General features: G+C 40.1%; 2 protein-coding genes and 1 long non-coding RNA gene across 5 annotated transcripts; 1 reads left to right on the top strand and 2 right to left on the bottom strand.

Moving 5' to 3' along the window:
- Positions 1–13,221: 13,221 nt before the first annotated feature.
- On the top strand, positions 13,222–19,887 carry LOC128804816 (cytochrome P450 1B1). The gene is made up of 3 exons (XM_053973020.1): positions 13,222–13,557; positions 14,320–15,336; positions 16,996–19,887. The coding sequence occupies exons 1-3, from the start codon at positions 13,538–13,540 to the stop codon at positions 17,606–17,608; spliced, it is 1,650 nt and encodes a 549-aa protein (XP_053828995.1). The 5' UTR covers positions 13,222–13,537; the 3' UTR covers positions 17,609–19,887.
- Positions 19,888–41,445: 21,558 nt separating this feature from the next.
- Positions 41,446–88,231, bottom strand: RMDN2 (regulator of microtubule dynamics 2). Of its 3 annotated transcripts, none has more exons than XM_053973021.1 (11): positions 87,934–88,231; positions 86,710–87,179; positions 80,220–80,415; positions 79,139–79,241; positions 75,126–75,186; positions 63,785–63,860; positions 62,037–62,114; positions 53,508–53,606; positions 51,682–51,735; positions 51,513–51,593; positions 41,446–41,680 (listed from the first exon to the last, which is right to left on the bottom strand). In XM_053973021.1, exons 2-11 carry the CDS (start codon positions 87,165–87,167, stop codon positions 41,627–41,629), a joined length of 1,260 nt encoding a protein of 419 aa, XP_053828996.1. In that variant the 5' UTR covers positions 87,168–87,179; positions 87,934–88,231; the 3' UTR covers positions 41,446–41,626. The 3 variants fall into 3 exon arrangements, with proteins under 3 accessions (XP_053828996.1, XP_053828999.1, XP_053828997.1); XM_053973024.1 differs by lacking the exon at positions 87,934–88,231 and adding an exon at positions 87,655–87,806; XM_053973022.1 differs by lacking the exon at positions 87,934–88,231 and adding an exon at positions 87,577–87,594.
- A 3,803-nt stretch (positions 88,232–92,034) lies between these two features.
- Positions 92,035–96,152, bottom strand: LOC128804821 (uncharacterized). Its single transcript, XR_008436205.1, has 2 exons — positions 96,029–96,152; positions 92,035–92,417 (listed from the first exon to the last, which is right to left on the bottom strand). It is a non-coding gene; the product is annotated as an uncharacterized LOC128804821 (long non-coding RNA).
- Positions 96,153–144,179: the final 48,027 nt, after the last annotated feature.

The following is a 144,179-nucleotide window of genomic DNA, read 5'->3' as shown; positions in this document are numbered from 1 at the left end:
TTGGATCATGGTGGATTGTGTGGGCCTGGTGGCCAATCGGATCCACCTGTGTCTGGACTCTGGAGAACAGGGTCACGAGTTGTTAGTTAGTTAGATATGATAGTTAGAGAAAGTAGCATATAGTTTTTAGTATCCTCTTTTATATAGTATATTAATGTATTTTAGCATAATAAAGAAATCATTCAGCCTTCTGAATGGGAGTCAGACATCATCATTCTTCCCATTGGGTTCACCGACATCTACAACAGTGCGCCTGCAGCCAAGGTGTGTCTCCAGGTCTCAGCAGGTGAACCATGCAGGGGTTTCCTCTCCCATGAGCCAGGCACGACCACATCCACAGCAGAGTTGGAGTTGTTTGTTCCAGATGACAACCTGACAGGTGTAACAGAACACGCTCTCCCTGACCACACTTGGAGTTGACTTTGTTTTGCCACAATTATTTTCCTGCCATGTTTGGTGTTTTAAATCTGTTTTGTTGACATATTTCCCAAAGGAGTTTATAAGAGGTGCCAAGAAAATGTTTCAAACAGGGTGAGCCAGTATCATCAGCCAGCCTCAGCACTTGGCATTAGTAAGATGGAAGTAAGTGTAGTGCCTAGCTCATATTAATAGAGGTCTGACTTGTCAAAACAAGGTTTGGGAATAAGCAGAAGCAGGTGCATGTATTTATTCCTCCTGGTATAGAAGGTGTTAGGATTTTGTCTCGCATTTTCTTAGTAAGATGAAAAATCTGTCAAATGTTATCCATCCATGGAAACACTTAGCAAATTATGCCAGAATGTAAAAAGATACTAGGTATAAAAGGTAATGCCAGACAAAAGTATGTAAAAGGAACATGTATGAAAAAGGAATATGCAGATAAAGTTCAGGAACAGAAGTAATTAAATTTGATTTTATTGCCAAGCAAGTAAAAAATGTCAGGGATGGCGTCTGGAAAGCCCCTAATCATGTGGTTTCATTGTTTTGCTCTCTAAAATGGAATTTTAATAATTACCCACCTCACAAGTGTGCTCTAGTGCTGTGCTTAGGAATGATTGCGAAAGGATCTGTGATTAGCTGACAAAAAAATGTTGTTCACATCATTATCGCTATGATCTGTGCACATTTATGCAAATACATCTGTGTCCCTAGGTGATTTATTTCAGATGCTGGCTGGAATTTAAATGTAATAACTCCTTATACTTAAATTGTTTTTCTGTAGTTAGTACAATGGATTGACAGAGTTACTTATACTTATTACAAACTGGTTTGCTGTATAATCTGGACAGTTGCCTAATCTTAAATCAAGATCAAATAGGGAAGAACCCAGTATAAATTCATCCTCTAATATGTAACAAGGATGTTGCAGAGCAAACTATATTGTGGAGGGGTATGATTAAAATCATAGGAAGCAACCCTTTTTTATATATCCAATGTTGGCTTAATAAACAGCATCCATGTACTTACCTGTTGAAATAATGAATTTCAGCTGACCTTCATGGAAGAGGTCATTATTGGAGGAATTATGCTCCACAAAGAACAAGTCAGGCAACAACTCAGTAATACAACTCCACAAGCCAAGCTTGCTTGGAATATCTAAAATACTTGGGCTATGTAAAACTGCTATGAACTTGCTCTGTCAGCTCAGATTAGTCCAGATTGTTCTAAAGATACATGGTCACCTGTGCAGAGAAAATGCCAGATTAGTTAGGATTTCTTTTCATATTGCTCTTATGGGTATCTCATCTCTTACACAGCTGGCATAAAGTGTAAACACTGTGATAGGGCAAGTTTATTGTGCCAGATGATCTGATAGCACATTGAGGTGGCATTACTGTGCACCCATGGATCCTACAGCTCAGCATGCCTAGGAGATGGCTGGCCAGAGAGGAGAGTGCATGCTGTGCTACTTTGGCTTCCAACAATTAAGAGCTTGAAGGAGAGTTAAACTAAGGGGTTGCAGTTGTTAATGTTACCAGAAAGGAGGACTGCTCATCAATGTGAACATTAAAAATCATAGTAAAATCATCTAACAAGACTGTCAACTAACAGTATTGAAAAAGCACTCAGATATGAGTGACATTACCAGGACAAAGAAGAGTCAGCTTCAGAACCCTGCAAGAGAAAAGGTGTATGGCTAGCACAGAGCAGACAGCTCCCTGACTGCTTCCACCTGCAGTTCGGTAAAAGGGTATTAAAGTACACTAAGGTGCACCAGGGCCACCACCATCCCTGCTCTGCAAAGATACCACAGGCCAAACAATCCTGAAATGAGACACAGTTAAACTCATCCACACCAATCAAAACAAGGTAGAACCATGTACCTGACAACAACAGCAGAGAAACATTTTTCTAACTTGGTAAAACCTCCAAAGGGGAGGTTTTTTCTCCACTGCTGTCTTGGTACCAAGTTTTTCTTATGTTTAAATCTTGTGTGGTGATCATTTAAGTTCTGGCCAGACACCCATAAGAGCTAGAAAAAACAGCTTAGGCCCTCGTTACTTTTTAAGATATCCACCTAAATACTGAAGTCTTTATCAGCCTAAGCAAGGCAAAGGGTTTCCATCACTTTAACTTGCTACAGGTGTCCCTTCAATACAGTACTTTCAGTAATTACATTTGACAAAATTCCCTCATGTTTATGCAGAGGCTGCCTTCTCAGGCAAGGCTGCCATTCAGGACATGAGTATTGAAACTACTGACTACCAGATAGGCACCATGAACCAATATCATTTGTATCTAGTCCTCTGCACTGCTACTACTTCATCTTATTGGTGTCCAGCATTCTCTGCAGCATACCTGAATCACTTGGGATATTAAGCTTGTTTCCCATGTTTGCAGCCTACTGAAGCCTTCCTCTCTAAGTTGAATCAATGTGAAAATAATGACTTAAATCAAGTGGTCTATCATTTATCTTGATTGGAATAACTTTAAAGAAAATGTTATGCTGCTTAAGTCAGTGGGATAATTTAGAAAATGTGGAGTTTGTTAAGATTTTCCAAAACCTGCTGCCATGAAAAAATATTTAATATAAGATCAGCATATTGGCATAATCACTTTTTCCACTGGCAGTATATAAACAGTGATGCTGCAACCAGTCCTTAGTCACACCTACTGAACTATTTGTACCTCCCTCCTCTGTCTCTCTTGGCCTATGCACTTTTTTTGGGAGTGACTTCCCACTTACCTCCACAGTAGTAAGTGCCATGCAGGCAGAGCTCTGCCCACTTTGGAAAGTGCAGCAGATTGTTACAGCTACCCTATTTTACCCTTGTATTGTTTCAGACTTAGCATCCATTTTTGTGATCCCTATAGAGCTGAAGATGACAGTAACTGGTTTGTCCTCCTAATCTGATGTCAGGTTTCCTATCTGGGAATTTAGAATTTTCTGAAGACAGAAGATGTAATTCATTCCTGAGCAGCCACAGCTTTGCAACCTGATCAAATGCAAATGCTGAGTATTAGATAGATATCCAGAAGTAATCTCAATCACTCTACTTTCATCTACTTTTAATCTTCAGTAGGACTTCCTCTTGCATGTACATGTGAAATGTAGGCCTGCTGCTTCTTCACTTCTTCATACCTGCCTCCTCACACTTCTCTTTCAATAACATAACCCAGGATTACTTGAATGAAGGAAAAGGAAAATATTTTACTATGCTTGTCACATGCTCTTTCACAGCCCCTATGCTGGTGGGCTTTCTTGCCCACGGGGAAGGGAAAGGTCAAGGCACAGAAATACCCAAGTCTTCTTCAGCTTTCGCTCCAGGGTACAGTTTATTAGCCAAACATCAAATTCATAAAGTAACACAAAGTAAAGCTATTCCCTGATCCAAAGCCAGCTGCAGGGGCTCCCAGGCTTTCCATGCCAGAAAAAGGGCACACATCTTCATCTAACCCCCTGATGCATCAAGTGACAAGCAGGCAGCCTGTAACCCTTTCCTGACTGTTTAACCCTGTCATAACAGAGTTTGCTGTTGTGAAGGCTTTATTCCAGGGCTGGAGCAGGCAGTTTCACACTCTTTCAAATTTCTAGGTGCAAAAAAACTTCAAGGTTGGTTTGGATTTTTGTTTTGATGGTTTTTTGAGTTTTTTTTTTTTTTGGGGAGGGGGTGGGTGTGGTTTTGGTTTTTCGAGTTTTTTTGTGCGTCAGTGCTTGCAGCAACATTAGGTAGTTTTGCTACACTTATTAATAAACAGGTTGTGGATAGAAATATGTTTTGGGTTTTTGGGTTTTTTTTTTGTTTTTTTGTTTTTTTTTTTTTGGTTGGGTTTTGTTTGGGTTTTTTAAATGAAAACCTTTGTTCCTCAGAAGAAGCCTGTAGAGACATTTACATTTTTATAAATATACTGGCCACATAAAGACCAACCATGTGTTTAAGAGTTCACAGCTTTTGGGAAGTTGCTGATAGATGTGAGTTTTCTACACTTATATTAAGTATCAAGACAAATGGGGAAGAATTAAAATGCAGATATGCAAAACTTATGGATTTTGGATTCTTAGAACCAAAAACCAGGGTAAATGGTAAACTAACAAGGACAAAAAGAGTTTTTAAAATAAAACAAATTCCTCAAGAGGGCAGCTAAGGAGGGTTGCAAACAAGAAGCAAAAAAAAACCAAAAAAAACCAAAAAACACAGGAGAAGAGGGAAAATCAAATGGATTTATTTTGAAAGGTGATTCAGATAAATGCCTTTTGCAAATGGACCATGGTTGCCTGATGATTGTGGTCTTGTGAAGGTGGAAGGCAGAGTTGCATTGCTTGACTTAAAAATATGAGTAAAAAGTCAGTCCATAAATTGTTGTCCTACAAATGTAAACAACATTTTCCTGGATGCTGGCTGTACAAGGTCTGTCCTAAGCTAGAGAACAGTACAACAGATATTGGGCAGATCCACACACAATGATCACTCCCAATTTTAGGGGGAATCTGAGGCAAAAAAGATAAAATGTGCTTATGTCCAGAAATGAAACTTACACAGAGGTCTTGTAACAATAGGTCCATCTTGTTTTCTGTTATTTTAACAAACATTTTATAATGTCTTCATTTGTAAGAGTAGCACTTGACTTTCTGTACCTTTTCCTGCTGTTTCTGACAGAAGTGTGAGTAGAAGATCTGTCCCTTAAATCCCATAAAGCTTAATTTAACTCATGTTGCTCTCAATTCCCTGGAGATAAGAGGTGGAGCCAAGAATGAACCAAGGATCCTTTCCCTTTCCTGAACCTCCAAACAAAATGTGTAATTAATTCCTCTGGTGCAGCCTTTAACACTAGGTTAAAACACATAGCAGCAATAAAAACACTGAAGTTTAAGACCTCAAGGTTAATTTGCCTGGCAGATAAGGACACTTCCTTTCTGCTTGAAGACCTAGCTAACTTGATGTGAAATCACTGAAAATAAATTTTTAGCAAACATCACTAGGCTTTCCCTGTGAGTGAGCAAGTCAGTGTGCGAGCTGGGCACTGGACTCTATATCTCCTTGCTCTAACTATTTGTCTTCTGCTGTAACTATGCAACCCATGAGGGATGGATATTCTTTATATCTTACTGAGGGAGTTTAGGTCTAATGAAACCTCTCCAAACTCTGTGGGGGCTGAGTTTCTTTCAACAAAATGTGGATCCCCTCTCTATCCAGGCCCCCACACCCTCAGCTGAGGTCTGCATCCCCACACACTCTGCTGCCATGAATTATCACATTTGTAGCTTCCCGCTCCATTTCCAATCTTCTGCCTGCCATGCAAGGGTATGTACAAACAGGCAGGTGTAAATATTCTACCTGCCTTTTTGGCCTAATTTTCATAAAGCGTTCATGATCAGTTGCAGGTGCAGCCACGAACAAACTACAGCCTGGATAATGTGATCATACATTCCTTGCCTGAAGAAAGGGCAAGACTTGGTCTCCACACAAAATTGCAATAGAGGCCTCTAGATAAATGGTGGATTAATTAGGAACCAAATCAGGTTCTGTCACTTTAAAACTTTCCTCCACCCTCCATCACCTCCATCCATCAGTTGCCTGCAGCATGTATATTGAGGAATCGCGTGCAAACCTTACCATAACCCAAGGCTTAACATAAACTATGCTCTTTCAGGTCATTGGCAAATAACAGGTATATCCGGTTGTGCCTTTGTACTTGCCTGCACGCAAATTAAAAGCGCATGTAAAGTTACAATAATCAAAGTCAGTCAGGGGGAAGGGGAGGAGAGCAGGGGGATAATAACCGGGGGATCAGGTTATTTATCTTCACAGGGAAGCCACTGAGAGAAGCCTCTTTGCATGCCATTTACACCTCAAAAGAAAGATAGGGGCAAATCTGGCTCTTGGCCAACGCCATCCCCTACAGCGCCCTACACGGTGCCTAATCCTGTCTTTTCCCTGCAGCTGGTAAAGACGCTGTTACCTCCGCTGCTGCTACTTCTTCCCCATGGTGCTGCACAGCATTTTAAGCTTCCTCCTTGGCTGCAGAGTGAGTGTTTCTGTGGGAGACAACAACAGCCAGGATGGACTTTAGGCTCTCTTAATTGGAAGAATTTTCTTCTCGTGGTCTCAGCTACTGCTGCTGTCACCACCTCCAGTGCATTGCTGCTTCTGCAGCTGCTTCAACACTTATTCTCTGACAGAGCCAGACTCTTCCTGCAGGGTGACCCCACATCAGCCCAGCCACCCCAGGGCAGGCACAGGTTCCCACACTGCTCTCCCTTCTAGAGGAAGCCATCAAGCCATTGTGCAGCCGCCCTGAGCCTGGGTGTGGGTTGCTTGGGAAAGGGAAGAATTTATGGCAATTTTTCCGTCTTTCTCCTTTGGTGTGCCATGAGATTAACAGACATTAGCAAATGCCTCTTCCCGGAGTACTGTGACAAGATGAAACCTGCCTTGACTGGCACTTGCAGTCTGTCTCCCTCATGGTCTTTGATCCACCATTGCTGAAGGTTAGAAGACCTGAATGGCTCAGAAACAGACACTTCCTTGGGTTTGCTTCCAAATACTAGAATCATGTAAGTGTCAAGACTGCTTTTTCTCCTTGAAAAATTTACTGAGGGACAGAGGAAATCTTTTTTATTAATATTATTATTATTATTGTTACTTGTCTTACAGAAGAACTCAACCATCTTGATCAAGATTGTAGCCCTTCATAGAATACTTTAAAATTCTCCTAAACTCAATTTTCTATCACTGACCACAGATACCACAAAGGGAGTTTCCCTTATTCCATTGGTTTGAATACATTCTCCAAATCTTTGTTCAAATTAAAAAATGTGCAAACAAATAACTCCCATTTCCCTTACCCTGGGGAAGAGCATGAATAATTCTATAGGCTAGGGTATTACCTGCATACATCCCAGTCCCAAGTATTTGAGTAATTTCATTTACTGCTGAAATGCAGTTACCGCTGGAGGCAAATGCACCAAACCCTTTCACAACAGAGCAGAGGAAGCCAAGAATGCCCTGCTACAGAGGGATATGCAAACGTTTCCTCAGCTAAATTTAATCAGTCAAATCACAGAAGGTCCTGGTTCAGATTCATGCATTTTCACCTTACAGGATACTTCAATGAAGCCAGTGTAGCATACTCACTGTTTCTGGTGGATGAGCTATTACTCTGCAGCTTTTTCACAAATACTATTCAACACTTTATTGACCTACAGTAGTGGAAGGGAGAAGAGGGGGGAGCATGTTTCCTGACTCATTTGAGTAGGGCTATCTAAGAGGTGACATTTACAAGCAACTCCTTGACTGACATGAAATTTATTAGGTCCGTAACTTGAACCTCCTTTGGGAAATCCCAGCTAAAGGCCTGTCTCTTCATGATTAAAAGCTAGGGAAAGTCCTCATGATGGAGAAATTATTGCATTCCTCTTTGGTTCAGCTGCCATCTCAACAATCGATTTGTGCCCAGTGCCATCTCCTCTCTCAGAGCACCTGAAAACCTGAAAGCAGCAGTACTAAGGATAACAATGTTTTAAAATGCTGAAAACTTCCCATTATGAAATTTCAATCTTCTAGACAAGAAATTACTCCAGGTGCTATAGAATCCATGCCTAATAGTACAAGAAATTTCAACATACCCATGTGAATGTGCAGGTAAGCAGAGCAGGCTTTCCAAAAGTTATGAGAGAAGACCAAAGAAGAATTCTGAAATTTAACTTGGATTGCTCTAGAGGGGACCAAATTCAAATTGTGTTGTCTATTTTATTATTTTGACCACTTGTTCTGCTGTCAAGCACCAAAAATGGCACACACCAAACACAAACTGAAGAACCCAAATTACCAATATTTGTATCATGGGAAATTATGATATTTGTGTCATAGGAAATTATTGGTTGGGAAGTGGTGAAATGAACATTTATAGGCTAAATAGATAATCAATGGCTAGGACACTTGGGGGACAATATGGGAAAACCCATATTCTCATCAAGGAACTGCAAGTTTCTTCATTCATCTGCAAGTGCTTCACTGTCTTACTCCTCTGTACTGAAGGGTCAACCCCCTGCAAGTGTCTATTTGCACAGAGTTCCCTTAGCTATAAACTCTGGGGTTTCCTTCACTTATAATTTTACTCTACTTTAATAATCTGGTTTGAAATTTTCTATCCTCCCAAAATCCTTATTTTACATGGTAATCTTTAGAAAGCAGAAGAGTGAACAGGCACAGCAGTTTCCCCACACATCACATTTGAGGAGAGATGCAATAATGCACACATTGAGCAGTGTCTAATCTTTCCTAAATGTCTTTTAATCCATCTACTTCAGACTACTTCTTTCAGAGCACTTTAAAAGAATTTGTACAGTGTCAGTAAAAAGACACACAGAAAATACCATGAATGAGGGAGAGCCCAACAGTGTGTAAATTAGATTTTGCTCTTTTGCCTTGTAGCAGAAGGCAGTTTAAAAAGGCTTCTCAAAAGATATTCACAAAGGTATCATCTCTGTCTTTTCCTCTCAAGAAAGACTAAGCTGTATGGTTTCATCTAATACCATCAAGAAAAGGCAGCAAACTTTGGAAAGAAATACTGTAGGAATCAGGAAAAATTAGATGTTTCAGAATCAAGTTTTATGCTTGAATTAAGTATAATACCATGTCCTCATTTCTGTAATCATACCTGTATATTGCCTGTGTGGAAGCAGACCACAATGTATGCCTTTAATTTGGAAGTAACATGAAAAATGCAAGCAGCTGGGGAGACTGCAATTCAGTCTGCCACTGAGCTGAGCCCCAGCAAGTACTGCGAGGTTCCTTGCCTTCCCACAGCAGCTGCGGGAGTTTAGCTCAGAATTAGAAGCCAAATTTAGGGTTTTCAACAGCAAGGCAGAATTGAAAATGTGAGCTGGGAAGTCAGTGGGAATGCAGGGAATAGTGAAAGTCCAAAGAAAGCTGCAAGTTAATGAAGGTTAAGAATGCGATATGCAACCACAAATACATATGCTTTAAAAAGCATACCACAAATGCTTTATTTTAGGTCACAGTGAGTGGCCTAAGTAAATAATCCTGAATCATGGAGCTGCAGCTGGCTCCTATGTATGCTTGGCACTCTGGGTAGCACTGAGGATGTGGCTCCTTCTATTTTGCTTACATCTCATGCTTGGCATGACCAGAAATCTGACAAACTGAGCCAAACCAGGAGCCTGCATCAGAAATGATCTCGCTACCATCCACACTTGTGGTGCTGCTGTCTCAAACACAGAGCACTCAGTGCAGTGTAGATAAATAAGCACAGATGATGACCACAGAGCCAGCAGCCATGAGGCTGTGGCTGGACTGAGCACAGATCTTCTGCTCCAGATCTGAAACTACTTGAATCATAATGGTAACCCTGCATCACATGGGATCACCACATAAACGTAGTCTGGGTGAGCTGTTGCAAACACAGAGGTGTACAGGCTCTTATCCTGATTGTAGTCTGGCTGCTGTAGTGATTTTCCTGACTTACAGCAGTATTGAGACTAGAGTTGAACACTAGAGGTATGTAAGCACATCTGTACAAGTTTAAGCAGCCTGAAACAATAGGATATTGCACTTGGTTACATTTCCAAGTGATTTGTGTTTTACAGATATGCTACTTGTTTATTCATCTTATATTGCACATACTGATATAGTATTGTGCAACACTCAGAATCAGACAATCAGAAACAACGTTGCCAAGGACTGTTTAACAAAAAATGGCTTGGATCACTCTACAAATGGCAAACAATTTGTACAAGCTCTATGCTGAAGCAATCCCAGGATAAAGCATTGCTCAACTAATCCACCTTGGGATTTTGTAAAATTAAGAGAGAGGAGGAAAAGACCCATAGTCCCAGGCATGGGAAAGAGAGAAATCTAGTGTTGGAGGGCTTTCCATGGAAAGATGCAAAGGGAAGAGGTAAGAAAAGAAAACACAGCAAAGTCAAGTCTATGAGAAATTCCAGCTGATGCTCATGAGGATTTATGAGCAGCTTACCAGTATTCAAAAGCAAAGACAAGGGCTGCCATGGTTAGAAGTAAAACTAAGAATTGAGTCTTCAACATTTGATTTACTTAAGTAATTCTTAACAGTTGTAAAAATCTCTTAGGGGTTAAGAAGTTTTTTTGGAAGAGGGAGGACTGCAGCAGACATAAAAATTCTCTCTCAAAGGGCACATGAAGACTCTCTAGGCTGTGCAATTCCTCTTCCTTTATCAAATTTTCACCTCCACAACAAGGATGCTCATCCACATACTTAAGCAACTTTATTAAGAGTCACAGAGGTACTGATATCCCCCATAAACCTTGCATCTGGCATTCCCATCGAATCAATCAAGATTTTTAAGAGATTAGGCCTGAATTCCTCTCCCTTAATCCCAAACCAACTCACTTGTAGCCCTCCAACTCCTTTTCTTTTCCATATATTATATTAAGTAGGATTTTCTAGACTTCAGAAATAATTCATTTTATGTGGCATATATTTTCAGTGATTCAGTCTTCAGTGCCTAACAAAACTAACCAACCCAGGAAGCTGGGACTGGTTTCAGTAGGACCTGCATCTCAATCATCTCCCTAGAACTGGGAAAAAAGAACATACATTCTCTAAAAGCAATTTTGAACTCCTATGCCTCTACAAACAAAAGAGGTGAAAGGAATAAATATAGAGGTAGGCAGGAGGGCAATTTGTAGAATATACCAGAGACCAAGGGACTAATCAAGGTCACACAGAATCCTAAAAAATTGGGTGAATGTTCAGTGTATACAGTCAGAAGAATACTCAGGCTGTAATAAATGCAATAGGGAGCCAAAACTGTAAATAGTACAGGGGGACCAGGTGGTACTATCACCACAGAAGAAAATATCTAAAATAGGTTTTCTTTCTTTCCTAACGGTGACAGAACTCCTGAAGACCAAAGAGAAGTGAAATAAGAAAATAATTAATGTTTCCTTAGAGCATAAAAACCCCCAAAGTACCAGGATTTATAACTCCTAGGCTCCTGTCTTAAATTTTGAGTTTGCAAGTCATGATAGTGGAAATATATTCTTTTCTCTGTACTTCCTGCAAGCAGCCAGGAGCAATCCAATTGCAATACAACTAATTTAGTTGCTGAACCAAAGAAAGGGTTTAGGGACTAACTAATGAGATCTGGAATGCCTGGAGTTTAGGCAACTTTTTACCACAGTCACCAAGAAAAGGGCAAATTTACCTGCTGGCAAGAAGAAATGCCCAGCATTATAATATAAAGCTCAGGTAACTGATCAAAGCTGGTCCTTACCACCCAGACCCAGTGCCTGGAACAATTCTTCTGTTCAGTGGCAAAAGATCAGTGTCACCCAGATCTTTTTCTGGAACTTTGCCAGAAGACATCCATGTCTCTTCTTTGACATGAAACAGATGAAGGAGGGAGCAATGACAACTTTTCCATAGCTGAGTGGTTATAGCATGTGAAATTTGGGTTCAATCTTCTGATAGTGATGGAGATATCAGAACCCCCTAACCTTAGTCCCATAGGGATGGACCCTTCAAGTTCACCCTTGAAGTGGGGCTGGGAAAGGGAAGCTCACTTTTCCTGGCACTGTTCAGAAAAAGTGGTTTTGACACCTCTGTTACTTGGCAATGACAGGAAGACGCTCCAAAACAGCAGATGATCCGAGGCTGATGCGAGTCTGAGCAAGAAGGAGCATCACCATCTGGAAGAGCCTGGGACAGTGACAACAAGCAGGATTACACTTTTTACCAAAGACAGAAGCAGTAGCAGCCTGGCCAGGACCGGGCTCATATCCTGAGCTGGGCTGACTCCCAGCATCTAATTTTATCTAATCCCTAAATGCTACCAAAACATCGTATTTTCTTCTTATGACGTGACTGTAAAGAATCTGAAATAAATGTCGTATTTTTATATTTTTCTTGTTACTGCAAAAATGACAAGAACAAAGCAAAGTCGTTCTGTTTTCTTGAGGAACGATTTCCTCCGTATCTGGGGTTTTGCCATCCCGGTTCCCCCGGGGCGCCGGAAAGCCCGGGGGGGCTTGGAGCGCCGTACCCACACGCCTCTCGCCAGCTCTCCCAGTGCGGGCGGAGGCGCCAGATTTAAGAGTAAAAAGGCGCCGTAAGCGAGAGAGAAGCGAGCGCAGGGCGGAGGCGAGACCGGAGGGCACCGGAGCCGGCCGGGGTGCGAGCTGCCCGGGGCTTCCCAGCCTCATTCTCCCCGGAGCTGGTGTCAGGTATTGCGAGGAGGGGTAGGGGCCCGGGAAGGAGATGGCTGGAGGCTTTCCAGCCCCGGCTCACGCAATGCTAACTCCGCACGCAACGGGGAGGCGACAGGCGGAGGAGGGGAAGCTCTTCGGCTTCCTCAGCCCCTAAGATGCAGGCGAGACTTCGCCTCCCGACAGCGAGAGCTGCGAGCCCGCCCGCCACCCCTCTCCCCTCCCGGCACCTCCTCCGCTAAAACTTTTGTCCCCGGCCATAAAAGCGTCCGCGGCTCAGCCGCTCCGCTTGGCGAGGACCCAAGGGCCGCTGGCAAATAACTGCGACCCCTCAAGCCAGAGGACGGGCCAGGCAACGGCGATTTGCCAGCGGGGCCGTCCGCGTCCCGCCCGCACCGCGCCGCGCACCGCGGATGCCGGCAGGTTTAAAGCCGGGAGTGGCAATGCCAGGCGCCCAGAGGTGGCGGCTCCGGTTCCGGCTGAGTCTGAGAGCAGCGGGCCGTCCTCGCCGCGCCCTCTAAGCCGCTCGCCTTTGCTCCCTGCGGCGGGCTGGGCTGGCCCCGTCCAGTCCCCACAGGCCAGCAGGCGGGTGGGAGGGAGAGAGAGAGAGGGAGGGGGCGCAGCAGCCCGCTCACTCCCGGTCCGCGGAGCTGCTCGGGGCAGGTGGCTGCCTTGGGGCGAGAGGGTTAAAGAGCTGGGAAGGTGATAACTGCGCTGGGATCGGGCGCAACTGGCATTTGCCTGCACATGACCTGCCAAGCTCCGGGTGACAGGTACCGGGGCTCTTAATGAGTTTCCCAAAGGCTTGGATCTGAACGCCGCCGTCGCCGCTCTCCTCGGAGCCGCGGTTTGTCCATTAGAGCTGCCGCCGGCTGCACAGCTCCTCTCCATCCTCCTCAAGGTCTCGGATGGAAGCAGTGTGCAACAGGTCAGTTCTGCTACAGGAGCCCGCCGCTTATTTCACCCCTTCATCCTCTCGCTGCTTCTGAAAGGCTGGAGCGGGTGGTCCCGCGGCACGGGGATGGGAAGCGGGACCACTCAGCACTGCCACGCAGAGTCCTCAGGCATCCTCCGCCGCCCATCCCCGGGGCGGCAGACCGCCAGCCTGCGATGCCGCGAAGGTGCGGGGAGGAGGGAAGGGCTCGGGACGGAGAGAGCTCCGTGGCCGCGTGCGTTTCTCCGGAGCAGCGGGAAATTCCGACAGTGGGGCAGGTAACCCGTTTCTTGCAGGGGCTTTTTCGCCGGGGGGAGCGATGTGCAGCGCCAGAATTAACCTGTCTCCGGCGCACGGCAGTTGCCTGCATCTGCGGAGGCTCGACAGCCGAGAGCATCCTCCTGCTTTCCTCTGTGCCTCTCTCATCCGTGACCTGTTGGATCTCTCGCTGAGAACTTTCCCTACCGGCGGAGAGAGAGCAGCGGCCTCTCCGCCAAACACGACTTCGATCTCTTATTAGGAGCTTGCCACTTGATTATCGATTATCCCTTGTTTTTCGAACAGGTTTCGGGGGACTTTAGGCACACGAGGAGCGCATAGGAAGGACCTGCCCGGACTCCGAGAGCTGGGACGGCTGCCGGGGCTCACCTCCGCCACACCAGCGGGCTCCGTCCGGGCTTCCCCTTACCCGCGGGACCTGAAGGTCCCCCTACGCCGCGGGGACGCTGCCCGTTGACCTTTCTCTTTCCCTTGCAGCATGGCCCTCGAAAGGCTCGGGGAAGCGCTGCGCGGCATGCCCCCGTTGCAAAGCTCCCTCCTGCTCATCCTCTGCCTGCTCGCCGCGATCCACCTAGGCAAGCTCCTCCTGCAGCATCAGCAGCGCCGGCGGCAGGGCCAGCGCCGGGCACCGCCGGGCCCTTTCCCCTGGCCCCTGATCGGCAACGCGGCGCAGCTGGGCAGCGCCCCGCACCTCTCCTTCGCCCGGCTGGCCAGCACCTACGGCGCCGTGTTCCAGCTGCGCCTGGGGCGCTGGCCCGTGGTGGTGCTGAACGGGGAGCGCGCCATCCGCCAGGCCCTCGTCCGCCAGGGGGCCGCCTTCGCGGGCCGCCCGCCCTTCCCGTCCTTCCAGCTGGTGTCGGGCGGGCTCAGCCTGGCCTTCGGCGGATACTCGGAGCTCTGGAAGCTGCACCGGCGGGCGGCGCACGCCACGGTGCGCGCCTTCTCCACGGGCAGTCCCGCCACCCGCCGCCTGCTCGAGCGGCACCTGGTGGGCGAGGCGCGGGCGCTGGTGGCGCTGCTGGTGCGCGGCAGCGCCGGCGGCGCCTTCCTCGACCCCTCGCGCGTCCTGGTGGTGGCCGTGGCCAACGTCATGAGCGCCCTGTGCTTCGGCCGCCGCTACAGCCACGGCGACGGCGAGTTCCTGCGCATCGTGGGGCGCAACGAGCAGTTCGGGCGGGCGGTGGGCGCCGGCAGCCTGGTGGATGCGCTGCCCTGGCTCCAGCGCTTCCCCAGCCCCGTCCGCGCCGCCTACCGCGCCTTCCGCGACCTCAACCGCGACTTCTACGGCTTCGTCCGCGGCAAGTTCCTGCAGCACCAGCGCAGCCTGCGCCCCGGGGCCGCCCCCCGCGACATGATGGACGCCTTCATCCGCCTGCAGCGGGAGCAGCCGTGGCTGCAGCTCGAGCACGTGCCCGCCACCGTCACCGACATCTTCGGCGCCAGCCAGGACACCCTCTCCACCGCCCTACAGTGGCTCCTCATCTTCCTCATCAGGTATGTGCCGGCGGAGGCGGCAGCACACCGGAGCGCCCCATCGGCCCTGGGTAGGGGGGACATGCGAGCCCGCCCGGGGTGCGAGCGCCCGCCAGCCCCGGGGGAGCCCCGTTTAAACTGCGCCGCACGGGCAAAGGCGCTGCTGGGAGGGCTCCCGCGGCGGGAGCAGCCGGCCCGAGACAGCGCATGGAGCTCCGGGTCCGGGCATAGCCGGGGACACGGCCCCGGCAGGGACCCGCCGTCGGGTCGCGGGTCTGCGAGACCGGGCAGCGCCAGCCCGCGCAGCGCCGGGTGCCTCAGCGGCCTCCCATTAACTAACACGGAAGCTCTGGGAAACCTGCCAGAAAGAGATAAGGAAGTATAAAAGAATATAAATCCCACCCTACTCAGGCGGTCGGGTTATGGTGCATAAGGAGAGGCTGGCAGAAAGGCAGCCGAGTAAAACCCGAAAGTAACAGATTTTAGCAGGTCAAGATCAAGGAGATCATAGGAACAGGATAACAACTGCTTAAGCACGATAAAGAGTTCGTGCACCGCTTTACAAACCCGCTATTATGCTGAGCTGCCGTAGTGTGTGCCTTCCTTGCCATTGCGTGACTGGGCAAGGCAGACCCCTTGGGCAGCCGGCGGGAGCGCTGCCCTGGCACCGGCCTGTCTGCCGGGGAAATGCAGAGAGGGGAGGTGGTTTAGGAGAAGGTGCCATTACACCGACTCTCTTGCCTATCCTGGCTTTTTCTTTCATCGCCTGCTTAATTTGTAGGCATATGCAAACATTATCTACTCAGTTGCTTCTTGAAAAACAGGCAAATATTTAACACTCCAGCTACGGGTGTGATGTCCCAGTGTTCACATAACTCTTGGGTTTCTCCCAATTTCTCATGTTTGCCCAGCATTTGACATGTGAGTCTGCTGCAGGAGGAAAAAGCAAAGATGCAGAAGCCAAACTTGAATACTTAAAGCAAATGAAGGCTCCTGGGCAGAATATGTGCTTTTAGACAAGCAAAAGATGTATTAACATTTTGATCTTGTTTAATTACTGTGTAGCCTTCCAAACTGTCCAGACTTCAAGACAGCCATCTTTAAATACATTATAGAGAAAACATAATTTGATATTAATTAGAAAATATCTTCTCAAACTAAAAGTTGGAACCTCATAAAGCCATTCTAACAATTTAATAATTGGGATTTTTTTCTAGTTTAGAAACCTGCAGGCTTTCAAAGGTATGAAATGTGTCTAGTGATAAACTCCATGCTAACTTTTAAAAGTCACATACAGAGTTGGCAAATCAAATTCTTGTTCCCACGGAAAATGCAATACTTAGAAGAGACAAGTAATTCTAATTTTAGAATTAATTTTCAAAGTTGGACCAGAATATTCAGTTTCAGCACACTTTAGGTTATTGTTATTTTTTATGTTGAGAATCAGTTACATGGGATATTAAAGTAAAAACTGAGCAAAACAAAAATTACACCAGTGCATGGGAAGTTTGTTTTTTTCTCTAAGTTTTCAACTGAGGTCTACACATTTGAACTCTGCTCAAACTGCATCATTTAGGATGGCGGTGAGAGTCTGTGAAAAATGTTTGCAGCAAGGATTATTTGTAATAAAAATCCTTTGAAAGTGTTATGTACGCACACACATCTTGCTTTAAATGACAGGTATCCGAAAGTGCAGGCTAAAATGCAAGAAGAAGTGGATAGGATTGTTGGAAGAGACCGTCTGCCATGTGTTGAAGATCAGCCTCACCTGCCCTACATCATGGCTTTCCTGTATGAATCCATGCGTTTCAGCAGCTTTGTGCCTGTGACTATCCCACACGCCACCACAACCAACACCTTCATCATGGGCTACCTCATTCCCAAGGACACTGTCATCTTTGTCAATCAGTGGTCAGTGAATCATGACCCAGCAAAATGGTCCAACCCAGAGGATTTTGATCCAACAAGATTCCTGGATGAGAATGGGTTCATCAATAAAGATCTTACTAGCAGCGTGATGATTTTCTCATTGGGAAAGCGTCGGTGTATTGGAGAGGAGTTATCCAAGGTGCAGCTCTTTCTCTTTACCTCCATACTGGTGCATCAGTGCAATTTTACTGCTAATCCAAACGAGGACCCTAAAATGGACTTTACTTATGGGCTGACCATTAAACCTAAGCCATTCACCTTGAATGTTACGCTCCGAGATACAATGGATTTGCTTGATCAGGCTGTCCAAAGACTGCAAGCAGAGAAAGCAGCCAGTGAAAGTCAGCTGTCAGCAAATGCCTAAGCAATAAACCTTGCATCTACAGATAATCCCCCTCTCTCTTTTTAGATTTATATAACTCATAGATTGTTCTGGTGATATTTTTGGTACATAGCCAATATTACATGTTATAAAAGCAGGAAGAAAAGTTGCACAAGGTATAATTCAAGTCATCTTTTTAATTCTAGAAGGAGAGCCAGGGGAACAATATATTAAATGATAAAACATATGCAATTTGAAAGTAAGCCTTTTCTTTTCTAGCTTGTTCACAGAAGTTGTCAGTGTAAAGTGCTTTTTATCTACTGACTGGTTGGAGCATCTCCAGGAACTGTCTCTATAATCCTTTCCATGTCTCCATGTGCTATGCCTTAACTCTAAGTTTGCCTTCAGTGATTTTACATTCAGAAGTGAAATCTCTTATTAAAAAACAAACAAAAGCAGTTGCTCAGAACACTGCAGCATGCTTCTGAATTTACTCTGCTGGAAACTGCCATAGGCTCATGGCAGCTCTGGTGTTCTGGCTGCTGGGATGTACATTAATGCCTCAATAATAAGTGTTCACATGATTTTTGGTAAAATGGCAATGTAAAGTCTTGCCTCCAGCATTCCAAAATGTTTACATAAATGCCTAAAACAATAGAAGTCTTGTTTGTAAGCATGTTTGAAACTAAAATTCATGTCTTACATGAAAATTAGTAGAATGTCCTAATGTAGTAACTTTCCACAAAGTTTTGAAAGATCAGAATTTCTGTCACTAGATGGCAAGGGTTATACAAATCATATGCTAACCTGTTCATTACAAACTAAGTATTTGAATGAGATTTATAAAGGTATAGCTGAACTTTTTGTTTCTTTAGGAAGGAGTTAATACAGCTGTCCCCAAGCACATAGGTAAGTCTAGTAAAATCCACATTGGCCAAGGTAGGCAGAAGTGAGATTGGGGGGGATTTATATTAAAACATCAATGCCACAAGCCTCAAGTAAAGCACACAGCAAATAATACCTCTACTCACTAGTCATTCTGTTAGGGTGAGTTAAATAGTATATCTTAAAATCAACTATGTACTTTTAGTACAATTTGTTTGGAACAAAGTCCCAGAAGGAAAATGAACATTACATGTCCTAATTAAAGTACCCATTGACTGAACAAAAAGTTCTTTGACAATATTTGTGAGGCAAAGTTCATAATTTTTTTTAAACGCCTCTTATTTTAAAGCACACGTGAAACTTTATGACATGGAACCTCCAGCTAATGTTTGTTTCACAAAGCTGCATATTTCTCTAGAAAGCAAACAGCCCTATGTAAATGCCTGATTTGAAAAATGTTGGGCACTTCTTTGGAGCTGCAGATTGCCTTCAATTACATATGAAATCCATCAGACATGAGAGTACCTCACATGACTTGCTGTGCTCAGCCAGGGTTACAGTTATCAGTACCAGATAAGGTATTAGTAGAGCTAGAAAAACAAGGTTACAGTGCTACACAGTGAAGTAGCTCTGCTGAGACCTAAGCAAGTAAGGATTTGCACTGTGACTTCTGATAGATGGGCAGTCTCAGTCACGCTGGCAGCAGGGACAGAGCTCCTACTGGCACTGGGAAGAGCTGGCTTAACAACACAATCCCGATCTTAAGTACAAGTTCACTACTGATTTAAAAAACCTGAATCAAGCCTACAAGAACTGCTCTATAACCCCACACAGTACTAATGTACCTGCTTAAAGTCTCTGGCTTCATGTGGTATCTATCATCTGGTTTAGAGCTAAAAAAAGCTTTCTGCTACATACACATGGAGTAACCTCAGGTGTTCTTGTGAATTACATACAAGTTTGTGATATCCCAGAACTTAGCCTATATCTGTGAAAAGCTTTATAAGATACTCAGCATTTTCATATGGAGATCTACATTAGATCAAATGCTAGCAAGACAATTTTTCTTGTACTTTTGTAAGTGCTGTTATTAAAAGAAATAAAGTATGTAACCTACAGCTGAATAGCTATTCTAATGCAAGGATCATCAATTAATATTTTAATAAAAATGTCTGTTGATATTTTTTACCCTTCCAAAAGCTGTAACTATGCATTGGCTACTAGTGCAAAATCCATCCACGCTGCTCATGTCAGTCAAGGGGTTACACACTATATAGCTGTTGGTCACATAAAGCCACATGTACTCTGTGAAGTTAATTAAATTTAGTAGCACCTATTTAGAATGTATGCAGTCATTTAGCAAGCTAAATTCTATGGTAGTTTTGAGATGTATCATTGTGTTACCAAAATATTAAATAAAATTATTCTTACACTACCTTGCTTAGTTTATATACAACTTTCTAACATCAAGATAAAGAAAATTATTATTTCTGATTTGGAAAGTATTATTATTTTAGATATTTGTTTATATACTTTTCACCTTTTTCTCATTCCTGGATTTTAAGGTTTTTCCTCCATGCTGCCCTTACAGTTCTCAGGTCTGTCTGCCTTTCATACCTTGCCATCTGTGTTCAACTTCCTAATGCTCCTTGCTAAGAACATTCCCTGCTGCTTGCCTCAGCACTGATCTGAATTCTCCCATGTCTTTTGCTTATTTCTAATGCCTATTAATCTCTCCTCAGCCTGCACAATCTCCTCTGCTATGTCCTTCCCTCTGGCATTTCATTTTACTTCCACCTTCCCTGTATTCAAGCCCAAAGACTGGTTTTCCTTTCTTTTTCCCTCCTATATATATTGCTGGCATCTATGTACTCCTGACACTGGCGCACTGACCAATTCGTGCTCTTTTGGCCTGGGTGTATAGTCAGGAGTGCCAGGAATGGAAATCTCAGGGCCAAACAGGCCTTGACATGCCCTTGCAGAGCAACCTCTCACAAAATGAAGGCAATCCCATGGTGAAGGGTGGCTGTTACTGCAAATATAAAGGATTTCTTCATGATGAAGTATCTCCCCCAACCCCTGGTCTTCTTTTCCTCAGTCTGCTACACAAGCCTGCTTACTTTAGAGCTGTCTTAGAAATGACCATGTTTTCCCTAACCCCAAGGGAGTGGAAAAAGATCTGGGTAGGACAGGAGGCTGGGCAGACTGATGAGCAGTAGTTTCCTTCTGATTTGAGATATTTTCAGGTGGAATTCTCCCTATGGGGGCAGGATCTAAGTTCAGGCTGAGTTGGTGAAATCAGGAGCACAAGTTAAAGACAACTTAGAAAGTCCTCCTAGGAATAGCCAAGAGCCTGTGGAGTAGGTGTAGTGTCCAGAGATAGCCTGTGCAGTGTATACATGGCAGGGGCTGGCCAGTGGGACAGCGCTGATTGAGAGCAGGTGTCCCTGGGCAAAAGGCAAGAGTACCTCCCTCACCAACCTGTGACTGGGTCACCACAGCAATACTAGACAAATACAGGTTGCTCTTTCTTAATGAAGAAAAGCAGGAGGAATCTAGGCAACTGTATTCAAGGCAGGAGTTCTCCTTTAAAAGTCTTCTTGCTCAGGTTATAGTGATTTCAATGGGTTGGGAAAGCCAAATGTCATCTAATGCTTGCTTTCTTTGCATATGTGTGCACTCACACACTCAGCATATCTCCCAGAATTCTACTAACATCCTTTATTCAGGTTGAGATAAGGTATTAAAAAACCAAATCAAACACCGTAACAAGCAAAGAAGCCCACAAGACCCCAAAACAGGAAGCCTGGACTTAAGCATACATTTCTTGAAGAGCCAGTAGCTGTCAGATCACCCCACTACATAACAAGGAAGGGGAGCAAGTAGGACTATTAGTAGCTAGCAGAGTTGATATGGGATATGTTTATACCAGTCAAGTGTACCACTGCAGTCCCTATGAAACCAATGGAAACTTGCTGGCTTCAGCAGGAGTTGGTTCAGAGCTGCTGAAATCCACACCAGTAATACAACAATAAGGCAAAAGACTCATCAGAGCCTGAACAAAAAGCACTGCTGTAAAGGTGGGGGGGGAGGTCCAGGATCTATGCAACAGCTGTTGGTACCAGCACAGTCATGGCACAATGCAACTAAATGCAATGCCAGTTAGTTTTGCATCAGACCCAGTAGGTTTTGTGAGTTTCAGGGACTGATGCGTAGGTCTGTCTGTAGGAAATTGTTTCAGAACATCCAACCAGAGCAATCAGAGACTAGGCAATTGGGAACTCACATTTCACCTGAGAAAAGTTGAGGAATTAGCCTTGGAAAGTAAACAGTTAACATCTGCCTTTGCCACATCTTTAATTTGGTTAAACATTACTCAGATTTTTCATTTGCCCAAACTAATTCAGCTTGGGATACCACTGAAAATAGATCTGGCTTTCTTCATGAACGAAGAGAAGGGCTGGATTCTGAATGGTGCTGTTATTTTGGTATACACTACAACACAGACACAAATATTGAAGTTTCAACAATTTCTTTGCTGTTTACCACCCTGCATTTCTGCAGCTGAATTTTTTCCATGTTTCAGTCACTTGTACTCAGACCAGGCCAATTCACTTAACTGTCAGGTGAAACAAACTCAGTGTTAAGCACAGACAGTCTGGAACATTTAAGACAGCTGTAACTGATGCTTTGACAGCCCTCCTTTTGGGCTTTTTGCCAACTTTTCAGACCGCTTCATGAACCAAAAAAATTTGTTGCTTGGTTAGTGTTGCCCTATTCTTCAATACTTAGAGCAGATCTTGCTCCAGCCTGAAAGCACAGAGTTGGGGCCACCCAAATCAGGAACGATGTCTCAAGTCCCTGCAACTCTGGGTCTTTGCTGAATGTCTGGGGACAGCAATCCATCAGTATAGTTAACTCAGGAGATACAGGAATGCTCAGGCATTTCATGTGCACATGGGCGGAGGCAGGGAAGGGAGTGGATTCAGAGGGGACTCATTAACGGAGCATAAATCAACTGCGGAGCTATGTAGGAGTCATTTGCTGGAGTGGCTGAGAGCTGGCAGAGGAAAATAGATGTCTGGACTGCAGCAAGATTTCAGCTGGGAAGGAAGTGTGCACAGGGTCTCTGATTTCCAGGAAAAGAGAGGTGGTGATTTTACATTGCTTGTAAATACACATACAGACACAATACACCAGGGTTAGGATGGTAAGAATCCATACAGTATTAAAGATATTCACATCAGCAGCAGGGAACATCAAAATGAGAGCATCAGGACCAAACTTTACCAGCCTGAAGACAGGATGAGTGACTGTTTTTCTGAAAGCTTTGGGGGAAAAGGATGTCCAAAAAGTAAGTCCTGACTGCCTGTTAAGTCAAATAATAGATCTGGGAGGCAGCAAACACGGAAATGAGAGCTGAGGAACTAAACACAAGGGATTGGCTGCAGGATTTGAGAACAAAACAGGTCTACAACAAAAGGTCATGGATAGTCTGTCATTCTCTTCGCCTCAGCATCCCCAGTACCTGAGAACAAGAGGAGGAAGAGACAGCTCAGCTGCGACAGTCTGAACACCTTTTGGGGAGTCTTCCACTTGACATTCAGACAGAGCAGTAGAAGAAGCTGGCACTAGACCAGAGAGAAACACTTCTGATCTAGAGGGTCTGTTCAGAGCAGTTCAGTGCCATTTATTTGAGCAAGCTGAGCAGGAAGAGTTTGGTATCAGTTGGTTATTCTCACACTATAATTTTGCCTTCAGCTGTATCTAGGCTTGCTCAATACCCTCTAAGGAAAGAATGGCATATATATTGTGGCACGCTCCAGAACTAGGCTTAATCTCTGGTATTATTGGTATATTTTCAGTGGTGGCTCAAACTAGGCTTTATTTCCACAATCTCCCTGGAGATGCTCTCTGTTATGCTCTCTGGTAAGAGCATAACTGTTATCATGCAGAATCAGGCTTCTAAACCTCTCACGATAACAAATGGGATTTCACATAATCACATTTTCTCACCTAAAAATAACAAAACACCCTCCACTTATTTAGACTGTTCTGCTCATCATAATAGAAGTGGACATGTGGAGTGGGACACCTTGCTCCCAGTACAAAAGCAAGATTGACAGAGCAAGACAAAGTCTGACTTCACAAAGCAAGTATAGTTTGCTATTGTCTGCAGAAGAAAGTGCAACAATACCCCATGCTTCTTTTATGCTTTGTATTCTGTGAAGTATTTTCAAGCTGCAGTTCAAAAATTTAATCCAACTGTATATCATCTTTTTAATTACACTTTTTCACTCTACAGAGGAAAAGCATAAATTGTGAGGTTATTAATCTTCTGTGGTTCAGGAAATTTAGATAATTCAAGTTTTAAAAAGTGCTACCAGAAAGTAAACTAAAACTTCACAATAATTACCCTAATGAAAAAATGAGACTCCTAAATGAACCTCTGTCTCATTGTAACAAAGCTCATTTTCCTTCCCTTCATTTACGTGTACTGCTGCTGGGACACAGCGTTGTGCTTCAACTTGTTCCAAGACATAACTCTGTTCATCTCTCTGTTTCTGGCACAAGAGAGCTGAACCTACGCTCCAGAACAATATGCCCTTCAGGGAAGCTTTCTGAGCAACCCTTCCAGGTGGCACAGAAACAAAAGAGAGGTGTTTTCCACCAGTTTTCTCTGGATAAGAATTCTTTCTCTCATGTGCCTAACATCCTGCCCAGCCAGCATCTTTCCAGTACATGAGGAGCATCAGTGCTACAGCGAGCTGAGGGCAGATCAGCCAGTGAGGCTTTGGTCAGAAACTACACAAATAGTCTTAAAAAAAAAATCAAACAAGGAAGAATTCCCATAAAGAAGGGAAAGAAAAAAATCTGGAATAAATAAATATTTAAATTGACAAGGTTCTCCACAGAATTACAAGGCAGATCCTCCAGTGACATCATACCTGAACTGAAACTTTGAACAAAAGAACCCCTACTCCTGATGGCATTAAGACTGAGATATTTAGCACCTGTGTGTGCAGACTTACAACACACTGACAATCTTGTTCTCTGCATTTGAAGGTTAAGGTAATTTCCTTGAAGTCATCAGCAGAGACAGAACACAAAACATTTGTCTCACAATGTATTCACTATATAATGCTGTTCAAATATCTTCACACCTTACTTAAAGCCAGCAAGATTCCTTTCCTATCTTCACAGGGGATCTCTCACCCTAATACAATACTTTTCTGCTTGAGTAAATAGCTCTAGCCTGTTCCCGGAGTTAAGTGTACACAGTAGTTTTTATTGAGTATAAAGCCATAAAACTGGTCAGCAGAACAGAAAGGAGAGTTCCTGGAATAAATAGATGCTCCATCAATTGTCTGAATGACTGAAACAGTGAAAGCAGAAGAGATGCACGAGCTTGGATACTAAGCTTAACTTCTGCTCTCAAGAGGACAGATTGCTTTCCCTAGGATTCATGAAGAGCCAGTTAATGAAGTGACTGGACTTCTTTAGCTCTTTTTATAGCCCCAGACTGTGTTGCCATTAGCATATAACATTTTCCCTAGCAAAGATCCAGTTAGCACAGCTTCCTGCATCCTTACATTCATATACAGCCAAGGTCTTTATGTAATTATGAACAAGTTCCTCCCTGAGGATTTGTCATCCCTCTCCTTTCTTCAGAAACTTCCCTGAAATACACCATGTCTAGGTGGCAAAAGTCAATTATCTGACTTAACTCAAGCCAAAGTTACTAATTTTCATTTTTATGACAAAGGCATTCTCTGCCTTCTAGGGAAATCCAGCTAAACTTGATCATATGCTAATAGAAGCAGTTGTTCTTCAGGGTCAATAGCAAAGAAGATTCTCTGTGTTCAGAGGAATAAGTATAGGGAAAATTGGGACAGTTGAGAAGTGAGAAGGAGAAATAACAGGCCAAAGAGAATAGAAAGAAATAATTTATCCCATGGAGGAGAATGAAAGTGAGGAGAGAGAACATGAGCAGCTGCTAATGGTAATTAGCCCCATCCCCACTACAACAACTCCCCAGGGTACCCTAGGGACCACAGGTTGTGATTGTGACACACACACACCCCTGCAAAGGGCAATTCATGCCATCTGCCCCTCAGCCAGCCTCCTCATACCAAACACATTCAGGTTATTGATGTGCCATGTCCTGCCTTTACTGCTTCTACACCAAATGCTAGAGGAATGTATTTTCTTCTGCCCTGCTTAGAAACAGAAATATTAAGCCACAGAACATCATTGGTGGTGCAGTTAGATTAGGAAAAAAACAATACTCTTATGCTGGTGGGACACATTTCCTTAGGGATTGAGGAAATAAGCCACACTGGTTTAGCTAGGCCATGTTGCACAGTCTAACCCAACCACCTGATGTCACAGAGTCAGACTGGTGGAGATGAGAAGGAACCTCTGGAAGTCATCTGACCTGGCAGCCTGATGAAGCAGGGCCTTCTGGAGCTGGTCTAGTCATTCTACCTTCATGTTAATAACAACTGCCCACGGTGCTATAAGCATTTTCCTTCAGATTTTTTACAGTAAACACATAGCAAATATATTTACCACTGATTCACTTTCCTTTCTTCTTAAAGTTAAGCCCATATGGGCATAACCCTGGGAAACACTTTGCAGTCCCTAGGAAGTGTTCTTCCACAGCATCCTTCCCTACTCCTACTGGATGAGAAAATCTTTCCCTTCACTTTCTTTAGGAGGGATCCCCACAAGCAGAAAGAGAGAAAGGCCATGTAAGACAGCATGAGTGCCCATCTCCTGCTGTTTTGAACTGGATTTTATGTGATTTTATGTGCATTTGCTCCCTGCTTTATTTCCACAATCATTATAGACAGGATCTCTCTGTCCAGAACGAACTGTCAGAGACTTTGCTCCTGCTGAACTGAGCCAGTAGAGTCATTCACGTCTTCCCCAGATGTTTCTGTTTTCTGAACTAACAGGAACCACATGTACTGCTGGCTCTCCCTGAAGGTCTGGGCCAGCACAAACAGAGGAGGGGGGAATTCCCCACTTGACTTCAGGAACCAGGTGCCTACAGGAGCAAGGTTGGTCCAGGATGCTTCCCAAGTAAGGGCTCTAACAAAGAACCACTCCCAAACCACTGGGAAGAGGGCACACAGGCGTGACCAACTGTTGAAAATGCCTCTCATCTTCAAAAGATTTAAATCCTTTTACACTTCTAAATAGCACTTCAGTGTCTTTGATACTTGTAGGATCGATTAAGCACTACCTGCAGCAAACTTACCTTTGGCAGTAGGTGAAGCAGCCATGCAATTTAAGACATGGATAATAAACAGTAGTGCCTTGTTTGCTCACTGAGTTTTAGTGTAGAAGTCTGTATTTGTTGTAATGGTCATCACGTAATCAAAGAATCTAAGCTTTCCCCTTAGCTTTTTAAAAACCAAATACCTTGTAAAATACTCTTATCTATTCTCATGTTTCCAAATATCAATACAACTATGGTCAATGCACAGCATGTCTTTAGTCAAACTTTGTGGTCAGACTTTAAGACAGGAAAACCCACAGAGCAACACATTTGCAAACATCTAAGTCCCTAATCTGGCCATTACCTTTTACTGACTTTTTTTTTTTTTTTTTTTAATTTACTGCATGCTGAAAGTTAAATTTTAAATATAGGACACAAATTACAATTTATGCCAATGCAAATCTGAATTTGCAGGGAATTCAGGCCACTGAATACACTTCAAAAATAACTAGAAATTAGAACTCTACCTTTTCCTTTCCAGTGTTTGGTTTGTGGGTCAGAATTTTTTCCTTTGCTCTCTCATTCTTGCATAGATATTGGTCAAAATCCCTTTCAGAATGTATGATTTCCCAGGCTCCAAAAACATTATATTTAGTTATCAAAAACAGGTATCAAAACTCTACTTCAAATTTTTAGAATCTTTTATCCAACACACAAAAACATGTGTTTACAGATGCTCACCAAAGCCAGCATGCTTAGACTGTACCACAGAAGTGATCTCCAAATTTATAAGGAGGTACATCATGTTTTCAGCTTAAATGCATGTGGTTTATTGCCTTTTAGTTCTGACTGCTAAATAGCAGCACAATTTGAAAAGACAGGCTTCAGAGACATATGACTCTTGAGTAAACTAATTTCAGTAGCAGCACAGGCTTACACAGTAAGGCTGGAAAGTAGCCCAGTGTTTTTCTAGGATATTTCTTTTCCTTTGTCTAGCTTTGGCCAGACTACATATATTTTTACTATTGCTTTTTTCAAGGTACTGGCCTTCAACCTGTGCTCAGTGAAAGGCTTGGACTCCTGCAGAGGTCCTATGAATTCCTCCACTGAAACTTTAACTCCTAGGTCTGAGTCCCTTCTTCACAAAGACACTCAGACATGAGTAAAGAACAAATTAGAGAGAATCACCACATCCCTATGCTGGTTTAAAAGGAAAAAAAAAAAAAATCAGACCACCCTAATTGTAATTCTGCACTTGCAGTTTTCAACTTTTGACACAGGACCCCAGGATCCTTTTATACACACTATCAGAGAACTTCTCTGCCAATAGCCTGCAAGGCACGACAAAGCCACATTTTTTGTCCAGGAATACACTAAAACATGGGGTTAAAGTTCATAATTAACTACAGCTCCATTCAAAGTCCAGTGATCTTAACGAATATCAGTAAATTTCAAAGACTGTCAGGTTACTTTCTTCTCCCAGATGAGCAAAACAGATTCCAGGAGACAAAAAGAGCTTGATTTCTGCCTCCATGCCCTCAAGAATTATTATTACTTTTAATGAAACACATTGAGGGTCTACACTGCTGTCTGCAACTTGGTTTATTTTTAGCTGGTAATGTAGTTAATAAAAACCAGGTACAAACCTCATCCTGCTTTAGAAGCACATCTTGGAAATTGGACAGCTCTGCTAAAGTCATTTTAAAACAAGATTTTAAGATACATCTAAAAAGCCATAAACCAAACTGTTCTTAATATGTCATAAAAACTATTTATCTCTGTGCATGCATTGAAACATCTGATGTTGCACTTTTCCATTTATAGGGAAAGCTACCCTGTCAGAGAGACCACACACTATGTCACATTTAGTACCTGTGAGGAAAATTTCAGCATGATTTTAATTATTTCCAAGCTTGGTAAATCCCTTTCTGCCTCCTTGCTGGAAGGGTTTACATAAATTAAAATGGAGTATCCTGTAAACTGTTTAAATGCCTAGAAAACTTCAATTTGCATGCTAGTTAGCAAATTCTTCTCCTTCTAATTGTCCAGCTACAGCCTTGGCCACGACAACATAAAATGCAGTTTCACAGGTAGCACAGTACCTAGAATGCCATCCAGATGTCCCTGTATTGCTCTCAATACCTGTGATGAATTGTTTGTGCTATCTACAGAGTTATCCTGCACTGACAGAAAAACCAAGAGGGAGCAGATGGGCCACTTGGCTGCAGTGACGCCAGACCCAGCTCCTTCAGCATTTGTATCTAAAGGGTAAACTTCTAGAAAAGCTGGGTCCATGAACCTGCTAACCTACCTCTATGGCTGTGAATCTGTTCAGAAATCTGCATATGCAAAACCAAACACATTCCTTCATCTTAGGATACCATCTTCAGGAGGCAGGACTATCTGGGATCTTGCCCACCCGAACCCCAGGGAAGAGCTCAAACAAGGAAAAACAGATACAGAGACTACACAAGAGGAAGCAACACCTTTGCTGCAAATAGCTGGACAAAAAAAATGCTGATATGGGCACGTGGGCCAGGAAGAGAGGCCTCACACTCCATTTTTGGATCCAAGTCTGGTGCACCTGGACATATAGTGGTGTATCATACCCCTGATAATCAAGGACCAAGGTTTAGCTGAAATATCTCCCTCATGTTGGGCTACTCACAGCATTAGAGCCTACAGGCTCTTTTTTTCAGAGCAGAAATACACAGCCAGGTGCAAAGCAACAACCCTGTAGTCATGTTGGGGCTTGCAGCTTTAAGAAGTCCAGCATTAGAGGTTTCCACACACAGTTACCCTGGCAGAGGGAAAAATTGAGTTACGACCAGAAGAAATTCTGCTGTTAAAAGCCAAGCTGGGGTTGGCATTCACTGATCTGCCCCTCATATCATGGTCTGCAAGGCACAGGGGACAGCAAAAGGCAATTACAGGAATATATAAGAAAGAAAGCCTCTTGGTCCCCTTCCAAAGAGACCTCAGCATTTCCTAGCAAAGGGCAATCTTCACCTGCAGCCAGACATCTCCCTGTTCTTCAGTCTCGCCAGCAAGATGAAACCTGAGAGCTTAATCCATGGTAAATTAAAAAAGTATGTGTTTTAGTTATTAATAAGAATATTCCAGGGAGTAGCAGAGTTTGTCCATATAAGCTGGCTAGGACAAAAACCTTAAACATTCTTGCATGTCCTAGTTCACAGCTGGGATGCCCACCTCTTCTGACAGAACTTGTTCTGGTAGCACAAGCTTTGTTCTTATTTCTCAATGAAAAAACAATTGGAATAATGAGATCACCATACTCTTTTATACATTTTTCCCTTTGCAGAAATCAAAGGGCAGATTTATGTTTTATTTCATACTGCACTCCTATTTGGAAAATAGGAAAGTCCTATTAAGCAGCCTCATGCTGCAGTAGGACTGAACACTATTCTCCCAGTGTGAACAGATCACATAGAGATTTTGATATCACAGGAATGGGTCATCTGAAGTTTCCTTGGTTCTGGATGTTGCAAGTAAACTGAAGCTTTCTGGGACCAGAGGAAGGGTGTTTGTTACCAAGGAAATTCAGCTGGTCCTTACAGTAACAGAAGATGGATTACATGAGCAGAACAAAACTTCTGGTTATGCCTAACCACAATAAATACCAGATGCTTCCAATACATTTCTGCTTCACCTCAGGGTGGAGTTCCCCAGTTTTCAGGACAATATGCCCTAGAAGTCCTTTAGACACCTAACTCCCAAGTAAAAGGAGGACAATAGAGGCCCAAAGAAATCTTTCTGTGAAAGCATTCATGTGAGGAGATACAAGTACCCCAGTTGAGTTTCATATTGTTGCAGGAGGAAAACAAAATATTTACATAGCCTTTACAATAATTAATCATTGAATAAGGAGTTATTTCCATAGAAAAACATTATATTGCCAAACATCTTTCACACAGATGAACATTAGAATTGTTTCTCCCTTGCATTTCAGGAATTAGTAAATAGTGCTGGGGCCAATTCCCAAACACAAGCTGATTTTAGCAGACCACCTTGTTTGGGACCAACCCAGAGTTACCAACAGATAAATATAATCCCTTAACTTATACACCACTGGTAATGTCTGACAAAATGCAAGTGTAAAACAAACTCGGGGTAGCACTTATACACCAAAGGCAAGGGCAGTCCTGGGATTTAGGGGCAGAAAAGTCTCTTCATTCCCAAATGGCAGATACATCAGTTTCTCCAATAAGGGGGTTCATTGCCAGGTTTAGAGCATGGACTAAGAACACATGACAGGATGCAGACACACATGCTGTGCCAGGCATTTGAACACAGAAGGCTGCAGACCCTGAGGGGAACAACACCATGAGCTACACTGTGAGATGCCTTAATTCCTTCTGTTCCTTGCATGGCCTGGAATCCCAAGCAGATTCATGAATTTCAGTCCACAATCTAGAAACAGAAGAGCTAATTGTAACACCAGCACATCAGTGCAGCCAAGCCCCTCACCAAACCTCTACTGGGGCTTCCTGTAACCGCAAAACTTATGCGTGCATTTCAAGCCATAGCCCTCACAGCAAGCCCAGCCCTTCCCTAGGGAAAGGGATGGGTGTTAAGGAGGAGATCTTAGGGAAGTTCTTTGCTAATCACACTTTCAGCTCCAGGAAAGTGTTCATGTCCTCCAGCAATCTTTTCAACAAAATTGCATCTGAATGCCAAAAATTAAGGAAATGAAAAATGACTAAAGAGCAAATTAAAATCCCATAGCATTTAATTGTGGAATCAACAAAACGTTGTGTTCCTGGAACAAGCACTGTGCCCCAGGCATCTCAGCAGCTGCAGCCCGGCACTGAGAGAGGCTGAGTCTCCTCAGCGTCCCACTGTCCCAGCCGAATGACAGCTGGGAGCACACGAGACTCAATGCAAAAATCCTGGTACATACCAGGGGTTCTCTCCTTCCTTTCCTTTTTAATGTTTGCAGCACTGTCTTGAATGTGACTAACTAGAACAACTGAAACAATGGATGTGGCTTCTGCAAAGCAGCACATAGTCAGAGAGGGGGTCACAGGGCTGGTGACTCAGTGGCTGCCCAGCATCACTGTTTCCCCCACACGTCCTTGCAGGCTGATCTGCTTATTAGGATACAACTACAGGCTGCCATGTGGTCTCTGTTTAATGGAAGCAGAGTCATGGTGCATTTACATATTCCTTTAAAAATTTAATTGATGGACACGCCTCCTTGCAAATCAATTTCAAGGAAATGTTAAAGCTACTTTCATGAGGGAAAAAAAAAGGTCAATTAATAAGGAAAATATAATTCAAAGTTAACACATTCATTCTGATATTAATATGATTTTTCTTAAGTTCTTACTGTATTATCACTATTGATAACATTGTGCTGAAAACTGTTTTCTTTCCTACACCAGAAAATCTGTTGGCTCCTCCCATCCGTTAAGTTTACAACAGTTTAGAAACTGCAGCTTTTGTGATGTGAAAAATCTAACAGCAAATTCCATCTGTGCTGAAAGACTATGAGTCTCTCTAAGGCTGCTCCAATGCCTGCAGTATCAAGAATTACTCAACCTGTCTGAATATGAGATATAGCCTTCTGAAATCTGTCAATAACAACTGGAAAATCTATTATGTCATTGGAAAAAAAAAAAGAAAATGTGGACTTGAGCAATGGGATTGCTTTGTACCCAAGTTTCCATATCACCTGTACTTTATTTTAATTACATTGAGCAACTAACTGCAATTTCCCACATCTCTGGTGAAAAAAAAAAAAAATTGTAGCTTTTATTCTGAAAAAAGAGATGCTCCACTCAGTTGCAAAAGCTGATCCAAGAGATGAGAAGGGACCCTATCTGATAAAACAGGTAAGTAATTGCAAGTATGACCAACTCAGTAAACACAGCATTACCCCCCCCGCCCCAGTTATACATACTGCATGCACTGAGCATTAAATATATTGGAGGCTGTGCATAATAATGAAGATACCAGTGCAGAAATACAATGCTGAACTAAGATTCCAAATTCCTCTGTTTCTGACTGCCAAGTGTCAGAAAAGTCAGAATAAAAATCAAAGCCAGCTCCAGAGAGGAGGAGCCACAGAAAATCAATATAATAAAAATAATTTGTCAAAACCCATGGAAACTGAAGTCCTGGAGATGTACAGGACTCTGCTGCAGACTTAAGTTTTATGGACATTTTCCCTTCTGGTCACAGGGCCCCAACTGTCTCAGGTCAAACCTACTGATAGGCCCATGGCTCCTGCTGAAAGTTCTGCCCATACGCTTGGCAGAAAAAGCACTTCATGGCCTCTGCAAAGCTGCCTCCAAAGCTCACTGGTGTAAGGTTACATTTTGACTTCTCCTTACTTGGAATATGACTGAAAATACCACTCGTTTTGGCAAGAAAACTGGAAGAGATTCAGGGTAATAGGGGTGAGCAGACCAGTTATTAGCATCTCAGCAGGAGCCGCTCAGGGATGCACTTCAGTCTCCACATACTTAAGAACTAAGACAGCTTCAGTCTTGCCTGAAATTTTTCTCCCCTCCCCATTCCCACAGGATTTATTTCACTCTTTGGTGAACAAGTACTGAGTTCAGGAAGCCAAGGAAAGTCAAACATACCATAGATGGGTACTAAGCAATCCTCCTTGAGGGTTTCTCTGCAAACCATAATCCCTACTTAAAAAAAAAGCACCCTCAAAAGACAAAACCCCACCCCAACACATAAAGCTCTCCCCTCCTCCTCAGTCTCCCTTTCAGCTACAGACTGCCTGGAAGCAGATATGATGCTTTGGGAATCATCATCCAGGCGATAGAGAAAGGATTGATGGACTATGTGTTGATTCCTACTGACTCAGTAACCCCTTCATGGAGTTCACAAGCTCACAGTTGGAGAAGGCAAGGCAAAGGAAGCTAATATATTAATTTACAGCATCTTTTACCTTCTTCTTTGCCATCTGCCTGCTCCAAATGGAACACATATGAGACTTCCATTAGAAGCTGACAGCTCTATATAAAGGTTATCAGGATTATTATCTAGCATTTCCTCTCCTGCACAGAGGGTATCCTGTGTTCAACAGATATTTTTCCCCTCTTTCCTCTCAGAGGGAGGTCCAAATGTGTGCTGTGGCAATTCCCTTTCATGTTTTAACTCTGCATTTATAAGTTATGATATAAAAGGATGTGCAGGCAGAGTCTTTCTCAAGTTTTCACTTCACACATGGATAGAAACGTCAAAAAGTTCACAAAGTAATCAAGTTTCTTAATGAAACTACAAAACACAGCAAGTTATATCTACTTTACCTCTTCTATTAAACTTATGGATACATCTATCTACACAAATATTTTTGTATGTATATACACCCAAACACAAGAGCTGTGGTCTCCATACAATTTCTGTTCATGCAATTACAATTCTGCATTCAAAACCAGACAGAATCCACAACAATCCTGCCAGAGTAAATGCAGTGCAACACAGAAATCAGAAGGTTGCAATGCACATGAACCGAGTCAGCCTGTTTGCCCTCAGTCGGTACCACTGTGGACACACTACACATTTGCTTCTGTTCTGCTGCTCATGGTTTGACATAAGAAAAACCCCGTCATTTAAGTTCCTTCTCTGGCCTGAATTTAAGGAATAACCTCCCAACCATTTAGGAAAGACACGGCACCCCTTTGCTTTCATGTAAGGCTGCCAGCTACTGAAGCAGCTCTCAGCTGGTGCAATCAGCGTGAGGGCTGCGGACGGAGCCCTGCTCGCTGGCAGCAGCCACCACCTGCCTCTCACCCACCACGGGCTGCCTGCAGGACCATCAGGGGGATTTCAACTGAGCCCTGTAAGCAGTTATGGAAGACATGGAATGAACTACTGGCAGTTAAAACACATCCTGTCCCACAGGGCCGAGCTACAGCAGTGTTTTCACACTGGTGTCCGAGCTCTATTTGAGCGCACGTTTAACAGTAACAAGCTCTTACCACAGGAAAACAGCAGCTCATAGGCAATGCATTTGAACTCTTTTCTGCCTTGTATTTCTCCATATAAATTTAAGTTGGTGAACATGAACAAACACATCTTTTGAAGCAAGGAAAGTAGAAAATGACCGCTTTCTCTTCATCACTTGCCACATGCAGCAGTGCCTCACAGCACAAGGTAGTGAAAGAGCCCTGGAGCATCCCCTCAGGTCTCATGGCAGGCCTGAGGGAAGTCAAAGCCCCACACAGAAGAAAGCTTTATGTAGGTAGTCACAAGCTCAAGACTAAACTTGCCTTCCCACAGGAGTTACCAAATCCTGTTGACCTTCGGTTAGCTCTCCAAGGGACATCTTCCAGATCTGTTCTTTTAACTTAATGCCAGCCTGTGCCACAATCAGACACACAGGCTTGTGAAACACCCACCACAAGTATCCCACGCACACTCCTCCTGACACAGCCACGGCAGGGTGAAGCTGGATACCTCACAGGGCACGTACTCACCCCTCCTTTGCCTCCAGCCCAGCAGCCCCCCCAGGCCCAGCCGCCATCCCGCAGCCTCCTGCAGCAACACAGCTCCCGAAGGACGCTCAGCCACTGATCACACGCACCAAATGTGCCGATTCCCCACTGCCAGGGCCCACCTGAACCTCATCAGGGCTCGCTGTCCTCGTTGCTCAGCCAGGTGTGCTGCCTCTCCTGCCTGCCTGGCTGCTGCTCGCCAGCTGGGGCACTTGCTCACACACTCCAGTGCCAGAGGTACAGCTGCGTGTCTGCAGACGGAGCTGCACGGGCTTTGCACATGCTCCAAAATGCCTGGAACCAGCAGAAATGAAACCAAGGCTTATCTTCCCTGACAGCATTTTGGGGGCTGATCGAAGAGAAAAAGAGGCCTAAAAAGTGAAGGTTACTTTACCACTTATTGCTCTGTGTGTTCTCCATGTGTTTTTCTTACATGTTTTATTTCAAACCATCGTCATGGGTGAAAAAAAGCCTTGTCAGCCCCATTTTTTCAGCTGGGGAAACAAGTAGTGGGAGGGAGGAAAAATTCTGTGGTGTGCAATAGGCTAGAGTAATCACAGAAATTACTCTAGAGAAAATAAACTAATGATCTTCAGAGAAATCTTGTATGGTGGACAACTAATTAAAAGTATTGCTCAAATGACCATACAGGTCCAGATCCAGTAGTTTGGGGTTTTTTCTCCCCTTGATCTATTGTTGTGAATTTTTCCCATGACAGCTGAAAATACCTGCCTTCTCATTTCCTGAACCAACCTGTTCAGACATGTAGGACTGGCTGTAAAAGGGCATGAAAGCAGTGCACCGCTGAACAAGCTGGATTGAGCACTAGGATGTACAGAATAAAACGTCATACAAGGTCATGCAGGTACTTTTAAAAATCTCATCCTGGCACAAAGCCTAGGACTCACTGATATCCAGGGGCTGTATTGCCATGCTCTCAATGGCACCAAAATGTCACAGGACAAATCACGTGAAACTACTCTTCAGTAAGAAAAACAGTTCTAAAACAAAGAAGATGCCAAATGACTGTGTGTGTGATCGCACACTCAGTTATGGTCTTTTGTGCCAGTGTGCACTGGTAATTCTTGCTTAGGGATTCATGGTGAAGGCAGCAGGAACACTGCTGCGCTTGAAGCTGCCAATACCCATACCCTGGTGGTATCAAAATCAACACACATTTTAGCAGTGCTTTTATATGAACCCCTTGCTGCATTTAAATGTGTTGCATTAGATATATTCTGCTGTTCCAATTTGAAAAACATGTATTTTATTACCATTTTAAGACTTTATATAGGATTTTATAGGGCACTATGTAAGCTGGCCTAACATTCTGCAAAAGAGTAATCCTTAACCCAGAACCACAGTCAGGAGCTTTACAAATGAATTTTCATTTCTTCATAAATTATTCTCTTCCAAGATTAGGAACACACAAGTAAATCACTGAGTTCACTCTGCTGATTTGCCACATTTTTCTGAACAGCAAACAAAAACATTTCTCTCTGGAAACTGAAATTTCAACAGCCATATTGGTTACCTTTATCCATGAATCAGAAACCTGAACTTAGTTTGGAAAAGGCACATCCATACTCATGCCTATATCCTTAATACATGTTTAGGTTACAATATTCCCTGTAAATATTGTGTGGCTCTATTTTTAGCTTATACACGTAGGCAATTCAAACCAGCTCATAATTAATCTTAATAAACAAAACATATGAAGAGTGGACAGACTGTGTTTGCGTGTGTGTAACTTGGGTATGTAGCTAAGGAGCTTAACCCCACAGCCACATCATGGGTCAGCAGCACTACCAAGCACAGAGCTCAGATTGTTCGTATTCAAGTTCACACTGGATCCCACAGCTACTTCTAGAGTAACTGGTTGTTTATTTAAATGAGTAAAATATTTCCTAAAAAAAAAATTATTAATGTTTCACATTCTTAGTTCCAATGCTTCATTTCCCAGCATCACACATGCATGGGTTACACAAACATAGACAGGGCCAGAAAAGCTTACTTCTTTTTGTATTGTCAAGACAGTTTGATTTGTTTCTTCTCCAAGGAACTTGGAAGCCTGTAAGAAGGAAAAGTGCTGTAAAATAAGAAAATAACCTTATGTGCAGAAGGAAAAAGAGCAAATAATAATGTTGGCCCTTCAGAGTCACTCCTTCTTGAGTTTGCACTGGATGAATGCTGCAATACAATTTTGTCACATTACCACAAGACTTTCTGATTTGGAGTAGGTGTAATGCACTACTGTGCCCACTGAAAAAACACCACAAGACTAACCTCCAGAATGTCCAGGAAAAGTCCAGAAAACCCACCAATCTTACTGCAATTCATAATACCTCCCTACGGTTCTAGGTACTTCAAGTAGAATGTGATCAGGTAGTAATGGCTGAAGATAACTAGATCCAAATAAGCTGCTATGTTTGGGTTCAGCATGGCTGGATCTCTGGATAGTCATTCCTTCATTGCACTTCTTTTGTTGTTGCTTTGGTTTCAGTGTTGTTTTTTGCTTTTGGGTGTATTTTGTTTGGTTTTTTTTTTTGTTTTTTTTTGTTTTTTTTTAGTTCAGGCTTATAATAAAATAGTTGTAGGCATGGATTTATGTGAGGGTTTTATTTTTATATTGAACTGGACATAGGACTTGTCACTTTCTTTTCTAGATCATTAGCTACTCACCACTGGTGGACAGCTTTCTAACTGACTGCAGAAGTCAGTGTATTGATATTACTACATAGAAATGCATATCTCGCCATGACTCTGCAGAAGAAAAGACAGTGCTCTAAACAAAGTAGTATGAGAGCATATCTCTGTCACCATTTCCACGTGTCTGTGCCATTGCTACAAAAAATGTATCACATGCTTTGTGTGTTGCAGAGGGACAACTGCAAAGGTATTAGGATTCGGTAATAGAAGCCTTAACTTCACCACAAGAAGTAAAACTTACCTCAGTCATCACAGATGGCAGAACTAGCAGTTTTAACTGTAATGAAACACATAAATCCTGATACCAGGTCAAGGTCCCCTGAGCTCACTTTTTTTCAAGTATGTAAAGAGATAAATTACCATGGAAGATTTACAGTGTATGTACTGGATCAGAGACCAAGCAAGAGATGCCACAGTAGAAGAACTGAAGGAGGTACCGTGGCTTCAGGAAGCCCTTCAGGAGCCCCATCTGCTCCATATGGCTTCAAACCCACAGGGGGTTAATACAGAATCACAGAATCTAGCTCCTCCACAGAGACAAAACTACGGAAGTGACTGTCTGCTTGTGGATATTTTAAACAAAAAAGAAAACATATGGCCTCTGGAGCTATGCTTGCTTTTTCTCCAGCTGGTATGACACAGGGAACAGATAGCCTGGGCCTACAACTAAATGCAAAAGCTTTATTCCAAGGAGCAATTAGGGAACAATCTAGGGAACATGCTGCAATTTTAAAAGTTCTGAGATTAGCAAATCAGAAACAAAAAAAAAGAGAATGCTCATGTATACTGTACATAAAAGCAATGTAATATAATTATACTGTATATGAAAGCAAAAAACTTAAAAGCACAAAATATCTTAGCTGTTTCTTACCTGTGTGACTAATATTTCTGCAAACTACTAAAGACAATTTAGAATTAAATAATTAAGCCCAGCCTCTTCTGTCACAGATGTTAATTTGTAATTCTACACATACACTAATAATGAGCAAAAATTAAAACTGAATAATGGCCTTAATTCAGAAGGCTGAAAAGAAAGATCAGTAATTTCATTTTTAAAATCATAATTTCTTAAAAAAATGTAACCATGTGGATTAAAACCACAGTTATATTAAATAAATAGTCAACGGCAGTCAAGATGCACATCTTTAAGTTCAAGTCTTGAAACACACTGATAAATACTTAAAAGTACAAACTCATTTGCTAGTCTGGGCCCAAATGCTGAGCCAGTGTGTGCAGACAAAGCCCACTGACTTCTGAACCCCTGCAGGAGTGCCTATGGCTTGTAGGGAGCTGGAATTGTGCACTCCCCAGGGACAGCAGTGCCAGGAGGGATCTTAAGAAGTCATCGAGTCCAACCTCTGCCAAAGGATGAATGTGCGTTAAACACTGCCAATGTATGAAATCTGATTTAACTTTTACACAAAAAACTTAAGTAAATGATTTTATAATGTTCTCAGAAATGTATTGCAGGGCTTTGCAAAGTTACCATCAGGATTATTTTCTCCTAATGCCTAATCTGAAGGTAAGCAATAACCTCTTGTCCTATGAATAGGGAATTTGGAGAACAAGGTTTGGGGTTCTTTTTATACTGTCTTCTCTGCAAAAGCATTTTACAAATGTGAATACTCCTTTAGTCCTTGCTCCTGCAGACTAAACATACCAAATTCTTTCATGTTTTACACGCAAAATAATGTTGTCTAGCACACTCATCTGTCTTGTCTCTCTCTCCACTGGACTCCTTCCAGTTAGACCCCAACCTCCCTCAAGTGTGGTGCCTGAAACCAGATACAGTACACCAGCTCAGACCTCATTAGAACTTATTAGGCCTAATTAGAGTAAAAGGTTATTTTGTGTGAATTTAATGGGGAATGTTTATTTATTCAGTCTAGTATTAAATTTGCTTTTTCACAAAAACATAACATTATTGACCCATGATTAACTTGCCACTCACTGGAATCTGCATGTCCTTTTTCCATAGAATTACAACGAGCCTGGTCTCCTCCAATCTCTTTCTGTTAATTACTTCAATTCAAGACTTTATATTTGCCCTTAATGAAGTAAATCCTACTTATGTCATGTAATTTCAGTAATTAATGTAAGTAACTTCTTGTTCTAATCTATTTCTCCAATATACTTTCAGCTTTTATCAGCAATAATTACTTGTAAATGAAGTATCTATTGCATAATCCAATTTATTTTATAAAGGATATCAATTAGCATAAAATTGATTTCAGGAAAGGCCTGCTTTTTACATCTTCCTAGGTGACAGTGAATTGTTAACAACAACCCTAAGTACAAATCACTCTTGTAGATTCTTTTAAACTGTGCTTCCTGCACTGGCTATGAAAACATCAAAAGCAGACTTTACCAACAGCCCCTTACCAAAATCACGATGTGTCACCTTTCCAGCTTCACCATTCACAAGCCAATTACTCTGTGTGAATCACAATCTTCTATCATAGAAGGAACTGCTACGATTAATCTTTCATGGTATTTTCCCTTTTCTCTGCGATTATGTATAAAAGAACCAAAGAACTCCTGAATTGAGAAAGACATATAGAAACTATTTTTTCCACAGGATGAACATTCAAAAAACAAATAAAATGCATATTTCAATTTGTGAAGATCTCCCTGTCTTTGCCAAAAAGCAGTCCACATTATCTTACACATCAAACAGATCAAGGAAACATATAGTTGTCCTTACTCAATTCTATGTTCTTTAACAGAAATGCCTACTTTGCATCTAGGTTAAGATCCTGAATTAAAAGCCAGTCAGAACTGGCCTCTCTTCTTCTACAGACTCTGGTGTATTCTGGATCACTCCAGCGGTGAATGGAAATTCTTTCCCTATCTGCTACATTTTATTGAAAACACTGTTGTCCAACACACTCAGAAGTAGTAGGTCTTTAGTAGTCTATTTTTATGTACAGGTTATGTTATATAGATGATATAAAAGGTTAGTGATGGACACATGCTGCACTAGGTTCTTCAAAGACACTCTGATGAAACCACATTAGGCAACTCTTCAAAGACAGAGAGCCAGACTTCACAAACTCGATGGAGGTCCTGATACAAATCCATTAAATATCACAGCTGTAATAGATTAATCTAAACCACTTTATTTAATTGGTCTTATCTTTAATATTGTACTTGATGTTACAAATAAATTAAAATATTTAATTTATAAAATTTTCACATTTCTTTGTAAAACCAACAATAGGTTTAAAGTAAAAAGAGTTTTGTTGCGGCAACAGCTTTGTTTAACTTCAACAGGATTGTAATATTTTAAGAGTAGAGAAATGCGTAAACATAAATATTCATTATTTTCTTCTGTACACATCTGTGTAAATTAGTTGATATAAATATAATTTACTATAGAAACATTTTTTGTTTGTTTATGCTACACACAGTTCTATGCTGGCATCACGTACTAGTTGATTCATCTTTCAAAGAGTGAGATTTATTCCTTTTGCATTCAAACCCCCAGTATGTCCATTGCCAGCAGTGGACTTCATGTTCAGAGAATCAGACTCACAGTGTCAGAAATCTAAAATTAAACTTCAGTACAAGATTATAAATAATCAAAATTGAATGTATTATTTTAATACCATAATTGCCAGACACTTAAAGGCCATGATCAAAGCCAACCAAAATCAATTACTATTTTTCCATTGACTTTGCTGAAATTTACCCGCAGTTTCCAGTCTCATTTTAGTTTTACAATTTTATTACAGCATGAAGAGTTAGAAGTACGTAGTATCAGAGCTTCAGTGTAAGAAGTAAGGCCTCTAAGTCTTTCTGGGCCTCTTTATCCTGAAAGAAACAGACAACCATGCATCAATTTAGAGAGGATAAATCCCTTCATTTGCCTAATACGTGCCTATCCACATTTCTTTACTAACAACAGACATAACACACAACTGCAACAGCCACAAAATGTAAAGACTGCATAGTAAGTTAATTTATCAGTGAATACAAAAATAAAGTTTGAAGTGAAAACAAGAGCCAGATGGCGTCCCTCCCTTTACAGCTCTGTTAAAGCACTTAAAATGTTCGCCCACAAATAGCCTTCTCAGCAGACCAGTAAGCCCTTCAGCTTGGGATATAATTTTTATTGGTGTACTTTGCATAGAATATTGCCTTGCCTTATACCTGATGTAAATCTTGCATCCTGACCACATGCAGTTTCTCCAAAGATGTTCTGTGATGTTTGCTAATGATTTATTATGCAACTAAGAAGAAAACATTGGGAAATATAATTAATGACATAGGTTAGATTGTGGTTTCTGTGCATACAGCCATACCTACCTGTAATAGGCTGACTGCACCCTCAGTATCTTCCAGACTGGGCTCTGCCTATGCTACTGGGCTCATAGCAGAGTGGGGCCAATGTGGGAGCAAGAGGAAGGTGACCTGCTGTGCTCAGAGCCAACACTACATTGTACTCCTAGGGCAGCAGGAAAAGGCTCCTTTTAGGCCAATGTTTTAAGTGCACAGTTTGCATGGGGCTTTAAACCTAAGCCAGGCCTAAGACTGTCTCACAGGTACCCAGAGACATATGTTTTGGCTATTCCATCTATAATCTGCTTGGAAAGGGGCACATGCATATAGGCATGTAACCACAGTACAAAAACTCCATTATTCTACTTATTTTTAAATGTCCCCTGGATATAATCTGCTTCCTTTAGCTGCTGCTGCAAAACTTCTAGCATGCAAAATGCACTTTGGTTTAAAATCACATTTCTAAAATGTCACCACCTCATGCCTGAAGGCTCATAAGGGTCCAAACACCCAACACATGTACCCATGGATATTTAACAGTGCACGTGAAAAGTGCCTGCACATCACTGATTTTGTTTAAGTATTTCTAATGACAGGGACCAGTAATGATAATGCCACAGGAAATTCTGAAGAAAAATACTGCGGACAGTCAGTGAAGTAATCACTAGATTTCAGGATCACTTCATTACTCAATCAACCAAAGAGCTGGAACAAAATACAGAACATTTTAGAATATATTTTATGGGTGAAGAAATTCCTGCTTCTCTTTATTTTGGTTAGTTGTCTATAATGTCATGGAGGAACAGAGAAGAATATTGAGATGATAGAAACCATATGCCAGACATGTCAAACTACATCATATTATTGGTCTGGATTAAGGCATTAATACATTAGCTGGACACTTCTCTTGGAGTTACTGCCTTACTCCTACTGGCAACAATAGGCTAAACTATCTGCCTAATCATTTATCAGAGGCCTTTAAAGGCACACACTGCAAAGCCAGCAAGCTCTTGCCAAAATACTCTAACAGAAGGAAATATCATACAGCATTGAGCACCCCTTAAACTCCACGTCACTACAGGCTGTCTGGAGCACCAGGCCATTGCTTTCAACAAAAATTGAAAACCTCAAAATTTTCCCTTAATTCAGGGAAAATACACTCTTTCTGTACTGACTATGGTCAACTAGTGAAAATGATTCTAAACTCCATTAAATAAAAAAAGTAAAAAGCCAGATATTGTCCCGTGCTAATAAGAAACGGAAAATTGTATCTGGTATCTTAATTGTATCTGGTTGTACTCTTATGACATTTTTCTAAGTTGAAAATTATAAAGGTGCAGGTTTTCTCATATCTGAATAGTGTTCAGCATTTAATGAGTTGATGGGATTCTCTACTCATTTTGCAGGATACAGCATTTTAAAAATAAATCTCCAAACTTTGGATAGTTGTCTCTTTAGAAGTAAAGCATTATATTGGGCAATGAGCTGTACAAGTTGCAAAGGTCTAGAAAACATTGGGCAATATTCCCTGGATCTTCCTCTGGGCTTAGGAAAAAGAATGGAACAAACCCCAAGATTGTTCTAAGAACTGTCTGGAGAAGAAACTGCAAACGTGCAAAGCGTTCTATCTCTGGTTTGCCAGTTCTAAACAGGACTACATCAGTTAAAGCAGGAATTATTGTTGCAAACTGCTTAACGGGTTGCATTAATTGAGCCAGCAGCTTCCAGTCAATAAGAACTCATATGGCAAAAGCATTGAAAAAAATCAGTAATGGCATTAAAAACAAAGCTGAGAATGGTCAGTGAAGGGAACTATTATGTCACCTTTGGAGAGAGTCCTTCCAGACCAAGAGGTGTGTTGTGCTAAAAGGAGAGAGAAGCCACAACTGTGTTCAGTGTACTAGTTTCTGGTTTTAAGGGTGAAAACTTCATTATTGCCCAAAGCCTGGCTGCTAATGGAAAGAAAAAGCTATAAATCCTGTCTTGGGCCAACTCTCTTCCTTGTTGGTTTCTGGGTCTGTGACTTTCTGAAAATGAATAATAAGGTCAGATTTTACTTTTTTTTTTCTTTTTTCTTTTTTTCTTTTTTTTTTCTTCTTTCCAGACAGCAGGGTTTCTCTTTTAGAGCGTGGCAAGCAGAAGAATGCAATATACTAGCATCAGTCCCATTTGTTCACCCTGAGGCTTAGTTCAGCACTGACTGAATAGCCATTTTCAACCTCATCTTTCTATTGTCAAGGCTTACATTTATTAAACACTCCTTATATCATTTTCAGAGTTGAATATGAGTTCAAAATGTTCTGCAAACTGCTACACAAAATGTATTCAAATTACAGGGTCAGGAACTGTATTTTGCCTTATTCCTATTTTGTTGCTTTACGTTTATGTTTCATCATTCACAGGGGATATGCACAGGAAAAAAAAGACCTGGGAGCCCAGGGACTGAACAAGGGGAGAGAGGGAGTTGAAAACAAGGGCAAGAAGGAAGAGAGAGCTGGTGGGAAAAAGGGAATGTTGGCTTAACTGGAAGTAGTCCACATTTTGACAGTTCATTTTTGCTGAAAAAAATGTACTGATACATATACATGGAGAGTTACACATATAAATCTGCATGTAAAAATTAAATGGTAATTAAAGCCAAGTCAGAAAGATAATGATTTTACCTTCCATCTCTGCTAATTATTTCCTTATGTGCTAATACACTCAACCCAGGCACTGCACATGTGTGTACTTGTTGACAAAGTCCCAACTGTCAACAGAGAACGATACAGCCCCATGACCACAACCAAAATGGTTACACCAGCCAATGAAAACATAATTGTGTGCAACCACTGCCAAATCCCAAGCTGACATGCATCCTGTAGGGTTTCACTGAAGTCAGTAGGGCAGCATGGTATATTCAATGAGCTGGACTGCAAGGGTGGTCCAAAGCTGTACTCTGATACACAGTAACAGCAATGAGGTGCTGAGAGACACTCCTGCTTTTGGGTACAGCTGTATCATTCCCTCACAGCTCCAGGAGAAATTCTGGACTGTAGCAGAAGAGACTCCCAAACATGCCCAAGGGTTGTTAGAGAGCAACAGATCTTGTGGACAGTATAAATCATACAAAGCTAAATGCTATCCTATCCCTTTTTGGTTTCCTGACAGACTCTCACAGATGCTGTGACTGTAGCGTGCACTAACAATTGTATAATACCATGAGTTTTCTCCTTTGATATTTGTAACACATCAATGCCACCATCCACGTGCCACCTTCTACATGACTGATGTATGTCACAAGCTGGTGCATTCTATGTTCTTTCATATTATCACTATCTTCTCTGGGAATTAACCATAACTTCTCAAGGCTTTTAGGATCAAGGCAAGCACAGCTTTAAAATATGCAGCTGTCAATAATTACAGATTTTTGGATATTACTTCAGGTAGAGGGAAAATACCCTTTCACACCCAGAAGAATACTAATAAATAGTTCAGAACATTCAAGGACTACTGTTGAAAAATTACAAAACAGCAGAATACAATTCAGAATAGTTAGTAGTCATGTAAAATTTTAATTGGCTAGTTCTTTCCTGACTTGAAAGACTACATTTTCACCTATGATCTGATTTTCTTTGACTACTGTATACAATGTGGAGCATTTGGTGTTAAAGACACTCTACTCTTTCTGTCTGGCTGCTGCCTCTCCCATGATGGGACCTACAGCTTTTCTTTCTGCACTGTCATTGCTGAAACAGCCTGAACACAATCATACCCAGTAACAGCCCCCTCAGATAGCTGCCTGTCAAGGCTTTCCTTCACCCTGTATACTGCCTCCAAGACAATATATTTCAAAATCCCATGAGTTTGACTTGGCCCAGCTACTCCACAAAAATTCAAAATGGGTTTTTGCCAATTGATTTTGTAATCCTGGAGTGTACCACCACCCCTGTGAATACTTCTTCCACTCTGCCCCTGCATCATGAGAATGCCAGTGGAGGAGACACACTCCATACTTTGGAGAACTGGCTGCTGACCATTCTTGCTGGACTAAGAACTATGATAAAACTGTGTTGGCTTTGATAGGATGTTAAAACAAATACTGTTTGATAGTCAGTTTCATCATAAATATAATAAGCTTGGTATTTATCAGGATAAACTTCATCCTTATGTATGAAACTGTGACACCACAAAAAATATCTTCATCACTTTTTTGAATCATTTTCAGAGAGAGAAAATAAATAAGTAGACAATGCAAACAAACCTTTTTTCAAGGACTTCAAAAACATGCAGCTAGAAAATTGATCTGATCACTAAGATGGAGAAAAATAGACTATTCTTTGAAGTGCAAAATAATATAAAATATGGAGAGTCTCAAATTATTTTAGCAACTCTTTCACAAATGTCTCACTTTCCCCTAGAATTTTAGTTTGAAATTTGATTTCTTTATAATGAGTTTTTAAAAAGTGTATTCCCTCAGTTTGAATTGGTCACATCATTGTATACAAAACCACTAATTAAGGAATAGTTTTTTTAAGCACACTCAAAAAATATTTTAGCTTTGACTTGGTGGTAGCTATTAGGAAATTCTTGTTCAACCCTACAAACAGTACTAGCAGGAAAACAATAGCCTAGAATTTAAAATGAACACAAATCTGAACACTTCCATTATTTTTCAATTGAAACATCATTGATTTTTGCTGGCCATTTGGAGGACAAATGTGCAAAAATGTCTAAAGCAACAAATATTCTCTGAAAAGCGTGACATTTTATATTGAGCTGAAGATGTGGAAAAAAAATATTCTGGTTGATGAGAAAACAAAACCACTTTTATAAGGTTAGCCCAAATTACTCAGTTTCAATTGGTAGTTTTTTTCAAAAACAAGTAATAATTTGTAACCTTCACTTTAAAAGCAAGAGTAAATTACTTTTTTCTCCTCAAAATCTTACTTAGAAGGACAGATTACAATAGCAGCTTCAAATAAGATCTGTTGGAATATCACAACAAGGTCTGCTCATAGGTCCAATCCGTGGCTGCTGGAGTGGATATTTCTTGGAAAAACTTGAAAATCCAGATAGACAAATGGTCTGTTGGAATGGAACAGCTGACGGGTGATGAAATTTATACTCTGAGCTCTCTTCCATCCCTCTGCAATTCCCACATTTTTCCTTATAGACAATATTAAAAATGCAATTAATAGCCAGGGAAATCAATTATGGTGTTGTACAAAAAAGTGTAAGAAAACTGTATGAGCATGAGTTGTCCTCAGCAGCTGCATTCTTGTGTAAAAATTCAGCTATTGTTGCTGCTTATTATTACATTTATCACCTCCTCCACGTGAGTTTCAGATGTCACTGAGGCTGAAGGCAGAGTCTTTAACAAGTCTCTGCTTCCTGCCATTCTACACCTGTAAGAAGTGAATGTCATAATCATGAATTTCTGTAAAATCTAAATCTCTCCCACTTGTTAATTTCAATTCTGAATTGCCAGCATTTCTAATTAATGAGAAGGATGGAGGCACAAAATCACCAATAATTTCGTAAAACACTTTCTTAGCTTTGGGGAAGTTTTTGTCTACATTTTAAGTAAGACTTTCAGCAACTCAGTGCAAATAGATTTCCTTTGCATTTTTCCTGTTTTCCTATCTTCATCTCTTCGAAGACTATACTTTTTGTAACACAACTGCTACTTTTGAGATTCATTTTTTAAAAAAATGTAGTAGAGACTAGAACCTTGAAATTTTAATCTCTGCTAGACTGTTAACTCCTTTGTGGTGAGCTTACTGGTCCTACAAGCACAGAGTTCATTGTCATGCTCATACTTGTCTCCAGACACAAGAAAAAACAGTTCTGTGACTATTATACTTTATAATTCTACATTGAGACTTGAAATTCTACAAGTTCCAGCCTTGAAAACTTACAACAATCTTTATTATAAACAACAAACTAGGGTCTTATTCCCCTTACAAGCAAAGGACCATGTGCTTAACCATACACACACCCCCACACACACCTCCCCACCTGTTCTGTCTTTCTGTATGCAAGACAGACACTCATTATTTCAAAATTAAATTACATTTTTATTTTCAAATTAAAAAAAGTAATTTTTTTCCACCACAATAGTCCACCACATCTGCTTTCAAGGGCCCTTCATATAGTCACAGTCAGCAAGGCTTTGAGCACACTACAAAGTAATGAGTCTCAGTAAGGGTAATGCAACATCCTCTAGATGAACAGAGCAGCTGTTAAGCACTTAACAATAACTCACAGCAGCCCTGAACATTGGGATCTCTTTTACTGAAGGGGCAAATGTTTCCCAGGACCCTGAGGTTATCCACCTGGGTAGCAACCAGAGAAAAACTGGACAATTTCATATCCCATGCACCTCCAGCAGTGAAGTACCACTCTACACTATTTATGGCAAGGAAGGACTCTATGATTCATTGGAGGTTTTTTGTTTAGAAAGGATAGAGAAAGGTCTTTAAAGTTGCCCTGTAATATCAGCTATGTTTTTCCAGATGTAATTTGAATCAAATCTCACATATTTCCTTTTAAAATAAAAAGAATGCATAGACTGATAAGTTAAAAATGTGCCAAACTATTTTTAAAAACTGTCCTCTTTTAAAAAAATCCTCCTGTAACTCTTAATTTACAGAACTCAGTCTATCAGAACTTGTTTCTTTTTTTGTAATTTCTGTGTATCCTTTTTAAGATTCAGCATAGGTTTGAAACAGGCCATCTGATTTTTTTTTCCTTTCACAAGAATTAGCTATGTTTGGAAGCCCCTTTTACCCTTTGAATTAAAACAAACTATAAATGGTAGAACAGATGCACAGAAGGGCTATTTGGATGTGACATAACACTCAAGACAAAAATAATATCACTTAACTCGAAACATTATGTGAAATGAATCCTAGAAAACGTGTCAAAGAAGTGTCCTGAGTTACAGCAGCTGAGAATTTGACCTGAGGATTAAAATGAGCTCTGGGATACTTTACTGATGCCGAGCACCTCTGGTTCCCAGAAGTCACTGGAAACTGTGGATGCTCAGAAGCAATAAAAAGTAAACCATTGTCTATGATAATTTTTCTGCAGGATGATTTTTATCATGAAATACTATACATTTCCTCAACATGGCACCTTTCCAGCAACTTTGTCTCTCAGTCTGCTCCTGATTTTATGCCTTTATACAAATACATGTTTCTCACTAGAAGCCAACATTTAAAAACAATAAAGGAGTTCCCCTGCTTGAAGAAAGAGAAAACTCATATGACAAACTATGATTACACTTGGGAATGATGGGTTTCACATGACTGTGACAAAACACCCCACTGCTGACAACCTTGAGATCCTGAGCTGTGGCAAATGGAAAGAAATCCTCACACTGCTGCTGACCTGTGCTTTTTTTTCAGACCACGAACCCCATCTTTTACAGGGCTGCAGTCAATTCAGGCACTAATAAAGTGCATATTAGCATCTGTTTATTACTCTCTCCCCAATGCCTCTTCAGTCTTATTACAGTCTCTTCCCCCTCTTGAACTAATCTCACTAAATGTTATTCCTACAAACAGCTCCAAGCCCTGAACCACTTCACTTCCAACACATTTTCCCAAAAATCAGTAACAGTCTTTCTGTAACACAATAACCAAAACAACATGTAATATTTGAATTCAGATGGGATTTGAGGTAACAGTCAGCAATGGCAGAGTTCATGTTCCAGATCTCCATTTCACAGTAATTTCTTTCAGTGTGCACTTGGATTTTTTTACCCTGTGCTGAGTGCTTGGTTGTTTTTTAAAAAATTGAATTACATACTACTGCCCTAATGCCATATCCTTCTGGACTATTTTTTTTTCTAAATTTAACTCAAAACACATCACAAGTAAACAAGACAAAGGAGACAAATCTGTGATATAGAATTAGTCAAAACAGGAGAGGTTAAATCATCTTGTCCTCTTCAGATGGACAAAAGATTTTTTGGGCCCATTTGACACTCGCTCTTCTGATTATACAAATCAGTGTAATTCTTATTCTCATCACCACCCTGCTTGCCAGAATACATACACCTATCCCTCAGATTTCTTTTGAATTCCTGCTCTCACCTCAGGGTTCCTTCTCCTTCTCAGGTCTGCTGATACTTCAGAAATGTGATGGGATATTAAACAGATAATTTATAGCAGCCTTTCCTATGTTCGGTAATAGGCAAGCTGAAGGTATATTTTAACAGTAAGTAAAGAATAAAGAGAATTAAATCATTGTTAATGTCATATCAGTATCAATACATATTTAAAGAAACACTGAACTTAAGCAATGATTACTTAATTTATGATTGGTACATACTATAACTGGGGTCAAAAATTAGGCCACCCAGGAGCAGTGGCTGGTGAGGCATGCAGGGGTCTTTCTTCCCAGCAGGAACACTTGACATAGACATGTTAGTGCTCCACACACAGCATTTATTGTCATTCAAGTTACAGAGTTATTTAATGGTCTTTTTCCTTAACTTCAAAGAATTAAATGGGATGGGGCCAATTCCTCTCAGGAATCACCTCTCTTTCTCCACACCACATCTGCTGTGCTCAGAGGGGGTCCCTTAGGCTGAAAAAGCTCAGGTTTGAACTCGTCACGCTCTAGGATGGTAAGATGTTTCCAGTCATAGGTCAGTCATGGAACTTGCTTCTACATGAGATCAGACACAGTAAATCTTCTTGCCATGACTTGGTTTATATTTGAGAAATTAAACAGCTCAAAATCTCACAAATATTTGTAGAAATTTTTGTGTCCACATACCAGAAATGCTCTAATGGGCCTAAAATACTGTATTGGGCCTCGAGAGGAATCTAGTAATCTCTTAGAACAAACTCTAGGCCAGCAGATATGACTTGAAGAACTGTGCCTCCTTAACTGCCCTGTGGTTGAAGACAAAGCCAATCTTGAATAATTAATCTGCCTGTGATGTAGTTAACATACTGCCCTTGACAAGAATCACCAACCAGAGGCTTTCAGGAGCAGAGACAGAGACTGTAGGACAAAAATCCAGAGTGCTTTCAACTGAGAAAAACATAGGTCTGGGGCAAAATTTCAGCACAGGTAGTGACACACTCAACTGCTTATGCTCAAGATGACCTAATGAAGTGGGTTGAATTACAAAGAGTACAATTCAATTTCTGATACAGACAAGTCCCTGACAGTTCCCCAAAGAAAGATTTTTTTTAAAGCTGTTGATACAGACAACTGTAATGAGCCAACCTAGAGTGGAGGAAAAAGGAATGTTCTGTGTTCAGAGGAAAAACTGAAACATTATGTTGTTACCGGCAGTGCAATAATGGATGCCAAAGACAAGAGAGCAGTCACAAGGGAACAAGTTATCACTCTCAATACCCACCTCATTAGTAACTGAGAGAATTGACAGTGCAGAATCACAACACTTCAGTGCATTGTTTTTCTGGCCAAGATCTTTATAGCACTGAAAAGAAAAAACATTTTGTTTCCAATCAGACCACTGCAAGAACACCAGAGTCTACAAATCATTATTTTTAAAAGAACTTGGTTACCTTTGCCAAATACACGTAATTGCATTTGGAATATCCTGGATGCATTTCTTCTGCCTAAATAACAAAAAAACAGGAAAGAAAATAGACATGACACTTGCGTGATGAGATTTATGCGGTCAGTGTAACATTTTTAGTAATGCACTACATTTCCTCAAACATCAGACTGAATCATCACTACTCTGTGTAATGCAATCTGTTTAGTAGCACTTAAAAAAAAAAACCAAAAAAAAAAAAACCAAAAAAATACAAAACTCAAACCCTAAACCAGGCACATGAGATGCTGACAGTGAACACAGAAAATGTTCTGTGTACTGCTTGCTCTCCTCTCTCCCCAAGCACTCTGTAAAGATCTAGGGTCATTCTGTACAAGATCTATTGGATTCAGTCACTTACAGGATAGGCTTAAAGATACCACTGTCTATAGATTATTAACATTTATTTAATAAAGAAATAGGAAAGCAACCAACCATTCACACTTTGTGTAATGAGTAAAGAACTGTGTTTATCAATTTTACAATTATTTCCCTTCCCCAGTCTCTTATCTTCTAGCTCTGGGTTCACCTTTCTTTTCAAATTATCATCTTCTGAAAAGTTAAGGTAATTAAAAAAGTTTAATAATGTCTTTTTTTTTTTTTTTTTTAATCAAGACTATAGAAGCTTGCAAGATGAGTAAGACTCTTACTAATTATCTACTAACAAAGAAGAAGCTTTTAATTAAAGAAAGCTATTGGGAAGGGAAAATTACATCAGTGAAATTTATAGTAGCTGTAATCTTTGGACCAAAACAATGCTGCTTTACCACAACTGTGTAGAATCAAACAACTGAAAAACAAACCTAAACAGTTGTCTTTTAGACAGTAATTTGATTTTTGTTGCTGAAGATGACTTAAAACCACAGTTACTCTGCAGCCCACCACAAAATGCCCTGAAGCTAAAGTGAATGTTTCAAATTATTTCTACCACTTTTGGAATTTGACCTTCAAGATAAAATCTCTTAAACTGGGAAGCTGGTAATGTATTGTACTTTTCAAAATTCAGGAGATCATTCAATCTTTAAATAGAAAGATCTATTTAACAGAGAAAAGAAGCACTTTTTATAGTGAGGAAAAGATGCCTGTCCAATTTTTTTTGAAAAACTTTCTGAAAATAATTGTAATGCTAGAAATTTATGCTTTGAAAACAGTCATGTGAAAAGTTTGCATGCTTTTGAGCTCCAGAAGCAGAAATGATTCATATGGAAAGCAATAAAAGATAGATTTATTTTATTCATGTGGTGTTTTCTCATAACTGTGTTCAAATAGAAGAATGCCTAGGAATATGGACCTATATGACAGAGCTTTCTTCTCTACTTCACTACAAAAGCCATTTCATCTCCACAAGTAGAGAAAGGCTTCTACTGAAATTCAATGGAAAAAAGTTTCAGATCAGACAAAAGAAAACTATCAGAATGTCAAAGTTTTCCTTGCCTATGTCAACTCTCTTGCAGAAACAGGCAAATCAGCAATTATCACTATGGTTCATCTGTTTCAGCAGCATATGTAACTAATCTATATCCATATCACATTCAATTCAATAACTATTAACCATGGCAATTAATTGGAGAATTTCCTGAAACTAAATAAAGAAAAGAGAGGTGTTAACCACTCATGTCCAAACTAATTTTAAAAGTGAAAAGAAAAAAAAAAATTAATAGAAAGCTCAGTGGTATTTAGAGGAGCCCTGAATTTATAGCTACTGAACATGGTCCGTTGAACAGACATCTTGACAATACTCACATATAACATCTGGTAAACAGCAACACAGGAAAACTCTTGGCTAGGACTTACCTTAAGGAAATTCTGCAATGCTTCTTCTACTGTTGAAGTTGGTGGAGTCCCAAAGAGAGCAGCAGCTACTTTCTTTTCAAGCCAAGACAACTGAGCTACCTAGAATAAAAAAAAAAAAAAAAAAAAAAAGAAAGAAAGAAAGAAAGAAAGAAAGAAAGATTTCTTTAGAGTTGCTTCTCAGTTTTGCAGTAAATACTGTCTTTTGTATTGTACTACCTATACAACATACTTTGGAAAAGAACCTGTAAAGGAATGCATTATAGTGTCAAGTTTGGCCAGCTCAAAGCAGTCTTTGGATTTTAGAGTCATATGATGAAACACCAACATCCTCAATATAAGGTTACTTCCATGTGCAAAGCTTAAAGTACATTTTAGGTTTCATAGCATCTTGCCTTTTTTAAAAACCTAAGACTAGAAATATTGCTTGAAACTTGCTAAGGTTTTCATGAGATAGACAGCTTTGCATGACAATCTATGCATTTGACTACTTTCTTACATTATGAATAGCTGTTGCTGCAGTAAAAATGTGGTTTTGAAGCTTGTATAACAAGTTCATTTATTACACAGAAGCTGGTGACAACCAGTGTTAAGAAATAGACTTCATTTTTAGCTCTTCCTATCTGACAAATAACACTTGTCAATGACCTCTTCTAATTTCAGGAATATGAGCTGCTATAAAAGCACTTTAGGGAATAATCATATTGCTACACAATGCACATTATTTCTTCCCTTACGTACCCTGACACCCGACAGAAACTGCCTTGGTTACTGCCATAAGGTATTTGGCTCTATCACCCAATCCTCACATCTCTAGCAAAGGATGGAGTTGCTAAGAAATACAATGTGAAAGAAGAGCCTGTTTAAGTAGAGGAGTGAAGCCACTTTCCTTTGGACACTTCTACCACACCTTTTTTCTTTTGTAAAGAAAAGCCAGGATTTTTTTCCTTCACATGAGTATTTGAACCACAGCACTGATGGCTCCTGTCACAGAGCAGATGAGTCAAAAAATGGCCAAAAACAAGGTTCTGGCCTGATCTATGCAGAGGCAACACAGAGAAGAGGCACACACAGGCAAAGAAAGAGAGCCTCTCATCAGAGACTTGGAGAGAGATATGAATCACACAGGAACATCTCTTTTTCAGAAGGAGCTGCAATTCAAATAACAAAGTTCAGCCTTGAACTCAAGTCTCTCCTACTACTACAAAATTTAAAATGGTTTTGCTTGGTTTTAGATTATTCCTGCCTCATTCCCTGGCTTTTCAATATCTGCAGGGCTGTTGCTGCTCCCCCTACCAGCTCCACCTATATCCAGCAATTATGCAGGAGATGTCAGATAATAATTGTAAAATACAAGAATCCACTCTCTCATAATTACCCACAGCTACCAACCAGAATGCTTCTCCTTTTAAGACATCAAGTTCTACCTACTTCTTGTTGCAAATGAAAAATACCATTGCAAAGACCAGAAATACAGGTCAGCATGCAGCAGGAAAACGCACAGGGTCATGTTTTCTCATCTGGCCCCAATGTCTCTAACCACATAAGAGCAGCATTGCGTGGAGACAGAAGGCATCCTGTTCAAGTCTTGCTAGCTGCTCAGCAGGGTCCCAAAGCCTTATTTGTTACATGTTGTCAGTAAGTGTCTCACACCCAAGAAATAAATTATAACCCAGAGAGAAACAATATTACAAAAATAAAGCTTTTGTTTTCATTGTCTTTCACATATCTCACCTTTGAAGCTTCTTCTGAGAACATAAAATGTTTTTTACAAAACCTCTCCAGCAATCATGGAGTTCTTACTCATTGTCAACAAGATGTGTTGTCCCTGCAGTGCTTTCCCATTGTGTTACAAAGTGCAACATGCTGCTTAAAACTTCTAATTGTAGGTATAGATATAATTTCCTTCCCCATTTAATTTCTCTCACTGTTGCATAGTTTCTGAGACATATTCTGCAAGAGTTATTAAAAGCATTTTTGCCAAAGTGCTGTTTTTTTCATGTCAATCTACTGTTGACTTGTTCTCTCTTCTCTTGGATGAGGAAGGGGGTTTCTATATTTCTAGGTCCATCACATCAAGAAGGAGGAAGAGAGGGGGTAAAAATAAAGGGAATGTGCTATATTGTTCTCTGCAAAAGCACGCAACACCCTGGAGATACACACTGCACAGATACAATTACCACAGTCATGTCTGCTGTTATGCAATAATGAGGAAACAAAATTGCAGTTTTTCCATGTGGAGTTATAATTAACTATTGAAAACACAAGTTCTTCCTGGCAGTTACTTTATTTTCTTATGAGATTTAATCAGAACTGATTTGCTGAGGTTTTAGTCTTTGTTTTGTCTGGCTTGGGTGCTGCTCTGCACTACTCAAATTTCTAAAAAGCCCAAACATATATGCAGTTGGCCATTTTTATTTCACCATTCCCATCAAGCTAAAACAATGTTTAAAAGTGAAATGCATGTAAGCACATGCACATTTCACACAAAACCACCCACATTGAAAGGAGGTTGTAGCAAGGTGGGAGTCAGTCTCATTTCCCAGGTAACAAATGATGGGACCAGACAAAGGGGAGGTTTAGATTGGATCTTAGAAAAATTTCCTTTACTGAAAAGGTGGTCAAGCATTGGAATAGGCTGCCCAAGGAAGTGATAATCACCTCCCTGGAAGTGTTCAAAGACATGTGGGTGTGGCACTTGGGGACATGGGTTAGTGGTGAACAGGACAGTGCAGGGTTAACAGTTGGACTTGATCTTAAGAGGTCTTTTCCAACCTTAATGATTCTATGATTCTATGGCAATACTGAGGTTTTTTTTAATGTGCACTCTATCCAGCATTATACTTTGTGACTATTCCAGAGACAATCTGAGAATTCAGTGAGACTTATATGCCACTGGCTGTATGAATTTGTCACAGCAGGCCTAGCCCTCCCTATATGAAGTACCTAGTTCACACAAGTTGTCCAGGTTCCTTGCATGGTCAATACAGAGAGGCACTTCCATTAGGCAATTCCTGTTCACCTACATTAGCCTCGGATGAACACTCCTATCTTTCTTCAACTACAAAAGGAGCACAGACCCTGGGGATAGCTAAAGGCAGCTGAGGTGAATCCCATCACAACAGCTTAACTGTGCCTGAGTCTGTCTGCACCCCTCTACGACTGAAGTGGGACAAATGGAAAAGACCTGTTATATGTAATACACAATGTTGTGTCCCAGAGCAATAATGATGAACAGGAACCTATACTCTTCCCCTAAACGCACATAAGCAAAGTCTTTAATTTGAAATAACTTTATTTGAGCAACTCTTACACCATGGTCAATGAAATGGAAACATTGTTCCTACTATACCAAGTTATTAAGCATTCTTTGTGAGCAAGCACAGGGAATAGAACCCCTGGTGTAACATGCTCTAGTGTAGTGCAGAATTGATTGCTACATCAAAGTTACTCCAGTAGTGCAAAGTGTATCTGGAGGTCTATACAAAATCAAGTATAAAGAGAGGGTAACTGTCTTCAACTACAGCAGAACCATGATTTCATTTAGTGAGTGTTCCAGTGCAGCAGGTAATAAGGTAAACAACTATTGTTGCAAGTAACAGCTACAACAACAAGAAAATTAAGGAATGAAGACTGGTTTTGCCTACAGATGATTTCCAAATGTTGAGTTTTGGTTTTTTAGGTCTCCTAAACCCTGATGTCAGTCCTGCCAGAAGCCTGAAAATTCAGAGAAGCACTGAAAGGAACACTGTGTTTCCATAGAATATCAGGTTTTAATGTACTGGGTCACTCAAGGAACATCACTCCCCAGCTGCCAAACATAAGGAGAGCTACTCCCACCCATTCAAGAGCAACAAACAAAGGCCTGAGGAGCCATCAGCCAACTCCTGATCTCCCTTAGAGCTGAAGAGTAGTGGGTCATCCTGACAACCTGGCCTTTGCCAAGGAGAGGAGGCCACTCTTCAGTATCCCAAAGTAAATAGAGATGCTTGTCTCAACCAACCTCTCTTACAGATCTGTCAACAAACTGTCATCCATTTATCCGATACCAAAGTCTCTGTTATAACCAGAGATGGAAGGAAGGCACTCCCAGAATTAAACTGCAGCTGAACATTAAGTTCATACTCGGCACTCTTCCATCAGGCCTCTTGTATCTCTGAGGGCCAAGGCAAAAAATGTGGTTCTCACCTAAATACTGGGAAAACGAATTAATGAATTTCAAAAATATCCCTTTCTCCTTCTTAGCCTAGGATCAGCAAAAATTTTTTATATATATATATATATTGTACTGTATATACAAAAATCCAGCCCATGTATATATATATATATACAGTATATATATATATATACTGTAACATGGGCTGGATTTTTGTCTTCTGTTTGTTTTTTATGAGAAGCAAACCCTGCCCATTGACAGCTCCTTTCAAATTCCAGGATGTTGGCATGAAGGAAACTAACCCGCCTGAATTGAAAAACCATCCACAATCATACTTGTCTTCCATAAAGGTAAATCACAGCATTGCTCCAGCTTCAGTATAATATTAATGGCACCTAATTAAACAGCCCCAGAGAGTTTCTTTTTCTTTCCCATTACAATGTATTAATGTAAAATTGTACTAAATAATTTTGTAATGTTTTGACTTCTGGAAGAGATTAAGTAACTGGACACCAATTCTGAAATATTGGCTTCCAACAAAAACATTCTCTTTCTTGCCAGCTGAGGAACCTGGACAATCTGCACAGGCATTTAGGTATTTATCCAACTTGAATTAGGCTTTTCACTTTCCAGTAAGGAAAACCCACTTAGAGAGCACACAAAGGAACTGTATCAATTTATTCCCGGATGTAACCCAAACAGATACTGGGATACACGAGAGACAAATCCAAAACATGGCATATAACCTGCAGAAAGAAAATCCCAGGAGATCTAATTTTTAACACACTACTAAGCATTTACCAGGGACTCTGATCCAGTTTCACAAGTACATGCTAGCTGTTCTGTGCCTGTCCTGTAATGGCAAGTAGACATAAGTCTTACCTAAAAAGTTTTATAAGTTATTTGAAACATTAAAACACTTAACACCACTCCCCCCCAAACATAAAATTATAAAGAATTATCAGATAATTGTGCCCAAAACTTTAAGGAAATAATTCTTATAGACCATGCACCATAGATCCATTCACTTCTTGTATACACAGCAGGTCTCATACGCAAAATTTTGCCCACCATGACATCTATGAAATGACTGGTGAAAAACTTGCCTACCTGATCGTGATAGCAGAAGTAATTTTCTAACAGAGCTGATAGGATTCTATGATCCTCCTCTTTTGTACGGCTCTACTGATTTTAAATGGTAGGAGAAATAAGAAACAGCAAAAACTGATTTTTAGACAAGGTGGTGCACAACTGTCTGTCACTTTGCATCACAGACAATCCCCAGCTGATGTGAGGCAGTGAAAACCCAGGTCACCCTTTCTGCTGGAAGGTGCTACGACACCTTGCATCAACTTCATTTCTGGCTCGGCAAGAATAACTGCTGAGCAAGAAACTTGGCAGCACTGTACCACTGCTCCTTGCAAAGGACTGCGCTGCACTAAGGAAAATGGGAAATGGCAGCCAGGCCAGATTAAACTCCACTAATTAAATAGCTTTTACTAGTACAGCATGCAGTCTTTGCATATAGATTTCAGTCTTCAATAAATCTTCTGCATCTGCTTCCACTGGTTTAGAGATGACAGGATTGACAGTTGGACTTGATGATCTTGAAGGTCTCTTCTAACATTGATGAGTCTATGATTCTATACTTTTTTACCTCAGAGTCTTCTCAATGGATTTTCATTTGTGAAAATGAACTGTAGCCCTGAGTTACACTTGAAGCATCCCCATTTACAGTATCTTATGCAATTCCTGTTTGTCATCCAAAAAAAACTGTATGCTAGACAGCAGTAATAAGATCGCCTAACATTAAATCGGGAGTGAATGGGAAATACCTAACTATACTAGGAAGACTTAAGTACATCAGATTTCACAAAACTGCTATCAAAGCCTATAAAATATCAAAAACTTGTTATCTTTTTAACTACACTGCTTCAGTAAAAGAATATGTGACCAAAATGACACAAAAATACCCTGGGAAGCAATACCTATGAAAGAACAAACACTGTGGCCAATCCTAACTTGATCCCAAAGTCAGCTTGGCTAAATGTAAAAACTAACCTTCTTACCTGAATCATCCCTTTTCTGCTTTCATTGTCTCACACTGCACAACACCTTCCCAGCCTTAACAACAGTGAGACTGAACATTAAAAACAGAGTGTCTAAGAGGAGCATTATCACTCCATCTACAGGTACCGGTATAGATGAATGACAAAGGAATTTTTCAACACTCCATCATAATCTCTACCCTGACAAAGTATTTGGGTAGAGATGCCACAGCCAACAGTCTTCTTTCAGGATAATTACCACAGCATGAAACTTCACAGTCTGCAGAACATGAGCATGGGATTTGGCATACCTTCCAAAAGCTCCTATGACTACCTATATCACATGCACAAACAAAACCTGGGTTAGTGGATCAGCACAGAAACAACTCACTTTGCTAAAACTAGTGAGGATATTATCAATCTCACTGGGCTAAGGTTAAAACTAGTAATGCCTCAAAACTATTGTTTCCAAATGACCTCATCTTGCTACTGAAAGTGTGGAAAGACAGTAAGTTTTTAAGAGCTGACTGCCCCAGAAGTTGAACAAGATGTTATTCAGTCCTATACTTGCATTTGTTTAGAGTACAAAAATCTGTTCTGTGTGTTTCAGGTTACTATTTTGTTATGGCAGTCACAAGGGCAAGAATTAACAAAAAAAAGAACAACAACAGAAATCTGAATTCAATCCTTACGTATTTCAGTGGCTACATCTGTTTAGGTAGATTGTTTCACTTAAATAAATGCAGGTCAGGTCATAACCTAAAGCAAACGCTAATCTGTGGTTTCAGTGTTTAGTAAGGAAGCCCTGCATAGATGTTGCAAGTGTGGGATATGAATTTGTAATGATACAGTACAACAAACCACATGCATTACTCAGTCAGGAAGTGGTGATTATCATGAAAATGAAATGAGTGAAAAAAAAGTGCAATAAGAACGAAGTGAGGTATACTGAGATTGTGTGTTTCCAAAAAGAAGCAGCTCACATGAGAAATAAGCCACGAAAAACATCTGGGAGTATTTGGCTTAAATGGAAGCTGCAGTTAGCTGTTGGGCAAAGCATAAAAGTGCTTAAGGAATCATTGGTGAGAGAGATGCTTCTCAGAGGCAGGACAGCAGGCATACTATAGGAACATCTTCAGCAACTTATTTTTGCATAGCTAATGCTGATATTCAAGAGTATGCTGTGACAAGCAAAAAGCCAAATTCCTTGAAAAAGCTGGTGTCATTCCTTATTCAAATCAACAGAGAAAAAACATAGCTGCTGAAAGCTCTCTGGAAGTTAAATATATGAACTGAAAAACTGCTGAAAGATTACTTTGCATTAAGTCTTGTTACAGATAAAGACAAAGTCTGCAATGTGTCACAGCAAATCCTTCCTTCCAATTTGCCGGCACTTTGTAGTGACTTGCATTGGAAGTATCCGAAAGAAAAAAGCTTGGCTGGAATTCACTGTGCATTAGCTGTCATTATTCTGAGAAGACTCACAGTGATCTTTTACAGCATAGACAATGCAAGAACATTTTCTTTCAACAAAAGATTCCTCAAAGTACTAGAGATGAACCAGTACTAGCTGAGCCCTCAAAGATGTGGATTACGAAAAATACAACTCTCTTATTAAAGCACAAGCACATTTTTTCTAAAAAATTTATGAACAGTTAATCCTCTAAACCAATTATTCTATTTTTTCATATATGAGTACTTATCACTACAGAATCTACTACAATCTTTAAAAAGATAAATAAAAATATGTAACTAAAACAATCTTTAAAAGCACCTGTTGTACTGGTATGACACAAATTGCATTTCTTGCAAAACTCATTGGTGAATTACAGATTTTTATGCATGAATATTTTTTGGACATTCCCTTGGAATTTACCAAGCCAGTATGGTAGCCTTGCTGCCACAGGCATAACCCTGTAGCATGTAAGAGCCTTTAACTTAAGTTATGGATGGGAAGTAAAGCTACCACAAGGCTATGTTACCAGCCCAGGTTCACCCAGAAAGTTTATGGCAGAAGAAAGAAGTAAACTCAAGAGGTCATCCTTCCTCCCTTCCAAAAATCAGTTACTTTTCATTCATTCATTCAGATAAAAAAACCTGAACACAACAATGAGGGTCATACAAGCACAGCTTACCTAACTACATGGCAGGAATGGTCAGCTGTGAGCATCATGCATCTGGTAGTGAACTCAGGAAGTGTAAATGTCTGCTTCATTTAGCTTAAAACATCTACTTAAATAAACACCTACTTTGTCTTAAGTCACACTATTTAATTATACTTTTTCATTATACTCAATCCATATGTTAGATAAATAAAACACAACTTACTGAATAGCACCATCTTCCATTTAGGTAATATAAAAAGGGATCTTGAGGCTTAAGTTCAATTGCCTTGTCTAGGTGTTCCTATTGGAAAGAAAATCAGTATCGCTTTAGTCGTTTGTTTGGCAAGCATGTTTACATTCTAAGTAGTTTGTCAGAACTACTTAGAACTACTACTGCAAGTCAGAAACAAATGCAGAAATTCTCTTCTGCTGCAATTGTCTTCTAACAACCTAAAATTTTAACTAACAAATCCCTTCCTCATGGAGGGAAACCACAAAATTATTTAGCAACATTGCACGCAATGCAAGAAGGCATGCTGTATTTAGACAGGACTAAATAGCTCTAAAGTTCAGTCAAATAATTCAAGAACTTCTGTCTTAAAAAGGCAACAACTTCAATTAAATTAATTTCATTTACAGTTAGTATTAGGAAACTATCACAGATCAAATCAGTGAGGAAGCAATTATTCTTGAACAGATCTTACATGCCAGCACTCATTACTGAAGCATAGTTCCTTCCACCCTGGAATGTGACAGCCCTAATGAAATGGCACTTGATACAACCAACTGTTATTATAATGTGAAATTCAGAAAATAAAATGGTTCTGTTCATAGTGAAACTACAAAACCTATAAAGTATCTAATGAGGTCCTTCCAAAATCATTCTCACTTCAGGTCATGAGTACCTTTATTTCTCTCCTTAATTTACCAAATAAAGCTCTTATTGCTCAACCTGAACTGGAAGAAAAAATAAATATTTCAGCCCTACCATTTGCCTCTCAAAATAAATTTCACTCGAACATTTATTTTTTTCCCCCCACATATGTGTCTTTCTAATTAAGCCAGTGAGAAAAGTATTTGCCTTACACATATATTATCATATCCACAAACTATTCAGAAAAGAGCTATGTTTTCATACTACTATTTTCCCAAATCAACAGATTTCAGGATTTACTTGTGAGGAGCAAAACTTCCCTGAAATGGCTACTGCTCACACCATGGACTCTTTTAAAACTCCATCCTTGAACAGCTGCAGTACTTGTGTTATTTCTCATTTTCCCTTTGTTCCCTTTGTTCCCAGCTCAGTACTTGGGGCTTAGCTCGCTTGGCACAGCTCAGATGTAATTAATGCTCTCTCACAGGGAAGCTCTGCCACACTCCAAGTCCTAACACGGACATGATGTGAGAGGAGCCCATCCCAGGCATTCCCCAAGGACTGGAACTTGTCTGTTGCCTTTCACTGTCACCCAGAAAGGGGGGACATCAGCTTGGAGGGCAAGGCATGGATGGAAAGTGTCTAAGCAATGCTGAGGACAAGGAAGAGGAGAGTAGCACATATAACACAAACAGCTAACTCTAAAAACACAATTACCTTTGCAAGGACAGTGTTAAAACAAACATTACTTAAGGGCAACATGAAGGATGACTGCAGAACTGTTATAGTTCATCACTTATTATATGTTTTGGTTTTCTAAACAGAATCATTATTGCCTTTCCTACCCGCTTTGACTGCAAAGGAAATGAGAAATCTTAATGCTGTTCCCAGAATCCTACCTCAATTCTTATATTTTGCAAGCATATAATTTATTTTCATACATAATAATAACCTTTTCAATTTAACTTTAGCACCAAAATAGACCTGTGAGGCTGAATAACTGTGTTGGAAAAACCTGTCTTTGACACTATATAAGGAAATAACTTAAAGGAATAGATTGAAAAAATCAACCAACCCCAAATCCTACAAAAACATACCTTAAAGAGATAACCATTCCTGATTTTGTTTTGTATACTTTCAAACTGAGACATATAGCCACACATAATTGCAAACCTGAGAGGGGAAAAGAAAAACACACACACATACTTTTTGTGATTTAAATAAACCTTTGAATCAAATTACAAAATATTTCAATACCTAATGCACACATTTACACCTTTTTTTTTTCAATCTGAATAGCTGGATGGAAGTTTGGCATGAGCTATACATATTCAGGAACAGACAAAAACACAAATCAAAACAAAAAAATGGAAACAAGGAGAAGTTTAAATGACACTAATTGGGTTGTCAGTTAAGTGAAAAAACAGATTTCTCCTCCAAAATTGCAGCCATTTAATTCAGAGTGCAACACTTCCAGACGGGCTCTACCATTGACAGCAGTTTACCTTGACACACTCTGCTCTGCACTTCACTGGGAACGTGAGCACCACCAGCTGCAGAAACTCACCCACGAAGGCAAATGCTTGGGGTGTGCCCAGCAGGAAGCTGTACACACCTCAGAAACATTCACAGTTGCCTTCTACCCTTCTCAAGTACCCGAGAGCATTCCTGCATTTCTGATATTCTTCTAGTATCTTTAAAATTTGAAAACATACACACATATTCTGCTCTAATAGGATCACTACTGCTATTACTAGATGTCCGTTGCTAAGATCATTATTATTTCTATTATTATTACTATGCTTATCATAAACTGGGAACACTGAGTGATAAAAGAAATGTGAGAGAATTTCTATAAAATATTTGTATTTTTAAGCAGGTATAAGTGAAAATATTTTCAGAGGTAAACCTATAAAGATTCAAATCTCCTAAGCAGCAGTATCTTATTGACACTTCACCCAAATTTCTATTGTTTTCTTCTTATTTCTTCAACAGTTATAGAACCTCTATGCATAAGGAATCTCTTGCACAGATATAAATTGCAGTTTCCTTGGACCTATTTTCATTGTTATTAAGACAACTTTGCACCTCTGTATAAAACTAAGAGAACGACCAAAAAATAGTTAAGCAGCAAAACCTCATATCAATTATTTTTCTAGTATTTTTCAGAATTTTTCTTTTTTATCAAATATTTTACAATGTAACAGCAAATGAAAATAAAAAATAATCCTAAAGGAAGGGAATCAAGTTGAAGTCCAGAGGAAAACATGAGTTATGCAAGAAGCTTATTCAGTTAATTATGCTAACACAACCACAATCTGTATAGCATATACAGTTTTAAAGCACTATTAAACATCAGCTTTCTTGAATTTCTTTATATAATGTAATTATTTAAGCTCCAGTGAATCCTCATTAAAATGTCATTGCTAGCACAACCCAAGAAATTATTTTATTGCTTACAGTTATGGTTTTACGTTAGAAATGCTCATGCTACAGGTTGTTTTGGTCAGTACTCTTTAAGTCAGTAAGTGTTTCCAGGTAAGGCACAGAGTCAGCAGAACAGCAGTTGAGCTTGTAGGAGCTCCAGACAGACTGTCAAACACTGTTGAGCAGGGTGTTTGTTGTGACCAATGTGCACTGGACAAAATCCAGCTAATGGCAGCACTAGTGCTGACAGAGCTGCAGCCAGAGTGCATTTCCTATGGGAATGAGCTGCAGTTGAGGGAAAAGGCAAGGGGTGGGGGGTGAGGAAAGTTCAGGTATTTAGAAAGAGGGGGGAGGTAGTGAAAACTTTATTAGGGTTAAGTAACTCAGGCAACACTGCCCCTATTCCCTTCACTCATTAAGTGCTAATCAGATAAACTCAGCATACCATAGCTAAACGGATTGCTGCTACAAAAGAAAACAATGAAAAGCGAACAAGCTAATCCAGCATCTTGCAGTATTTCCCTGTCTGTGCGTGACAAGAAAGAGAGCCTTAGTTTAAACTAGTTCAAAGAAAAACTTCTACTTACAGCTAAAATCTCTTGGGAGGGAAATCACAATGAAATTTTCACTGAATTAAAAGTAAGCTAACCTACTAACTTTAAATATCCATTATTTTTCCAAAGAAAAAAATAAAAATGTCTTTCATATCTTTATTGGGTTGTTGTTTTTTTTTTTTATTAAATTTTATTTTGGTTTATTTGATTTTATACTTTTGAAATGGGCTACACAGCCAACTCATAAAAAGTAATTATTTTATTTTTGAAATTCTATGGCATTTTGGATATTCATTTCATTTCTAAAAAATCCCCCAAACAAAACAAAAAAGGTGTCCTTTCTTTCCTGAGAAGAATTTTTAAACATTTAAAGTAATTTTCAAAGAGTTCAAAACACAAGGCACACTTATATTTCAATGGTGCAAAATGTTAATCATTGAATGGGACCTTAATAAATAAATTATTGTAAGGGACCTTAAAGATTGAGTTTCAACTGTCCTGCTATAGGCAGGGAGCCCTTCCACTAGACCAGGTTGCTCAAAGTCCCATCCAGCCTGGCCTTGAACACCTCCAGGGATGCCCATTCTCTGGGCAATCTGTTCCAGTGCCTCACCACTCTCATGGTGAAGAAAATGACCAAAGAAAATGAGGCAGGGAGTAACCAGAAACGCTTCCATCTGGTTTGTGTCATTCTTTCCATGGCCCCGGCGCTCCATGGTCACCTGCCCCATCTCGTGGTGACAGGGGGAATACTAAAAAGATGATCATACAACAACATGCAAATATCCAATGAAATGGGTAAAAAGCACGTCTGTTAGAAGCACAAGCGATACTGGTTCTCTGCACAGCCATTACCTCCCTCACACCCTTTGAATGTCAGAGTACTGCTTACAGAAGTTTCATAGACAAAAATAAAGAGGAAATCATATCAGCAAAGAGCTGCCAGGAATGACCTCTTTGCTGAGCTGATGTTACTCCTGAGTAATGTAAAATACCAGCCCCAGACACATTCATCTAGATAAACACAACAATAACTACCTCATTAAGACAGACACAGTAATTTGGTTGGTGTAAAAAATGTTATTCCCAGATGGAGGAAAAATTACTGAGCACAGTGTAGCAGCATATGATTAACTGCTACAATTAACAAACCTTTATTAAGCATAAACACAATCAAACAATATAACAGGTCAGCACCATGTTCCTCCATTACACATGATGTCCTGAAACTCAGAGTTGAAAGAAACTCTAGCTGACAGAGATGGATGCCAAGTACCTATGTAGCCATCATGCAGAAGGTCCTAATCAAAGTGAATTAACATCTTCCCTTCTGGGGCTACATGTGCATTCAGGCCAGGGAAAACTGCAAGGGGCATATCTTACCTATTGCTAAAAAAACAGAAGCAGGTTGATCCAATAATTTTATCAAGCCAATTTGAATTTTAATATCAAAAATGATACCTACACTTAAGACTCTGTCAATCCACAGCTTATTCTACATGAGACAGATTTACAGAAAAGATTTTGAAGTCTCAAATGAAGATTAAGCCACACTAGGGCATTTAAATATAGCATTATTTATCTTTTCCCTGATAAATTTCACATGGCCAAAGCCAGAAATAGCATGCACCTTCTCAGACTTGTTCCTTCCTCTCCTGTATATTATTTTATATATCCCAAATCTAAAAAAACCTTTTACGTCACATAGACTTTCGAAATGTGTGGGTACAGGTTACATTTAGAAATCTAGATCTCCATTTTAGCATCTCAGTATCAATAGGAAAGGAAAACATCAGTTTTTAAAAATTGTATCTGACAAGACTTTGCAAATGGGAGGAGAGTTTGTGATATATTTGTGATATAAACACCAAAGTTTAATTCATGTGTTTCATAACTGTTTTTCACTCCCTCCTCCTTATCTGAGAAATATTTAACATGTAAAGTAGTGTGAGCAAAGGCTAATGTGTGGGCAGCACACAAGAGGCCCAGTGAAAACAAAGTTCATTTCCATTCCAGTTCTAAATGTGTTCTTGCATCTCCCCACCTCTGCATGGCTCAGTTCTGTGCATGCCATCTTATGTTTTAGTCCCCAACACCCTCACTCACCAATTTCACCCACTTATATATTCCAACAGCCTCTGCAATGCAGTGAGACCCACAGGATTTCTTTCTGACATGATTTCAATGAGATACTCATTTCTATGTAGGGAGATTTTGCAACTGAAATTACTGATTAGGATGCCTGTTGCATTGCCCTTCCTGAGATCCTAGTTTTGCATACTTCATATTGTATCACTTTGCTACCAAGATATTTAGTCTACAAAAATGCATCTGACACAAAGTTTCCATGGAAAGGTATTGGCTTGATATGATCATCCTCATGGTTATATGGAAGCAGTGCCTGAGAATGTCTAACATTTCCAACACACCAAGTAAGATGTGCCAAGGTGCAAAGTGAAGTATTTAGGTGATTTTTTTTGTTTGCAGAGATTTTTTTGTTAATGGGGATTTCATTTCCCTTTCCTTTTTCTGGGAATATAACTGAGTCCACACTGAAGAAATTGGCAGAAATACACTTCTCATATTAAAAATTCACCAGATCATTGAAGCTGAGCTCCAGAGAAACATCAGATGTAGCACACACTTGTGTAGGCAACACTTGCAAAAACATGAGAAACGAACCCATACTTTGGTTTAAAAAACCTCAAAGGTAAGGACATTAAGAATTCTGGCTTCATTTATTGCAACACATGCAGTATACCAAATCAGGGAAAAATGCTGCTGTTAATGTGTATTCACAGAAGTTCACTAGTAGAACATGTGGATGCCATGCTCAGCATTCCTTAGGCTGTGAAACCCACAACTGTGTTAAATCTCTGTTTCCAGAAATTTAACCTTTATTTTTATAACAGACAGTTGTTACAGATGGAAATACAATCTTGAAGAAATTAGCAGGATAGTCATCAAAAGTGTAGAAAGAGAGTGAAACAATAGCTTTCAGCGACAGTAACACAACAATTCCACTTGACAGAAATGTAATAGGCATCATTAGGTTGTCAGAATTATTTCCTCTGTGACCATTCTGGCAAAAAGGTTGTAATAAACAGATCATTCAACATGTCAAGCCTTCCTCCTTTGCACTTCCATGAGTATGCTGCAGTGTTTCACTGATCCACTTACTTCAGGACAACTTACAGCTTTTGAGAAATGGCTTCTGAATTTGAAATTTTGAATTATTTTTAAAAAAACAATTACATAATTCAAAGATTATTGACTAAGATTACACATAATTAAGAACAAAGATTGCTGTAAAATTTCTTTGGTCTTTCCATGAATCAAATACAGGGCAAACAACTAAGAGCTGGAAACCTTATATTTCTGTATAAACTACCAATTCCTGAAAAATCCAACTGCATGATAGAAACAGATGCTTGTCACTTGCAAGTTATCTGCCTCATCTAATTTTAAATAAGGGATCATTAAAGGCAGCAGGTAACAAGCATTTAGTTAGAAACAGCTGAAGATTTAATTTTAAAAGTTCTTGGTAGTATGACCATATCCTACAACATATTCCAAAATTTTGAAGAGTTTTGTTTCACTTGAAAATTATTTTCATGCCATTACATCTTACAAACCTGACAAATTATCTGTTAGAATTCTAGTACTGAGATGGAATGTTCACTTTTTTGTGGGAAGTTTGTGTAAAATCACCAAAATACCCAAATGACGATGATTATTCGTGTCTTTGATGGAACTAACCTGTACTACTCTTCTGTAGTATTGCCTGCCAGTGAGAGACCGTTCCTAAGCTCTGGAACTCACTTCCATGGAAAACCCAGGGCTTGTGAAAGTATCTGTGCTTCTGATGAACACTCATACACATGACAGAGAAAACTCTTGGGGGGAGGTGTGTTCAGAAAGGGTCTTCACTTACAGCTGTTGGGTTTTCGTTGGCTAACTTTACTTACACATAAATGAGATGTGCTGTATGACTCCCACCAACAGGTGAGTTCTAGAGAGTAACACAAACTCAAGGGCAGCACCAAGTTTGTTTGTGGCAAACAAACCAAAGCTCAGTGCAAAAAATGACCTTTTTAAGTAACTGTCCTGACAATTTGCCATAACAGTTACCTTTTTGTTCTTTGCAAAGTCTCTAACAATTTCTCATCAACAAAAAAGGAAGTATGGGGATCTGTGCAACAGCAGAGAAACCTTCCAGACCTTTTCCACAAACTCCTGAAGTAAAAACAGCAACAAACCTCACACAAATATAAAAATTCACTGGTTTTGCAAAAGAATTTAAAAGTGTTTGTTTAGTTTTAAATAAAAGCATGTTCATATGCATCTACATTTTGTTTTCTGTAACTGTTAAGTTGTAAAGCAGCACAACTATAAAGCAACTGTAGCACCAAATTGCTCACACAGCACTTCTAATTAATATCTGGGTGATAAAGATACTCCATGATCCAAGATGAGCTTCAAGGATTCACAGCTGTCCTTTGGGAATCACTGACCCACAAAATGATTTAGTTTGAGGCTTAGAAAAAATAAGTGGACCCTGCTGATGATAACTTTTGCATGCAAGTTCCTCCACAACTTGAAAAATTGACACTGGCTGAACAAAGCCACAAATCACTTAGAATATTTACGCTCTCTTTCTTTAGGGTGTTCATTCAAATAATAAAGCTTTCCAGTGTTGCCATTTACTTCAGTTATTTAGAGGTCAATATTCAAAAAGTCTGAAGGTTTTTGATCTCATTGGCAACTACGAGATTAAGTATTATCACATGTTTTCAAAAATCTGGATTCAGATATGAAAATTATTTGCAGCTGCAATTCATTACCAAAACCAACTGACTACTTCAAGATATTTTGCTTTCTTTGTTCTGCATATGTTTCCTCAAATTTAATTTGAGGCTGAATACTGTTAGTATTCTAATCAGTAGTTCAACAGTTGGAGTGTTGATGATTTTATCATACAATTTTACAGAAAAATATAGGTGAAACACTAAGAAGATATATGGCAGCTTTTTGTTCTTAACTGAAGTAAATATCAAAAGTAAGGCAAGATAGCTGAACTCTAAGCCTATATTAGCAAGTTTGCTCATGGAACCATTCCACTAAATTCCACTGGTGTACACAAAAAATGCGGTCTGTCTCACAGACACCTTAAAGCAGTTCCACAAAACAGAAAAATACCTGCTCTGGAAAAGGGATATTTTTGCTTGTATAACTCTGTCTACACTAGGACAATTATGTGTGTCAAGGTGTCACAAGAACTTGTTTTTTTGGTAAATAGAGCTTTCAAGCAGCAGGGATTAGCTTCCAAAAGAAAATTCCAAACAGGTCCATCGACCTAACCACTGCATGACAGGCACAGTGCACATTTTTAATGGGAAAAAAATGAAATCACTAAGAAATGCCATATTAGAAAAAGTTATATAGAATATTTAGTAAGAGACAATATTCAATATGACAATGACAATTCAATGTGCAAATGACAATATTCATTTGCACAATTGTAAATGACCCTTTAGTCATAGCAGGGAATATTTTTAGATCAATTCAGCTCCAGTGAGGAATTCTCAATTAACTTAAAATCCAAAATAAATTTACTCTAAAAATGAAAACAAGAGTACACATCTAGGGATATAGAAGAGTACATAAGTTAGGGATATTGGTAAGATAGTAAGAAGAGGTTCTATAAATACACCAGAAGGAAAAAAAAAAAAAAAAAAAACAGAAATGAAAGTGCAGAACAATTAGCAATGAGGAAATAACAACAAAAGATTAAATCAACGAGGCTGAATTAAATTTCTTCCTCACTTATATCCCCCCTGCTCTACAAGGGTTAACTGCAAGTAGAGAGCAAGGTACAGGACCAGGAAAAGAATAGGCTATCATTTAATCCTCACTCACTTAGTAAGCCATAATATATTAAACAGTTTAAGAGAATGCTAGAAATAATGTATGACTGGACAACATAGATAGCAGCTATACCAAACCTGAGTGAAAACCTCAGTTGTGCTGATTGGAAATATCAAAACACCTCAGAAATTAGTAAGAAATCAACAAAAACTTCCTTCAGTCAAGGTCAGAAAACCAGCTTGGTCACCAATAGCTGATACAGACTGACATAGCCTCACATGCAACAAACAGATGGGCTCATCTTACAATGTTAGGTTGGCAGTGAGATGAAAAGGAAGGATTTTGTTCTGAGATAGCATTGCTTTCACACTGATGTTGCACTCATGCTGAGCTTCTCATTTGTGTATCTAATATTCATTTCTGTATCTAATATTTATATACTACATATAAATATGTATTTGTGTATCTAATCTCCTACTACAGCCAGCAGAGACCCTGTTCAATCCACAGGATCCCTGCCTGGACACAGGTGCCTATCGCCACTGGAGATGCCCTAGGGTTTCTCACCACTTCTGGATGATGGCCTGGAAGTGTAGAGACCCCAAAGGTCCTGTGTGATATCTGTCATGCCATGCAAATATCCTGGCACATCCAATAGCACATGCTGCCTTTCAACTCTACATCTCTGTAAGTGCAGGATCAGCCCTTGCTCACATGCAGGCACATACGACAGAGACAGAACATCCAGGTGTCCAGCTGGAGCTGGGTACTGCCCTTCAGCTCTGATCTTGACCACCCACTAGTGATTCTAGCATCTTTTTGTATGAATATTTGTTCTATTTTTCTTCAGTTGTTTTCTCTCTTATAAATATTCTTATTAACTATGGATTTCTTATTAATTTCACATATTATTTAGTCATAACTTAATTGCATCACATTGTTAACTGTTTATACACAGTATTTTCTGTTTATAACCTCAGGTAAAATTCTGTTTGTGTACAACTTTGAGAGCACAGTTTTTACAGGCAAGAGTCCCTGGAGTCTTATTTCCTGTTCACGGTGATTAACATGTGAAATAATGTTTAGATAAACTGGAAAAATTTGCATTAGGCCAGACTCAAACAATATAGATCTGGCACAGAGCTGACTACAGAAGTCTTGTGAGTAATGCAGAAAGCCCAAACAGTAAGCAAAAAGGCAAACATAGCTGCTATCAGAGAGAAGGAGAACTGTTCCAGGCAAACCAGCCTAACCTGAAGACAAACCAGGATAAATTATTCTGGAAGTGCATAAGCATACAAAACAGTTAACACATATTTTTGTGGAAAAAACAGGATAAAAAAAGAATTCTGGCAAGATAAAAAAGCATGCATAAGAGGAATGCAACAAATGAGATACACCTTATTTATGTGGTCTTTGACTTTGTCCTACCTGATGTTCCTTAAAAATCTAACCATGGAAATACTGTTTAGATTAAATCACCTGTAGAGATGGTTGCAGAACCAGGTTCATGTGAACCTGAGCATCACTATAGGTGTCACCCAAAGTTTAGTGCTGGGTCCATTATCTTCCAGTAATTTCATTAATTAAGTTAATGATTTTAAAAACCCCATACAACAAAAACCACTTTTGAAATAAAATATTAATCCATATGGGGATGTATTTACAAACCCAAACAGCCTCAAACCTGAGAAATGGTCAGAAATAAACATGAAATCAATTAAATGTGTGTAAAATACTTTATAAAGAATAAAATAGAATAAAACAAGTTTAAAAAATAAGTTACAAAACAAGCCCAACTGGTTTAAGTAGCAGCACAGCACACAAATATCTACTCGGACCATAGATTGAACAACTGTTGTTATGGTAAACAAAAATATACCAACGTCCCTCTGGAGCATGGAAGTCCATTCTGCCCAATATTTAGAGCCTCAGTTAGATTGGCACAACCATTACACTTTAAAAATCATGCAGCAAGTCAGAAAGATGTCAGAAAAGAAAGACAAGCAGATAATATATTAAAAAAAAATTATAGTGAACTATTTTAATCTATAATGTCTATCTATACCTCTAGAAAGACATCAGTTGAACAATAACTGAAAAAACCTCATGTTCACATGCAACCCAAATACATAAAGGATGAAAACTGCAATCCACTGCCTGTTACAAGAAGCAGTAGCTTAAAAAATGTAAGATTTTCCTCTTAAATTTGGCTTTCTGAGCTAACCTCTGGAACACATCTCCATACACTCATAATTCTTCCCCTGCTAGATGTTCCTGCCAGGACAGGATCTCACATGCGAAGTCCAGCAGACCACCTACATCTCCCTGGACAATATGTAAGGGTTTATCAGCATAGTTTCTGCCAGTGAAGCTGTATTTCTTCGAGGATATTTTGTCAGTCTTGTGGGCTGAGGGGGAAGGGAGGGGCAAGATTCATACTTGAATGTGATTTTGTGGTTGTTTATAAACCACAGTGTATAGCTGAGAGGGGTATACCTTCTCAGTTCTAGCTGAGAGGTCTATACCAGCATTACCCTGAGGAAGTGGCCATGACTGTGGTCAAGCAAAGGGCAGAAATGGCTTTAAATTGCTTCCAGAAAGAGAGAAAGCAAGACAGAGAATTGCCTAATTAAATGACAATGTCTGTGTCTAATCAAGTATGTAAACCTGAGATAGCTGACATGTGCTCCCTTTGTTGGCAATGGAGATGCTGTCAACTGAGCCCCTGGAGAAACTCATCTCACCCTCATGCAAGACTAAATGAGCAAAATTGACTCCAGTGAACTGCACTCCAGAAGTGGCTGCTTCCTTTAGAATGTGAAAGGAGCCTGGGGTAAAAGTATTTGTTTTAGATATGCAGAAGTTTGGTGAAATCCCATCCCACAAATGCAAAGACAAAATTAATGAAGAATGTAGAAACCAAAATGGAAAGGAAAAGTTAATAATATTAGAAAAGAAATCAGGAGCTCAGTAAAATTTACTAATAAAATACTAAGGTGAGGAACTATCAGTAGAATTCAGCAGAATTATCTTTTACATGATAATAACGATTTGCTAAAAAAATATTTACATTTGCAAAGTTTGTTAGTTCTGGCAAGGTCTACAAAACTAAACCAAGAGTCATGCTTGGAGAAAAACTGTATAATAAAAGAAAAATTGAGAAGATAATTAAAATTTCCATAGTCCTCTATGTCTATTTTTAATTATCATAATTTAGACTATTATTACAAGAAAAGGAAAGGACAAAATTCAAGGTCAAATGACATTATTTTGTGAATTGTTGAAAGGGAAGGTAAATGGAAAGCTATGGCTTCTCTGAGCAAAAAAATAGTGGCTTAAGCAAATACTCTTAAGTACATTTCTTAGTACTTATTGAAGTATGGTTATTGAGTTGTTTCACATGCTATAGTAAATGCTTCACAGAATATTTCAATGTAATTTTTAGCAGCAACTGGTGATAATTGAGTTTCATAAAACTATGAAAAAATATTAATGACTAATTTATGAAACTGATGTCAGACTGAGTTTTTTTTTTTCTTGAACTTACTAAATGTACACAAGTTTGTAAAAACTTTCTCAAACTTACCACTGGTGGCTCTCAGCACTCCCAGCATCCAGCTGAACAGCCTTTTCAGCTTTAATCTTTCCTGTAAATGGAGGACAGTATATGAAAGGATTTATCATACTCTTCCACATTTTAGGTGACTCCCAAGAACAAAGCAATCTGATTTACTCCAGCAGCAAAGGAATTGCTCCCTGTTCTTAGAAACATTTAGACAAACAATATAACATCCTGGCTTTACTTCATTTACATAGTCATACACTTACATATAAGTATATATAAACTTTATATGCAATTTTAGTATTTTCCTTTAAAATCCAATTCAGATGCAGTTAAATAAGGGAAGGATTGGACTGGACTGCCAAAGGAGGCCATGATGTCTGTAAGACTGAAGAGCCCTAAAAGCAGGTCAGACAAGCACCTGTCAGAAGAACCAGCAAAGCCGTTTCAATGCCTCAAGTACAGGAATAAACTAGTTGAAGTTCCTTTCTAGCACAAAGCCTTCCCTTAAGTTCCACTTTTAACTGAATAAAGATGAGAATAGGTGATTTGATCAAACCCATGCCCTCAGTAAGAAGTTCAGATGACATGCTTGCTGTTTGCAGAGTCTCAGCTGCAACCAATTAAGCTGCACTGACATTTCTGTATTGTAAGTTAACTTCATAAAAACAAAGAATAGCATACACAGTCCTCCTACCCAGTGGAATGAAAAATAACCATGAAACTACTGCCAGCTCTCCTGCAGTCTCAAGCCCTCTGCAGCACTTCCAAAACTGAGATGAAAAAGGCTGCCGCCACCCCCCCACTTCATGAGAATGAGCCAAACTAGGCTGGTTACTCAAGACCTATGACTCACTTTCATTCCATCATTCTTCATCTCTCCCTGTCCTTTGTTATCATTCATCAGCTGAGGTTACATGCAGTGACAGAATCACAGAATATGCTGAGTTGGAAAGGACCTACAAGGATCATTGAATCCAATTCCTGGCTCTGCACAGGACCACCCCAAAGAGTCACACCATGTGCCTGACAGCATTGTCAAAATGTTTTTTGAACTCTGTCAGGCTGGTGCTGTGACCACTTCCTTGGGGAGCCTGTTCCAGTGCCCAACCATACTCCAGTGAAGAACCTTTTCCTAATATCCATCCTAAACCTCCCCTGACACAACTTCAGGCCATTCCCTAGGGTGCTGTCACTGGGCACCACAGAGCAGAGATCAGTGCCTGCCCCTCCTCTTCCCCTCACGAGGAAGTTGTAGCTGCACTGAGGTTTCCCCTCAGTCTCCTCTTCTCCAGGCTGACCAGACCAAGTGACCTCAGCTGCTCCTCATGTGGCATCCCAACAAGGCCCTTCACCACCCTCATGACCCTCCTTTGGATGCTCCCCAATAGTTCAACGTCTTTTTTACATTGTGTCACCCAAAACTGCTCCCAGCACTCGAGGTGAGGCCGCCCCAGAGCAGAGCAGAGCAGGACAATCCCCTCCCTAGCCTGGCTGGCGATGCTGTGCCTGATGGCCCTCAGGACACAGTTAGCCCTCCTGGCTGCCAGAGCACTACTGACTCATATTCAACTTGCCAGCAAGCAGGATCCATGGTGCTGCTTCCCAGCATCTCATTCCCCAGCCTGTCCATACATCCAGGGCTGTCCCATCTCAGGTTCAGGATCCGACACTTTCCCTTGTTGAACTTCATACAGTTGGTGATTGCCCAACTCTCTGATTTGTCGAGGTCTCTCTTGCAGGTTGTCTCTGCTCTCAAGGGACTCAACAGCTCCTCCCAGTTCTGTATCCTCTGTGAACTTGCTCTGTATCCCTTCCAGTCCTGTGTCCAAGTCATTTATGAAGATGTTGAAGAGCACAGGGATGAGAATGGAGCCCAGTGACAGGTCCCCACCTAGCGACAGGTGCCCAGTCTGAAGTCACCCCATTCACTGTAACCCTTTGTGCCTGACCTGTGAGCCAGTTGTTCACCCATCCCATGATGTGTTTATCCAGCTGTGTGCTGGACATTTTGTCCAGAAAGATCCTGTGAGACACAGTATCCAAAGCTTTACTGATATTCAAAAATATTATATCAACTGGTTTCCCTTGATCAGCTAGGTGGGGTACTTAGTCATAAACGGAAATCAGGTTTGATAAGCAGGACCTTCCTCTCATGAAGCTGTGCTGGCTGTGACCAGTGACTGCATTGTCTTCCAGATGTTTTTCTATACCACCCAGAATAATCTGCTCCATAACTTCACCAGGCACTGAAGTGAGACTGATAGACCTATAGTTGCCAGGGTCCTCCTTCTTGCCCTTTTTGAAAATCAGGACAATGTCAGCCAGCTTTCAGTCAGCTGGACCTCTCCAGATTCCCAAGACTGCTCAAAAAGCATCAGGAGAGGTTTTGTGATGACACCAATTAGTTCTTTGAGGATTGTTGGATGAATCCCATCAGGCCCCACAGATTTGCAGGAATCCAGCTGAAGCAGCAGATCCTACACAATTTCCAGGTTGATTGGGAATTGATCATTCTTGCAGCCATGGTACTCCAGCTCAGAGCACTGATAAACCCTTGCTCCATCATCCGTGTTGAAGACAGAGGAAAAGAATACGTTAAACATGTCTGCCCTGTCCATGTCCCCGTTTGTGAGGGGACCACCCTCATCCTGCAATGGGCTGATGTTATTTTTACACGGCCTAATGCCATTAATACATTTTAAAAAACTCCTTATTGTCCCCCACAGTCCTGGCCAGCTTCAAGTCCAGCACTGGTAAAAGCAAAGGATCCAGCAACAGAATTTACTATTTTCATTTACTTTGTGTCATAATCCTCACTGCACTGTAGGATTTATGTACAAAGCCAAGTGCTACTAAAGCAAAGACAGTATCAATTAAGTTGCTAAGACAGTGCAAGTTATCAGGAGTTTTAGATGACAAAAGGATTGGGAAAAGGAATGACCTTGAACAAACTGAGGTTGTCTGTGGAATATAGCATGAAGGCATCATAGCATTATGATGCCTTACAATAGCATGAAGGCATCATACTGCCTTCATGGATGTCATCCTTCAAGGATGACAAAGGACACCTGAAACTGTTTTGTCAGTGACATTGTCACTGCCAACACAACAAAAAGTCAATGAGAGGTGTCACAAAAAAAAAAACAAACCCAAACTTGGGTTACACTTACAAAATCTGATTTGGTGCGGCAAAAAAGGAAGAGGCAATGGCGAGACAAAAGGAAGAGAGAAGCACTCCAAGATAAAGGCAAAAAGGATTATTTTAAAAACAGCACCTTGACTGGAGGAGAGTGACACAGCATAGAGAAGATGTAGGTTTTAATGTAATAAAAAGAAGGCCCAAAATAAAAAGGGAAACAAACTGTTCCTCTAGCCAATATCCATCCAGACAGTGAAAGAAAGGGCAATGCTTTTAAAAGCAACCAAAAAAAGTGCTATGACAAAGAAAATTAAAATCTTGTAGAGACGAAATTGTCGAACAGGACACATGGGGAGAGATGTCTGGAAGCAACATCAATTGTCACACAACACTTCTGTTTCTGGTCAACAGTTCCTCCAGATTCACAAAGTTTCATCACCATCATCACCACAAAACAGACTGCTGATATGCAGGAGTGCTCCCTGACCACAGGAAAGCAGAAAAACAAACCCTGACCCAGCCTCAGCATTTATTTATTCCTCTTGCTCTTCCAAAGATGTAATTAAGAAACTGTGCTGACAACATCTGGGAGTTTTCACATTCTGTATCCATCTGTTTTTCAACAAAATACAGGATTTTAAGGCAATCTGCAGAGAAAACAGCCTCCAATTATGACCCATTATACTTCTCTGCCACTGGTTTTGGATCTCTCATTGAGGAAAGAATGAACTGAAGTTGTAAACTGTGGTGGTTTACTGCACAAAACATTAGCATTACAGTACAAATGCTCCCATCTTTTGGATTGCAAATTTCTTATATTGGAAAACTTAACCAAAGTACAAAGCATGATTCACTACATTCATATGGCATTTTTCATAAACATTTTTCTTCTTACCATCAGTTACATATTTCCTCTTCTCCTCAGCATCAGTAGTCATCTCAAACAGATCCCCATAAGCACGTGCAAGCCTCCAAAGAAAGTCCACAGAGTTTTCATACTAAAAGTAGAGGACAGCTACATAATTAAACTGATCAGAATGTGATTTAAACAGTTTACTTTCACAATGCTTAAAATTAATAACATGCTTAAAGCAAGTAAAGAAGATGGCATATTTTTTTTGTTAATTTTCCATCCTTCTACATGCTACTTTTAGTTCATGTGAGAACCAATTGACCAATCTCCCATGGACAAAAGAGAATACAGCTTTTGGAAATACTCTAGACTGTCTAAAGAGGTTTTATTTTATAAATCAGTTTAAACTTCTTTTAATATAAACATTTACAAGGTAATCCAGCAAAGCACAACCAATCCCTGAATAAAGTAATGTGTATTTTCTTTAGGGAAGCCATAAGCACCACACTCACTCACAATATGTCATTTACCTTCCTTGGTATTCCAATATTCAGATGAAAAATACTGTCAGAACTAATGCTTACCAAACCAGAATAAAATGGTACACTGAATTGAGCAATGCATATCAAACCACCTTTAAATTTTATCTGGAGTAACATATGGGCCCAGTAAAGCCAAAGGAAAAATTCACATGAATGGTATTAGAAAGGTATGAGCAGACTAGATGCTCACAGTTTGAGAACAGGTCTGGTTACTACTTAATTCTACAGGATTTTCTCACACAGAGTATTCCAAAATCAGCAGAAGTAAGTATAATTTACATTGAAAAAAGCCCATGATTTTTTTTGTTTTATGGAAGAATTCCTATGTCAAACAAAGCCTCAAAGTTATTGAATTAGAATAAAATATATATAAAATAGGGATATAAAATAGTAGAACTCCTATGTCCACACAACATGAATATTGACACCACTTTGAAATACTGCTTTTTTACCGTATTTTAAAAATATGCTTGAAATTTCATAGTCCATTTCTATGTGCATTTTAAAGCTTGTATTTAGTTCTCAAAAGCAGTGCAAAGTGTAAGTTAATAGCAACATAATATTAAGTTTACCCATAATACCTTGTCATCTTTCTCAAGCAGCAGTCTGAAGCCCTCCTTTTTATCATCTTCTGAACCCTTGTGCAAGTTGTCCACCTGCTGTAAAAAATCAAGTAAGTCTTCATCTTCTTCTGATTTTACCACGGCATCAGGTGATTTCATACATCTCTTTTCTTCCTCAGAGTCTCCTTCAGAATCAGTATGAGCGGTAAGGTAACTAAAATCACAGAAAATAGTAACCATTTTTTCTTAAGAAAAAAAAAGGGCATTGTTAAATTAAAAAGCAAAAAATTCACAGTACAATTTATCCTGGTTGTCCAACTTTAAAGGATTTTTTATTAATGATATCAAGCTTATTGTTATTATTACAAAACCTTTATCTTCAAAGGGACAGCACAGTCATATTCCAAACATAACAGGTAAGTAATTATACTGCTGCCTAATACTCCATTTAAAAAAGCAGATATATATTAGAAACACATGCAGCCTTGTGTTTCAAATGCAGAACACTTGAAATCATTAATGTGTTTTAAGACATGCTCTGTAACCCTGAATAGGCCTCTTCAACTCTTTACCTCAATTTCCCTATTTTTTGAACAAGGAATGAGCTTACTAACCAAAATATAAGTGCTATAACAATCATTTATACAACATTTTTTTAAACACGTCTAAGTTCTAAATACAAGCTATAAAAATAACACCATTGTTATAAATTCCTTATTTCTTCTGAGCATTCCGAAGTTCAGAGTATCTGAAACTGGAAAAGAGCTTATATTGATTCATGATGCTTAGTGCACAAGTACTCAGCACAAGGCAGTCAAGGGCAAAGAAATATTTGCAAAAGCATAAATATCACACAGAGATAAGCAGGTGGCCTTACTGTCCAAAGTGCTGAGAATACATTAGGGTACTCTGATTTCTAAGAGGAGTAGCTGACAGCATTGTTTTTAAAAAGTAGTCTTTTGCTTATGTACTAAAAATGGATAGAGAAGCCTCATCTTCTGCATTTCCACTTTTGAAAATACTGTTCTGGGGAGGAGTAATAATGTAAACCTATTAGCTGCCAGGTTCAGAGATTTTCTAAATGGTTACTGTGAGTACGAAAAGCATGGAATGTAGTACACACACTAAGTAACTGAATAATCAAAGTAGACCATAACAGTCAGAATATTTAAAAAATCTATTTCTTTTTTCAGAAATATAGCCAAGACAGAACACTAGCAGTCAAAATGAAGGTTATTAATCATGGCTTTCAAATATTCTGTTTTCAATATGTTGGTTTCAGAACAGATGAGTGTATCAGAGCAGATACACTTCCAGCCTGTAAATGAACAAGTACAAATGCTTATGAAGCTACTGAGGTGCTAGATGTGGCAAGACAGTTTTGCTGCAAAATTAACCCAGTGACACTGGAAAGAGGAGTCAAAAATACATTTGGATAAAATAATATATACACAGACCATGTGTACATGTTCAAACTGAAAAATACCATTGAGAACAGAGATGGGAAACCTCATATGTTTCTACAGATTTGTTTTACATAATCTTGATGATGCTGAAGTTGATGACACATCCTATGCTGTATCTTGCAGAGACTATATTCAGTCACTGAACACTTATTTTCATTTTCTGAAGCATGCTTAAAAACCCAGCATATTGTTCTTTCAGTTATTTTGAAGTGGGCACAGAAACATATCATGGCTGCATTTGTAAGAGCCCCAACTTAATCAAATATATAAGGGAGTTCCTGGGGAGTGGGACAATCTTTTAGCTCCAATACAAAACTCTGTGATGTGAAGTATGCTTGGAAAGTATCTTTCCTCATATGGCTTAGATGCTCCATTCCCCCTAGTTAAAAGATAAATGCAATGAGGCTCTGGGCAATTCCCAACCTAAAATAAGGGCACTAGATAATATAAAAGAGCAACAACTAAGCAGTAAAGATAATATCCTTAGTTACAGAAATTTGGGCACTGCATCAAATGCTACCTAATCAGGTATTAAAGTGAGGAATCAGTGTTGGGAAGTCAGTGTTGGTGCTGTATTTTTTACCTTTGCTGCATAAACATCTGCTAAAACTTCTATGATCACTACTGTTCCCATGTTAGATAACTGATAAAAATGATTATTAGAAAATGCTATTCTCCCAGCAAAAATATAATGGCTGGATGACAAACACAAGGTTGGGTTGACACCCAAGCCCATTGGGCTGTCAGTCCAAGCAAGCGCAGCAGAGATTTCCAGCAGCACTATATCAAATGTCATGACAAAATATCAAATTGAGGCCAAGCATCAATTCATGTGACATCAGGTAAGTCACATATTTATTGGGAGAGTCATAGAAAAAGCGTGAAGTAGGTCACTATCTAACAGACCATGTGAACCCATAAGGAGCTAACTACAAAACAGCAGAGACAGCAGGGTCAAGCCTTACCCATTCCCTTTCATCACCACTGTACTTGCAAATTCTCTCCTACCTCCTCTATTTACCTGCTTTATGAACCCTCAAAGTATTTAAATGTGGAACAGACCCTCTTAAACATTGATTACAACATCATAAACTTCAATTTTCTTGTTGGGCAATATCTGTCTTCAACGAAGCAGCTAACAGTCTTATACATCTACGCATTCTAAAGCCCTAAAATCAGTACCGACACAAACAGAATTGGAGATTCTTCTTAACACAGATTAAAAACTCCAGGACTTTAAGGACTGATAACACTACTCCAAAAAAAGAAATAAACAGAAAACAAGGAATAGTCATTATTGTTTGTTTTACAAATATTTCATACAACAGAAATCTGCAATTTTACCTGGTATTTTCTTGCAAGAGGTTTTATCAGATGATAAACAGAAGAGTGATTTACAAGTGATAAACACATTGATCAATATCTGAAAAAATGGAAGAATGTTTAAAAAATGCCCAGAGTCAGTGCCAACTTGTTTTCACCTTTATTACCAATAGATTTTAAATACAAGAGAAAAACAGTGATAAGAATGTGAGGAGCAATGATCAACCAACAGGACTCAGTTGTATCAGAATGGACTGTTCAAAGTTCAAAGAACAAACAGAAATTGTGCTGGAGATTCACCCCACTGTGGCTTAGCAGTTCAGTAAATCCCAGCACCTAGTACCAGATTAAAACAAGCTACATGGTATAAACACAGTTGGGTGGTTCAAAAACCACGTTGGGGTGTCTGTAAATTGGCAGACACTGGGCCTGTCGGAACCCAAAGTGTCCAGGTATCATTTGTTCACAATGCTTCAGCTTTTAGACAGATCAAATACCATCTGTCGTCTCCCTGCCTACTTAGAAGAAAAACACAAGCTGACACAAACACCCTCTCATCTGCTCTGGCTAATTCCACAGAAAGGTGGTTTTATGTCACAGATGGATCTGGATCAAATTCGCACTGTATGATCCAGCAAAGCGCCTATCCATCAGTAATGATAAGTGGTTTTCAAGGAAAGGTTTGGCAAACTGTATTCTTAAGCCAATTGAAGGTTGCATGTAAAAGAAATGAACAGCAAAATAAATTAGAAAATGCTAAGTGAAGTAATACTCAGAAGGAGGCAAGGGAAATTTCTTTTCCTGTTGACTAAACTATTTCAAGGAAAAATTATAAATAGAACATCTGTCAGAAAAGAATTTACTGCAGTGAATCTTTCTGGTGCCTGATGCCAAATGCAATTTGAAGAGCTTGGATGCTGGGCCAGGTGAAGACAGGTGCCAAAATGACACTGACATCCAGGGTTTATCACTGCCATATCAGGGAGGAAACCGCTTGAAAATCACAAAGAGGAGAATTTGCTGACATGCTCCATTCCAGGTGATCATCTAGACACAATTTATTGTATTTGTAAATAAATGAGTGTTTGTTACACATTCTCAAATGTTAAACATTGAAGTTTTCACTAGGACATTACCAGAACTGAAACAAACTAAAAAAAAAAAAAAAAAAAGAATACAGAAAAGTACAGACTAGAAACCACAGACTCTTTACAATTTAATCTCTCATCCATTCAGTACACCTTCCATTCAGACTGTCATTATGTAAAAATACAGCCCATTTATTAAAACACATGTGATATTTCTCCACTTACAGAAATACATAATTTTTGAAAGGCAAAACAGAAAGCTTCTCTTCCCAAGTTGCTGAATACCAACAGTGACATTGAAAACGTGCTCAGAGCAGACCAAAGCAGTGAGGGCCTTATCAGTGACTGTCAGCCTCCAATATTTAATGAAAAAGCTAGGTAGTACTAAATGCTTTTCTGGAAGAAGTTTACAAACCTGAAGCCAATGTAGTCATCCAACACAAATCCATAAAACTCTTCAGATTAGTTTATCTGTCAATTCCCAGCACCTACCCATTTGTCAATTAAAAACAAAAGTGTTTAACTCAAGGAAAATCCTATCTTCTAGATCATGAAATTACTGCTGAGGCAGTGAAACACAATGCACTTTAGATGGGAGTACAGAAAGGTGAAAAAATGTTTTATCAGTAACAAAGAGCAAATTTTTTTTTCTGTAGTGCACAAACAAGCACCTGAATGCACCATTGTGTGTGGAATTAGCCACAGAAGAGTATAAAACAATGCACATGGTGTAATGCCTACAGCATATGAAGTAGTGATGTAGAGTAAATGGAAAAATCCCAAGTGTTGCTACTGACCCTCCTGGCCATGCACCAGTCATTAAAGTTGCAGAAGACCTCGGAAAAAGCTATATATATATTGCAACTGTAACACATTAGGATTAACAACCTGTTTGCAAGAGGAAGAAAAAAACCACTATTTACTTAAATGAAAATAAATTATCTCAAATTTAGAGAAGATATTAAAAACAAACACATCAAGTACAAGGTGTTAATAGGAAACAAGCCCACCTCTTTTCATAAGGGATTGAAAAACAGCATTGGGAAAGAACATAGCCAAATGACTAATGCTAAGCATAACCTTGAATTATCTTCCTTGCTTCTGACTGTACACAAATAGTTGTCAGAGAAGGCCTCTCTTAAGGACACATTCAATGTTCTTGCACACTATAATCACTTGTACTGGATCACCGCATCAGCTTCTTCGTCACACAGAAGAACCTGAACACACAAGTTTCCTTGGCTTGTTTTCAAAGAGCAATACATCACTCCTGAGCAGAAAACAGGATTTTCTCAAACGCTACATGTGGAATAACCCCTGCATTGCATCTGTGGACTTGGTAATTCGTAAACTGGTCCCTTTGCCTTATCTGCATCTCTGAATATTTTATTCATAACATGAAGGCCTCTGCAAACCAACCAATGGATGAAATACTCTAAGAAACTAAGAGAACCAGAATGGTTCCACACCAGATGAAGGAGGAATGTCGTTGAATACTTAAGCCAATCCTGAATACTTAAAATAAAGAACAGGTTCATAATAGAACTGACAGGTCTTAAAATATGGAATCAAAATATAAGACTTGTGAACCATGTGGGCTGGGATGTAACACAAAAAGAAATTCTGCTCACAGGAACTGAAAATGAATGTGGAAAAACTTAAATATAGAATTCCATTAATATGCAGCATGTTAGCTGTCTTCAGAATATTACAGTTAGTTAAAATATTTTTAAAGAGAAAAGGTGACATAAGATGGGCAATTTACAGACATAATGCTGCCTACACAGACGTGTAAGACACACTGAGAAGTAGCTCAAAAAACTCAGTTGCTATAACATAGTATTAGTAAATTGCATGTAAGTATCTAATCTGATTATGCCAAAACAAAGTTGTAATTACAGGAGATTAATGTCAAGACAAAAATATAGTGCCTCTCCTGGACTCCTGGTACACATCATCCCCCAGCGTGTTCCTCAACTCACGACAATAAAAGACCCCATTAACTACAAGATGTGATCAAAAGTAGGAACTTTCTACCTGACTGAGTCAGTACCTTAAATTCCTCATGGTCACTTTTTGAGCCACCAGAAAGTGTATGAAACAGCACATATACATAAGCATTGCTACTTGTACAGAGGTTCTGCTCAGATGTAGCTTCCATAGTATGCAATGCCTCAAGGCAGAACACTGTAATAACTCATCTGTGAGGCTGATAAAAAACAATTATCAGGAAAAGCACATGAGCATTTGTACAGTTTGAACAAACTCTGTCAAAGACACACTTTGCACTAGAAGAACTTTTAAAATTACACCATTATTCTGAACTTTGCCTCTCATTGCATAGCTATGTAGCAATACTGCATCAGTGTTACCAAACACACTCTTAAAAAAAAAAAAATCTGTATTATGCCTGGCATTAAGCCAACTTCAGCCATAGTGCAGACTCAGACATGGTCACCATGAGTCTTCTCCGATCTAAAAACTGTTAATCTGAACGTTTGTATTTATTTTTCCAGAAGTATAAAATCTATATCAAACTTTTAAAGGGCTCCTGTTTACAGTTTCATATAGGTAATGATGCAACTTGCACTGCATGTGTACAGTAGAATATACAAGTTATTATTAACTCACCCTCCTTCACTTTCTGCCTCCTCTGAGCTGGTAGTTTCTCTTGCACTAGGAGCTGTCTCTGCTTTTCTCCGCCTTATTGCTCTGTGTGATGGGCTAACTCTCTGAACATCACCCTTTCCTTGAAGCTCATTTCGAACAAGCTCTTCAAGTTTTGGAATAGCTTCTTTCAGATATTCCACCTCTCTCTTCAGTTCGTCCACGCTTAGTAGCAGGCCATTCAATTTTTCCAGTATCTGCAGTTGCCTTCCATGTAAAACCATTACTGCTCCTTGCTCATTAGGAACCTCATTTGGCAAGCCCACAGAATTAATTCTGTTACCTATATCCTGGAAGGCACGAATACGCACAGCTGCAGCAGGCTTTCGGATCTTGCGGTACCAAACCAGCACCAGGCTGCTTAATCCAGCAGTCCCTGCCATTATGCCCAGTATTAGTCCTTTATTTTCGAAGGGAGACATTTCTGCACGCTCCTAGAATTGTGAAACAACAACAGTTTAAAATGTTTCCCCCTGCTCTACGCAAGCGACTTGCTCTGCTCTGAAACCACGAAAGCATAAGACAGGAAGAACTGCAGACACAAAGTTACACTTTTTGCGGGTTCTGCAATGCGAGGCAGCAAAAAACAAGACCAAGTGGGTTTGGGGGTGTGAAGGGCACTGGCACGTGGGCAGGACCGCAGCCTTCACTCTTAACCGTCCCGGCATTCTGGGATTTGTTTGTTTTAATGCGAGAAACTCATATAATCTGATTTTCTGCCACTGCAGAGAGGCGGAAACCCAGGTGTCAGGCCGGAGCGCCGCCCGGAGGGGCGTCACGCCGGTTCCCCAGCCCCACCACGCCGAGGGGCTGCCGGAGCCCCGCGCTCACCTCCTGCCCGCCCCGCAGCCGCCCCAGTCCCGGCCCCAGCCGCCCCGGCCCCGAGCCAGCGCCGCCCCCGGTACGTACGTACGGCCGGGCCGGGCCGGGCCAAGCCGGGAGCAGCAGCGCGTCCGGCCCAGGAGCCCGCAGCTCTCCCGCCGCGGCACAGGGGGCGGCGATACCCGGATCGAGGGGGCCGGGCCTGGGCCGCACCGCCGGCCGGGCCGCCCGGGTGACGCGCGCTGCCCGCTGGAGGAGGGATTCCCGCAGCGCTGGGAATCGCGGCGGACCGTGCTGCTGCTGCGGGACGCCGGCTGCACCTGCCACGGACATGGCTCGAAATACGCCGTTCTGGAGCAAGTGTACCTGTTCGTGTGTCTCTCCTCAGTCTGGTGGCCGCTCGATTTCACCGATTTAACCTTTTGCTACTCCTAGGCCACAGAGAAATTGTGTTTCCACTGCATTGGTGGAGACCTGAAGCTGCAAAATCACGGAGAAACCCCGCCCAGTAGTCAGGAAGACGGGCAGTCCCGGCACAAAGCTTCATTGCAATTTAAAGCATCTAAGGGCCCAAAGCTGATTTCACCAAAGTCCATTATAGATTGCCCAAAGTCTGGAGGAACTTACCATAGAATCATATAATGGTTTGGGGTGGAAGGGAACCTTAAAGGCCATCTAGTTTCAGTCCCCCTGCCGTGAGCAGGGAGATCTTCCACTAGAACAGGTTGCTCAAAGTCCCATCCAACTTGGCCATAAACACTTCTAGGGTTGGGGCATCCACAGCTTCCCTGGGCAATCTGTCCCAGTGCCTCACCATCCTCACAGTAAAGAATTTTTTACTAGTGCATAATCTAAACCTATTCTCTTTCAATATGAACAGACTTCCCCTTGTCCTGTCACTCCATGCACGTGTAAATTATATTGCCCCATCTTTCCTCAAAGTTCCCTTCAGGTACTGGAAGGCCACAATTAGGTCACAACAAAGCTTTCTCTTTTCCAGGCTGAACAATCCCCGTTCTCTCAGCATTTTTTCATAGGAGAGGTGCTCCATCCCTCAGATTAACCTGGTTTTCCTCGTATGGATTCATTCCAATAGATCAATGTCCTGTGTTGGGGACCCCAGAGCTGGATGCAGCACTGCAGGTGGAATCTCACCAGAGCAGAGTAGAGGGGCAGAACTTGAATTTATCAGAGTGTGGGAGGTATTGCTCCTGTGCCCCATCTGATATCGCTTTTATTGGTGATTCTCACAAGACTCTCCTTTGCCCTTTATGACAAAAGATCTGGCTCCTGTTTCTGGCCTTGGATGGAAGAAGGATCACCACAGACAACCTGCTCTGACCATTCATCTTCCTGAAGGCTTGTGGAGAGCCTGTGCACAACATCTTGCCAGAATTGCCAGAATTTACAGGCATAAAACTCATGTTCTTCTGTGTGAGGGCTTAAGGAAACCATCATGGAAACCACTGTGTCTGTGCAATGGAAGAAGCTGTTCAGCAGCTGAAATTGTCCTCAACCGTATCAATCATAAACAAAGGAACACAATTCTTAAAAAACATACTAATTGCTTTTAAAAAGTGAGCAGAGTGCTGTTCAAGCAAAAAAAAAAGCACCTAAACATGTATCAAGAACTCAAGATTTTTCAGTCTTAGTAAAAATTAGCAAATGTAAATCAGTCTAATGTCTATTTATCATCAAAGAATTTAGTTTAAACCAACTACAGCTCTAAACTAATTCTTTGTTAAGATCCTAAGGATGAAATTACCCTTATGAGACCAAACTACAATCTGAGACAAAGGTAGAAATTTGTTAGAATGAAAAAGTGAATACTGTTTCAGTATTTTGCAGGTTTCCCAGTTACAATATAATAATAACAAAATGAACAATCTGTTCATATGTTTATAATTTGAAATTTTTAAACAAAGGATGGAAATCTCCTCAATTTTATGGAAACCTCACTAAACTCAATTCTTTTAACAAATTTCACTGTAAGTAATGGTTTTAAGATACACAATCCCTCAGTGTTTTAAAATGGAACAAGAAAACATAAATCTCCATATGCTGATAGTGCTTCAAGTGTTCAGGAATGGTAATATAAATGTGTTGGAAAACATTTAATTTTTGTTTTCCTTTTTTTTTTCCCAGTATATTCTGCCAAAATCTTTCTATAAGCCAATTAAAACAGGAAAGGATTTTAAAAATAGTATTATTTGGAGGGCAAACATGGCACAGAGCTGAAACAAAATACTATGGATGCAAAAAGCTAAGCGAGTATTTTTTAAGATTTTCCAAAGCGACTGTCTCAGGCTGCAGGCCTTAGACAAGGAGAACTGTTTTCAAAAATAATGTCCCAGGAGAACTACCATCTACAGCTGCCTGGATATGTAGCAATTGTGAAAATCAGGTCACCTGTCTGGTCCCAAGAAGTTATTGCATATAATGTAGAAACTTGCTGGAACACAGCAGCTTTCCAAGCTGGAGAACTAAACATCAATTTATCTAGATTTGACGTAATTCAATTGGCCTAAATATGACATATGTTCCAAAAAAACTGAAATAAATGTTTTTAAGAAAAGTACTATTCTTCTGCATATGGATTTTTCCTAGTTCAAAAGAAACTTTGTACCTGAAGTCCTAAAAAACAAGTCCAGACAACCATCTGTTATAAAATGGTTAGCCCCAAATATTTTTAGTGTATTTTCAGCCTTATTTCCTAAGAACACAAAGTTTATGCCCTCAGGTTGTCCTTGTGTTGTCCTTCTGACAAGCCATACCATGACACTTTCTCCACCCAGTAGCTCCTGAATATGGAGCTTAATTTCAGCCAGTTGTGACAGAATATGTCAAGATCATGGAATTGTAGAATCATAGAGTGGTTGGGGTTGGAAGACATGTTCATGATCATCAAATTCCAACTGTCCTGTGATGGGCAGGGACACCTTTCACTAGAACAGGTTGTTCAGGCTGCATCCAACATGGCCTTGAACGCTTCCAGGGATGGGGCATCCACAGCTTCTCTGGGCACCCTGTCCCAGTGCCTCACCACCCTCTGAGTAAAGAATTGCTTCCTAACATCTAATCTAAATCTCTCTTCTTTTAATCTAAACCTACTTGTCCTATCATTATTTGCCCAAGTAAAAAGCCACTTTCCCTCTTTTTTTGTAGACTCTTTGAAGTATTGAAAGGCCACTCCAAGTAGTTTCAAGAAGGCCAGCATTTTGGAGTGGCAAGACCTTGTGAACATCCTGCCTCCCTCCACCCCGGCCCGAGGCAGATGCAAAGGAATGAACATAGCACACCAGTGCTGCAACACTGACACACCTGCATACAGCACCAGCCTTCTTACAGCACTATTTTTGTAAAACCAGGACAGGCAGTTTACTGGTCTTTTGGGAAAATTTGAACTGGGACAACATTTTTGTGCCATATTAGAAAAGTTAGCACATTATTTCTTGAGTAATTGTGTTCAATGGATCAAAGAGCCATTACATAATAAGTAATTGATGCATGCTGTTTCCAAACAAAGTGAGCATAATCTACTGGTGGTTTCACTTCTGTATGGAAGACATTTGTATTTTACAATTTTTATAATTTTCTTTAGCTGTAATTCTTCTGTCCATTGTCTTTCCTGATAGGCTGTTCTTTCTGAAATGCCCCTCCCTCCCCCACCCCCAAGAGATTAATCTACTGCTTGTAACAGATACAGAAGCCTTTAATGAGCTAGTAGCAGTTTATACTTATTACTTCAGCAGTTGTCTTGTAGGCATAAAGTCAAATATTGTTAATATGTCACCAAATATTGTGAAAGTTTAAATACCTTTGACCAGACTTGCAACCAGCCTGCCAGAAATCCTGTCTGGATGTCAGAACAGTCAGAAATCACTGTTCTGTCAAGTTTGGTTAAATTCTTCTGAATTTTTTTCTGTAAAAATAAAGTTATATTTTACCTCAAAGGGAAGCACTCACTGTCAGACTTGTCAGTATTTTTTGCTGCTTTTGGCCTGAACAGTTGTCCAGTGCCCCTAATAAAAAATTAATCAATTGAAGTTAAAAGGAGATAGGTAATAGCACACTGATCTTTTCTGTTTTCTTGAAATAAAGATATACTTCTTAGCACAGTTCCCTGGGGAGATGAGGCTGCCTCTGCCTTTATGTCTCCATGCATGCAAATATAACTGTACCTCTCCCTCCTCTCCAGTATTTTTGAATCATTGGCCAGTCTCAGTCAAATTCAACAGAGAAACTCTAACAAATTTCATTTAGTTAGTTGATCTTTTAAAGAAGAAATCTCTGAATTAGAGTCACTGCTATGGGGAAGATTGCTTATCCCTTGGTGCAAAACTGAGAATCCACACAGGAGAAAAGCATTTTGCAAGGACAGGAAAAGCTAAAGCAGAGCTCACATTTTATCAGATGTCAACGAACAAAATTCAAGTTTTAACCTGATAGGAAACCTGCATTCATCAGTTCACTGCGCTCACAATCATCTGTTTATTTATTTATTGTGTTGATAGAATCCAATGCTGCAATTTCAGCTAAGTACAAATGGCCACTGATGGCACAGCTTTTCAAACAGCAAAAGAAAAAAAAATGTACGTACTGTTCCTGCTTTTTTGTGTCTTCAGGAATCTCAAGGACATTATCAAAATATATTTATACAAGCTCTGTTATTTCTTTTAGGCCAAGGTAGAGATGATTCAGTTTCCTTGATGTAAGAGATGAGAGTTGGCAGCCCAAAAGACTGCATATGTTGTGTTGACAGCAATAGGAAAAAATAAGCAAGGCTACATCCGATGTAATTCCACAGCACTGCCTGATTTCTTCACAAAGAGAAGTTGTCCTTGGAGTGCCTGGTTAAAAAGAGGAAAAATATATGAACAGTCATAAAAAGAAAAATAATATATGTGTATAAAAATATTTTTACATGTATATGTATATGTTCTCTGGGAGTTAAAAATCAAAAAGAATCAAAGTCTTTATAAAGATATGTGTGTGTACACAGTGTATTCCACATCACTCACTGTATTTTCTTTTACTGAATGAAAAGTGCCCTTTTTTTCACCATTTCTATAAATATGCTATTTCAGAGCATACTGCAGTATTTTAAAGAGCTTTACTCTTTCCACCTGCAAATGGCAGCATGCCCCTTCCTGAACTCCAGTAAATATTGCCTAATGGCCCAAGGATGTCTACAATTTCACATTAAAAAAATCATCATCCAGGTGATGTGGTCTGTTCTTCCATCATTTCTGTCCCTCTTCTCTGCTACCACTTGTGAGCTTATGAAAAAAATTTCCTTTCTGATTTCAAGTTTCCATCTAGGCCACTAAGGCTTTGTGTACATTAGCAAGCAGTGGGGTCTGACAGGAGTGGGTCTCTGGGCCAAACAGCTGGTGCTGATGCCATGACATCCATGCTGTGCCCTGGGTTAACTTTTGGCAACTCCAGCCTGATCACATGGGCTGTGTGCCCGTTTGTGGCTGCAGTGCCTCTGCTGTGCTTCTGCAATGGATATTCCCAAAGTGCAACCAGGTGTTCCATGCCTGGTACATGGTGAAGCAAAGCTTGCCAAGCTGGGACTACTGGGAGATTTGCCTGCGAGGTGCACAGCTGACCCAACCCAAAGCACTACTGTATACATACATATTTACACTAGGAGAGTTTGATGTGGGTTACACAATCATGCAGGGCAGAGTGAATACAGCAGGGAGTTCACCTCCCGCTGGCAATTGCTGAGTGCTGGCAAAGGGGCTCCTTCATCGTGGGAGCACTTTTGAACAATGACAATCAGTAAGTGCAGCTAAAAGCACGAGGAAAAGTGGTGAAACCAGGTGAGTTAAGGGGAAGCATAAGCAAACACCTAACCTCTTAAAAGAGTTTTGCTATATACAGTAACAAGATTATTACTGGATGCAATGCACCCACACACACACTCACACAAATATATTTACGTACACAGCATTTTAGTTTTGCAGATGGTTTCAAGACACCTGATGTGCTTTTTCATAAGGAGCTAGGTCTGTTAAAGTAAAATTTAAACGTAGGATTTATTATTTTAATTGGTGTTTGCACCCCATCCTGGTGTTTAAGAAACTTTCCTTGTGATTCTGAGCTGCAGATACCCTAAAGAGTAAATAAATCAAGTGGCCTTTCTGCATTTTGGTGAGATGGGCTCATAAATCCTTTGCTCATTCATAGTTACAGTGCTGCTATCTTGTGGGAAAAAAAGCAGCAGCAACTGCAACACTTGCAAAAGTTGATATTGAATCATTGTCAAGAATTGTAATGATGGCCTTTTAAATGTTTGCAAGTTTCTTTCTAATTTAGAAAGGCTGCATTAGTGTGATTAATCCATTAGGTTATATGGGGAACCATTATTCAGTGTGGTCCAGAATTTTGTCCTCATTTTAGCAGAAGTAACAAAACCCCTCCCAGGACATTCTGGAGTATAAGCAGTACTGCTGTCTCTGAAACCAGTGAAACTGTTTCTTCTATTGCCACTTCCCAGACACACCATTTAAAGCTACTGCATGGCTGTGCAATATGCAATTTCAAAAATCCATATCTAATGAAAAGATAGAAAAGCATCTCGAACAACATTACAGTATTTCTATGAAACAGACAGATTTTTGGCCAGAGTAGTTGCTTTAGAAGCATTTTCATTGGCATGTGCTTTGATAGTCAAACTGAAATACCAGCTTGTTTTTTTTTTTTTTTTTTTTTTTTCTGGAAGCAACAGAGTAAGATTCCAGAGTTAGGAAGAAATTGTACAAACAACTGAAACATGTTTTTATTGGGTTTGTTTGTTTTTCAGTTTTCAAAACACGTGGGAATACAGATTTGTCAACAGGCACATGGAATACTTGAGAGACTTCTATTGCATACTGTTATAATCTAACTTACCAAGTTACTAAGTAGCTTTTCAAGATCATCTGTTTTCATAAAATAAATATTTTATATTTTACTCAGTAGTCTTGGATTGTGAAGCAGAACTTAAGCAACCAAAACACCTAGAAGAGTCAAATACAGCCATGCCTTTCCAAAGGGCAAGAAAATAATTTCCAAAAGTATTATGATATATCTGATATATACTAAAATATGCTTTATCTTCCAGTTGTGAAACAATCCTTTTTTCACATTCTTATTTTTTAAAAAAACATTTTTTAAAATTTAAAACTCGTTTAAAGGAGTCTATAAATAAGTATTCCTCACACAACTACAAGTCCTACTGAGCAAGAAGTCTGAAATATGAATAACATTTAGCACTACACCCTGAACAAGTCTGATACTAATCAAGAGTTACTCTGAAGAGCCAACAGCATGCAAGGCATCAAATGATGTAGATAACGTATCCATTGCACTATTTTGCATCAGAACCCGATTCCAAAATACAGAAAGAATGTAAAAATGTGCTTATTTTTTAACTTACTGCAGCATTATCCCAAATGAGGGTGCAAATGGAATTTGTAAATGTGCAGAATAGGAAATCCCTTTCATCTCCGGGTACTGTCTACTCATTTGTGTAGGGCTGCAAACCAATGTTGAGCAATAACCTTTAAAAAATTCTTCGATATTTTCACTAAAAACAATAAAATGGCAGTATCATGATGCAATTATAATGCAATGCCTCTGGGCCACGATGTTTGGAACTGCTGTCGCAGGCTTGCAAGTGGGAATTTGGAGGGCAAGGTGGGGCTGTGCACATCGAGCAGCACCAGATCAGGGAGGTCAGGGCAAAAGCCAGGTACTGGCTGCCGCCAAGGCAACGCATGGATCAAGTGGCTCCCTACAACCAGCCTGGTTCCCTCCCAGCAGCAGAGCTTTTACAGGGCTGGTTTGAGGCACACCTGGCCCACAGGATTTGCCCGAGGCCACACACCGTCCTGAGGACAACACCGGCCTCACGGCCACACCGCCTCGCCATTCGCCACCGTCTCCTCACCCCAAAGCGGCAAGAGCCACCTCCTACCGAGGATTGGGGTTTGTCCAACCCCGAAGCCACCTCCTGCTGAGGATTGGGGTTTGTCCAACCCCGAAGCCACCTCCTGCTGAGGGCTGAGGTTTGTCCAACCCCAAAGCCACCTCCTGCCGAGGGGTGCTGCCACCGGAGCTCGGGGCGGGGCAGCCGGGCTCACACACGGCAGCAGGGGGGAGGCACGCACAAGGGGTACCCGTGCCGAAGCACACAACTGCCGCAAAAGCAAGGCGGTCCGTGCTAGGCAGGGGCAGGCACAGCCTGCAGAATAGAGCTGTCAGAAGAGCCAGGTTACACAACAGCCTGGCAACGGAGCGTGAGAAGCAGCGTCGCTGCCTGGTTTCAGAGGGGCCGTGAGGGGACAGGCCCCCCCGGGACTAGCAGGGGACAGGAGCCACACCGTGTACTGCGCCACACGTGGCGTGCGAACTTCTGGAGCAGGAGGGGCGCGGAGCCCACCACGTCCCCGAGCATCTCCCCACATACCGCAGGCTCTCGGAGACGCCCGGCAGCCACACGGGTCACTGTCCCTGAGGGATTGCCACCCAGTCCTCCGCCTCCCGCAGGCACCCTCAGACGCGGCCGAACGCAGCGGCACCACTGGGTGGCGCCCGAGCGCCGCGGCCGCCAGGGGCGGGCGGCTCTGTCTCTCTCTCTCTCTCGCCGTCGCTCCGTGTCTCTTTCCCAGAGGCCGGCGGCGCCCCTGGATACGAGGGAAGGAAGGAAGGAAACGTCTTAAAGCACTCCCGTCCCCAGTGTTCCTCACTTCTCCGGGTGCTTCGTGGGTGCATTTGGAGATATCGGATGGCAGCGGCGTGCCACGGGTTCCTGATGCCATCCAAAGAGTACTTTTACATCCTTCCTTGCGCTGAATCCAGCATTTATTACATAGCTCAGCTCACTGCCTTGGCTGAGAAAACCGCGGTTTTGTTGCCACTGTTCTGCCAGGTTGCTGGGTTGAATCAGCTCAAGGCAAAGACCTTTGTCAGGAAAAAAGGCAAGAGCGCCTGGCCAGGAGCTGAAGGAGAAAAGTGACTGATTTGGCTCATCCCATGGAAATGCATGGCTGATTGCAGTTGTAGGAGAAAGGGTACAGAAGATACAAATTGAGAAAGACAATACCTTGTATCCTGTACCTGTACCAGAGGCAGACATCTGATATCAGATATCTCAGGACTAGTTAAGAGAGCAGCATATGTTTGTATTATATGCTCTTGTTTCTAGTGTAGATCTGAATGACAGTGCATTATCATGTTGTGGCTCTGTGTAAGTTCTCCCTTAATAAGAAAAATTCAGCTCAGAGTGTTGTGTCCTTTGAGTCTTAAAAACAACCCAAAAAACCAAACCAAACCAAAAACTGACCAAAAAAAAAAAAAAAAAAAAAAAAAACAAACAAACAAAAAAACCCCACAAACCAAAACAAAACACAAACAAACAAAAAAAGTCAAAGATAAATGGAAGCAGTAGAACAGATGCTCAGAAGTAGAATAACCACAAATGAAAAGTAAAGGTAGAAACAAAGAAGGTGGAGAAAGTCTCGGTAATATTTTAAATGCCAAGAGAACTTGTCTCGGCAACAAAAGTGGTCATGACCTGGATTCCTACCTCCTGAATTTACATGTGTCACCAGGGTACATAGTTTTCTGTAACTTCTCTGGGGAGAAAGGCCCCTTGAAAAGGGAACAACTCTTCAGTGTCAGTAGTTGTCCAGCTGCTTCAGGCTGTAGATTTCACTCTTGCTCTTTATGTGCCTAAGGTATACTGACCTCTGCCACTTGCAAGACATCCTTGTCATGGAAATTATTTGAGGCACGTATTGGATTGCGTTATATGGGAGGCCAGCCCATGTGATACTCATTATCTCTTTGGTAGTAAAAAGGGTGACTTCATTTACAACCTTTGGCAAAATGTCCTGCAATCTATTTTGAACTGAAACAGGAGGATGAGCAGAATATCACGAAGCTGTGGTGACTTCCCTGCTTATCTTGGCTGCCTTCTCCTCAAGAGTTGTACTGAACAGCAGTCTGGTGCAGCAAACAAGCTTGGCCAGTATTTATAAACAAACATGAGTTTCTCAATGCATTTTTTCTTATCTGCATCTTTCTTTCCTTTTTATTTTTAATATTTTAATTGCTCTGAGGCAATGGCCATCTTTATCTGTGATGGTTCTAAGACCACAATCACTATTCAACTATAATGCATAATAAAAATTAGTTCAAACTGAGCTAGAAAGCAGCATCATTATAGGCACTTTAGTTAATCAGTCAAGTTACTATTTAACTCCTACTTCATTTACTAATGTCGACTTCTAAATACCATGAGAAGGTAAAAAACTTAGTGCACTAAGAAGATATTTTCGTCATGTTTCACTTTCTAATATATGGAAAAAGGTAGTACATGGAGAGTTATTATTTAAGAAAATAACATGATAATTGATTTGTTGTATAAGCTGAGACAGCCAGTCACAGTAACACTTCTACAATATTACCCATTGGGAGTACTGTCCCAATTCATTTGAATAGCCCAGCTTCAGTGGTAATAGTTTTGGACCTGGTAATTTTTGTAGTTCTGTATACCTCAAATAGACACCATTGTCCAGCTTGGCTATTTCAGACAGGCAAGGTAAAAAATGCAAGTTATTAAACAGTTTAATTTGTGAAAAAGAACATCCTTCTTTATGCTAAAAAAAACCCCAAATCCAGAATTCACTTTCCTCTTAAATTCCAAGAATATTGACCAGGACTAGGACTCTAATAAGAAGCAGAACTTTTTATCCAAGGACTACAGTGTTGTACAAAAGCCTTTGAAGTCCCTGGCAAGGCACACACACTGTTTGGCGGTCACACTAGAGTGAATATGCATACGTAATTCTGGAGGGAACATCTGACATTTCGGAAGTGCATTCGTGGTTGGATTGTGGCAGCCAGGACTGCAGACCTGCTGTCATGCCAGAGCTCCCAAGGCCCTGCACCTTCCCTGCATGAGCCTCTCTGGGCCATTTTGGCTTTCCCATTTGGAGCAGCAGTAGCAGCACAGAGCAGAGCTGGCTGGAAATTTCTGACAGCAAATTTCTCCACTGGGAAAAAAAATAATCCAAACTGTAATTGACAGGTTTCTGAGTAGCACATTGGCTGTGAGAGAAGCCAGGCAGGATGTCAAGCTGCCTGCTTCCCCTGCAGGCTTACTTGGCTTTCTCTATGGGCAGCTCACATGCTTTCTGGGCTTCTTGACAGATCAACAGGGAAAGTGAGGGAACCTGTGAACCTGAGAGGTGGGAGTATGTTCAAGGTCACATTTCCACTTTGGATGGGTAGTCTTTTCCAGAAATGTGGGAGACAAATTCCGGTTCTCCAGGGCTCTTTGCTCCAATGAAGCAAAGAGCAGTTGGGCTCCTATTCCAGAACACCTCAGGTAATGCCATCCTTCTCCACCCCAGAAAGAGCATCCATCCTTCTCCAACCCAGAAGAAGCAGCAGGGATAAGGTGCTATTAGGAAATATAGGCATCCTCTCTTCCTTTCCTGAGATGCACTGGCAGAAGGGACCCATTGACTTTTAATCATTCCATCAGCTACATGGGACTACTGTGCTTTTCCACTCCTGGCACCTAACATTTTCCTTGGGGATATAGTTATGGGCATTTATTAACCTCCACCAGGGAGTGAGGGGAAGAAACACAGAGAGTGATTCATAGTTCCAAGTTACTGTTCTCAGGCTGAGAAAGGCATTAGTGCATCCTGGCTGCTAGCTCAGCTATGCTTGCGTCCTGTTTGAAACTCTTTAAAACGTCTAGGCACCTACAGATTATTTCAGAGAGCAGAAAAATATAGCATGTATATATCCTTTACCATAAATGCAACACAACAGATAACCCAGACAACACAGGGTGATTCTGCTTCTCTTCAGCAGAGGTTAGAAACTGCTCTACAGGGAATTTAACTTAAGCACAGGAACATCCAGTCTCACGTAGCCTTCATAACAGCTCAAACCCCAAAGTCTTTATTCAGGCCCTGATTAAACAAACTGAACAAGCATAAACCAAATTAACATCATGGCTTTGCTGAATTCATATCCCAAACCTTGCTAAAGTAAACTATTCAGGGAAATTAAAACTATACTTTAACTTTCAATTTGCTGTTTGAAATTAGATGCCTTACACCTGTGAATGAAGCATATGACCACTTTTTCTTCTCATAACTTCAACTTGTGTTCATTTTTTTACAGTCATCTGTAATTTATTTTCCCAGTTAGAGGTATTTGTTGGAGAAAATAGAGCAGTACAGCCTTGTAAGACAACTGATCAAGAAGTGGAATTAAACTTGTCAAGATGAAGCAATTTGACAGAAATAGTGAAAACCACATAAATCTTTCACTGGTTCCATTTTATTTTGTGAGAAGAGAGGTTAATATTTTTTTAAATATGTCTTCTGTACACAGCAACAAAAGGTTATACTTGTATTTTCTTCTTTATAAGCAAGTCCAAGCTACTGGCTAAAGTCCAGCAGACATTTTTCTTTGTCCATTAAGGCAATCTCCTACACAGTTTACCAGGGGAGGATGAAATTCCTCAAGCTGTGTTATAAACATTCATCAATGAAATCATGTTCCTAGTAACAAGAACAGCAGACAAAATTTAAGAGAGTGCAACACTGAGTGTGCTTTACAGATGGAGACTATAGAATCAGGAGTGAACCAGCAAAGCCAAAGACCAAGTAAGCCACTGTGAAAAGATTAAACAAGACAATTTTCCATCACAGAAGTTTTGCGGTCCAGGGAAAGTAGGAAAACCTGGTTCTGTCACTCCAAATATAAGACAAACGAATATTTAGATGCCAAAGGAAATAATCTGAGAAAGGATCTTTTTTGCTCTGTTGAAAAGCCTTGATCCTTCCCTGTAGCAGTACTGTACAGAGACAACCTACAAGTAATTTAAAGCTGCACAGCCTGTAATTTCTTCTGGATGAACTTTTTGAGAATTCTGTGGAATGTTCCTATTGTTCCTCTGCCTTTGTGTTGCTCAAGTTCATCCCTGTTGAATAAAGTCTCTAGAGATGACAGCTGAAACGATGGTCCTGTTGAGACCATGACACACAATGGGCAGCATTGACTTTAACTTGGTAGTTGAGCATAGGACAGAAAACAGGCAGTGTTGACAGCAATGCCTGCAAGCTGCTGGTCAGGGAGACTTTTTATCAGTTCACTTTCCTGTCTTCTTTTTCAGCTGCAATTTGCCCCCTCCTCTGCCAACCTCCCTAATTAGTGCAGAGGATTTGTTTGTGTATAGCCCTAATAAATCGTAATCACCTTCAATATAGCGCTTCCCCAGGCTCTGACCTTTTGCTCTCTGACCATGTCTATGCCAAGTACTGGGTGGGAGGATTGGGCAAGGATTTCCTATGTGCTGCCATCATCAGCAACAGGGAACCCAGACTTCCCTTCCTCATTTAGGCCTGTGCTAAAGGCTACCGCCATTAATGAATTATTTCCTTTATGAAAGCATTTCACAAAATTAGATAAGGATAAAGCCAGAAAGTGACCTGAACAAATTAGTGCAGAACTTCTAAAGCATTTTAAAAGAAAATGAAAACTTCTCAGGGTCTTATATTTTGTGACAAAACCTATCCAACTCCATGAAAGGCATATTGTTCCAGAAAAATAATAATTTATAGGAGACTCTGGAAAGGTTTCTTAAAATGTTGATGAGGTGGGATTTTCTGGGCATACTGTGAGAATATCAATACCAGCCTTTCTGCTGCTGCAGGCTGCATCTGGTTTTCAAAGAGTTACATTTTTTGCAGCATTGCTCGCAGGTTTCTGGTGTGTGAGTCTAGTGAATCTGGGAGCCCCATCGGGCTGTAACTTATGCAGAAGGCTGCACTGAGTCCTGGCAAGTGCAGGCCTCTGGAATTTAGCAGTGCAAGAGAAGGAAACATGCCAAACCATCTACCTGAACTGCTACTCCCTCAACACATTCCTCTGTGGTGTTTCTTGGCCGGTTGCTTGATCCCTCAGCTCTAGGACTGAAAAAATCCTAGTGCTTGAAGTTATATTTCTTACCGTCCTTTACATAGCATATGTAGCAAAAATACCCCAGAATACCATGAAAGTTCCATTTTCCAAAACAAAAAAATCCTGAGAAATAATTGTCTTTTCCTAATATTGTCTATTTTTAGTTAATAGTCAAGAGTAGCAGATGGGTGCTCATGAATTAAGATTGAAATATGTGAAAATCAGAAATGCATCTTTAGATATTTAGGTTTACAATTTTGTTTTCAGCAATATATTGCAAAATTAAAACTTTTAATAGGTTGACTTTTAAAACATTCATAATTACAGAAAGGTTTTTAGATTAATACTACAAATCTAAACCCACAAATTTATCCTGTTCTGTCATAACCACACACAATTCTTTCTTATTGGGGATGATTTGGTCAAAATCCCATCAACTGTATCCCCTCCTCTCCTCCCCAGAGGATGTCTATTTATATGACTGTTTAAAGCAGATACACAACTGGTGTGAAATTGAGGTCCTACAGAATCAGAGAAGCTTAGCACAGGAAAAGATCCAATGTAGAGCTAGCAAAGTATTATAAAGCATACTTAATTTGTGTTTCCATATTTTACGTATGTAGATGACTACAATATTTGCTACAGAGACTGGAGAGGTTTCTGTGTTTGTCACAAGACAACAGCATGGGTTAGAGTGAAATGGAAGTCATTCAGGTCAGCCAATGAGGAAAAGAAGGGCAGGTTTCCTGGAAATGATGAAACTAATAGTTTTGTAAATTGTGGAGTATTTCAGACTCAAAGTATATGGAATTGTTGCACATTTGTAATTCTTTTGGTTACTGTCACAAACATGGAAGGTTGTTTCCAACAGGAGTAGTGTTTAGCATGAATATTTCTTAGCTGTATGGTAGCTACATAGTGAACAGCACATTTCAACAGGGTAGCAGTCTCAGCACAGTGGTTGTGTGCACAACATGCTGCTGTACCTATTCCACATACCATACAAGCATCTGCTCAGCAAGGAATTTGGTAGTAGTTTTGCCCTATGCATTTGTGGGCTCTTTGTGTTGATGAGACAAACTAAAGCAAGAATTCCTATTAGTGCTCAAGCAATGATTGCCACTGGTAACTTCTGCTACACCACAGACTTATGTCAAGATAGTCTCATATATGTAAAATTGAAGTTCTTTGTTGTTGTTTTCCATAAAGTAGATAGTCCTTCCAAATGCCCTGTGTCCAAATGACCATAATATGTCATAACATTTGAGTCACAGTTCCCCATATTTCATGGTGCTATTGGATGTCACAGAATCCTTAGATTCATGTCCAACTGAAAAGAGACCTTTCAGTGCCTTCAGCAAGCCCTGGGTCTGACCTTGGCTTGCTTAGCACATTGTTTTGGGAAGTCATTTACTCTCCTAGACTTCACCCTCTCTTCATTCTAGGAAGCTTATTAATTTATAGGTCTTTAGGATCTCAACTATTGTCTTAGATTTTGGAGTATTTTATTTGTTTGTTTTAGATCTTGGTGCTGGAATGTGAGTTGTTCATAGACTAAGATGACCCTCATGTTTATCAGCCTCTGGAGAAAATAGAATCATAAGTCTTCAATAAAATCTAATCATAATTTTAAATAACTCACAGATATGCAAGTTTAACTAAACAGAGAAAATACCCTGGTGTCCCACCCCACAGGGTCGTATCATGGTCAGCTTGGCTTCTGTACTACAAAAACATCCTCAGTTCTTCAAATATGCCAATAAACTTCCCCTGAGAGGTAGACTTCAGCAAATAAAGCCCTCCCCTCATGCTACATGGCCAATATTTTCATGATAGACTTCAGATGAAAGAGTCAAAAATTTCTCTACTGACCTAACAAGCTGCCGGAGGAGCTTTAACTGCTGTAAGTATGGGAAAGCAGAGCAGTTTAAACCAGAAAAATAGGATTTGGGACAAGGTGATGTCACAGCCCAGCATCGAACAGGAAAACACTCAAACTCTGGAATCCTTCTTGCAGCCAAGCAGTTCTGCGCTAACATGGATGTCACAGGGGAGTTTTTAATAGACTTGCTATACTGAGCCAAACAGAGGTCTTCAGAGAGTTATGGGAGAAGTGGAATATGCACATCTGGGAACCAAACCAAACCAGCTCTGATACTTTAATTGCACAAGGCTTTCACTTGCTATCACTTATAAAGGAGTTTGTACAGTGTTTTAATTATTTTTAGAAGTTCACACTGATTCTCCAGACAATTGAAATATACATTAATATGTACAGAAGAAAAGGCTTCATTGATGGATATCAGATGATAACATCAATAGCCAAAATTAAAAAAAAAAAAAATTGTGTCCCTATAGTAACATATTATTTTTCTTTGCATAAAAGTAAGCTAGAGAAAATAGTATGTTTCTAGCCCCTCTTTCTGAGTTGGTAAAAAGGTGATTGAATACATCCAGGGTAATGATGTTCAGATGGGATACTGGGAAACAGAACTGGTCAGGAATGAGCAATTAGTTTGAAGGAAGGAGACATAAAATGAGGTTAGAAACATAGAGAACATTTTTAAAACTGCATTTGTTTTCTCTTAAAAGATAATCTTGCGAAAAAGATATTTTCTTTTTTAAGGCAATTTATTTGCAATTGCCTAATAAAGCAATAGTTCAGTCTAAGAACGGCAGAGATTAAAATTCCAACAAAGGTGTAACAGCAAATGCATAACTGCTATTAGATGCTAAAAATATAAATACTTTACAATAACAGCAAACTAATGCTTTATGGGAATGAGAACTCTGGGGACCCTCTCAAAACTCAGAGAACTTCTGAGGTAGAACTATGCTGTGCCCAGCAATCTCTTTTTTCCCCTCATATGCTGTGCTGGCCATGACATAAGTGCCATTCTGCCACAACTTCTTGTTCATAAATCATCAACAATTATTTTAAAATAGCATTAATTTCTCCTTTGGTATAAAACTGCAGAAATGTTTAGAACTGCAGATATGTTTGCTACTTATTTCCAGAGAGTGATTTGAGGCATTAGTGAGCGTATGGCCTATGGCATTTGGTTTTCAAATGTAAGTCTTTTTACTCCGTCTTTGAATGTCCTAATCAACCTAAGTCTTTATCTAATTGTATAAAAATTTCTAATTCTAAATAAAATCCAAGGGATGTCTGTAAAACTTATTAGTGATCATTACATTTACGAAGATGCTGAATTATGGAAGACCTCAGGATTTGTGTTATTTTGCATTTGTTAGTAGGGCCTGTACTCTGTATCCCTGGACTTGCTGAATCTGAGTGTATGCAAACCAAAGCACTGCACCATTGTGTGATCTCCTACTTCAGCCTAAGGCTGACTTAGTACTCAGGTCTGGACTACAGCCCAGGCAGGCAGCACTTGCCTGGAAACCCAGACTATCTGAGTCAGTTCCAGCCACCAGGCAAATCTGGGTCTCTCATACATTGTGTAAAAATGCTCCATTAGCAGAATTTAGTGGTAGCTTATTTAGGTGGCAACTTTTACCAGAAGTCTTTCTAACTTGCTACTTTGCAGGGGGGGCTGGTGTTGACAGATGGAAAATAATCCAACAAATTCAGAATAAAAAATTATAATGCATGGTTTCTTCTGGTGCTGGCTTTTACAAACCAGAGCCAAAGACTGCCACACTGATGAGAAATATGGGTCAGGAAAATACGTCTAGAGTTGGATGTTTGAGGACTAGCTGGAGTCTGAATGTGCTCCATGTTACTGCATAAGCACTGGGGCAGCTCACACTCAATGGAGGGCAGTGGCAGAGCTCCATAAATCTGTCTCTAAAGATTGTGCTGGATACAGCTGCCTGGGCTTGTGGCAGAAATCACAAAGACTTGTAGCAGTCTGGGGTTTTTTTACTAACAGCACAATTTTTCTTTCAGTCATGCAGAAAAATTTCAGTTTCCTACTCTGTATTTAGCAAACCATGGGAGGATCAGGCCCCAGAGGGGCTGAGGCACCCACCTGCCACTTCAGCTACCTGAATTCAGCCCTCAAATCTCCAAGTGGCTTTTCCAACACACCTGCCTGGGGAGGCAATGGAGCTGTCTGCCTGCCTAAATTACTACCTCTCAGCATGTCATAACCACTGAAGTGTGGATATGTCCATGCTGTTACCTGTTTAAGCCCTTCTTAAACAAGCTATTAGCAGATCTACATTGCCTGCAGGTCTGCTTCTCTAGGCATTTTCTGTTCATGCTCTCACAAGGTCTGACACACAGTGATCCTGGCAGAGGTGTTACCTCATGATTCTTCTAAATCTGTGGAAAACATGAGACTCTGCCCCCCACCTTTCCCAAAAAGGACACTCAGTATTGTTGCCCTGATTTTTTAAGATTTTCTAAAGCCTTCTGAGTTTACATTCTTGTAGGAAACTTTCTCACACAACTTTCTGTAAATAGCTTGTTGGTTTGCATTCCTTCATAGAGGCAGAGAAATGTGATGTACTGGTAGTTTGTCCAGTGTCATTGGAGAGGTGGCACGTTCACCCTCCAATCCACTGGCACTTTTGGAAAACTATAAATTATTGGAGTCAGAGGAAATAAATTAGTCTCTTCATCGTGACCATAGCTGTGGTGCATAATTTTTCCTTGTGTCCTCTGGTGACACAGTATATGTAGAAGAAATAATAGCACTACTCTCTTCTCATGAAAAGGGTCTGAGATGGTTTTAGGGCCTCTGCTGAGGATAAGGCCCATACTGATGAATATTGGGAGGTAAATGGATGCAGCCAACAGAGTTAAATTTCACTGGCCCCAGAGTCTTGCTCTATCTCCCAGCACATTTCACTGGCTTCACAATCAGCATTTCAGCTTCCAGAAGACCCAAGGACTCCATACACAGTGTCTGACAAGGTATCCAGGTACTAAATGGGAGTAATGGATCCCCTCTGCTGTTAGTGCAGGACATGAGAGAAAATGTGGCCAGGGAGAGCTGGGGGCACACACAGCACCACCCCTGACAGCCTGAGATAGAAATCTGAAATGCATGCTTTGCAAGAGACTGGTTTCCTTCCTGAAACATTGGAATAAAGACCTCCTTAGCAAAGGATTTTGTTTAATGTAGGTACATTGCTCAGGCTGTGGTGCATACACCATAAGGTAATGCAGCTTTTTGTGTGTACAAGTGTGTGACAGTTCCCTCAGTACACAGTGGCCAAGCCTTAAAAAAGGCCTGTAGCAATTCCTTTAACCCAGGTGAAGTTATAAAAGTGTTAATAGAAAATTTCCCTGCATTTTTCCCAGGCAGCAACAGACAGAGGTAGCATATCACAAATTTTCTATCTTGAAAGAAAATGTTTCTTCTTTTCCAAATCAAAATCAGGAATTTCTTTCCCCCTCCTTTATCTTCTTTAGGAACAGGCTTATGCAAAGAAGTTTGTGAGATATTTGGATTTTGGAGGCTGGTTCAGGCCCATTATGGGGCCTCTTGAGAGGAGTTTCTCTTAAACATCTCATAAAAACCTTGTCAAGTTTTTGGAATGTGGGTGAGTTTCCTGTCTCAGTTGAGTTCCTTTCCTCTTTTCCATTCTGGGTTTCTAGCATGTTACCTAAAAAGATGCTGTTTGCTTTACTTTTTTAATGTTCTGCATAATGTGTGACATGAGTGTGCACAGCACTCAGGAGTAAACTGCGAATTAGGTGCCCTCAGGTACTTGTTTGTGCAAATATTGCAGGCATTCACACCTGGAGAATATTTTTCACACTGAATACAGATGCATGTTTCTGGAAAGATTGGTCATTTATCTTTTCCAAACTATTGATAATAGTTTAACCTATGTTTACTGAGCCACAAACTACTTGTAGTTAGTATAGGTACTGTCCATACAGTCTTAGGGCTTTCTGGATGGAAGGAACCCTGGCCTTGCCCATGGGTGTTATATGACTTGACGTGTTTGTGATGTTGGGTTAACCTTCAAAGTAACTGGACTAAAATCTTGGAACTGTTTCCATTACAGCCTTCACCTGGACTGACATCACAGTCACACGTAATAAACAAGAGCCTCACCCACTAAACCCTTTCAGGCTTTATGCTTTAATGAAGTTTTGAGTTTATGCACTAGTTTTGTTGAAAATCTACTTTGAAAAAATTACACTGTAAGTGCCTTTATGTTTGTGGGTTTCCCCTTCCCTTAATCATATTTTATTTTGTTCTGTTTTCTTTACTAATTTTGCCAAAACTAACTTACACAGACTTTGGTTTGTTTTACTCCCAGGTTTCTATTTCTAATGTGATTTTTAAAGGTTTTAAAATTTGGACTCAAGAATAAAGGTCTCAAGTTTTCAGAGCCAGAGTAATTTGCTTTAGTGAGATGGTGTATTGCACCTGTATCAGCTTAGTGGCACAAAACATCTGTCAGAAATTTTTCATTAGAGTTTTTTAATTTTATTTTCATTCAGACAGCAGAAAGAGAGCCTAGCCAAAAATTTAAAAGACCAATTAAGCTATAAATAGTTTTACTAATAACACTGAGAAGAAATTGACTGCATAAAGGATTTGCTTGCTGTGCACTTGGCCAGTGTGTGTGCTCAATCATTATTACCAAAATCCTTCATACTTGTGATCAACAAAAAAATTGAGTGTCAGAAGTTTTATCTGAATCAGGTATGGGTTCAAATTATGACCTGAAGAAAAATGTGGCACTTTATTAAAGCTGTAGATATGGCTCATATGGCTGGGAATCATAATTTATCAGCATTTTAAATCACAGACATATTTGGTGATAGATGCTGATATCCTTATGTGCTCTGAAGATGAACTTTTTGCAGTATTTTGGGTGCTCAGAGTCAGAGATGTCCTGCTCACCACACTTGGTATTTCTGTTCATGACCTAAGCATGGTTTCATGTAGGCAAAACTTGTGGTTTCTCCTGTTGCTGCCATTTTATCAGGGATGAGTCCCTTTAATACACAATTAAGTGAAATCAGTTTAATTACATTTTATTTGCCCAGTCTGACTAAGCCCTTTGCCTAATTAAATGATTTGACATGGAGGCAGGCCTGTCCATTCTGAACCTCTTATTTCTCCCCACATACCGCTCTGCCAAAGCTTTTACTTGTATTGGGAGGGCAAAACCAGACTTTACTTGTATTGGGAAGGCAAAACTAATGAACAGGGTCTGCATTTGACAGCTTAAATGAGCTGACAGCACTGAACACCTAAATTACCTTCTGATGCCTGTTAAAGGCATATCTGAAGCTGGGGCATTTGCAGGGAAGATGCAGATCTATAAAATGTGCTCGCAGCCTGTCAGAGGCAAGCTTCTGGCACAGCAGTGAAGCAATTCATTCATCCTGACCATGAGCAAAGCAAGCACACGTGTCTCCCTGATGGAGTAGTATAGCTATAGGCACAGCCTGCTGCCAAAGCTGCAAATACTTTGGTCTCTATTGGGTGCTATCTCACTGCTATCTTTAAGCTACTTCATGGGAAGGTCCTGAATGTTGTGTGTGTCAGCCCTGGTTAGTCTCTTTTCTCCAGACTTCCAAGGTGATATTTTCTGGCACAAGGACCCAAAAGAGACCAGGGAAATGGATATGCTTCAGCCTATCCTTCTGCCATCCTTATGTTGGGTAGTACTTTCCAAAGAGCTACTTGAGGAGTATCTAAGAAATTATGCCATGATTGGTAGGCATTGGATGATCAGCTGAAGCCAACTGGGAGGCCTGTTCCCAAGCAGCTTAGCATCCATTTGGGCTGGACACAACCCTGTACTCATTCAGGAGAGGTAAGAGGACTGAGGCACACAGTAGGAGCCAGCCGTATCTCCACAGCTACTGTGCCAGCATGCAAACCCTCTCCAAACAGCCTGCTGAGACTCCACCTGCACTTCTTTTCTCTCATTCCAGAACCCATGATTTGCTTCACCCATTGCCTCCTGGTTCAGCCATCTGTGGTGTCTGGTGGAGGAAGACTCAGAGTGCTCCTTCAGCTGCTTAGCCCCTTCTGATGCGAGCTGTCCAGTCACCTGTACCTCCAGAGCACTGTTCAGCAACATCTCCTTGCCTTTTGGGTGTATCTTCAGAAGTAAGGCAGACAGAGGTGCTCTGCAAAATGTTCCCCTTCTTGTCTTTCACTGTGAATTGACAATCATTTATCTTCAGCCTGCCATTATTGTGGTGGGTTTTAATTTAATTTTACACCACCACTAAGTAGTTAACACTGGGAGGGACCTGTCATGGTCATCAAGGCCAAACCTCTCCCCCCCCGCCACCCCAACTTTGCTCAACGCTGGGTCAGCTAAAGTAGGTTGCTCTGTCACCTTCTGAATACCACTACAGATGGAGACTCCACAATCACTCTGAAAAATCTGTGCCAATGTATGATCACCCCTACAGCAATATTTTTTTCTTATGTTTAAAAGGAATTTCTTATCTTTTAGTGTCGGCCCATTGCTTCTTGTCTTTTCAATGGGTACCAGCACAGTGTCTGCTCGTGGCCTAAGTACCTTAGGATCCCCATTTACTTTTTTTGAATTTCCTAAATTTCTTGTTATCTGATTTCTTCAGCATGTCACAGTCTCCCAGAATGACACCAAAACCATCTGGTACATCAGCCACTCCTCCTGGTATTGTACAAACTTGCTGATGGTGCAGTCTGCTTCATTATCTAGATCATTAATGAAGAACAGTCACGTGTTTCAAATGCTGATAGCTTTTATCCACTGGAAGCTGATTTTCTCCTTTGAGTTTTCTATTTATGAATATCCTACTTCCAGAAAGTATATTCAAATGATTCTTCATTATTCACCTTGGTGTTTTAGGTGGAACATAAATCCATGGAATTAAGTGAATCATATATCAATCAAATTTGTAACAGAATATTTCCAAGAGAGTAGTCTTGTTTTCAGAATGAACCTCATGGAAAAACATCCAGAGGAACACTTGGACTTATTTTTTACTGAAGTTTCTCCACAGAAACAGCCTATTTTCTGAAGAGGTTTTTGTGGCTAAAGCACAGAACAAACATATGAAAAAAGAACAGAGAATACATTAAAGGATACTCCCTAGCCCTGAAGTAAAACCTAGAAATACTGGAAATAGGATGTTCCTGCACAAAGATATGCATGTCTATGTATATATATATGTGATTATATATACACACACACATATATATATAATGTATGTATAAACAGTGAAAGAAGATTATATTTTCACTTTCCATCCAGCATGAACACAGCCTGGCTCTGATGACTGCTGAGTATTGAACATGTTTTCATGCTAAATAGCTTCATTCTGTTGATGCAAATTTGTGCTAAAGACAAGAGACAGATCTAAGGTGAGGTAGTTACAGTTTCATACATGGACACAGATACACTTCTAAAACTTCCAGTGTAAGAGGTAGAACAGCAGCTAGAGTTCGCATCAAAAGCTCCCATCCCATTTCCTAGGAGGAAACAAGGCCCAAAATGTCTCTGAGAATGTTGGTTTTCATTTCTGTCCTGCCACAAGTGCCTCTTTTTTGTCCTGTGTTTTGTCATACTCATTACTGTTCTCAATCCTGAGTGAAAACTGGGCAAACATAACTCTTGTTTGTTCCTTTTTCATGTTCCCAGGCTATGTTCCTGTTTGATTAGTGGTGTTTCCTTTTTCCTGTCCTTTGTTTATTGCTATAACACATTTCCTGTTTATTGGTTTATAGTAACCAGACAAAAATAATGTTGTTTAGAGGTCTGTCTTGGAAGTGCTGCAGGTTCAATGACACGTACCATTTGAGTCTTACATGCATTCCCGTTATCTCAGCTTCCTCCTCTTCTCCATTTCTCCCCACACTTCCCAGTTCTGCTCCCTTTGTCATCACACACCCCATCTTTGCTTTTTCTCTCACCCCATAACCCTTCGCTCACCCCATCTTCTTATTTCTGGCAGGGGAAACCTAAGTATTTGGCAAAAAGGAGGGAAAGAACCACAAAAATGAGCCATGGTGCAGCCAGTGTAAACATAAGCTCACAGTGACACTGGTAAGAGAAGTGAGGTTGGACACTGTGTTCCAGTGGCAGAACATGTGCAGGGAAAGCCAAACAACTTGTTGAAACTGAGACCATTTCTGGGCATCCACCAAAAGTTAGATTAAAAATTCTAGTTCTAAGTAAACCAGAAGTATTGACTTTACTTCCTTCTGGTTTGAGGTCATTTAAGGTTTGCAGTTTCAATATCTTGTCATCATATTGAAGACTTGCTTTTAAATTACTATTTTCTTCTTTAACAAAAACTCACATTCACAGGTATCAGCCTAACAGCATCTGGAACTTTAAAATAGCAGGACAATACAGATGTTGCCCCAGATACTAGAGGACCCAACAAGCAGAGTGCCCAGCCTGCCTTCAGCATGGTGGATTCTGTTGATTCTGTGCCTGAAATTGCCGTAAAATTGCTAAAAGTTTGGAAGCAGGTCTTGGTTTCTTCAAATATCAGGTTGTTCATTTGCCAGTCACACCAGCATCCCCCAAATGTACACAGGCAGAGAAATTGGAGATCTTTAGGCCTGCCAGCGACATTTCTTACAAATATTCAGGTCACGGTTGCCTTAATAATTCATGTAAATATACAGATTGCACCTCCGTACCTAGCCCTGAGAGGATGGTGCATTATAGGAAAATAAATTAATATCTTCAAGCCCAACATAAAAGTTATTCCTCCCATCCACAGACAGTCACACTGTAGACTGCAAAGCCAGAGACCAGCAAGTTGTGGCCTTGTGTCATTCGGAGCCTTTTGGTGACCACTGGCAAGCTGCTGATTGCACTGCTCTTATGGCCTTGGACACCACAGGCAGCTTCCCACTGCTGCAGAGTCACCGAGGGTACCTCCACTATAGCCTGCTGCTCCTCTTTCACTCCAGGCTTCAACCTGGCAGCAGAATCCTGACTGGTCTGGAGATTGTAATGAAGGATTTCGGAGGTTAGAATTGGAGAGTAGCATAATGTCTAGCAGTGAACCTGATATTTCATTGCAAGAAATGAGACCTCATAACCTGAAGGCTTAGTTTGTAAAGTGATGTCAGGAGCATGATTTTCATTTTTAATGGCTGTAAAAATAGCTTTCCTTCTTGCTAACCACTTATAGTCTGTATAAACAACCCTATTAGCAGTTATAGAAAGAATGAGGTCTGTCCAAAAGGTGAAGAAGATGCCCTAAAAATGGAATTTAGATCACATGAGACATGGAAGGACTGTACCAAGGAACCCTTCTGTGGGAGATTTTGTTATTCAAGCATTTGAGGAAACACTTCAAAGGGCTTGGGGAAGCTAACTGCTTGGAAGCAAAGCATGCTGCAGATCCTTTTGGGGTATAAGTCACACCAGAGTGCCAAAAAATATTTCTTAATTAATAACCTGATTCCAGCATATGGAGTTTTACAGTGACAAAAACCAGCTGCAGCATAAAATGTCATGTAACAATTCCTCCAACTAAGGTAACTGAAGGTGCTAGAAAGCTCTTGACACCATTGTCAAGTTTTTGTACTTGCAAGTCACCTAAATTAGCAATTTCAGTTAACTTTTCTAAAGAAGTTTTCTCTTCATGTGCTTATTCACTAAGATAATGTTGCTAACTATTTAGATGCCTAATTACAAATAAAGTGTCTAACTTGAGGTGTTAAATGTTGTACTAAGTTCCTTGGCAGAGTTTACAGTCAAGCACTGAAAGAAGGGTGACTGCAAACCAGAGCAATGCATTCCTATCACTTGGTTGGATATTTGAAAATACAATAAAAAAATAAAATGGTAGGGTAATAAATTCTTGCCTTGAGTATTTTCATTTTCATAAGCATTCCTGTCTTGAGTGTTTTCACAGGCATTGATTTCCCTCAGGTAAAAATATATGCATCAGAGTCACATTTACATTTTTGTTGAAGTGTTGCCACCCTCTGTTTTCCAATAAGTTTTTATGCCTTTGTTTAATGATATGTAATTTGTAGCAAGTTTTATGCTTCAAAGGAGACACATAACATTCTGTTTATTATCCCATTCTTTATTTGTCATTGAGTTCAGTTTGTCCCACCATGGCACTGAATAGCCATTTGCTAACAGCTTAGAAGATAATCACCAGTTTCATCTCCAAGACTTAAAATAGTTCAGGGTGGTGCTTGTGAATTTTTGCATACACATGCATACCCCTCTCCTGCCCCCCAGCAAGCCACAGCTAACCACAGACAAAGCTCAACATATCTAAATACAATTTGTCCTTGCACAACAGTGGGAATATGTCCTGAGTCACCCCAGCATGCTGTTTTTCTTTTTTTCTGGAACCATACAATTAGCATCTGTTTTTAGTACTTAGCATTCGGACTGAAGGGGACACAGAGAAGTCCCTGTTGTTAGCTGTTCCTATGCACTAATTGGCAGTAGTGTGTAAAATTGCAGAAAGAGCTACAGGGCTCACTCTTCCAAATACATCCCCACATTATTAACCTATTAGCCCCCTTTTCCCTGGGCAGAAATAAAGCCTTTTGGAGACAGAGAGGAGCCCCAGAAGGGGGCCAAGCTGTGCTCTGTCTATAAGCCATGGATGACGGGACAACAGAGGTATAGGAAGACACAATATTTGTATGTTTTATCCCCTCACAGTTAGATACTATAAACTCAGGGCTTGGGTCCACCAAGGGAGAAAGGAACATCACCTCCACCCCCACACAGAGGGAACACACTTCACAGAAATATTTGGGTTTATTTCTTAGAAGTTTCGTCTCCATTCCCACTTGTAATGCACCTGAGCATCACTGCAGGCAGGGTGCCACAAGCACTCTGAGCTGATAATGTTTTGCTAGAGTTTATAGGGCTGCACAAAAGACATGATTGAGGATGAGGAGAAAAGTATCATCTTAGGAAATGAACATATATAAACCCATTTTAAAGTCAATCTTTTGATGTTTTCTGCAAGAGACTCAAAAGTAAGATACAGCTCTGACATTGCATCTAATTATCACCTAAAATTCAAGTCTGTTCATGTTAGTTATGAATTGCAAAATTCAGATTAAAGAACTCCTACCACCATTTGCTGGTTTCCAGTTAGGTTTTTTGAACAAATATGGCTCAGGTGGCTGAGGCCTTTGTGCACCTCATTTTTTTTACCAAATCAAGTACATTATGTAAATGTTTCAGTGTGGGGACACAGTCACAAACATTCTGCAGTCCAGTGAGCCCTAGCTCAATGAGAGGTTCTTCCTCAAAGAGGTGGGCAGTGAGTCATGCCCAGAAGTAATGTGCGTGCATAGAGTGTGGCTGTGAAAGGGAAGAAACAGTAGCAGAGTGGGGAGCATGGAGCCAGGCACTGTGCTTTGACATGGTTCCTTGGTGCTGCAAGCAACCACAGAGACATTAGCCTTTCTGCCTTGGAACTGACAAGTCCTGGAGAACAAGCTAGATGTATAAATTGGTGAAGACCTAGCTGAAATCTGAAGGCCAGTTTGCATACTCAAAACAGGACATAATCTTATGATTCTGCAATGTGTGCTAAGGAACAGGAAGAATTAGTCTTAACAGTTTCATATCTTTCCCTCCCCTTCTTTCCCCTTCCCATTCAATGAAATACTTTTAACTATGCAACCACTACGACCTTAACTATGAACCAGTGGCAGATGAGTTTACATTTTTTTCTACTAGTCAGATCTAGGAGGAAGTGTTTGTGTATTTGACTACATATCTTTTTTGAGAGGATGAGCTATTTGCTGTCAAACTACATTAGCAGTTAGATAAGATGGAATGTCCATGATTGTCTGAACATTTGACCATGTAAATTGTGAAAGATTAATTCTTAAGTCTATGACTTTGGACCAACTGGGCTTGTCTCAAACATATGTGCAAATTCACATGGACTAATCTCCTGCATGTCTTGTGACAGGAGAGACATAATCACAGACTCTGAACTTCTCATCCCTATTGCTGTGTGAAAATAGGAGAAATCAAGGTCATTTTCTATTCCTTCTGTAGATTCCCTCCATACATGTTGCTATGACTTTCATTGAAAAGATGTTGTGTGATTATACCATGTCAACAAGAAAGTTGTTGCCTGTAAATTTTATGACCCACAATTAAATTGCAGGTGTAACTTGTTCCAGTTTGCTGCTGAATTCTGAAGTGGAATCAGAAACTGCATGCTGGAGACTAGTCAGACCCCACTCTGGAATATATTTTGTGTTCAGGATTTTACACTTGCCATGTGGTTTGCTGCTAGGCTTTAGGATTTGACTGTTCTGGATTTGATACCAGCCTCAGGGTCTGATACTGCTATGGGGTCCAATCACGTGGGTTTTAGTAGGAGTCTGCAGTTTATCCAGTGCATCCAAAGACAATTTTTCCAACCAGTAGTGCAAAATGGAAATGCAGTTTAACAGGAGTGTTTCAGCAACCTTAGAGTCCATAATGTGGTGATATTTATGTTGCAGGTGGAATCTGGCACAGAAGGTAGATATTCATGTCAAGCAGTGATTGCAATCTCAGTAGCAATTACCTGCAATTTCAGTATGATTGGAACTAATTTCATACATGATTTCAAAGGATTCAGGATTGGTTACCAATAAAATGTGTCCTCCATCTACTGCAAATGTGACCTAACTTCAGAACTGTTTATATTAAGGTGATTTTGTTATTCCATTTATCTGAAGAATCCTTCCTAAGAAGCTTAGCATAGCAAAGCTACAAGCAACTATCTATTATTTGGGTGGTTCAGAAGATCATTTTTACCAAGAAAAATCTTAGTGTTTACCCTGCTAATTAATAGCCATCTTCCTAAAGATCAAAGAATGGAACCTGATCAGGAACAGCTGCTGTTATGTATAGTTATTTACATTTTCCTGTCTGATGTCCTAACATGCTTTTAATGATTTATCTTCCTTTTGCAGAGGGTAATTCCATTGTTTTATGAAACAAAATCGGTGTCTGTTCCTGGCAGATGACTGCATACCTAAGATTGTGCAGCCATTGATCTGTACATGGAATTTTCCCCAGTGTGAATAGGAATTTCATACAAAGTATATGACCACAGTCCAAGAAAGGAAAAATCTTGCTGCCCTAAGAGATCTGTTCCCGGGAGTGATGGGACACCAGGAGTACTCCACTAGGCAAAAGGACTAAAGGACTCAGGCATAAACACTGGAGAGCACTCGTAAGAGGTTTCCATGTTTCCACTCCTGCAAGGGTTATGTTGGAAACATTTGTGTTACATGTGAGTGTGTTACACATTTGAGTGTCTGCAGAAACATCTGATATTCCAAGTGCTTCAGGACAGTAGGTGCTGTTGGTAAGTCAGATTGCATAGATGACATGCCCAAGCAGTAAGAACCTCTTATCACTCTGTTTATGCCAGTAATCCAAGTTCAGACACCCAACTCCATTAAGGAAAAGTACTTAAATGGAAACTGGACAATCTGTGTTGGGGAGATTGTGCTGGGGAGATCTAAGCTCAGTTTCCATTTAGAGAAACTGAAAATAATGTCCACAAACTTAGTTTTAAAAAATACCATTGTTGATATAGCTCAGTGAGAAGGCAGAAATTATGGCAAGGGAGTAGGTGGGAGAGAACAGATGAGGAGAGGAAAACTCTCTTACTCTAAGCTAGATTTTGTGTGCATGCATATCCTGCATATAGGCCACCCACCTATGACACATGGATTTTGGAAGGGTGTTATTCTACCCCTTATACATAGAACTGGCGTTCCCTGTAACTAGAAAAACATTTATTTTAAAAATTGAATCAACCCTGAGTAAAACATGGGTTTCAGTTACAGGAAGAATAGGTTCATGAACTCCAGCTAGATTTCTGAGCCCTACCATCTTAAAAAAAGATAAAAATCGCCTCTCTGCTGAACTCTTAGGCTCCAGGAAACTTACCTCTCTCTGGATCACCATCCAAGCTACCCAGTAAGGTGTTTCAAACTGCACATGAGGCAAAATAGCTACTAATACTAAATATTAACCAATACAAAAGAAGTAAAATTTAAAAACAGGAAAATGCTTACTGTGACAGATCCAGGTAATAGAGTTACAGCATTCTTCTACACTAAGGCAGAGGTTGTTCTAAGCATGGCATCCAAAAATGTATGGTATTCTAGAGAACTATTAATGCTAACCTGGGACATGTTCAAGTCTTACAAAGAGGAATTAAGAAAGCTCTTCCATTTTTTTTTTTGTTCCTTTGAAATCTTATTGTCAAGATTTGTAGTCCCAATGTAGTTACCTCTCCCTCACACCCCATAAATAAAAGGTTATGCCAACCAATGCAACCTGTTGGCTGCTGATGAACCTCTGCAGCATCTGGAGCATGGTGTGAATTCATGGGATGCTTGGGGAAGACTTCAGCATCTTCAAGAGCAATTGGTGGTCCTGCCCTGTAACAAAATAATCTCCAGATAAGCAAGTGGGCAAGATGTCTTCCTCGTGGGTGTCTGACCTTCACAGTATTCCTTTCTATACTGTTGTTTGCAGGTGCAGTTTATGTTTTCCTTATTGAGTGAGACTATTTCTGTGACATGCTCTTGCTTCTATATGACCGCATGGCAGTTCTCAGACTGGGGTAGTCATAAGGGTTTAGTTCATAGATATATTTTACTTCTGCTGAAGGTTTTGCACCTTTCTGAAGACCCATGTCTACATTCCCAACTGCTATTAAACGTGGTATGTGTTAAGTTTCAATATAAACCAAAAGTAAACATAATTTTAATCTCTTATGACTTTTAAATTATTGCAGCCTCACAAATTCAAAGCCTTGAGTGACTTAAACTCTTGCTTCAAGTCTGTATAGAGTTAATAACTCTGATTTTCATTCAATTAGTTTGGATTGCACCTGAGAATAAGAAAGAAGAAGAAGTCTTGCCCACTATATATCGAACTTTCATTTAGGGTTTTTTTAGCTTTCCCCCAAACCCTGAGATATGACTTTTGAGAAATTCACTTCTTCCACCTCTTACCTGCCCAGACATTCAGGGCACACATGGCTTGACAATACATTGGTTTAACTTGGGCATGAGCAAGCAATTGTTCAGCTGGTCATATCTGAGAGAATGTCTGGCACTTTCAGTATAATTTGTGCCTATGAATTCAAACTGCAGCTGCGAGTTCAGCAGCTGTGGCTTCCCTGCATAGTGAGACCCATCTCCTGTGTATAAAGAGGGACCTCAGGAGGTCTGCCACATTCAAGAACAAGGCTGTTCTGTTTGTTGTGGATGTTTACGTGACTAGATATACTCTGCTGAAATGTGCTTGAAAAATATCCATGGCATGTGCTTCATCCCAACCACTCATTCCCTTTCCTTGACCTGCCCTTTGTGGAGAGCATGGAATGTTAAACATTTCTTGTTGGTCTGCCCAGCCTCTGCTTTATTTACACTTACTCTCCCATTCCCTTATGCTGGGGCACCTTTTAGGCTATTTTCTTTCCAGCTCAATGTAATGGAGTGCCAGCAGGGCCAGATCCTTCAGCAGTAAGGAAGTGGATCTTGGCCATTAAGGCTGGAGCCTGCACCCACTGAAGCTGCATGCAGAGAAAGAAGTAAGAAATAGTAAAGAAAATTAAGGACTAAATATTGCTTTATGGCTTGCTGAACAACACATCACTTTTTCTGCTGTTCCAAGAATAATTATTTTTAAAACAGTAGGCAAAAATCACTTCTGCAAAGACATTTCTTCTCAATATAAACAAATGTTGGGCTTCTGAAACCCACTGCTTCACAGAGCCATCTCTGCTGCATTTAACAGAGATTACGTAGTAAAGAACAATCCTTACAACAGAACAGTCAAGAGCCTACACTTTCAGTCAAACTAGTTTGCAGATTTTATTTTTAACTATTATAGCCAATCTAAACTACCTGGAAACTTACATAAAAGTCAGCCAGTATATTCCAGTTTCAGCATGACCATTCAGAAGCTACCTTAAAATAAAATTAAGCAAAATAAAACTCTGGGCCACTTTTTCTTATCAAAATTCTCTGTAGATAATCTTGTAGATATGTGAGACAGGTAAAAAATCAGGTGGAAGCTTTTGGACAGGAAACAGGACAATGTCCATTGCTGAGAAATTCCCAGTTAAATAAGAATTTGAGTCTTCCCACAGACTTCAGCTATTGCCTCAGAATTCAGCTACTTTCAAAGCTGTGTCACCTTATGTCATCTCTTTGAGAGGTGACACTCCTACTTGTCATTCATATTTGTCATGCCAGAGCTGCCATATATGTTGTTTATCTCCAGTTTCAAATGATGTGTATTTTAAAAGCAGATATCATCTTTCCTTCTTCTGAGTTATCCTTCGTATTAAGAGCAAAGGAAAGAGGAAAGCTGTTTTCAGCAATGAGATTCCAATAGAACAGCAATTTTAAAGAGGAATCCATAGGAAAGTATGGAGAAGCTTACAAAGCTTTTTAAAAGCACTTTTCTCAATGGAAGTCATGTTAGTGACTTCCACCATGATGGTCTCTCATATAGAAGGTACAAGATGAAAAATGTTGGTGCTGTATGGATTGTAGTCACACCCAAATTGCATTTGAAAATTCATACTCAAGCCTAGAACATTGTTAATAGACTGCTGGTAGTGGATTAGGTTGTTATCTTTATTTATTTTTAATAGGGACAACCTGCAGATCAAAGCCCTCCTGTTACAAGTAAATAGCCAACTGACATCAGAGCGGGGCTAGAAATGGCCCTCATTTTCTCTCTGTGGTGTTGAAATTAAGTACTTTATATATTTAGAAGTCTCCAGCCTAGCCCCTTCTCTGTATTAAATGTTCTGTGTGCCACTGACTTTACAGTAGATCAAAAATTACTTTTTCAAAGTAATATCCTGGCCCTGATTTTGAAAAGTGTATAGTAAGTACAAATGCCTCCGAATGACTGATTTACAGAACATGTTGAAAATACTAACATTCAACCTTCCAGCCACGACCAGGAGTCTAAATCATCACTTCTGCAAGTGTAGTGTTTGACTGTGAAATTCTAGATCCTGCACAAGTCCTAAGACTTGCAATTGTGCTTACTAGCTTGGTAAAATGGATCAAAAAGAGGCACACATGCCAGTGTCACAGTAGCTTAGTATGTTCAGGTCTGAAATACTGCCTGTCTGCCTCAAGTGGTCTTGAGGTTTAGATCCAGCTGGCAACAGCCTGCTGAGCTCTGACCTGAACCTGAACACAGCAAAGCTGTACCTAAAATCCTAACCAAGACTTGGTGTGTTTCTTGGTGATAATGGGGACATTTGCCTGGAGTGAGATACAAAGCAGATACATAGATTCCTCATCCTTTCATCTACAAAGCAGGATAAGAAGAATCTTGGCAATGGCAAAGGGCTGCACAGTTAATTCATTCATGTGTGCCAGAGGAAAGTCTGAAGGGAAGGAAAAAAATGTAGGAAAGATCTGGCCAAAAAATATATGCCATCATATTTTTTATTGCTGCTGAACAGGCAATTAACTACATTTCTTACTAATAAAGCCATCAGTCATTATCTCAGCAATCTGTTGAAAATATTCTTTGGGGACATCTGAAAATAACTTTGATTCCAAATGTTTATCAGGAGAGATGATAGGAATTCCATGCAAAGCCTATGTTCAAAGCACTCAGATTCCTTGTGGTTTCTCATCTTCCTGGAGGTAAGCTCATAAGAGAAAAGATGCGTGCCAACTTCTGTATTGTTGCACAAGCATACTGTAAGATGATCAGAGAGGTTTACTTGCTAAATGCATGAAGTTTATCTAAGGTGAGGCTCTGCCCTGCATGGGGGTACATGAGGCCATGGTGAGGTTGCATGGCACAGCACCCACTGCATGAGTAAGGCACAAGAGCAGCCCCAGCACCGCTTCCTTTCCAGCACTAACACAGAAGAGGGGAAATAACCAAGTAAGTTATGGAAGCAACCTAGCATGTGGGAACGGGGGGCTTAACTGTGCTTCTATGGTGACTTGGAATCATTCAACCATTTTGTATATTGGTTCCAAACTGACCTCAAGTGCACAGCATTTACTGTGAGAATTGGGAGAATTGTGAATGCTGTGCATTCCTCAAGGCTAGTGCTGGAAGTCAAGGTAATTCTACCTCCACACTCAAAAGAGTGTGCAAATGAGTTAGGAGTGCAAAGGCAGACCCAATGAGGGGAGCAGGAGAACAGAGTTGAATGGCAACACAGAAAGCAATGCTGAGTGGAAAAAAGCAAAGTCACTCAGGCATGAGGAGGTGTCCTCCATGGCAGGGTGACTCCAGTCACTGTCCTCAGACAAGGACTGGGACCGGTTTATGCAGCAAGACAATGTCTTTTGAACAAACAGCCAAGAGGGAAAGAGCAACTTCAAGATGGATATGGTAATGATACAGGATAGAGATTTAATTGGCATTATCATGTGTTATGACTCTCACACCTCCTGTTGTCCATGCTGAGGGCCTGGAAGAAGACTGTCTTCAATTGCACAGCTGATGAAAGAAATTAAAATAAGAACTGGAGGGTGAAGAAGAAAAATCCAGACAGACCAAATTCTCCTCACTCCTGTATAAATCAGGAAACACATGTAGGCTTGTATGAAAGGGGAAACCCTGCTGTTTATATCATGGTCTCTCTCTTTTTATTATCTGCAGACTGAAGCTTTTGGAAGCCAGTGATTAGGAAGCCTCTATGACAAGAATGGGGCAGTCACCTTAGCTGGAAGCAAATACAGCTTTTGCAGCTGATTTGATAACAAGACTTGGAAAATGACCCTGAATGACAAATATGAATGACAAAGTATCCATATAATTACATGAAAGTCAAATTATAAATACAGCATTAAACAAAAATTTTAAAAATTGAAAGAAATAAAGCAAAACAAACCTATAGCCCTGGTTTTATATTTGTTTGATAATCAGTTCTTGAAATGGGACCTGTCTCTTCTGTACTAACAGAGTTTAATTGAAAGGCCACATCTGAAGCAGTCATTGTGAAATCCCAGATATGCAACTTTGTTTACATAATGATACAATTCTGATAAGCCACTTCCATGTCACCACATGCCTTTGAGCTAATAGTTTTTCAGTATTTGCCTTAATAACTACCTTCAAGTAATGGGTTCAATCAGTACAGTGTACTGTTATTATTCTTTTTCTCCCAATAGCAACAAACTGTATGAACACACCAATTTCTAGTTCAACACTTACCCTTTAGAGCCCACAAATTGTTCTCCAGACCTTTTATGGCTAAGTTTATCTGCTGGTGTAGGCTTCTGAGATATTTCCTTCCATTTTGTTTACTTGTACTGCTGCATTTGCACAAGCAGCCTGTCATTCTGCATTATATAAACCTTAGCTTCACAGCAAAAATAGCAATACCTGTTCTTTGTCTTTGCAGATCTGGCATTTTCCCTAGAACATTTGCAAAGACATTAATCCAAATATGAATGTACAAAGGAGGAGGTAAGGAGAGAACACATAAATCTAGTCCTTCCTTTAGGACTGATAGGCAATTGGCCTCAAGACAAAAGCTTATCTGGGCTACAGCTATCCACACCAGAGAAGAATCAAACTGATTTACTTTTAACTGGTTTTGCTTAAAAATTCCTATTAATTTGCAGCTAAAATAAAGCAACTCTTATATTTCACTTAAAAAGAAAAAGATTTGCAAGCCATTCAAAACTAAAAACAATATCAAAACTGCTGTAATTAAATGCAGTGTAAATCAAACCATTGTGGAGTGATAATAGAAACATTCTTGCCATTGTCATTTTGAGGTGAACTAGAACATGGAATGTAAAATTCTGATCAATTTGGAACATTTGAAATTCAAAGACCAGTGACTACTCTACAGCTGTTTCACATGAATTAATTTCATTTTGTGATTAGTCATTTCACAATGTCCTGCATGTGTTTTAGAACAGTCAGACACCAGATAGATGTGAACAGTCTAGTGAGGTAATTCCTTCACAATTCTATGCACAGAATGAACAGTCATACCTGTCTTGTGCTTACTGAAATTAAAATACAAATGAAGCCAGAATATTTTTTCAAACAAACATTTATGAAGAAAAGATTAAGTGATTAGATTTCTAGTTTTAGTGTTTCTCTAATCTTGTGCATCAGTCAGATTGGTAGGCATGCACTCCAGGGAAGTGTGTTCTAAAACTGTGGAAATATACTGCAAATAATTCATAGAAAAATCACATTATTTAATCTGATTCAGGGTACACAGTTCAATGTGCTTTTTTTCAGAGCTGATGGCTTCTTAATTCTTCTCAACAGTTTAAAACCACATCAGTAAGGGAGAGCAAATGTTCCCTTTATGTCTCTCAGACCTTCACTTTTTTCATTTGTAAAGTATATAACTTTGTAAAATATTAAAATATAAAATCTTGATAGCAGCCTATTGAAAGACAGACTTTTTGTTCAGGGAATGGTGTCCCATCAAAAGGTGAAACAAGAGCTGCTCTGAAGAAGGGAATATGTTATTGAACACATTTGAACTTAATTTCCAATGTTAACAGACTTTTCCCTGCATAAACAGAATCAGGAGTTAATCAAAGAGTTTCCAAGTTAAATTCTCAGTTTTCCACATCAATAAAATAAATTCTTCCAAACCCACAATCTCCATATTTTCACTTTGCGTTGAAAGAGTGAAACTGGTAGCCAAACCTCAATATGCTACATATTCAACAGAATAGCATCCGTTACATGGGTAATAAATTGCCTCTGGAGGAAGAATTTTCCAGCTCAAATGAGCTTCCAACAGCAAAGCACAGGTGTTCCAACACACTCCTTGGTTTAGATGTGGTGAGAGAATTTTACACATGATAAATCTTAATTATTACTTTAGAACAACTACCTAGCTTTTACTTCTGAATTACCCATTTGCATTACCACCTCCTCATCTCTCTGTACTCACTATGAAATGCTGCTTTCATTTGCCAACATCGCCAGCCACCCAGGTGACAGAACGTGTTCTGAGTCAGAGAGAGACACCGGGAAAGAGTGTGGGAGTGCACAGCTGCCCGTCGCCAGAGTGAGCACCCATGATTCATCCTCCAGAGTATGGCAGTGAGTTCAGATACCATCAGAATGAAATGCAAATCAATTTCCCTCTTTAGATATCTGAATCTACAGATCTCAGTATTTCCACTGTGCTACTAGCATCACAGCAGAATGAGGGAAGGCATCAACATCAGCAGGCAAGGACAAAAGACAGCCAAGAAAAGTTGGTGGCCTGGACTTTGGGACATGCTAAAAGGCAAATTATCATGGCCAGGATTCTTGGAAAGTTATTAGTGTGGTTACTGGCATGTGCTAATATATTGGAGTTTTGAGTCTTGATTATTACTTTCACACATGCTACTGGATTTTGCCAGCAAGGTAGACCTATCTGTATAACAACAATACTTTTCTTTTCCTGTGTAGACATATCAGGAACTGTCATCACCAGAGCTAGAAGTAGAATTCAGAATCTTGCTTTGAACATCTCAATCACATTCTTTAACTTTTGTGAGGTTTTCTGGCATTAACAGATGCCACAATATTTGGAAAGAAATTCTTGTGGCACCTTGTTGCTGAGTCGGCATTTCAGGCCAGGTTATGCTCTTAATCTTTTTTTTTTTTTTGCTGCAAGAAAATGAGCTTCTATCTGTACTTCTGCTACCTTGGATTCCACATGTCTTGTCAAATTACCTTCAAATTCACACACTGGAACCATTCAGGTCTCTAAGGTGTAATAATAGCTCAGTCAAAAGCAAAAATTTGTTCAGATGACTACCCTTTGAGTTCCCAGATCAGAAACAAAAACAGTTAAAATCAGCACTTTTTTAATGTACACAAATATATATTTAGTTTAAAGAGAAAATAAGTTCACGCTGCATGAAGTGTTTCTACGTGCAAGTTTGAAATGAACTTTTCCTCCTCTCTAGCACATCTGCAGTTCACCACATGCAGACACACAACGTAGGTTTTTGTTGAAACAGAAAAATGCCATGAAGGAAAATGACAGAAATCATAGCCGCAAATAGCTTCTGTGGAGTCAGCTGAACTCTTTGAAAATAGCTCTTCACCATATTTTCTTCTGGGCAAGTTCAGTTTTCTCCCACAAAGACAGCCGCCAAATACCCCACACGCAACAAGCCACGATCATCGAAAGCCAAGCTCCTGTTTGATGTACCAGCCCTTCTCTGGGTAATCATAATCTGGTTTGACATGTTTGTTGATAAACATTTCACAGATAATTTTTTTTTTGTTTTGCTGTTCCCTGGTTTATACCTCTTCCAAGACCTTGTGTGACTCCAAACCACCATTGGATAGAACTCAACTTTTACCTCCTCTGGATACTTGTGCATCGGCCCAGGGTCAGCCAAGCACCAAGCTCTTTGCACCATGCTGTGCAAGGCAGAGGCAGGGCCTCACAAAATTTGCTAATCTAGCTACAGACCTGATCAGCAGGAGGAGCAGCATGAATTGTTAAGCAGGTGGTATTACACTCCAATCTTCTGCCTTGCATATTTGAAACCATCAGTGGCTACATTGCACAGAACAACCTTCTATGGTACCCTTGCTTTTCTTCTCACAGTTCTTTACTGCTCCTTCCATCAGTCTAACCACTACCAGCCTCTGAATAGGGAATAGACTCTGCTAAAAGCCCTCATCTCCAACAGCATCTCATTCTCCCAGCCTTTCCCCATCCTTTAATAGAAATCCATTTTCTCCAGTTACTGCTGTGTGCAATACTGCATAGTCTCTGCCTTTACAGAGATGTGCCAGCCCCTCTTCCTAATTGCTGTCACCGGGTGCACCATGCTGCTCAGGAAGCAACAGAAAGCCCTTTGAAGGACTGAATTGCAATTTTGCCTGCAAGAGTCTTTGTCCAAAAGCTCTTTCCAAAAGCAAAGCTTTGAAGGAAAGAGAGTCAGAGCATCTGCTTAGGATACAATGGATGACTGCTGTAGCGATGATGTACCAGATGACAATGCCTTTAGGTAAAATAAAGAACGGCTATCATAGCTGGAAACTTGCCTGTACCCTTCTGGTTTGGAGTATATGTCCAACCCTCATAGTTTATATAAGGCTACCTCACCAGTGATATTCCTAGCAAAACTAGCCTTTTAACTGGCTTTCAGCTCTCCAGTCTGCATTTGAAATGCATGAACCATATCAGAAGTTATTTTTTCAGATGAAACTAGGATATGCATAGAAGCAGCCAAAGGCTGACTGATTGTCTTCTCTTCACGATTCAAAAGTGGTGTCCTTCTGACTGCATTTTTCAACCATTACCGTTTTTGCTACAAGGAGACTTTTGTTATTTTTGTCCAGTCTGTTATTATATGTCCAGTCTGTTTTGCAGACTGGACATATACATGTTACCTTGGCTAATAGACAGTCACGAGCATATTCTTGGCTAATAACCAGTCAAGAGTGTATTTTATCCACATATTCCATAAGTTTTTAATTAAATGACCTCAGTATGCCTACTCTTTGAAGTTGAATCTATCCAACATCATTAAAACTTGCTCACATGCTCTTACTTTGTTATTAAATTCTACTGAATACCTATGAAAGTCTTTCATTCTTCACCCTTAGCAAGAATTGTAATTACCTTGCTATAACAAGCAGAATAATTAACAACTTAGTCTGCCAAAATTTGTTTACTTACCCATCTCAGCAGGGTAGCTTCCAGTATTATGCATATTTTCCCAGAAAATAAAATAGATGTCTGGAAATAAGGGAAAAAAAAAAAAAAAAAAAAAAGAGGTATTCTTGCAAATGATCAGTAGAACCATGTAATGAATAAGAATTTTTTTTTTTTTCTTCTTACAATTTACATAGCACTTTTTTGAATAAGAGATTTTGGACTTTTCAGTAAAGTTGTCAAACACTGCATACTAGTTTTATTGTTTTTTTTTTTTTTTCTAGGATAGTAATTTAAATTGATTTTAATGCTGCATTGTTGTCCCTTTGAGACTTAAAGTTCTGATTCACAGCTAGTGAAGCATAGTCAAAAGCAAGGCAAAAAGCCAGGTTTTACAGGTAGCTAGGAAATAAAAGCAAATCAAAGCATTCTCTACATTCAGAATTCTTTGAAATTACTTCAACCACACTAGTGCCAGTGAGCCCTAGCTGTACAGGGGATGGTATGCTTGAATGCTTAAGCAAAACTTCAGATGAACTGGTGGTTTTAAGCATAGGTTCAAATGCTTCATCTAGGCCCACAGGCTCAGTTTACTTAAGTCTCCAATAACTCCTATGTATCATCAGACAGAAACAGATTCAAATATCTATTCTAGGAGTTCAAAGAAGCATTTAAGTATAATAATCTGTACTCTTCATTTCCACAAATGGATGATGCCTTTTGAATGACTCCTGTGTTCCCACAAATATTGTCCTAAAAAGGTGAAATGATTTCAGGTAAGACAAAACTTCCATTAAGTAATTTATTTTAAATTTCTATTGTACATGCCATACACAGGAGAGATATCATTGTGTATTCTGACTAAATTATCTATTACAGCACAGTTGCAGTGACTGTAAGAAGCTCAATTTTCTTTGTGACTGTGAACAGTCCTCTGGAGTAAAATGATCAGTTCATTAAAATGTTAATAGGCAATGCTATTGAATATTCTTCAACTTCCTAAAATCCCACTTGATATTAGTGTTGACTGAAGTGGGCATTATGTACACTTTCTGCTCCCTGCAGAATCACAGACAGTATTCATGAGTGCTCCTTTGCCTTGGAGTGGGAGTGCATGGCAGCCTGTTGAATGCTGAGACACAGTTCTTCAGACTAACAGAAGGATATGTTGCCATGCTGAACAACAAAATGTCCAGCTAAAAGTCAATGAATACTAGTTTATTAAATTCCATCAAATGAAGATTATAGAATACTTCACAAGTGGTCCAGCCCTAACCCTTTACCCATCACTCAAAAGAGAAATTTCCAACTTTGCTTTCTTCCCAAAGGCAGTGTTTTTTTGTGCTTTCCCAATAGCATCTTCTCAACCACTCTCTGAATAATGCTGTTTACTAGAAAACTGTTTCAGGTGCTTGTATATCCTGCCAATCTACAACAACATGGAGCTGTCACTAGGACATAGCTGTAATTACCCTGCCTCATTAAACTGTTCAGGTTCCTGACAGCAAAGACAGTGTAGCTGAATTACCCAGAAATTTGGACTTGGCTGGAAGGCTGCAAACAAGAGACTAGATGATTGGTTCTTTGTGTTTTCTCTGGAGAGTCATCCACTATTTGACATTTAAACCAGAAGGGAAGCAATACAGAATACAGCTACTAGAACAGTTACTTCCCTGCTACAATAATGTGATTTGCTTACTGAGCTGTAGGACCCTACCTCTCAGTAGAATCTTCTTGCAGGGTTCCTCATCTGTCTATCCAGTGACCACTTTAGCAGCAACAGTGACTTTCACCAGAGCTGGGGTATGTCACCACTGGCAGTACATGAATTCCTCTGAAGGAGTGCATGAAGTAGACTGTGGACCAGGGTCTGAGACTGCAACCTGCTTGTGAACCACAGCTAATTCCTTGTAGGTGTGGGTTGGGGCAGGAGGGCCAACACCTCTTTGCAGGCATTACTGCAGAGCAGCTGAGAAGACTCTGGGCTGGCTGAGCCCGTGGCGTGGAGTGAGGACTCACTAGGAGTCCTTCCCCTTCTGCCTATACATCCTCTGGGTGCACAGATGTCCCCATGCTAACCAAAGGTAGGAGTGTCAGCTCTGGATTATTTATAAATACTCCTTGCCACGAGTTTTTGGCTTTATTAACAGGAAGTTACATTCCTTTCATTGTAATTCTTGGATGAGTTTGTTGATACACAGGGAAAAATCCCATCCTTCGTGTGTGCATGTGGGAGGCATGTTTTATTCTTCCTTAATCTTATTCTGGGCTCTGCTACTTGCATATAGCACATATTATGCTAGTACCAGCAGAAGATATGTATGATGTGTAAAATACTGAATGGGAAGGCAATAGGAGCTAAAATCTGTTACTACCACAGGCCGTCTGCTCAGGTATTGACTCTCAGAACCTTTCGATCTCTTTGATTATGTATATACTTACTACAGTTATGCTCAGACCCAGGAACAGCACCTTCATTTAATGTCGCGTTTTGACTTGTTCCTGGAGGATGTAAGATATGGCAGCTTGAAATAGCACTTTGAACTGCACTTGAAGACCAAACTGTAACACTGACTGACACACTGAGTTGCAGCCCTTAAAAGAACATGATTTTCATTACATCTGCAAGTCCTGGCCAAATTCCAGCTTTAGCACTCCAGCTGTGGGGTTTCTTTGTTTTGTGTTTTCACATAAAGTTCTAGGATTTGTCCTACCTCACTTATAGATGCTACTAGGAAATTCTTTGGTGCACATTTCACTCTCTGTCATCCAAGACAAACACTTATCAATGCTTTCATTTCTTATAAATGTGAACAAGGAGTTTGTCTTTTGACAGAAATGTGATGCTATCAATATATCACAAAATCTACAAGCACTTCACTCACCCATATGTTCACCAAACACTTTTCAGCTTTATCTGGGCATGCTGGATCTGTCTTAAAGCCATCTGGAATCATATGTTGCCAACTTCTGATCTTCAGTTAAGTACAGTAGCAACTTTCTGAGCTTGTAGTTGCTAAAATGACTAAATTTGGAAGCGTGGTAAAACTGGACTGCAACGGAAGAGCCTGATGAATGAATTGAATGTTTTAGAACTCCAAAATCTCCAGTGTTTTCTTTTAGTCTTTTTAAAGAAGTACATAAATAGTAAACAGCTTGATCTGCATCAATTCCAGAATAACTTCTGAGCAAAATTTTTCCATAGTTTTAACATTTTCTAAATCTGCCTTTGCCCATTCTTTATGAATTGTCTTTTCAAAGAATGTTACTGGCTCTTTTAATTTCAATCCTTCATCTCCCCAATCTCACTTCTCATCCAGTCTTGTTTTACCCATGGTCTGTTCATCCACTGACATCTGTATTAAACTGTTGGCCACAAATATGGCCATTTCTATCAATCAGAGATACAGGCACTGACTTTGGAAGATGTCTCAGGTACTTGTATTCCCCTTGGAAACAACATTTAAAAAAAAAAATTTACAAAGCTCACAAGCCTGTACATGTCATGAGGAAGTACAGCTTGCTGGATTCCCCAGTTACAGCCAATAACTGAGTTATCCTGTCTTTAGCAGCTGGAGGCATTTGTGTTTTCCACAACAGCATAAGCAAGCACTGATGCTAAATGATATTTTGCTTAAATTTTGTTCTCATAAGACCAAGCTGAAAACTTTGAAATACCTTTCAAAAGGCATTGCCATCAAAAAGAGACACTGCAAGCTTATGCTGCAAAATATTCATTTTGTCAACATTTTGCTGATGCTGCAATTAAGTATAATGTTATTTAGAAAGTTTTTAAGAAGTAATACTTGTGAGTAGGAAGTTGTGTATAGAAGTATTTTACCAATGGATTTTTATTAGAGTAGATTTCTTTGATCAAGTTCTATGGTGAGGAGACTATACCTTTTTCTCTGTATTGATTCTGTGAAGATAGTGCTGTAGATATGCAAACAAACAATCAAACAAACAAGAATTTATGCAAATATGTCAGTAGCACATTATGTTATATAATTTTTCTCTACTTTTTTTTTTTTTCATATTCTGAAACACTAGGAAAACCTCATTCCTGACTTTCTGGAATACCTTTGGCAGACTACCTCTTGTCAATTAAATGAATGCTGAAAATTGGCAACAAAAATTATTCAGCATGTTGAATATATTTCAGGGCTCACCCAGTGGTTGTCCTTGAATTTGAGTTTACTCCACTGGCAGAAAAGGCATCAAACAGAGTGGAATGTTCCTCCACTGTAGCAAATCAGGAAGTGCTTTTAATGTCAGTGAGTTGCACTAATTTACAGTGTCTGCAAGCTGTGTTCCAAATTTTCTTTTCCTTTTTGTTTTCATGTCAGAGTTTCTGAGGACAATAGAGATTCAATAAACCCAGCCCCAGATCTGTTTCACTGAAGGACTACGCAGAGCTGCTCTAGTCAGAGGGGTCTGAACTTATTTATCTAAAGTCTTTTTCAAAAACACAGTCACACCTTCTCTTAATCAGTTTTACATTTAAAAAATAGTATTACAAAATTAGAGAATAAAAGTCCAAGCTTGCTCAGGAATGTAATTTTTAAGGCACAGATCTCAGGAAATACATCCTGTCTCAGCTTCCAAAAGCTCTTTTCTACGTTAATATCTTCTTACATTTCCTGTAGCTTTTTTCCCTGCCCAGATAACCTCATCTTGTGTTTCCATTACCTCATGAGTTCTGTTTTACTCTGACCTGTTTTATCCTGGCCTTCATTATGTTTTTCTTAGGGGACATGTATGACCATAAGCTCAATGACACAGCTTCTAAATGGATGATTTGTACTGTTTCTTATTAGAATCACAATCTATTTAAGCACCAATTCAGCCAGGCTACTCTTTAGGTTTACTATGTATGGGCAGCATCTTGGAGGATTTTAGTTGTTTTTCTTCTTCCTGACTCTCTCAAGGGCTGTAGGTAATGCAGTGCCCAAGTGGTGGATAGGGCACGTACCAGTAGATGGTGCTGAAGAACACGCAGCATGTTCCCGAGCTTTGGGTGTCACTTCCAGCAAGTGGCTGCTGGTGGTATACACAGCTGAAGAAAAAAGCAAAATCATGCTATTTTCTTGCAATGTTGAGTGAAGAACTTTCAGGAAAAAAAAAAAAAAAAAAAAAGAAAAAGAAAAAGAAAAAGAAAAAGAAAAAGAAAAAGAAAAAGAAAACTTTGTCATCAAAGACAAGCTGTTTCTTCCACTGCAGACCTTATGTTAGGACCTTCACCACACTCTTCTTTCTTTAAAAAACCCCAGTTTTTCATATCCTGGTATGTTTTTTTTTTTACTCAACCACTGCTGCTTCCTTTTTAATTTCTTTACATCTCATTCCAGGATATGAGACTTCTAAGCATGGGGCAGCCACTGTGCACAAAATCATTTTGAGATATTCATGTATGCCAAACAGTCAGAAATGCAAGTCCACCTTGATCAGATCCTCATCTCTCTCCCTTTAAGTAAATTAACACTGAAACACTTACCTTTGTATGACTTTCACTGCGTGGCCTAGTCAAGGCTAGGGACACACTCATAAATTTTCACCCTATACTGAATTGGAGATCTTCACTTTGATAGACAACAGATAACATCGCTGTTCTTTATTCAAGACCTAGAAATCTTGAGGCAGGAGGGTAGGTTTTGGATGAGGGTGGATGGAAAAATGGGGAAGAAGCACACTTGAAATAATTTAGATTGCTGATGGTTAAATACATAAATTTGGTGAATGTGATTGAGGCAGTTTAAATGAGTGACTCTTGCTTTGTCTTTTATTGTATTCATGAATAAGAGATTCAGGGAGCCACCTCCCCTGTATCTGTTTTTATCCTGATTCAAATCATTCTAGAATGAAGGAAGCCAGAAATGCTGCCAATAAAATATTCAGCTCCATGAGACCTTTCTGTTGTCTCTTAGGGGACATGGTGTCATTTGGCAAATTTATATCAGTTAATTTCAGAAAATTCCTCTATTCCTGTCTGACAGAGCTGCCCCACACACACACAGAGCTCTGCACCCCACTAGGGAGATAGCAAGGGAAAGTGTGTCACTAAGTCCCCAACAACTCACATGCTGGCTCAACAGCACAACTCCCTTTTCCCAGCTTTAACATGTTACCCAGGAATATGACATATTGCAGCTGAGACCAAGGCACATGTTTATTTGTGTTTCAGGGGTGACAATCTCTGGAAGATTCCCCAAAAAGTGTCTTCATAGTATAAGGATCTCAAAGGGCTGAAGTGCCTTCATTTCAGAAGACATGTTCAGCTGTAGGAGTGAGGATTAAGGGGACAGATGCACAGCCAAGGAAACCTCTTGTTTAACTCCTTCATATGAGAAGAACCATCTCCACCAGCTCTTGCCCACTGGGCACAGGGCCAGGCACAGCTGCTCTCCAGTTCCACCACCTGTGCTGAGCATGCCATGAAGTACAGAGAGGATTTAGCTGAGCTTCAGACACTCATCTGCACTGCTCTGCTACAGCATTCCTGGGTGCCAGGGCACCAAGGGTACCTAATATTGAAATGCTGTATCTCAGTATTTAGCTCTTGGGATGTCTCAGGAGTGCTTGAGGGATGTAGCAGTGTTACACATGGCTTCTAGTGCTGTTGGGAATGGCACATTTCCCATCCCAGAGCCTGCAGCACTCCTGGAAAAGTTCCTCTAACACTTGACAGTGATTTGTCAGCACCACTCACATCTGGCAACCCTTCTGTGTAGTTCTGCATGTGCAGTGTTCACACCATTATCCTTCATCTTAGAGCCAAAAGGAGGGGAGGACTCATTCAGGCCTAAGACCAGACCTGAAGATTAACAGCCTTCCACATTTCTCACAGTTTTGCAACTGCTAAAATGCCTGGGATTTTCTGTTTAAATACTTAATTTATGCTCTTGAGGGAAGAAATAGGTATTTCACCTTTTGTCTAATGAAAGTGACTTTACTTACTCTGTCAAAAATAGTCCTCTGGATATATGAAAGTTTCTGTTCCTGTCTAGTTTGCAGCACATTGTAAAAAAATTCTGCAGTGGCAAAAAAGCATGGTCTTGTCCAGAAGCTCAGCCCATTAATAACACACAAAGATGCACTGTATTCTGCCAGGCAAAAACACCAGACAAACTGGAAGCCAGTATGGAAATATTTAATGATTTTTTTTCAGTAGAAGAGCCAGCTACTGTATTTCATTAAAAAGGAGTAGGATTTTAAGTGAAATAACATAGATTTTGTAAAATGTGGGTATTATAGTTTACACTGAAAATAATTTGGGTTTGGGTCACTGAAGTTTAGCTATTACTGAAAAAAATGAATGTATTTTCATATATGATGGCTCAGAGAAACATGTCTGGATTAAGCTCAATATAGCATTTCCCTTAAATTTGTATACATGTGATCTGATGTTGTTCACATTCTATAATCTATACAAAAACATGGGTAAAAACATGGGGAAATTTGGAAGAAAGTGTCAATTTGGTCGAGTTTTTCTTCCTTGAATGGATTTGAGAAGATGCTGTGTTTTAGCTAGGAAGATCTACTGACAGTTTTTCTGACCTTTGGCAGTAAGAGAAGATACAGAGAAACGGAGCCAATCGTATAACTGAGAGCTATAACAGTAATCTGAGTCAAGTTGTAAACTGTACTGGGGGCGTTGTATTGCCATCAAAGAGTTACTGCTCAGAATAGCAGAGACTAAATCTGTGGGAATTCCCTGGGCTGATCGGAATCCTGGCTAATCAGTAAGAAGTGATGACAAAATATGACCAAGCCAAAAGAGTCATACCTCATCTCTGCCTTCCACCACTGGAAGTGACCAGACAATGGAGCAGAGTTGATATCAGATTTACAGAGCTGGATAAGTTTGGCTTTTACAACATTTTGGACATATTTAGAGCTTGTTCTACAAATTCCATCTGCACTTCTGCATGTACATATGCAGATACACCTTGAAACATGCTTGTCCAAGCAGTCATGTATTGTCATATGAAAGATTTCTCAGCTATACATGGAATGATGCTGGCTGCATGATTTGGCTTAAGTTATATAGTCAAATGCTGTAACATTACACTAAAAATAATCAAATAACCTATATGCATTTCTGAGTAGAGGCAAGTATCTCTAAAATGGAGGATAATTTTCTTTTAATTAATTTAATTGTATCATTCTTCCCACAGTGCAAGGTGAGTGAATCTTTTAATGTATATTCTTCTTTTATGTCTCAGGTATGCTTTGGGGTTCAAAATATGAGGGCAATCCCCCTGAAGATGATTTAAGGCCCTCTGTATTCCTCTCAACATATTTTGCTCCTTGGGAAAATCACTCTTGTAAACTGTCTTAAAGACAAAACTTACCGTTTCAGGTTAATGTGTGCCAAACTGATTTGTCTACAAAAATGAAATAGGCATACAGTGTAATGGAAGAGGATTTCCAGGCAACCAAGTGTCATGATAACTGAGTGCCTTATAGCACAATCTTAGAGGCACTAATGCACTGCAAGATAAAGTCCCACCCTTCACAACTCTCAGGAAATGCATATTATATGTGCTTCACAATCTCTGTCTGATTTACTGCTGATGTTATAAAGTGCTCTGTAATCTACATGCAGGCTCCAACTGTACTTTAGGAGTACCATCAAGGAAATTAGCATTAATTAGATAGAGGAAAGATGAAAGACTCCAGGAAGCATTTAGGACACAGTAATCATGTTTCCTAAAGAGAGAGACAGTGTGGTCAAATAAAGCTCCTGAATGATTAGGTCAGAGGCTCCTGCTTTGCAAGGGCCAAATGCAATGAAAAACACTGCAGCCAGAGCTGAGAGAAGGGCAGCTCTACTTACTATTTCCATCCAAACCTGCTCCCTCTTCCTCTCCTGCCTGTCCTTACCATAGCCACGGCCACAGGCTGCGAATTGAAGGCACCCTCTGGCTGAGTTTGTGTTCCTCAGAAGAAATGCTTTGGTCACACATAATCTCTGATGTGTCCAAAATCTGGGAAGTAAACAGCAGAAATAATTGCTTTCGCTGGGGTTGTATTCTAATGATTTAAAGTGCAGTATTTCCCTGTACTCAGTCCAGCTGCAGCCATGGGCTGTAGGTAGCTGTATGGAATGGTGAACAAACTGAGCACCAGTTCACCAGAGCTGTTCCTGCAGCAAGAGGGGAATTAAACATTGCCACCAGAGGACACAAGGAAAAATGATGCACCACAGCTGTGGTCACAATGAAGAGACTAATTTATTTCCTCTGACTCCAATCATTTATAATTTTCCAAAGCTGCCAGTGGATTGGAGGGTGAACATGCCACCTCTCCAACGACACTGGACAAACTACCAGTACATCACACTTCTCCGCCTCTATGAAGGAATGCAAAACAACAGGTTATTTACAGAAAGTTGTGTGAGAAAGTTTCCTACAAGAATGTAAACTCAGAAGGCTTTAGAAAATCTTAAAAAATCAGGGCGACAAAACATGTACATGAAACAAGACTTTTGTTGACACTGCATTCAGTAGATTGTGCCTACAGTGGTATACAAGCTCTCCTATCACGAGAGAAACTATGAGCAAGCTGGAAGTATCCTGCAGAAATTACTCCAGCATTCATGGTTAAATAAATGCAAGTCATATTGAAAGCAGAAGAAAGGAGAAAAATAATATTTACAGACATTGGGATGGCTCATGTGAAGTGTCTCCTACTCAATGTAACTGACCTGAGCTGGGGATTTGTCTGAATAAAGAGAAGAGTTAAGCGCTCAGCTTTCAGTGCTCTGCCTTGGCTTTGGTTCCCAAAGTGTCCCCCCACCATCTGCAGAGCTATTGCATTTCTGGTGTGTGGTTGTCATCATTGCTGAAAGAGGTGAGTTGGTGCTGTAGAGATGACGTGTGTCTTGCTCTTGTATTCTTTGTTTTCCAGAGTTTATATTTAGAGCAGTGCAGTGTATTCTGTCTGCCTTACCACATGAGGTGCATGATGGCACTACAGCCTGAGATTAGAGTATGAGGGTTCAAGTTCAGAGACCCACATTATTTGTGGAATCACTTCCACTTGTCTGAAACTGCACAATGAATGTAAAATGCTGCACTTCAGGCTTGAAAGCAATTTATCTTCACTTTTCTTAACAGAAACAACCATGTAAAGTCTTGAGAAAACCCAAGCTGCAGACTTCCAGGTCAGATAGATCAAATTCAATCAGTACTTTATTAATTAAAAATTGTCCTTTATAATGCAGGTTAACTATTAAAGTCTTTGTTCACATTTACTCAGTTACATAAATGTATCAAATTATTAACTGCCAGTGGAAGACAATGTACTCAGAAAGTTGAAGTCTGATCTTCACTGTATCATTGAATCAGAATGTAGTGTCAGGTAAATCTGGTCTACCCAAATTACTCCATGCATAAAATGGAAGTCACTTTTATGTCAGAGAGGATAAATTAGTAAATAATTGATAATCAGTAGATAATTAGTTGATAATCAAGTGTGCTTTGAATCAAAAAATGCAAAGTATTATTATCAGCATTAAACTCTCCAGTAGGATATGACTCAGCCTTCAATGTCTAACATTTCATGTCACTATATTTGATTTCAATATTTTAATATAATTTTTATTTTGATTTTATTAGACAAAATTAAAAAGCCCTTTAGCAGCCATAGTTTGGTCTAACAATAAAAATGTAAGTGACTTTGGCACCAAACTTTAGAAATTAAAAAAAATAAAAAATTCCCATTACAGTTTTAACATGAAGGCACTTTAAACACTTGAACACACTATTAGAAATCCTAGCTGACTTTGCCTATTTCCATGCTAACCATACCATTCTAGGAATTAAGATATATTCTAGAAATTTAACATATGTTGGTTTGCTTTTTATTTTTTTTTTTCAGTCCAGTATTCCTTCACTTATACTTCCTCACTATGTTTTTAAGTGCATTCCAAAATGCAGAATCTACATTTAAAATTACAAACTTTTTTTTTTTTTTGCAAACTAGACACTGATTTTGTGACAGTTGCTCAAGCACTTTTGAGCCAGACTGCTCTATCTTTCCCCCTGAGTCATGCTGGATGTCTCTATATATAGCTGGCAGGGTGGGAAAGCATGAACATTTTAAATGGTGCTACAAATGATGCTACAGTATAGCTGCCAACAAAGCCTTTCACTCTGTATCTATGAAATTTACTACATTTCATAAAAAATGGTTTCTGTAATTCTGTCCTGCAAAAAGAATGAACATATAGTACTATTAAATAAGTTACAAAGATAAGTTATAAAAAAAAGACACACATAAAAAAGTACATTTGTTTATTTTTTAATACCACGATTTGTAGCCTCACCTCAAAGTTTGATTCAGATTTTGCAAAATGTTGAGGTTGGTAAGGCTAAATTAAGAAACATGATACCTACCAACTTCTGCTTAAAGAGCATTTAGCATAAAAGCCTCACAGTAGCTATTGCTGATACGTGTTTGTGCAAACAGACACCACACTGATGAGAAAACTCGCACTGATTGACTGAATGCACATATGGAAGGATTCTTACAACTATTTTTGATGTGAATAAAATTGCACAGGAACTGATGATACGTCAGAGAGACCTGCTGAATATCCGGGGACATAGGGAACTTTTAAGAAGAATGAAATACAATATCATGTGCTGTTTTTAGAGCAAGGTATGACACAAACTAGGGAGAAGGTCATGCAGAGTGATTCTAATATCAAGGAATAAAAACAACCTCAACATTTTTATTACTTAGATTCTTATGATTTGGGGGAGAAACTATCTTATTATTTTTGGATGCCTGAGTTCTGCAATTACATGAAATAAATTGCACAGTAAACCAGCTCCTGATAAAATTTTAATTGGTATCATCTGTTTTTCTGACTGCTTTTACAGATCTCAAAGTAGCTTAGTTGGGAAGGGAGCTGGTGTGCTATAAAAGTAGTTACTACTTTAAATAAAACATTTTAGTCAAACAAACTGACTAAATTCCTTAGGATATATGATCTTGACAAAAGATGATTCTCCTTTTTTAATGTTTATCTTTGTTGCTCTCTAATAGTGTTTCTGGAAAAGAATGGTTAGGAAACCCCTTTTTGACTGAAAATTCAGAATGAAAGAGTTAATGAAGCAAAACCATGTAATGAGCATAAATGCAACCATGATTAAAAAGTAATTATATCTATTTACCTTGATCACATATATGGAAATGATACCAACAGCCATATCTATGTACAAATCTATCCCATACCTCCACAAGCAAAGGACATTGCACAATCCAAAATGCAGAGGGTTTCTTGAGTTTTTTTCCAGCCCTAGCTCACCAAGCACCAGACAAACACATCCTCAGTCATGAGAAAGCCATGGGGCAGCATGTGCATTTTGCACAGAAGGCTGCATTCCATTCATGCACTGAAATTAAAGCTAAATAGAAACCGGAGTTCCTCCAGGCAAGAACCATAACTTCTAATTACCAAAGGTAAAAGATAAACTGAAAAAAACAAACATTCTTTCAGATACTGCTAAAATTATGATGTGAGTCTTAGAAATATTTATCTTTCCATCCGTGAGTGAACATTCTTCTGGTAAGTTGGAGTTTTTCTTGGATTCTTGTTACTGTTTCACAATCATCTAAGGCTTTATTTGTAGTCTTAGTGGTGCTTATATAATTACATAAATCTAAAAAAAAATGGAATGGCTGATTATTCTAAATTCCAGTTAAAATAAGTCAATTGAAAAAGGAACTATACCTCAGTGTTTCAGCTACATTTCAGAGGGTCATATATTCATGTGCTCAGCAGGCCACAGAATGAATGATCTTGTCATAGGAGATCATTGGGATTTCTGTGAGATCTCAAATATAATTAAATGTCTAATGTGGACTCACAATAAGCCACAAAAGGCAGCAGTGTCTAAATCTCTCATAGTCCTGAAAAACTGGGTCAAGTGAGGAATGAGACTATCTCCAATGAGAGCTTGTCTTTGAGAAAGCACTCAAGAAACCAAGTCTAATTAACTGGAGGTACAGTATCAAAGTTGATTAAATGTGCACTTGAGGATAGGACCAGGTGAACTCTGCCACAGATGCTTTATCTCTATGTGGCACCAACATACATATCTTTGGGGTTTCCTAGACCTACTGCCTCACCACAAAGCCCAGTAATTAAAGTTAATTCTTCCTGTAAGTGTCAAACTGATTGCACAGGTCCAAGGTGGCTGTCTAATGCATGCAGGGTACATCCCGTGCTTCCCAAACTAGCAGGCATTGGGTGAGTGAGGTGTAGATCCATACTGTGTGTCCACACACAGTACAGAAGTCTTTGACCTCTGTACAGAATCCAGGTCCAAAAATGTCAGCTCATGTGTCAGTTCAGGGCATGTGCAAAACACCATCTGACCTTTCACCATGAATCTCTATGAAGGCTGAAAATCCCAGATAAATATAGAAAGTGATAAAATTTGACCAGGCAAGATTTCCAGGTAGAAAGAAAGGGGCACACGTTGGGAAACAGAAAGCAAACAACAAAAAAGGGAATGTGCTAGGAATGGCAGTTTTGCTGGATCATTCACAAGTGTTAATGCATGCTATTGCTGTTGGTAATTAATAAAATTTTCAAAAGTCCTCCTGCAGAAGCATGTCCTCCTAATGGCTACTTGTCACAAATGAGTGTTTTAAGGTCACATAAGGAATCATGTTAACAAATCATGTAATCAAAAGTCTGTGTTGTATATCAATGGGCAGAGTTGGATCAAACTCAATTCAGATTCATTGCATATTTTTACATTATGACAGTCACCTTCTTCTGTTGATCAGGTCAGAAAGGTCTTAAAGGCATTAAACTGTATTAAAGGCATACAACTGTAATTTCTCTTGTTTTGGATTAAATAAAACCTTAGGAGGAATGGCATAAAACATGCTGAGAAATTCTCTCAGTAGTTGTTCATAATGAAAACCAAATTCTTACAAGATACATAATAAAAAGTACAAATCATAGTAAAAATGCATGCTGTTTAAAAGTAGAAATAATTTTCAATCTTTTTGGAGTAGTGGTGGTACCAGTAGGTAAACTGAATTTTGTAGGCAGATTCCTTTACAGAGCACAACAGATCTGACTCCACTTTTTCAGATTACAAACTGAGTAACAATAGCTCACATCTTTTGCACATGTTTTCTGCTGTGCTCCACAACAAATTCTTGTAGGTGAGAAGTCCCTGATCTTTTGGCTGGTTTCCAGTCCCAGGATGTTCACTTTCCCTTTCAGTGTAGGCTTGAGGCAAAAATAGCAAAAATGGCAAAAAAAAAAAAAAAAAAAAGAAAAAAAAAAAAAAGAAAAAAAAAAAGTGTAGGAAAACATTTAAGGAATCTCTTGGTACTGGGTCCTGCTCACTAGTGTGCTATTGTGTTTGGACTACTAAAAAAAGAAACAAAGGCACAAAGTCAAAGCAGGTCAGAAATCACTGTATTTCCATACCATAATATGCACTATATTCTGCCATGGGTAGTTTAGCTACCATGCTCTTCTCCTTTGGAGAAAACATTCTCCATCTAGTAAGAATTTGCTGCATGTTGAATGCCTCCCTACCACTTCTGAATATCTGGGTCAAGAAATGTGCACCTGCGGATCCCAATACACAGCTGGAGCAACATTCCAGCAGGCTCCTGCAATGACTCATCAGCCCTGATCCTGTTCACTGCTCCAATTAATGAAAAAAATAATAGCTGCAAAGTCCAGTTTTAAGCCTTTTATCCAGAACCAATTGGCCACTGCTAAAAAATTAGTTACTTCCTCTGCTATACATGGAGATTCAGATGTTTTGCAGAGAACACTTTAAAGGCATATTAATATTCACTTAAAAGTTGATTTTCATGTCAGTGCCTTAGCTTAGTGTGCTACATTAAGGACTTGCTTTTAAAGTACAATGTTATCTACTTAGCTCAGACTCTTCCATTTCCTTTTTATTCATTACTTTGTGCAATTGTCCAAATATAGGGTAGATTAATATAAGGAAAAAAATATATATGTAAAAGAAAACAGGAATTATCACCATGAGTCTGAGATTTTTGGTCTGCTCCTTCTTCTTCAAACTAAACTGATGTAGGGCAGACACAAACACTGTTTCTTATAAATATCTACGATCTTGATATCATCACTGATGTTTTTACATTTCAGCTCCTCTGAAGCCTGTGGAGTTTCCTTCTGATTTGCACTATGCTTAACGAAAGCAGAGTCAGCCCTTTAAAAGATCATAATTATATCAGAATTTGGCCTGTCTTACTCCTTACTCCATACTTACTCCTTTTCTCCTTAACCTAATAGTAACAAAGAAAAGCTCTGGATAGAGGCTTAAAGCATGAGATTTTTAATTTGAAAGATGATGAAATGGTAAATTATCTCAGCTTTTCCCTTCTATCAATTAAACAACACAAAATGCCACATTATTTGATTATGCCATTTTCTTTATAAGACCTGTGTTGTGGAAATGAATACTGATAGTCACATTTGATTGCTGACAAAAAGCACATTAGTGAAAGACACAGTTACTGTTGAAGTCTTGTCCCAGGAAATCATAGGAAATTCGCTTTTCACTCTTTGAAACTTGGAAAAACAAACAGAGAAAGCATAAGACATAGATGACCTGATAAAAGTTACACAATTATTGTCTAACTGCAGAGACATTTAAGAGGAAGCACATAATAAATCTCTGCAGTCAGCCACAGATTTAATCCAGTCCCTGTTTCCCTTCTGAGGTGCCCACAGCAGAGCCATGGTGGGGCTGATGCCAAACCTACCCACAGTCACTGCAGCAGATCCCTCACTTCACTCCTGGCAGACCCTTACCACAAAGCCAGAGGGATCCCAGCATATGAGGGGGACTCCTGTTCTGCTCCAAACTCCCCAGGGTTGCACACCATCACTGCAGCAATCAGGCCCTGTTCCCTGTGGCCTCTGCCCTATTCCTACCCATCCACCATTCCCAGTCTACCCCCAGTTACTGGCACCAGCTGCAGAGAGAGAAAGGCTGGTACTAGAGGGTCATATCTGCTGGAAGGTCAGGAATCACCATAAGGATGCTGGAAAGACCTTGAATGTCTTGAGAGAGATGCAAACAAGGGCGAGGTGTGGCTTGTGTTTTGAACCTACAGAGGGATGACTCTCACTGTCAAATCAAACAGTTGTCGTAGAACCAGCCTCAGGCCTGTCTGAACTGGTGGATCCAGAAGCATTTCCAATCCCCTGGGTCAGGGCAGCCTAGGCACTTCCCAGCTGTGTACAGGAGATAAACTCAGACACATGCTGTCTCCTCCCTGCCCTGGTTTCTGCTGGAAGCAACATGGAAACGGAGCAGAGAACTGCCATGTGCTCAGGGCAAGATGACAGCACTGTGGGGACATCAGGATCCTCACTGGATACTAATGCAGGCATCTGCCCTCAGCCTGGATACAGCCTAGATGTGTCAGATCCATTTCCCATGGATACTTGTGTTCCACAGGAAATGGGAAAGATCCTTGGAAAGCAGTGGGGTGAGGTTGGTTTGTAGCAGTTTAGAGCCCAGGGTGACCTAATGGTGCTGCAATTTCACAAAGTCACATTCCTCAATTCAAACACACCATGAGCTAATTGATGATCCATTTGTCTCCCCATTGGATAGCAAATAATAGGGGTTTAGATGCCAAATAGGAATGTGGCGCAACAGGGGAAATTTAAAGCTTCTATTTATTTGGGACTTCCCATATTGATATCAGCAGTGATAGGAGGGCCAACTGAGCAGGAAGGATATCATGGGCTGTTGCCTGCTTTCTGCAACCAATTCCTTTCAAATCCATGCAGGATGTAGCCTTGTCATCCTGTTTGAAAACATTCTTTGCATGTTGGAGTTTTCAATGCTAAGAGAAAAGGTGGCCAAAGGGTTTCTTATGGCCACAGGGATCAGGATCACATATATTTGTGAGGATGAGCGTCACAGAGTAACACTTTATGTCATCCTGCTGGCTCACTGCACCTGTGCAGGCATTGTGTTTTTTAGGAAGTGTTTCAGTTTACAACATCCTGTTCTATGCTGCT

This window comes from Vidua macroura, chromosome 3 (genome assembly GCF_024509145.1).
Source record: "Vidua macroura isolate BioBank_ID:100142 chromosome 3, ASM2450914v1, whole genome shotgun sequence".
Classification (NCBI taxonomy): Eukaryota; Metazoa; Chordata; class Aves; order Passeriformes; family Viduidae; genus Vidua; species Vidua macroura.
The sequence above is the reverse complement of the archived record's forward strand: the minus strand, read 5'-3'. Positions and strand labels throughout refer to the sequence as shown.

Bases quoted from the DNA above. Each gene is read 5' to 3' on its own strand.
- LOC128804816 (XM_053973020.1), top strand. From the start codon at position 13,538: ATGGAAGCAGTGTGCAACAG. The intron at 13,558-14,319 runs GTCAGTTCTGCT...TTTCCCTTGCAG, and splicing joins ATGGAAGCAGTGTGCAACAG to CATGGCCCTCGAAAGGCTCG. The intron at 15,337-16,995 runs GTATGTGCCGGC...TTTAAATGACAG, and splicing joins CTCCTCATCTTCCTCATCAG to GTATCCGAAAGTGCAGGCTA.
- RMDN2 (XM_053973021.1), bottom strand. From the start codon at position 87,167: ATGTCTCCCTTCGAAAATAAAGGACTAATACTGGGCATAATGGCAGGG. The intron at 51,736-53,507 runs GTAAGTCCTAGC...TTTGTTATTTAG, and splicing joins CATTGCAGAATTTCCTTAAG to GCAGAAGAAATGCATCCAGG. The intron at 41,681-51,512 runs GTGGGTATTGAG...TGTTTCTTTCAG, and splicing joins TTCTCTCAGTTACTAATGAG to GATAAAGAGGCCCAGAAAGA.